This window comes from Cetorhinus maximus, chromosome 10 (assembly GCF_964194155.1).
Source record: "Cetorhinus maximus chromosome 10, sCetMax3.hap1.1, whole genome shotgun sequence".
Lineage (NCBI taxonomy): Eukaryota > Metazoa > Chordata > Chondrichthyes > Lamniformes > Cetorhinidae > Cetorhinus > Cetorhinus maximus.
In genome coordinates this window covers 29,621,294-29,737,214 of record NC_135888.1, presented here as the reverse complement: position 1 = coordinate 29,737,214, position 115,921 = coordinate 29,621,294, and the positions used below count along the sequence as shown (strand labels likewise).

The following is a 115,921-nucleotide window of genomic DNA, read 5'->3' as shown; positions in this document are numbered from 1 at the left end:
AGAATGATACCAGTGCTTAAAGGGTTAAATCGAGAATAGGTTGCATTAACTTGGTTTGCATTTCCTTGACTATATAAGATTAAGTTGTGCCCTGATTGAAGTGCTTAACATGATTAAAGGTTTTGATAGGGCAGTTAGAGAGAAATTTTTCTTCTGGTAAGAGAATTCAGAATGAGGAAGCATAATCTTAAAATTGGTGCTAAGCCATTTAGGAATGAAATTAGGAATCACCTTTACACACAAAGCATAAGGGAAATCTGGAATTCTCTCCTGAAAACAACCGTAGACACTGGGTCGGTTGAGGTCAATAGATTTTTGTTGAGTAAGTGTAGCAAGGGGATGTAGAACACAAGCAGATAAATGAAGTTGAAGTACAGATCAGCCATGAGCCCACTGAATAGTAGAACATGCTTGAGCAGCTTATAAAAGAAACGGAAGAATGTCACATTGATGTAATAAAGTTGCTATTATGGTACTGGGACATATTTTCAGCCAATGTTATTATTGGCATTATTTCACATTTAACCAGTGACAATTAATTACGGTGCAAAAAAAAACAGGCATTACTCAATCCCCATAATTTATTTCACTACAGGGTGGGACAAATTCCAACACAGAACAAAAAGACAATTATCTGCGATATAAAATATGCAGTTGCACAAAATTTTGCTAAGAGTGATTGACGAACAAGAACATACATTTTGCTCTTCAGCTTCAAAAAGTGGAAGCCAAAACCAATTCCTAATAGTCATCCCCAGGGGCAGCAGCTACACATTTCGAAATGAAGAGTCATACGGACTCTAAACATTAACTCTGTCTTCCTCTCCACAGATGCTGTCAGACATGCTGAGTCTTTCCAGCAGTTTTTGTTACATATTTCTGAGATTTGCAGACATGCCCCCATTCAAAAAGTTCTGCTATATTTTATTTCTTCAATAGAAGAAATCTTAAAAAATAACTTAAGCATTCACCCATTAAATAGTCCCCATCTAAACATCTTAACAACAGTGCTGACATTACCCATTTCTGAACATCAAGCCATTGTTTCCAGGACTGTCACTGACCTCATCTCCTCTGGAGATCTTCCTTCCACAGCTTCCAACCTGATAGTCGCCCAACCTCGGACAGCCCGCTTCTACCTCCTACCCAAAATCCACAAACAGGACTGTCCCGGCAGACCGATCGTGTCAGCCTGTTCCTGCCCCACGGAACTCATTTCTCGCTATCTTGACTCCCTTCTCTCTCCCCTTGTCCAGTCCCTTCCCACCTACATCCGTGATTCCTCTGACACCTTACGTCACATCAACAATTTCCAGTTCCCTGGCCCCAACCGCCTCCTCTTCACCATGGACGTCCAATCCCTCTACACCTCCATCCCCCACCAGGATGGTCTGGTGGCTCTCCGCTTCTTCCTCGAACAGAGGCCCAAACAATCCCCATCACCACTACTCTCCTCTGTCTGGCTGAACTTATTCTCACACTGAACAATTTCTCTTTAAACTCCTCTCACTTCCTCCAAATAAAAGGTATGGCTATGGGTACCCGCATGGACCCCAGCTATGCCTGTCTCTTTATGGGGTATGTGCAACATTCCTTGTTCCAGTCCTACTCCAGCCCCCTCCCACAACTCTTTCTCCGGTACATCAATGATTACTTCGGTGCTGCTTCATGTTCTCGTCGGAATCTGGAAAAATTTATTAATTTTGCTTCCAATCTCCACCCCTCCATCATTTTCAGATGGTCCATCTCTGACATTTCCCTTCCCTTCCTTGATCTCTCTGTCTCAATTTCTGGTGATAGACTGTCCACCAATATCCATTACAAGCCTACCGACTCCCACAGCTACCTCGACTACAGCTCCTCACACCCCGCTTCCTGTAAGGACTCCATCCCATTCTCTCAGTTCCTTCGCCTCCGTCGCATCTGTTCTGATGATGCCACTTTCAAAAACAGTTCCTCTGACATGTCCTCCTTCTTCCTTAACCAAGGTTTTCCACCCACGGTGGTCGACAGGGCCCTCAATCGTGTCTGGCCCATCTCCCGCGCATCCACCCTCACGCCTTCTCCTCCCTCCCAGAAACATGATAGGGTCCCCCTTGTCCTCACTTATCACCCCACCAGCCTCCGCCATTTCCGCCAACACCAGCGTGATGCCGCCACCAAACACATCTTCCCTTCACCCCCCCTGATGGCATTCCGTAGGGATCGTTCCCTCCGTGACACTCTGGTCCACTCCTCCATCACCCCCTACTCCTCAACCCCCCCCCATGGCACCTTCCCATGCAACCGCAGAAGATGCAACACCTGCCCCTTCACTTCCTCTCTCCTCACCGTCCAAGGGCCCAAACACTCCTTTCAAGTGAAGCAGCATTTCACTTGCACTTCCCTCAACTTAGTCTACTGCATTCGTTGCTCCCAATGTGGTTTCCTTTACATTGGAGAGACCAAACGCAGACACCTTCGGTCTGTCTGCAAGCATTACCCAGACCTCCCTGTCACTTGCCATTTCAACACTCTACCCTGCTCTCATGCCCACATGTCTGTCCTTGGCTTGCTGCGTTGTTCCAGTGAAGCTCAACGCAAACTGGAGGAACAGCACCTCATCTTCCGACTAGGCACTTTACAGCCTTCCGGACTGAATTCAATTCAACTGAATTCAAAAAAATGAGTTCAACAATTTTATTTAACAATAAGATGAACTCTCTCCTCCATCCCCACCCCCTTTCCGTTTCTTCTCCCTCCTTTTTGTTTTTTCCAATAATTTATTTAGATTTTTCTTTTCCCACCTATTTCCATTATTTTTAAATGTATTTCCACCCATTGTTTATCTCTACCTTTTAGCCTTTTTAGTATTCCTTCACCCCACCCCACCCCTACTAGAGCTATCTGTACCTTGTTTGTCCTGCTTTCTACTCTTAATTAGCACATTCCTCTAGATAATATCACCACCTTCAACACCTCTTTGTCCTTTTGTCTGTGACATCTTTTGGTTATCTCCACCTATTACAGGTTTCTTGTCCCAACAACACCACCCCACCCCTCCCCCCTCTTAAACCAGCTTATATTTCACCCCTTTCCTATTTTACTTAGTTCTGTTGAAGGGTCATGAGGACTCAAAACGTCAACTGTGCTCTTCCTCCGCCGATGCTGCCAGACCTGCTGAGTTTTTCCAGGTATTTGTTTCTGTTTTGGATATCCAGCATCCGCAGTTCTTTGCTTTTATCTCTGACATTACCCTTCACAGCTGTAAATTAAAGAAATGTTCTGAAAAATCTGCTTTCGGAGCTGCTTATGACTGAAGTGAACCACAATCTTAAACTGTAGTTGCGCTAGATATCCTGAGGCGGAATTTTACGGCCCCTTCGCAATGGGGGCGGGGGGAAAAAAATGCAGCGAGTCGTTCAAAAGTCCGTAGACTTCAGCGGGAACTTAAAATCCTGCTGGCGTAAAATTCCGCCCTGATTTCTCCTCTTAGTTCCCTAAGTTTATAGAATACCTCTAGTTCCTTAATGTGCTTCAACAATTGCAGAGTTTAAAATCCTCTTTGTCAGTAACCACAGTGTTAAAGGATTGTGTAGTACTCTGAAGGCTTTATTCTGGGAGAGCTAAACAATTAAGGCTCTGCTTGAAGCAGAGCAGGAGGCGGCTGTTCTCCAGCCAGACAGAGAGATGCTGGTTTTGATCGATCTTGATTTCTGTAAAAAGGTTTAAATGCAATAGTTTAAATTCAGCCAGCCAGTGTGAAGGTGCCATTTGGGATCTTTGGATGGTCCGTGTGCTAAACATTCTAGTTTGGTGTTCCTGCAAATCAATACCTTAAAAAGGACAATGGTTCCCATTTTTAAATGATTCAGAAAGCCCTCCCCCTTGTGTTTTAAAATGCATTAGCATTGGCCAGCTGGATCAATAAGTAGCAAGATAATCATCTAAACTGCATCCATGAAATTTGCAGAACTTATGTAGAAAACCTTCCAATTTATCTAAAAATTGTGCCAATCTTTCATATTTGTAAAGCCTTGGGAGAAGTTCTTTCAGTATAACATTTTAAAATGAATGCCGCAAGACAGTTTCCTGAACACACCTCAAAAGGAATTCACAGAGCTCTTGGCAGCACGATGCCTTCACAACACCATACTTCTCTCCCTTCAAGCTGCTCTGTGTATTGTGTACTGTGCTATGCACGCTGCACTCCCATTTAACTGGCCAACCACATGCTATTGCAGAATTTGCTTTGAGTGTAGGGAGCTAGGGATTGGCCAATAATTGTTTGCTCAAGGTTTGCATGTAAATATTTATGAAAAGATATTTTTAAAATCATCAATGCAAATTTGTAACGACATACCTGCTAAATCTCATTATTTACAAGCCACTCATTTGTTTTAAAACACAACCCACTAAGTACTCAATGCAATTCAAAAAGTGGGAGGTGATCTGTAACATAGCATTAAGGTGATAAGATGACACAAGTGTTTATATTCACATTTACCTCATGCCTAAAAATAAAAATAGCGCCATATGGATTAAATTGAATTTATGATCAGGCTAATTCTTTGATCATTAACAACAATCAAAACTTTAATTGAAATTGGTACTGGTTCTATAGCCACGGCCAACAAATTCTTAGAAACCGCCCTGCACTCTCTTTAACATTAGGACAAATTGGGATTTGACAGCAATTTATTCAGATTAAGATATCCAGTGTGTGGAATTGGTGGTATCTGAACAGCTGTTGGCTGTAGGTGGTCAGATTGTGATGACCCCATCACTTTGAGGTCATCCTGTATCTTTACAATAGAAATGTGTTGAGATACCTCAGGTAACCTAAAATTGATTAAGTTCATTGAAGATCTTTCTTGGAGCAACCTACTGCTTGAGATGAGACAGCTCAAGAAAAATTACCATAGGCAGAGAAAGCACCAAGTCCGAGTTGAAATTTTCCTCATTCTTGAGACTAGTTAATAGGTAATGAGAACACCCAGATTGCAATGAAGGATTTATATATCATGTCACATGCTCAATAGATCCCAAAATGCTCACAAACAACCATTAACATTTGAAGTGTGGTCAGAATGCAATGCATCCAATGCAACCATCAATTTGTGCACCACCCATTGAATGAATGAATGATTGGATCACCTATTTTGATTGTGTTGTTCGAAAGCTGATTGTTGGTCAGGGTATTGGGGGAACTACCTACTCCTCTGAGAAAGATGCCATGGGCTCCATATGTCCACATGAACAGGCAGATGGGAGGACCTTGTCTTACTTTGAAATCAGAAAGACAGCACCTCTGACAATGCAACACTCATTTAGTACCGCACTGAACTGTCAGCGAGATTGTATATTCAGACCCTGGAATGGGATTATCACAAACTTTTGTTTTCAGATGTGAGAATGTTACCAACTGCACCAAACTGACACTTAATTGTGATTTCTAAAGAAAAATGTTAAGAGAGTCTTTTACATAAAGTAAAACATTAAGGATTTATTCCTCCTTGCTGTTTGCTAGCAAGCCTATTATTTAATTGACCCAAAATTCCAATGAACCTCCTAAAAATACAAAAAAATAGTCTTTAAATTACACCAAACACCATTATTAAAAGCTTATCACACAATGTGAAACAGGTTTAACATTTCTCCCAAACACTAACATAATTGCAATTAGCTTTACTCAGAATAAATCATGTACTTCAAATCCATAATTATACAGTAACTGGAGATGCATTGCCTGAAGGTGAACTGAAATAATGTCAATTTTAAATTAACATTTTAGCATGGCATGTTAAAGACCAAATAAGAAGCCGCCAGATGAAACTTGTCTTCAATATAAAGTGGCAACTGGGGTGAGTTTTATAAGGACACATGCATACAATTAATATTACTGCCAAAAGATAGCATTTTTGCACCACAGTAATGTCACCAACTTCATGATACCATGGGGAGAGAACTGCAGCCACAAGGAGCAGACGCCAATATCAGTAGTAAACCTCAAGTAAAATGTCAAAAACATCAAGAGAACTGGATATCTCATGTGGTATGTATAGGGCTTTGTTTCAGAATAGGTGGTATCATAGATAGAGCAAGATAATTGATAAAGGAAAATGAATACCTAACATATCCAAAAAATGAAAACTCACACAAGTGGGAACACAATATATACATTAACTAAAGCTATTTGAAGCTTAATATCCAGCACAAGAATGCATTTGCACCACAGGATTTATAAAGACAAGCAAGATGCAGCATCAGGAGACAATAATTTAGAAACATCAGTGCAAAAAAGTTTACCTCAGACACAGGATAGGTATGATACAAAATAAAAAAGCATTTTTAATAGAAAACAAACAATTGCCAGTGTACAAGTCGCACTATTGAGCACAAATCTGTCCTCTTTGGGCCCTGGCTTTGCATAGAATGCAAGCTATTCCTTATTAAAATTGTTCTATTGTAGTTTTTTGCCAATATTGAAAATACTGTACTACTGAAATAGCACCTGCAACATTGAGGAGCTTGAGCAACAGCACCTCATCTTTCAACTAGGTATTGTACAGCTTTCAGGACTCAACATTGAGTTCAATAATTTCAGATCATAACCTCTGTTCCTTTTTTCTTCGTTTGTGTTTTGATTTTGGACAGCAGCTGTTGGTGATGATTCAGCTTTCTCATTTACACGTCATCTAATCCCAACTTTTGTTTCTTTTACTTGTCCCATTATCCTTTGCCAAGCAGCATCATACTTTTATCCATTTCAGCTTTCCCCTCAGCCCTATTACAGATGTTCCTTTTGTTCTCACCACCAGTTAACTGCCCCCCACCCCAACCCCCGCCTCTTTCCCTGTCTCTATTTGCTTAAATACTGGTACACCTTTAACTTTTACCAGTCCTGACAAAATTCATCTACATTAACTCTGTTTCTCTCTTCACAGATGCTGTCCAACCTGCTGAGTGTTCCTAACATTTTTCTGTTTTTATTATTGGCTCAGTGATCCGTCTCTCTGTTATTTCCCACAAATCCTTATGGCAGGCAATAGTGCGCCCTTGGCAAGTTTATGAGTTATGTGCAACCCCATGGCCTGGAACAGAAAAGTCTGCACTTACCATGGGTGGAATTTTCAGTGCCCATTGGCATTGGGTGGCATGGCGGGTATGAGCAGACATTATGATGGGAAGGCCAGAAAGCGGTTTCATGGCATTGTGACACCAATTTGCAATTGCCCGCTCCGCCATCAATGATAGGCCGCATTTCCTGCCGCTCAGCATTGGGAACTTCATTTTCATACATCTACCTATCATTATAAGCCCTGCCCGCCGGAATCATCCCCCTACTCTGGATCATCCAGGCACGTCGACGTGATTGTACGCCATGTGTTTCACAACTGTACATAAGCGACGTGCACCTGGTGAGCTGCACTTCGCTTTAGGACTTCAAGGTTTGTTTGCCTACTTTGCATCGGGCAGCACTCACAGTCATCAGTGCCAGGCTTCACAGACAGCGCCACAACCCTTTTGGGGGTTTCACAGGCAGGTCTCTACCTACCTGACCAGCCGTAAGAGGTGGCTTTACAATGGCTACAGGGCTAGGCCTTGTTTGGGGAAGGGGGAGAAATGGCCTCAGGCAAGGGAAGAGGCTGCAGGGTGAGGGCTGTACTGGGGAAGTAGGGTATCCCAGAGTGTGTGTGGGAACATGTGTTGATCTGTGCAAGTAGCCTCAAGGTGGTGAGGGCTGGGGAGGCAGTCTCCAGAGGAGATGAGGCCAGATGGAGATGTGAGAGTGTGTGTGAGAAAGTGAGCGGTGATGCCCCTTGAGCTGGCAGTGAGTGAGATGCCAGTGAATGTGTGATGGGCTTATGAGTGTGTGGGTTTAGAGTGATGAGATGGTTGCTTTACCCTGGCAGGACGGATGAGATCCTCTTTCTGCACTGGAAGGCCAACCTCTTCTGTGCAGCGTTGGCACTGACTGGAGTGGTGAGATTGCTGGACCTCCTGCAGCCAGAGCAGGGGTGGAGGACATCACGGCGGGCCTCCAGAAGGCATTCCAGTGACGGGTCACTCAACTCTCCCTGACTTTCAGGGCCTTGTCTTCAATGGAACAGTCTTCTGGTGGCGTTAAGGGCAGGAATGATTTAATGATAGAAGGGATGATCATGCAGGGAAAAAGGGGTGGTAATTAGATAAGGCTACGTTTGATGATGCTGCACGTGCACCATGTAGTTGCAAGTGCCCGTGATGTTAACGCCTGTGACATCCTAGGCTGCTGCCTGTATCAAAAATGGCATAAATCTAACAAAGACAGAGGAAAGAAGGTGAGGGTCTGCTGGGTTAAAGAATGAGTCATGGCACTGAGTGTAGTATAGTGACTGAATTTCTCTCTTATTTGGACTCAAGCAGAACACTGATTCTACTTATCTTTGCATGAGTGCTCTGTTTCCCAATGTTATGACTGGGTCACAGCAGAAAAAAAATTGAATGTTGAACTGGAAACTGCAAACAATGCTGCATCAGTTTTCAGGTTAGAGAGCAAATGCCAAGTCCCACAAGGAGTGAGGTGGAGCCCAACAGACCGCAGCTGGCAACTGCTGGAGGTCGGGGCATCACGCGTCAAGGGGTTGCAGGCGAGAGATGGTGAGGGCTCGGGTGAGGGCAGCGAGAGATCTGGGGAGAGGGTGAGAGGCAGCAGGGCGAGCGGGCCAGTGGTGGACAGAACAGCTCCCCCCCCCCCCCCCTCCCCCCCCACCGCCTGGACCACGAGAGGCAGAGGCAAAATTACTGGCATGCTGTTACCCAGAGCTGAATAGAGCATCTGAGCGACTGCCAGCAATTGTTTGTGTGTGATGGTGTCGCCATGCGCAGGCACAAGCCAGTGCTGGCACCAGTACTGCTCGGAGCACACCAATGCATCAGCAACTGCACGTGCCCTGGTGAACCCCGTGCAAACTGAGTGCACACGTGCATCTGTGTCACCAATATTCCAGTGACGGGACACTGAACTTTTCTTGGCTTTCAGTCTTCACTGGGGCAGTCCTGGGCTGTAAGTATTGAGAACTGTGTGCATGGCTGCAGTTTAGATATGGCGCCTGGCGTGAGGAAACGGTGAGGTATTAGCCTGGTGGGCAATTCAGAGGCCGCCCGCCAGGGAGATGGCGTGTTTCCTGGGGCTGCATAATTAATGAGGTGGGAATGGGATGATACAGCACGAAAAGCTACTATTGCGGTCAGCGGGTAAAACGTCCTCTTTCCCACCTGTGACCGCACTTAGTGCAAATCTGGGACAATTCCACCTTGTGTCTAATACCTTCAGTGTGAACACAAAAATCAGGCTTATCAAATCAATCTCATATCTGTGTTCTTGTTGGCTCATAAAAGTCACCTGGCCTATTGGTGTCAGGAGTTAGCGACTGGATAAATAAAGAAACAAAAGATGGGTCCAAAATAAATAGTTGCAGCAGATTATAGTAGAGGGATGGAAACTTGGAAAATCTGGCAAAGAGGAGTAGGCTCCTGTGGCGCCTTGAGTGTGATGGAGAATGCACTTGGGTTAATTTATTGACTAAAAGATATGGCAAAAATGGCTTCCACAGCCGACTGTAACTCTCCCTTTTAATGGTTTGCCTTCCACCTTAAGAATTTTGCTTCCAATATATTGCCTCGGTCATTATACTTTCAATTTCCACCTCCAGCACCACAATCATTTAAATGAACAAGGTTCATTCGATTTTCAAAAAGCAACTGTACATTCGATTCTTTTCTTACCGTAGAATTATTTAAATGCAGCTCTATATTGAAGAATCTCCAGCGTTACTAAACATTATCAATCAAAGCTTTTATGGATTTCTTCCCTTTATAATGTAACCTTTGCTTCATACATTTTACAAGTCACCTGCTGTTTGACTACTGTTAAAAGGATTTATTAGATGAGGCGGTGAAGTCTTAACAATTCAATAGCCATTCTACTCTCTCATGCCAAACATTTTCATGGAGTCTGCAAATGTCAAGTTTGAACCACTTTGGGGTTTTTTTTTGTTATTCAAACCCTAATATAATTCATCATTCCATTGGAATTTTTAAAACTTCCTCAAAGCTTCCTAAACGATAGAAGTTACTTCAGAAAATGTGGCTCTTCAGCTTTTGAATATTGCAATTTTTTGTTTACTTTTTGGATTGTTAGAAGCAATTGAACTCATGGCACATTTCCTCATTTTAAAACTGGCAGATATACACAGTATTTACTGGCACAGTAGCAGCAGTGTGCACCATCTACAAGATGCACTGCAGGAATTCACCAAGGTTTTTCGACAGCACCTCCCAAACCCACGACCACTATCATCTAGAAAGACAAGGGCAGCATATAGATGGGAACACCACCACCTGGAAGTTCCCCTCCAAGCCACTCACCATTCTGACTTGGAAATATATCACCATTCCTTCACTGTCACTGGGTCAAAATCCTGGAACTCCCTTCCTAACAGCACTGTGGGTGTACCTACACCACATGGACTGCAGCAGTTCAAGAAGGCAGCTCACCACCACCTTCTCAAGGGCAACTAGGGATTGGCAATAAATGCTGGCCCAGCCAGCGAAGCCCACATCCCATGAATGAATACAAAAAAAATGATTCCTACTTAAAGGGGCATTGCTAAAATACTAAGGAAGATATCATCCTGCAAAATCTCAATCCAAATATTTTCCTTAAACTCTGCCATCTTGTTCAGTCAGGTAGATTTCTGGAAATGTGTTTTCTTTTTAAATTGAGGTTTTTGTGTTGATAAGATTTCATTTAAATATTCCGTAAGATGCAATCAGTGACAGCATGCTGTAATTATCCAAGCAAATATGCAATTGTACTTTTCTGCTTATAAACTTGGTCAGTTTTCTTTTAAATTATATCACAGGACAGCAATGGCCTGTGATTATGGACACCGACCCTGTCCTTCCTCTTAATTCAAAATGGGTCCACTCAAAGTTTTGGCAATTGAAATTGTGCCAAAAAAAAGCCTCTTATGCTATCTGATTAAAGTGGTCTCACTCAAACCACTGGATAGTACAAATTTACTTTGAGCGAGGTGCAATTTCAAATTAGACGGTGCACACGTTATTTGGGTTCCATTCTCTAAATTCAATTAATGGTTAACCTTTGTTGCAGAATTACTTAAGCTCATACCACAATATGAATAGTTTGCATCATTGAGAACAATATCAGTGATCAATTTCCGTGGTTTACGGACACTACACTTGAAGCTGATGTATTAACACTTGACATTACTAATGTAGCCCTAGGCGATGAGTTTACTAATTAACAACTGGCAATTGTTGTACCCATATATTTTTCTCACACTTTGTTCTCCTGAGGTGCATATTATTCCCTGAATGACAAATTGCCTCTCACTCCTCTGCCTCTTCCAGTCTGTAACTGTTCACAAGAGAGAGAGCTGCAGGGCAGGTTGAGGTGATGCACAGATTTCCTTCACTCTCTGTGGAAAAGTGCTCAGGGACTAAGAAGTCAATGGGGGTAATTTTAACATTTGATGTCAGTGTAAAAACATGCACTATCGAATTGGCCATCCAATCCAATACTTCACAGGCTTTTCCTTTGCACTAAAGCTAACTCTCACCAAGGTCAAAGGACCCCTAATGTGTAACAAACTGTGAACATGGAACATGCCCTAACATTTTTGTGCTGAGGCACAGTGTTTGTTTTATCATACTTTTCAAAATATATATAAATTGGGGTCTATTCAGAAACAATTCTTTTTTTTGTGGGCAGACTGCAGGCTGTGCTTGGAGATGCCACCACGCAGCAGTCTGTCTTTTACTTCCTACTGGTATCAGTTAATGAATGAGGCTGGTTTGCTGATTTGCTGTCAATGCTGAAACTACTCACTTGAGTGAAAAAAATATTCACTTCATTTTTTGCTTCAATTATGAGCTCAAGGCTGTAATAAATATTGCCACCTAGTTTATGAACCAATTTAACCCTCACATGAGAGCCATTCATCGCAAAGTGATGGAGATACTGTATCAGAAAATATTAATTTCTTCTCCTGCTAAAAAGTACAAAAGGCATTCCCCCTGCTAAGTTAAGCAACTTTATCGAATCAGTAACTGAACAAAAGAAAAAAAAATTGCATTTATATAATCTCTCCCTCTCTTTGTGACCTCCTCCAGCCCCACAAACCCAGAGATCCTGTGCTCCTCCAATTCTGGCCACTTGAGCATCACCAATTTTAATCACTCCACCATTGGTGACTGTGCCTTCAGCTGCCAATGACCTGAGCTCTGGAATTTTCTCCCTGATTCTCTCCACCTCCCTATCTCTCTTTCCTTCTGGAAGATGCACCTAAAAACCTACCTCTTTGACCAAGCTTCTCATCACCTGCCTTAATATCTCCTTCTGTGGCTCAGTTTGATAGTGTTCCATTGAAGCACCATGGGATGTTTCACTATGTTAAAAGTGCAATATAAATACAAGCTATTCTTTTTGTTGTTGTAACACCACATCACATGTCCCAGAAATGTCCCCAAGCAATCCATATATAATAAATCTCTTGGAAGTCACCATAGTCACTGTTGTTGAGTTTGATCTCTGGTCCGTGTTGAGTTAACTGATCTCAGGTGGGGCAACAATACTGACTTTTCAATTGACCTTACCCCTTCCTAACCTAGCAAGACTAAGTAACAGGAGCTACTCTTGATCTCACTTCAATTGCCCCAACAGAAATAAGGCCAACTCTGCTTGAATATATTTTTGGAGAATTCATCATGTGGTCCCTTGCTTCCAATTACCCTGTCAAGTCAAACAGTCTTTGTTTTCATATCTCAAATATTGTTATAACTAATAAACTAAAATGCACATAGAAAGTGAAAAAGAAAATACATAGTTCTTTTCATGCCCCAAGGATTTCACGCCTAGGATTACTCGCATCAATGTCCTGAAGTCCTGGAGGATTGGCAACCCTAAATTGGAAGCACAGATGTGGATATCGGGGGATGATAGATTTGAGCTTGTCTGCGATAGTCCCAGTGTTTGAATAGCCACCTGACATTTACTGCTAAAGATCATAAGAGCACCATTGGCCAATTAGCCCATATGGATCTGTAGCCTAACAAAGAAACCAAACTCTTCAGTGGAATAGAGGAGAGGAAAGAAGGTTGACAGAGAAAGATTGGTAGAAAAAGAACCCATATATTTCATCAGATTATTTCCCTGAAGCTTGTCATGGAGTCATTAAGGCCATTTGGCCCATTAAGTCCATGCCAACTTTCTAGGCAATCCCGTTCCGCTGCTTGATCCCATTAGCCCTGCAAGTGTATTTACTTCAAGTACCCATCTAATTTTCTTTTGAAACCATTGATCTTCTCTGCTCCCACCATCTTTGTGGGCAGCAAGTTCTAGCTCATTACCACTTGCTGCATAAAACATTCTTGCTCACATTCCACCTGTATCTCTTGCCCAAAGCCTTAAATCTGTGTCCCCTAGTCCTTGTATCATCAGAAAATGGGAACAGCTTTTCCTCGTCTACCATATCTAAATCTGTCATAATCCTGTACACATCCATCAAATCTCCCCTCAGCCCACTTTGCTCCAAGAAGGACAACACCAGCTTCTCCAACCTAACCTTTTAAAAGCTCCCACCCCTGGAACCATTCTGGCAAATCACCTCTGCTTCCTCTCAAGGACCCTCGCATCCTTTCTAAAGTGTGGTGACCAGAACCGGATGTGATATTCTAGTTGTGCTCCAACCAGAGTTTTATAAGGTTCAGCATAACTTCCCTGCTTTTGTATTCAATATCTCTAATTTATGAAGCCCAAGACTGCATGTGCTTTGCTAACCATGCTCTCAATATGTCCTGCAACCTTCCAAGATTGACACACATGCACCCCCAGGTCCCTCTGTCTCTGCACAATCTTTAGAACTGCAATTGAGTTTATATTGTCTCTCCCTGACCCTTCTGCCAAAACGCACACTTCTCTGTACTGAATTCCATCTGTCACTTGTTTGCCCATTCTGCTGGCCTATCACAGTCCATTAGTATCATCCTCACTGTTTAACACTCCTTAAAGTTTGGTAACATGTTAACAAATGTTTGGTAACATTTAATGTTTGTTAGCATTAAAATGGTAACATTTTAAATTTTACATCTCAAAAGCAAAATTTTGAAATCTTACTCTGTATCCCAATATCCAAGTCATACAAATGGCCCTCGCATTAACCCATAGCGAACACTACAATCCACCATCCTCCAGTCTGAAAAATAATCATTTACAGCGACTTGCTGTTTTCTGTCCTTAAGCCAATTTTTAAAAATCCTAGTTAATACTGACCCTCCTATTCCATGAGCCACAATTTTGTTAACCAGGATTTGTCAAATGCCTTCTTCAAATCCATATAGACAACATCCATTGCGTTCCCTTCATCAACATTCTCTGTTACTTCATTAAAAATTCAATTAGGTTAGTTAAGCATAATCTGCCTCTTACAAATCCATGCTGGCCATTCTTAATTAATTTCTTCTTCTTTTGTTGCTGCACATTCCCTCACCACCGTTCCATGCAGCATCTGCTTGAGCCTTGAAGATCTTCAGAGCTGCATGGCTCTGGTAGTAGGGCACATTCTAGGAGATGTTTCATCAATTGTGATGCCTCTCCTCAGTCAGACGACAACATTCATTTGGCTGTATCCCCACTTCTGCATAATGAATCATAAGAGGTTAGCATGGAGATAAAACAGGTAACTAGGAAAGGAAGTAGAATGTTGGCCTTTATTGCAAGGGGGATAGAGTATATAAGTCGGGAAATCTTGCTACAGCTGTACAGGGCATTAGTGAGACCACACCTAGAGCACTGTGTATTGTTTTGCTATCTTTATTTAAGGAGGGGTCTTCTTGCATTCAAAGCAGTTCAGAGAAGGTTCATTAGGTTGATTCCTGTGATGAAAAGGTTCTCTTATGAGGAAAGGTTCAGCAGGTTAGGCCTATACTCGTTGGGGTTTAGAAGAATTTGAGAGGACCTTTTTTTATTCTTTCATGGAATACGGGCGTCGCTGGCAAGACCAGCATTTGTTGCCAATGTTGAAACATAAGATTCTGAGGGGGTTTGGCAGGCTGATGCCAAGAGGATATGTCCACTTGTCAGGGGATCTAGAACTAGGGGACACAGTTCAAAAATAAGGGGTCTCCCATTTAAGATGGAGGTGAGGAGGAATTTCTTCTCTCAGAGGGTCGTTAGCTTTTGGAATTCACATCCACAGAGAGCATTGGAGGCTGGGTCACTGAATATGTTCAAGGCTGAGTTAGACAGATTTTTGATCTACATGGGAGTCAAGGGTTATGGGGGACAGGCAGGAAAGTGGAATTAAGGCCACAATCAGAACAGCCATGATCTTATCGAATGACACAGCAGGCTCGAAGGACCAAAGGGCTACTCCTGATTCAATTTTTATTTTCTCATGATCTTATGAGTAAGGGGACAGCGTAAGGTGTGATTTGATGGTAAAGACCACATCACATCTGTGATGGTTTGGGTGAGGCAAGTGGTGGAAGGTTTAGCCAGGCCAGGTGGCTTCATTAAAGGGAAAGGTGTCAACACCCCTCAGCCAGGTTTCTGCCAAGGCCACAATGTCGATGCAATAATCCACAATAAGCTCATTGACTGCAAGGTCTTTGTTCATGAGCGATTGCAATTCTGGAGGGAGGTGTGGAGAGGAGCAGGGGTAGCTGATCTGCTGACAGAGTCCACAGGGTCAGCTCTGATAGCACCTGTAGCTAGTTATAAGCTTGTTTTGAATGTCAGATTGAACTTTGAATGAGACATATCTGCCTCTAGAATCAGCCACATGCAACTCACACCGATGAGCACTTATTTCTGGGTGGACTACCTTCTAGCATAGTGTTGTCCAATACACTCGCCACTTGCTACGTGTGGCAAATCGGCCACACAAATGTGGCGAGGTGATGCTCTAATTTACTTAAGTACCTTTTTCCAATTTCAAACATGGACGTTCGTCATTAGCAAATGGCAACAGAAACTCGAGATTGACAATCAACTTTGTGACACTTCAGCAAGAAACTGCAGTAAAGATGCAGAGAGATGAATGAAAGTTGGGTGACAAAATTTTGCGATGAATGGGAGTTGGAATTTGCCACGCTGAAGAGAAACAAGAACCAGCAGCGCAAAAAAAAAATCAATGAAAACAAGGTGAAAAAGCATTTCCAAAGTATGCATGAGTTTGATAGGAAGTTTTCTCTTGATGACCAAAATCAAGTTGACAAAATTGCTTGTCTGAAATCAAATTTGAATCAATGACAGCAGAACTTGAAACAATTCCTTTTATCGTCCGGGCTGGTTACTTTGGCTAGCTAAAAAGCGGCATGGATTCTGGCTTGAAAAAACAGATAGATGGAGAATTGGTGAAAGAAATCATCTGTACAACTATGGAAGCATTGCTAAAAAATTATGAACAGAAAACAAATGAAAACATCATGCAAAGGTTTAAAATCTGCAGCTGGGTGACCAGATATTTGCTTGTCAATTTCAAGATTTAGCACAAAATATTGAAGACCAACTGCATGTTTAGTTGAAGAACTGTTGTTTTCAGTGGCATTGGACAAGTCAGGTGACATCCGGGACACTGCACTGCTTGTTTTCTAGAATCTGTTTGCATCTGAAGACTTGGAGATTTACAAAGAAATTTGTGGGCTGAAAAACTTCACTCGTGGCATTGACATCCTTGGCACTTTCAAAGGTTTTGTGGAAAAATCTGAATTGGATTTTGTTCCGAAGCCATGCTTTTATATCAGAAATGATTTTGTGTATTTACTATCTGGAAACCACTGATTGAATTTTAAAGAAACTGAGGCAACATTCCAGTGACTTGAAACCTCAGATTCAAGATGGCTGAACATATGCATCATTGTACATCACAAATTCCAAAGCTATTTTGTGGAGCCAGCCTGCCTAGAAAACTTCAGAACAGAAACAATTACCTTGAAGGAGTGTGAATGGGATCATTTCCTAACCTATTCACAGAACATCAGGCAGGAAAGTGGAATTAAGGCCACAATCAGAACAGCCATGTTCTTATTGAATGGCACAGCAGGCTCGAAGGACCAAAGGGCTACTCCTGATTCAATTTTTATTTTCTCATGATCTTATAAGTAAGGGGACAGTGTAAGGTGTGATTTGATGGTAAAGACCACATCACATCTGTGATGGTTTGGGTGAGGCAAGTGGTGGAAGGTTTAGCCAGGCCAGGTGGCTTCATTAAAGGGAAAGGTGGGGACTAGCATTAGATGTAATCACCTCAGACAATGAACTCTGACTCAGAGAAATATACCCAGCAATAATCTAATCAAGTCAAAACCATCCACTTGGAATACATTAGCCATGTCCATATTTGGGTAGCTGGGCAGTTGATGAGCGAGAGGATCATGTGACAAAACCAGCTAACTCTCTTTTTGTATTTTAAGAAACTGTTTTCTTCAGGCCGGAGACAGAAGCAGAAAAGATATCAAAGAGGCAAGACCCCAGCGTGGGCCTCCCACTCTCTCCCCATCCTTCTTGCAAGCTTCAATCCTATCTGCTGTTTGGCTATGCACATGCCACAGACAAAGATTTTGTAAAATATCAATCCAGCAGCTGCTGTCTCTGGAAGAAAAGATAAATTGTCTGTATCTTTAAATGACCTCAACACTAAAGTCAGAAGGACCACCAAGCTCAGCCTGGATCCACCCAAGTCATCGACCTGTTTGATCTTTATTGGACTTTAAAAATATCACTTAATTTGCTCTCCCACTATGTGATCTATTTTTTGTAGGTGTGAACCTGAGTGTGTGTGTGTGCATGGAAATTGGAGCATTCTTATTATTTTACTTAGACTGGCTTTCAAAGGAAAATGAGTTCATACTTCTCCACTCAGGGCATCGTAAAGCTGTTTTCAATATTTGACTCCATGTGGCTCCGTGAATCCATTTTTTCTGCAGTAACTTTCATGAAGTTGTACTATCGATCGCAGATACTGGATATGAGAATCTGGAGGTGGACTTGAGATGTTCAGTTTGCGAAACGTTTCTGCCCAACTTCAGGACGTTGGTGATAGAAAAAGATTGCAAAGTGTCACACTGAGTGTTTAAATTCGCAATAATAAATACAGTATCTGACTATTATGCCGTGATTATTTTGTTGGTACATACATACCACTGCTGATGTTTTTTTCTGGATAAATAATAGTTACCATATTTTCCCCTGTGTCAGTCCTGATTGCTAACAGTTTAACCTTCAAACTATTTCCAGGATTTTGAGCATTTGTTTTATAAATATTGCATATATTTTGTATCATGTGATGAAAAGGGTGACCCGATCACCACAAGTTTGGCAAACATCGAAATACAATTGGACAACATTGTACTTACAGTTTGGTTCTTCCTATGATTTTATATTCAGCTGACAATTAAAAAAAATAATCATTTACAGCATGTGGGTGTTACTGTCAAGAGCAGCATTTATTCCCCATCTCGAGTTGCCCTGTACAAATGCATGCTGGAAGGTAGTTAATCGTCACCAACATAGTTGTGGGATAGGAGTCACAAATAGACCAGAATACGTAAGATCAGCAGGTTTCCTTCCCTAAAGGACATTAGCAAACCAGATAGGTTTTTAGAACATACTATATCTGCTTCAGAGTATAGCCTGAAATTGGTGTTAGGATCTTTGCAAATGCAAATCAAGCGCCTAACTTGTTTGCGGCCCCCACTGCGAGATTGGTTTCTCCTGAGGCAGACAGCCAGACCTTAGAAAATCAGGTCTACATTCAGCGTTAAAGGGACTACTGCAGGCTATAATCCACACATTCATTGTTTTTAAAATGTAGAGCCAAGAGTAGGTGTGTTCATCCTAGGCCCAACGTTCAAGAACATGGATTTCTGCTAGTCATTGCTCTCCCTCTCCACCTCTCTACATCTCAATTTTTCTACTCTCACAGCCCCAGCTATATTATTATAAAACTATTTATAAAATTATAGTGTAAAAAAAAATCAAGTAACACTTACCATTAGTATCTGTATTTTCAATTTAATTCTGCAGGCAATATGAAACAGGATTAGTTATATAAAATTTACTGCTTAAGGAAATAAACTCTAACCCAATCACTGAGAAGAAGGCAAAGTCTCCAGAAGGTGGTGCTGTTGTAGCAGGATAAGCATTCCTCTGTTGAACATTGTGGTCCAAATTAGGCTATCAAAATAACAGTGAGGCTAATGGTATTGGCAGTTATTGAAGTTCAAATGCTACAGCAAAATTTAGGCAAGAGTAGATACCCAGTTAAATGTGTAAATCATGAAGTCGCGGTCAGAGATAGGCTACTCCGCTGTTAGCATTGCAAAAACAGCATCTCATTTCTAGTTCCTGCATTGAGGGAGTGAAGTTCCTGTATTTTCACTACAATATAAAATAAACTCTCCACAAAATGTTAAGCCATTTCAGATTAAATACCCTATTGTTGAGGTGACAAGTGTCAATTATTGCCAGTGAACTTGTTTGACACTGAACACTATTATAGGTGTAGAATTCCATTCCTTCAAGTTTTAATTGTTGTTTGAGATTTTAAAGAAGGTTTTGAAAATAACTTATCTTTGTTTCCTGATACTAGGTGTCTAATGGGATGGGAACTTGGGGTGCTGGGGTGCCAAAATTCAGCCCATAGAGTCTGCAGCACAGAAACAACCCATTTTTCCCAGCCAGGGGAAACAACCTCTCAGTGTTTACCAGAGTCTTGTGTGTTTAGTGAGATCAACTCTCATTCTTCTAAACTCCAGACAATATAGACCCAATTTACTCAGTATCTCATCATAGGACAACCCTCTCATCTCAGGGGCCAATCTGTGAACCTATGCTGCACTGCATCCAGTGTAAGCGTATCCTTCCTTAAATACGGAGGTCAAAACTGCACACAGTATTCTGGGTGTGAATAAATGAAACTCGCCTTCATTTACTTCAAGTCCTTTTAAGGCTATTGTGATACAAACAAAAACTGAATTGTTCAATCGTCATTCCTTGAAGATGGCCATTTGTGATTCATTATGTACTTGCTCTAATTTGGACCAGATGGGAAGTATACAGCAGCACTGGGAATCTGCAGTCATTCCTCCAGTTTGCAACCAAACGCAAACTGTTCCAACGCAAACTGGAGGAACAGCACCTCATCTTCCGACTAGGCACTTTACAGCCTTCCGGGCTGAATATTGAATTCAACAACTTTAGATCTTAAACTCCCCCTCCCCCCATCCCCGCCCCGTTTCTCCCCCCTCCCCCTTTTTTTTCCAATAATTTATATAGATTCTTCTTTTCCCACCTATTTCCATTATTTTTAAATCTAAAACTAAAACTTTGTTAGTCTTTCCACCCCACCCCCACTAGAGCTGTCCCTTGAGTATCCTGCCTTCCATTCTCAATTAGCACTTTTCTTAGATAATATCACCACCTTCAACACCTCTTTGATCCTTTTGTCTGTGACATCTTTTGATTATCTGCTCTTATCACTGCTTGCTTATCCCCACAATCACCACACCCTCAACTTCTCTCCCCCCCCCCCCACCACCTTAAACCAGCTTATATTTCACCTTTCTCCTAACTATACTCAGTTCTGCCGAAGGGTCGTGAGGACTCGAAACGTTAACTGATTTCTTCTCCACCGATGCTGCCAGACCTGCTGAGTTTTTCCAGGTAATTCTGTTAAAGATAGGGTAAGTTTGTTTTTACAAGTTTAAGAGCTAAAGTAAAGAATGGTTTAATCAATTCTGGTAAGAAAGCATTTCTGAAGAGACTGGTTGAAACAATAGGGAGATCAAAGGAAAGGAACACACTTAGGAAATACTGAAACCTATGTGAGAGGTAGCTGGTCACATCTCCCAGAAGACAGTAGGATAGCTGGGCAGAACTCCCAGAAGACCGTGTGAACAAGGCCTGACCTGAAGACCCAGTTGCTATCAGCCTCAGAGGACACCCCAAGGAAAAAAGGCACTGTGTGGTAAAAATTCCTGGAATTCTATAGATTTTAAAATCTATAAGGATAGTTGCTGAACAGAAAAGGGCAAGGTTAGCTCTGAGAGTAGTTAAGTTAAGATTTGCGGAACTGTTTTAAAGTGCTGTTTATTGTGTGAAGCTGTTCTTGTGTTTAAATGTAATTGTGTTTTTTCCTTTATTCTTTTAATAAATGTTTACTATAAAATCACACAAGTAGTCAGGGACAACATTTCCTGATTTCAGAACCTCTCTTCATACTATGCAAATTGCAAAAACCATTTTGGCAGTGTCGTGAAGAGATATTAGTGGCTATTATTAGAATGGAAATTATTTTCAAATTGGAATTGTAGTAGGATCTGTGCCTATGTCTGTCTGTATGCATCTTAATTGGATTAAAGCCAACTAGTCTGGGGTGCTTTAATGTACAGTAGCTTGAGATGTTAATTATATAAACATAAGGAGGAGAAGGGAAAGTGCAAATTTGCATTTGTTGAATAAACCATTCAAAAGAATGGATAAAATCTTGCACATAGCTGGGAGACACCAAGCAATGTGTTTATATTACTAATAAAATTGGTGGAATGAAAGGATATTATTGTTAGGAGAGGTAAAATTAAAAACCTAGCAATAAAATAGAAAATTTACATTCAACGGGGAAACTAGATATCAATAAAAAGGAATTTGTGTGTGAGTCAGAGACATTTAAGACCTAACCTGCCTGTAAGCCACAACTGTGTCTGCAATGGAACCAAATTGAACCTCATTTTGGATTTGTAAGGTCAAATGTGCTTTGCCTGGTGCCTGTTTAAAGTCTATCGGCTACTATTGCCTTGGTGAAGATTTACCTACGAGTGATTAATTTGGGGATTTGTTTAAAAGTTATTGTGGCAGTAATTTGTAGACATGTATGTGTTTATTTGTTGTAAAATTAATACATGTTTAATTTAGTTTTACATAAAAAAACCTTCTAAGGCTCGGTGGTCTTATTCCTGAATTCAGAGCTGCATTTCAAACATACCAATTGAAAGTATAGGTTATGACAGTTGTTCAAGTTTCCCTCTGGGATTTGGACAACCCAGCCTTTACCAACTGCTGTATCATAACAGGCAGCTGTTTCAAGTTCCCCGTTGGGATTTGGGTAGTTCGTCATTTACCATCAGCCATGCCATAGCACATGTTAAGCTTTCCTCTGGTCATTTCAAGGTGTTATATAAATGCAAGGTGTTACTGTTGTAGTTAATTGTGCCACATTAAGGAACAGGTATCAGCCGTGTCTTGCACCAGTTTCACTGAGCATAAATTGAGTGAAACCAATCAATCAAATGGTGTCAATGTACTTAGTTGAAAGCATTCTTTACTGTGAATCAGAAAGCAGCATGTCCTGGCCCCACTTTAGTACAGTAGTTGGACACATGTTTATGCTGATAGTCCTGTGCAGATGCAAGGGAGCACTTCATCACCAGAAATACTATCTATAGATAAAACATGAAAATGGAGTTCCTTTTGGTTTCGAAGGGCATTAATCAGCCCATGGGCTATTTCAAAAGCGGTAATTAGCTTGACCAACATTCTTCCTTCAACTATTTTTGATGTAGGTTTATAATAAACAATTACTTGCAGTCTTGGCTGCTACTGGTGTACAAGGTACAGCTAACAATATGGAAGAATGGGAAACCTTTCAGACATTCTAATTGCTGGCAACTACCTGAGTGAGGATCTTGAAATTTTCAGGGTTCATCTTCAGTTTACCAGGGTACACACATATCTTTTCCAGTGAAAAGGGCAGAATAATTAAACAAGAGTGGGCTACACTTAAAAAGTAGTTGATTGGCTGTGATCTGCTATGGGACATCCCAATGACTTTGCCTTTCTTTTTTCTGCAGGGCACTGAATTTTAATCAAGTGCCAGGATTTCCAAGAGTATGGACAAGGCAACTCCACAAATGAATTCAAACATCAACAGGGACAGAAGGGTCCCACTACAAATGAACAGGTGATTAGGGATCAAACATCATTCGGCATGTCAGTGACAACTTCCCTGGGAATTGTCAACATGCTTTCGTTCTACAGGAGTCTACCATGTTTCAATTATTTGAGAGGCTTCACATTACAAATGTTAGCTTTTAGCAGACCCCAGTATACCTGTTGCAGCCCTGGCTGCTAACCCTGATCAGAAACCACTTACACATCAGCAAGGATGGTGATACAATGAGGCTCCTATCATCACTATAGTTACTATGGGCCACTCCATGGGGGGAAAGAAGTCAATAATGCTTTCATGAATTGGATGACAGAGGCACTGCTTTACAGCCCAACCAGGATGAGCAAGATCACCTTCACATGGTCCATCTCCGACACTTCCCTCCCCTGCCTTGAACTCTCTGTCTCCATTTCTGGTGATAGGCTGTCCACCAATATTCATTACAAGCCCCCCGACTCCCACAGCTACCTCGGCTACTGCTCCTCACACTCTGCTTCCTGTAAGAACTCCATCCCATTCTCTCAGTTCCTTCGCCTCCGTCGCATTTGTTCCGATGATGTCACTTTCCAAAACGGCCCTTCTGACATGTCTTCCTTCTTCCTTAACCGAGGTTTCCCACCCACGGTGGTTGATAGGGCCCTCAACCGTGTCCGGCCCATCTCCCGTGCCTCTGTCGTCACACCTTCCTCTCCCTCCCAGAACCATGATAGGGTCCCCTTGTCCTCACTTTTCACCCCACCAGCCTCCGCATTCAAAGGATCATCCTCCGCCATTTCTGCCCACTCCAGCATGATACCACCACCAAACACATCTTCCTCTCACCCCGCCCTGTCAGCCTTCCACAGGGACCGTTCCTTCAGGACACCCTGGTCCACTCCTCCATCACCCCCAATACCTCATCCCCTTCCCACGGCACCTTCCCATACAATTGCAGAAAGTGCAACACCTGCCCCTTTACCTCCTCCCTCCTCACCGTCCAAAGGCCCAAACAGTCCTTTCAGGTGAAGCAGCGCTTCATTTGCACCTCCTTCAACTTGGTCTACTGCATTCACTGCTCCCAGTGCAGTCTCCTCTACATTGGAGAGACCAAACACAGACTGGAAGCATGACCCAGACCTTCCTGTTGCTTGCCATTTCAACACACCACCCTGCTCTCATGCCCACATACCCGTCCTTGGCTGCTGCAATGTTCCAGTGAAGCCCAACGCAAACTGGAAGAACAGAACCTCATCTTCCAATTAGGCACTTTACAGCCCTCCGGACTTAACATTGAGTTCAACAACTTCAGATCATGAACTCTCTCCTCCATTTTCACCCTTTTATTTTTCAAAATTCATTTTTTTATCCACTTATTTTTATTTATTTTTATTCATTGTTTCATCACCTTTTTTATTTCCCCCTTTTATCCCATTTTGGATTCTTTTTTTCCCCCCCACCCCACCCCCACTAGGGCCATCTGTGACTTGTTCATGTTGTTCTTTTCAGAGTGCTTACCCCTTTTCTGCTATCATCACATTCTGCTTTCTTACCTTAAAGGCACTATCAGCACCTTTTTTAGCCTTTACCGCTACCATTAACATCCCTTTGTCCTTTTGTTCATGACATCTTTGTCAATCTCTCCTTTGCACCCAATCTTTCACTGGCCTACTATCCTGCTTCACCTGATCCACCCACCTTAAGCAGTACACATTTCATCACATTTCTACTTCTCTGTAGCTCTGAAGAAGAGTCATACGGACTCGAAATGTTAACTCTGTTTTTCTCTCCACAGATGCTGTCAGACCTGCTGAGTTTATCCAGCATTTCTTGTTTTTCTTCTCTGAGCAAGATCGGCACTGCTTCAAGATTTAGCCATCGGGAGAGGAATGAGCATGCCAAGAGCCAGCTAATATTGAGGGAGAACAGATGTGTAGACAGGCAGAGTACAGTGAAATGCAATGATCAACAACTGTTCCCAGTAATAGAAGCCTTCTGGACATTGTCCAGCTGTGGTTATGGCTTGAAAACAAACAATCTGTAGTCTCCATGAACAAGGCAAACATTCACTTAATCGGCTCTGCCTTCTTTCTGTCCTGTATCCGCACTGGAAAAATGTCTATGACCCTTTCAAAGAGATTTTATTTGTGCTCAAAGAATGTAACATTTTCCACTTTAAACATTTGGGATAATTGTTTGTTTTGTTTCTCTTTCCATGTTTCTCTCCTCTCCTCCTACATGTGTTGACTTCTTGCTAGAGCTCTGGTGCAGGTACTCTCAGGGTTTCCTCATGTGAGAACCTTGATCAAAATATCAGCAGCTATTTCACTGTGGCGGAGGGAGGGACAAGATGATAGCTGATCTGTGATTCTGTTGACCTGACACCTTCACATCCACACATTTCCAGCAGGGGTCAGCAGAGAGCAGTTCAGGGCAGGAACTCTTCTATCTCAGGGCACCGAGGCCAATTGCAGCATCCCTCTTGCACTCTGGTGACATCTTAGAACCGATTGGGGATCAAACCAGGGACTTTATTGATCATTTTGGCTTAACTCACGAGTGGATAAGGTTGTTGGCTTTCCTACTCTTGGCTGAGGTCATGAAGGAGGTGCATCAATCTGCAAGAAAACTGAAAACATCCCAACCTCAAAAGCACCTGAGTAAGGAAAGAAATCCTATATTAAAAGCTACATTACTGAATGTTGACCAGTTGAACTTCACAGCTGGCATTGCCACAATTCGCACAGCAATGCAAACATTATTACTCAGTCATCTGCGTCTATATTTCCAGTAACTTTCAATCCCTTTTACCAGAACGTCTTTTAAAAGTTTATCCTCACAGCATTAATTGCATTTTGAATGAAAGATACTATTCATCCCTGCAAAGTTTGCATTGTCCCATCCCTTACCTTTGCTTCAGGCTAACTGGGTTTGTACTTATGCCAATAAATACAGTGATTAGAGATTCAGTTACACTGGCAACATGTCCACCCTTTTCAAAAAATGAAACTGAATCAGGTTCTCTCTTGCTTGTTATCCAGTATGAACAAGCTGAATTCCAACCAATTCTCAAAATTATTTCCAGAGAGGTTAAACTTGCAATAACTTTTTAGCCTTGCATTGCCTCCTCAATTAAACTCCATTTTAAAATTAAGGCCAAACTAACCAAAAGATTTTCAAAAAATGTATAAAGTGCATACCAATGACGTGAATCAAGCTGTTTGTCCATGAAAAATGGTTCATAAACTTTTAAGGACTTTGTGTTAACTGAATTCAAAACATGTTCATATGGGATCAGTGTCTTCAGCTGATCCCGTTCATTCATAAGAAAATGATTGTTCATCTGATCACAGGATGAATATGGTGTTGAATGTGTTTGTCTCCATCTTACAATCAAGACTGGTCTTTTTGTAAAGGTGACAAAGGAGCCACTGTATCTTTGTAAAATGTTCAGATAAATACTTGGAAAGGACAACTTTCAGTTTATTGTGACCTCCATTTATTACCTCAACACTTCAGAAATTACTCTGCAATTTCAAAAGGGTGAATCAAAAGCTTTGTTGAATGTTGTCAACTGAGCGCATGGATATTAGGGCAAAACAGCAGCACAAAATTGGCCAATCTTGCACAAACGTTTCAGTTTTATATCAGCAAGGCAATTTTTCCCACGGTATTCTAACAAGCTGCATCGTTGGGCCCAATGCATGTTTTGTGTTGTTGCAAAGGCTGAGGCTTGTTGAGTCAGCACTAAAATTACACTACAAACCGTTGTTGGAGTTGTTTTCATATAGACCATTATAGAACAAATTAGATTGCTTCTAAGAGGATGTAGAGGGAAATTCATATTGAAGGTTCTTCATGGTGGCCTTAACAAAACTTCATGAGTACAATGTTCATGTAATTACTTCTCAAGACTTGCTGTAGAATCAATACCAACGCTGAGTTCATTCATCCATGTCGATCAGAAGCTACACCTAATCACTTGCAGCAAAATTAAGGGACAGATAAAAAGAGAGCAAAGCAATAATTGAAATATTATTAAAAGAGTCCAGAAACAATGAGGTTGAATTTGAAAGGGCGATGTTCATTATTAAATAATTGTGAGTGATATTTATAGCGACAGGAGGACAATTTTCAACTATGTTCAAGCAAGGTAAGAAAGCAAGCAAGTTGGGGCTTTTTGGGCCTCAACAGATTAGTCATGAAATATTATCTCTGGTGCATTTTGCACAATGTCCTTGAAGATTGCATAAAGCTCTTGATGCTCCGAATACAATGTTAGAGCACAGAATTGCTGATTTAATTGTAGACCAATGAGAAGAAAGCCTGTGCTTTCTTGTCAATATTTTTCTATTGAAGGTATGGATACTTACTGGATTATGGTTTCACAGGTACTGAAAATCCATTGTTATCTTGGCAAGAGACAGAACCATATCAGCAATGGAAAACTGAAGTTGAGGTGTGGACCTGGATTACTCCATTACCCTGAAAGAAGCGAGGCATGGCTATGGCTTTGTCATTCCCTGCAAAATTAAGATTAGAAGTAAAGTATTTTCAGAATGTAATGTGGATAATTAGGATCACAAAGTGGGGCTGGACCTTCTGTTACAGTTTTTGGATAGGTTTTACAAAAAGGATGATTTATTGGAAGTGTATGAAACATGGTCGACACTTGATAGATTTAAGAAAGCAGATGATCGGTCCATGGATGAATATATAATGGGACTTTGATAAATGGTATAAGAGATTGAAAAGATTTGAACTTGAAATCCCGGAGTCTGTATCGGCGTTTAAGTTACTCGATTGTGCACGCATCTCTCATGTGGATAGGCTTTTACTATTGACAGAGGTTCAATTCCGTGGGAAAGACCCTCTCCTAGACCAAATGGCTGCTGGTCTAAAAAATCTTCTGGGAAAACAGTCGCCCCCAGCCACTTTCTTAGCAAAATACAAACAACTGTGCCACAAAATACTGCTCTGTATATACTTTGTAATACTTTGAAAAAGACATGATTGCAATGAAAACATTGTTCAGCTTCTCCATCCCTGGTATTGTTTTAAATAAGATACAAAGGGATTACTTGTAGTTAACTTGTCGAATAATCAGACAGCTATCGCAGTATACACTTAGGAATTATTTCAAAAAATGATTGACTTGTTTTTGTTGTAAGCGTGGAGTTGATAACAGCTAAAACACAAGTTACAACAGGCACAGAGAGGGCTGCACTTCAAGATTCTGAAGGAAAAAAATACAAATTCTCAACAGAAATTTCTAAGTGCCAAGAAGCTTGAAAAGACAAATGGCCTTTTCAATCCAACACTTTAAAAACAAATCTTGCACCGAATCACTCAAATGTAATAGATAGAATTCCTTCAGAAGGTTGGGTCAATACAACAAAACAGAATTAAAAATATGAAACTAGAATTTTGTGCGCATGTCAATGTTCTCATTCATCCACAATCAATGGTTTTAAAACTGTTTGTACTCAGTAAGTGTTCATACTGGGAGAAACGGGTTTCTCCCATTGGGACTGCAGCAGTTCAAGAAGGCAGCTCTCCATCACCTTCTCAAGGGCAATAAATGCTGGCCTAGCCAGTGATGCCCAGATCTCATAAATGAACAAAATAATAAATAAATTCTTGGGGCACTGGTGCCAATACTGGGGAAGGTAGGAGCTGTACTGTTTGGACGGTCTTCACCTGAAACATGCTGGGACCAGTCTTCTGGAGAATTGCATAACTAGGGCAGTATAGAGGACTTTAAACAAAATAGTGGGGGGAGGGGATCATGTGAGAGGAGATGAGGAAAATCAAAGGGAAACAACAAGGTAGTAGAGCAGGGTAGCAAATTGGGTAATGGTAAGCAGTATGTCGGGAAGGGACAGAGCAAGTCCACAAACAGATAAGGCCAGATATTGCAAAAATGGTAAAAAAAAAAGAGCTAAAGCCTCTGTATCTGAATGTGCACAGCACTCGTACCAAAATGGATGAATTGTTAGCACAGGTAGAAATAAATATGTATGACTAGATAGCCAGTGCAGAGACATGGTTCCAAGGTGACAAAGACTGGGACCTGAATACCGAAGGGTATTTGACATTTTGAAAAGACTGGAAACTAGGAAAAGGTGGTGGGGTAGCTCTGTTAACTGAGATGTCATTATTACAGTAGTGAGAGATGACTTTAGTTCGAAAGAGCAAGCTGTAGAATCAGTCTGGGTTAAGATAATAAATAGGAAAAGTAAGAAGTCACTCGTGGGTGTAGTTTATAGGCCCCCTAATAACATTTACACTGTAGGACAGAATATACAGGAAGAAATAAATGAGGCATGTGAGAAAAGTACCACAATAACCATGGTGACTTTAATCTACATGTAGATTGGGTGAATCAAATAGGCAAAGGTAGCCTGGAAAATGAGTTTCTGGAGTGTATCCGGACAATTTCTTAGAGCAATGTGTTCTAGAGCCAACCAGGGAGCAGGCTATTCTAGAAATTTTTTAAAATTCATTCATGGGACGTGGGTGTCAATGGCTAGGCCAACATTTACTGCCCATCCCTAGTTGCCTTTGAGGTGGTGGTGGTGAGCAACCTTCTTGAACCACTGCAGTCCATGTGGTGTAGGTACAACAGCAGTGCTGTTAGGAAGGGAGTTCCAGGATTTTGACCCGGCGATAGTGAAGGAATGGCGATATATTTCCAAGTCAGGATGGTGCATGCCTCGGAGGGAAACTTCCAGGTGGCGGTGTTCCCATGTATCTGCTGCCCTTGTCTTTCTAGATGGTAGTGGTCGTGGGTTTAGAAGGTGCTGTCTAAGGAGACTTGGTGAGTTCCTGCTGTGCATTTTGCAGATAATACACATTTCCACCACTGTGCGTCAGTGGTGGAGGCACTGATTATTTGTGGATGGGGTGCCAATCAAGCGAAATGCTTTAGCCTGGATGGTGTCAAGCTTCTTGCGTGTTGGAGCTGCACTCCTGATTTGTGTCTTGGTGATAGTGGACAGGCTTTGAGGAGTCAGGAGGTGAGTTATTCACTGCAGGATTCTTACTCTGATCTGCTCTTGTAGCCACAGTATTTACATGGCTAGTCCAGTTCAGTGGTAACCCCCAGATGTTGATACTGGGGGATTCAGCAACGGCAATGCCATTGAATGTCAAGGGATGATGGTTAGATTCTCTCTTGTTGGAGATGGTCATTGTCTGGCACATATGTGGCATGAATGTTACCTGCCACTTGTCAGCCCAAGCCTGGATATAGTCCAGGTCTTGCTGCATTTAGACATGGACTGCTTCAGTATCTGAGGAGTCGTGAATGCGCAATGTTCAGCAAACATCTCCACTTCTGACCTTATGATGGAAGGAAGGTCATTGATGAAGCAGCTGAAGATGGTTGGGTGAGGGCACAACTCTAAGGAACTCCTCAGTGATGTCCTGGAACTGAGATGACTAACCTCCAACAACCACAACCATCTTCCTTTGTGCTAGGTATGACTCCAACCAGCAGAGAGTTTTTCACCGGATTCCCATTGACTCCAGTTTTGCTACGGTGCCTTGATGCCACACTTGGTCAAATGCTGCCTTGATGCCACCTCTGGAGTTCAGCTCTTTTGTCCATGTTTGAACCAAGGCTGTAATGATGTCAAGAGCTGAGTGGCCCTGGCAGAACCCAAACTGAGTGTCAGTGAGCAGATTATTGCTAAGCAAGTGCCATTTGATAGCACTGTTGATGACCTCTTCCATCACTTTACTGATGATTGAGAGTAGACTGATGGAGCGGTAATTGGCTGGGTTGGATTTGTCCTGCTTTTTGTGTACAGGACATACCTGGGCAATTTTCCACATAGCCAGGTAAACGTCAGTGTTGTAGCTGTGCTGGAACAGCTTGGTTTGGGACACAGCAAGCTCTGGAGCACAAGTCTTAAGTACTATTGCTGGAATATTGTCAGGGCCCACACCCTTTGCAGTATCCAGTGCCTTCAGCCATTTCTTGGCATCATGTGGAGTGAATCAAATTGGCTGAAGACTGGCACCTGTAATGCTGGGGACCTCTGGAGGAGCCAAGATGGATCATCCACATGGCACATCTGGTTGAAGATTGTTGCAAATGCTTCAGCCTTATCTTTTGCACTGACGGGGGGTGGTGGCATTACGTGTAATCAGTAGGTGGTTTTCTTGCCCATGTTTGATCTGATGCCATGAGACTTCATTGGATCAGAAGTCAATGTTGAGGACTCCCAGGGCAACTCCCTCTGAACTGTGTACCACTGTGCTACCACCTCTGCTGGGTAATGTGCAATGAGGCAGGATTAATTAATAACCTCATGGTAAAGGAGCCTCTAGGTTACAGCGATCATAACATAGAATTTCACATTCAGTTTGAAGGAGAAAAGTATGGGTCTAAGACTCATGTTTTAGACAAAAAATGGTAATTATAAGGTTATAAAGACAGCTAGCTAAAGTAAACTGGGAAATAGGTTAAAGGCAAGACAGCAGAGATGCAGTGGCTGACTCTAAAGGAGATATTTAATAACTTTCAGCAAAGATTTATCCCCGTGAGAAAGAAAGACCCTTTGAGAAGGAAGCATCATACGTGCCTAAATAAGGAAATTAAGGATTGTATCAAATTGAAAGAAATACTGTACAAATCTGCAAAGATTAATGATAGGTCAGAAGATTGGGCAGATTTTAAGAGCCAGCAAAGAATGACAAAAAAATTAATGAGGGAAAAAATAGATTATGATTGAAAGCTCACTAGTAATATAAAAACAGGCAGTAAGAATTTCTACAATTATTTAAAGAGGAAAAGAGCAACTGAAGTTAGTAGTGGTCTTCTAGAGAAAGCCTGAGGAATTGATAATGATAAACAAGGAAATGGCAGAGGTGTTAAACAGCTATTTTGTGTCTGTCTTCATTGTAGAAGACTTTTAGAAAATTTCTCAAAGATACTTGAAAATTAAGAGGTGAACGGGAGGGAGAAACGTAAAAAAAAATCACCATCACCAGGAAAAAAGGTGCTGGGAAACTATTGAGCCTAAAGGCTGAGAAGTCTTCAGGATCAGATGGCCTGCAATCTCGGGTCTTAAAAGAAGTGGCTGCAGAGATAAAAAAAGTCATTGGTTATAATCTTCCAAAATTTCTTAGATCCTGGAAGAGGCCCAGCGGATTGGAAAATAGCAACTGTAACACCTTTATTCAAGAAAAGAGGAAGAAAGAAAGCAGGAAACTACAAGCCAGTTAACCTAACGTCTATTGTAGTGAAATTGCTTGAATCCATTATAAACAAGGTTATGGAAAAATACTTAGGAAATCATAATGTGATCAGGCAGAGTCAACATGGTTTTGTGAAAGGGAAATAGTGTTTAACTATTTTTTGAGGAAGTAACAAGCAAGGGGAACCTGTAGAAGTGGTGCACTTGGATTTCCAAAAAGGCATTTGATAAGGTGCTACATCAAAGATTACTACACAAGGTAAGAGTTCATGGTGGAGGGGGTGACATATTAGCATGGAGAAAGGAATGGTGAGCAACAGAAATCAGAGAGCAAGGAGAAATGGGTCCTTTTTGGGTTGGCAAGCTGCAACTACTCAGGTGCCACAGGGGTCAGTGCTGTGGCCTCAACTATTTGCAATCTATATCAATGACTTGGATGAAGGGACCGAATGTATGGTAACTAAATTTGCAGCTAGATTTTTGATAGACAAGGGAGCCAAGGGTTATGTTGGGGCAGACAGAAAAGAGGTGTTGAGCCCACAGTCAGATCAGCCATGATCTTATCAAATGGCGGAGCAGGCTCAAAGGGCCAAATGGTCTACTCCTGCTCCTAAGTCTCATGTTATATTCATGTTGTTCCCTCTAATAAAATTAAGATGTTCAGGGGTCTGAGCATCTTATGCACACTTCACTGAATTAAAACTTGTCCAGATTTTCCATAAGTACCTGCCTCTGCGAATTATGACTCCTTTGTCTTCAAGTAGATTTAACTATTGCTGTACAAAATGCTTTCTCAATGCCGCTCAACATTCACCACTGGAACTCACCAAATGAGGATGCACAACACTGCTGATCTCTCTACAAAACAAGATACTGGACTGTGTTTTATTTTACCACTGTTAGAGATACTTCTGATAGAGAAATAAATTACAATATTCTCAACTAGACACTAATGAGGTTCTCAAAAGAGTGTCACCAAAATTCTGCATCATCACATGTATATAAGCATGTAAGCCACAATTTATACATTTTTTATTTCTTTCACAGGCATCGCTGGCTGGGCCAGCATTTATTGCTCATCCCTAGTTGCCCTTGAGAAGGTGGTGGTGAGCTGCTTTCTTAAACCACTGCAGTCCATGTGGTGTAGGTACACCCACAGTGCTGTTAGGAAGGAAGTTCCAGGATTTTGACCCAGCCACAATTAAGGGACAGCGATATAGTTTCAAGTCAGGATGGTGTGTGGCTTGGAAGTGAGCTTGCAGGTGGCAATGTTCCCATGCATCTGCTGTCCTTCTAGGTGGCAGAGGTCATGGGTTCGGAAGGAGCTGTTGAAGAAGTCTTGGCAAGTTGCTACAATACACTGCTGCCATTGGGCCAGTGATGGATGGGTGCCAATCAAATGGGCTGCTTTGACTTGGATGGTGTCGAGTTTCTTGAATACTGTTGGTGTACACTCATCTAGGCAAGTTCCATTACACTCCTGACTCGTGCCTTGTAGATGGTGGACAAGCTTTGGGGAGTCAGGAGGTAAACTACTCTCCATGGAGTTCCCAGCATCTGACCTGTTCTTGCGGCCACAGTGTTTATGTGGCTGACCCAGTTCAGTTTCTGGTCAATGATAGCCTCCAGGGTGTTGATAGTGTGGAATTCAGTGATGGTAATGCCATTGAAAGTAAGGTGGGGATATTTGGATTTCCTCTTGTTGGAGGTGGTTATTTCCTAGAGCTTGTGTGGGGTGCATGCTACTTGCTACTTATCAGTGCAAACCTGAATGTTGTCCAGGTCTTACTATACATGGACACAGACTGCACAGACAGAATCACAAATAGTGCTGAACATTGTTTGCTCGTGACTGCACCTCACCACTTCTTCTCTCCATCATCAGGTCAGATCATTGATGAAGCAGCTGAAGATGGTTGGTCTAGGACACTACCCTGAGGAACTCCTGCAGTGATGTCCTGGATGATTGACCTCCAACAACCATAACCATCTTCCTTAGGTTTTCCCCTTGATTCCTATTGACCTGAGTTTTGCTAGGGTTCCTTGATGCTGCACTCAGACAAATGATGCCTTGATGTCAAGGGTACTTTAACACATTCCTATTTTTGGAGCACAGGTCTTCAGTACTATAGCCAGAAAGCTATCAGGGAACATAGCCTTTGCAGTATCCAGTGCCTTCAGCCGTTTCTTGATATCATGTGGAGTGAATTGAGTTGGCTGAAGACTGGCACCTGTGATACTGGGGCCCTCTGGAGTAGGCAGAGATGGATCATCCACTCTGCACTTCTGGTCGAAGGTGATTGCAAATGCCTCAACCTTCTCTTTTGCACTGAGTCATGAATCATGAGTCCCCCATCACTGAAGGTATTTGTGGAGCCTCCTCCTCCAGTGAGTTGTTTAATTGCCTATCACCATTCATAACTGGATGTGTCAGGGCTGCAGAGTTTAGATCTGATTCGTTCGGTGTGGACTCACTTCATTCTGTCTATTGCATGCTGCTTCCACTGTTTGGCATGCAAATAGTCCTGTGTTGTAGCTTCACCAAGTTGACGCCTGATTTTTAGGTATGTCTGGTGCTGCTCCTGGCATGCCCTTTCTGCACTTTTTATTGAACCAGGGTTGATCCCCGGCTTGATGGCAATGGTAGAGAGAGGGCTATGTCGAGCTTTGAGGTTATAGATTGTGGTTGAGTACAATTCTGCTGCTGGCCTACTGCGCCTCATGGTTGCCCAGTTTTGAGTTGCTAGATCTGTTTGAAATCTATCCCAGTTAGCATGGTGGTAGTGCCACACAACATGAGGAGAGTAGCCTCAATGTGAAGACAGGGCTTCAGCTTTGCAGGAACTGTGCAGTGATCACTCCTACCAATACTGTTATGGACAAATGCATAGTGACAGTTAGATTGGTGACAACGAGATTAAGTACGTTTTTCACTCGTTTGTTCCTTCACCACCTGTCGCAGGCCCAGTCTAGTAGCTATGAACTTTAGCGCTTGGCCAGCTCGAACAGTAATCGTGCTACCGAGCCCTTCTTGGTGATGGACATTGAAGTCCCCTACCCAGAGTACATTCTGTGCCACCCTCAGTGATTCTTGCAATTAGTGTTCAACATGGAGGAGCACTGATTCATTAGCTGAGGTGGTGGGGAAGTTGGGTGGGGTGGTTGTGGTAGGTGGTGATCAGCAGAAAGTTTCCTTGCCCATGTTTTGCCTGATTTCTTGAGACCTCATGGGGTCCAGAGTCAATATTGAGGACTCCAAGTGCAACTCCCTTCTGACTGTGTGCCACGGTGCCTCCACCTAGTCATAGAGAGCTACAGTATAGAAAAAGGCCCTTCAGCCCATCGAGTCTGTGCCAGTCAAACAAGTACCTAACTACTCTAACCCCATTTTCCAGCACTAGGCCCATGGCCTTGTATGCCATGGCATCGCAAGTGCACATCCGAATACTTCTTAAATGTTATGAGGGATTTCTGCCTCTGGTGGATCTGTCCTGCCAGTGGGATTGGACATACCCAGGGATGATGATGGTGGTGTCTGGGACATAGCCATACTCACCAAATCATACTTTGAAGTGTTAGGCTGTTGCTTGACTAGCCTGTGGGACAGCACAAGCCCCCAGATGTTAATAAGGAGTACTTAGTAGGGTTGGCAGGGCCGGGTGCGCCATTGTCACTTTCCAGGTTGATGCTGGGTGACCCGTCCAGTTTCATTTCTTTTTGACTTTGTAGTGGTTTAACACATCTGGCATACAACTGTGTCTGGAGGCACATGTAGGTCAGAACAGGTGAGAACAGCAGGTTTCCTTCCCTAAAGGCCATTAACAATCCAGATGGGTTTTTATGACAATCAACAATGGTTTCATGGTCACCATTACTGAGGCTCGCATTTTAATTCCAGTTTTTTAAATTAATTGAGTTTAAATTCCACCAGCTGCTGTGGCAGGATTGAACCCATGCACCCAGAGAATTTGCCTGGTCCTCTGGATTATGAGGTCAGTAACATTACCACTACGCCCCAATGCTCCCACCATATGCACCAGAAGAATGCATGAACTAAAGATCACCTCTGGGGCCCACACTACATTAAACAGCTAAGTAGAGGCTAGCACTATTTGTGAGATTCCATATACTTCATATTGAATGTTAGGATGAACAAATACAGAAATGTTGAACGTAATTAGATTATAATTAGCTTCTTGTATGTTTTAACAAGGAATTGTATGTTCTGACATGTACAGCCACTTCTGTTCCATATTCACACAAAATGGTATGAATCAAGATTTATTTGCAAAGAGATCAATCACGTACTCTAGAGTGGAGAAAAAATCAGCAGTTCAGCAATACAGCTGCAAAGAGTACTTGGAGTGTAATGATTTCCAAACTCTGTTGAAATTTCTTTTTTTTTAAAAGGAGACTAATTTCAGTAAACACTGACCATTAGGAAGATATTATTTCTGGGTTAATGAGCCCAGTTCTAATTAGTATAATTACTGCAAGCCTATCATTTACTTAAATAACTTCATTGTGTCCACTCTCCGTGTACAGCTGAGAAATGAAATTTTTGGCCTGATAAGATTCTTAAAGCATACACAATCATGTGTAGCGAGAGTTCAAAACACATTGTTCCGTTATCTTCTATTCAAAGTAACTGTAGGAAAGTTCTATCTAATTAGTTATCTAAATCCCTACCAACAAACCAAAAAAAAAATGGAAATGTCATGATCAAGGAAATTTGTAATTCAGTATTGAGTTCTTGCTCAAAGACTCAAATACCCTCCTGAAGATCTTCATTCACAAACTCCATCCTGGCCAAAACTCGACAGCCACATCCTGTCCTGAACACCCATTTGACCTTGCTACTGCCAACTTCTCCTGACTTCCTAACCCGTAGCTACTAAAATTAACATCCTTGTCCTCATGTATGAATCCCCCCAAGGCCTTGCCTTACCCTTCCTCTGCAACATCCACTAGACACAGTAAGAGTCTAAGGGAAGCCCAGCTCACAACTTACTACAATTGGATAAACAGCTGCAAGGCCAAAAACTGCTAGATATACTCGGGGTGCCAGTCCTCTAGGATGGTCCTGGAGCCTCCAGGAATTGAAGGTTAATCTCCAGGGCTTGAGGATTAATCTCCAGGGCACTGCAGAGAGCAACTCTGGGAGGAAAAGTCATCAGCAGCATTACAAAAATGTGGATTTAAAAAAAAATCTTTGAGCACTTACTTATTGGTTCTAAAAATATTGAAGGTGTGAAGTTTTGAGATAGTCAAGAAGCATCCAGTTGAGTCATGAAAAGTCCATTTGCTTTCCAATTGGTTTGGGAAGGATGTGCAGCATGTACATGGGTGACCGATGGCAGGAATCCAAGGGCAGGCAGTGGGGCACACAATAAAACATCCTAAAGTATATCTAAGCAGGGTTGGCAATGCCAAGATATAGCCTACCTGGTGAAAGAGAGAAAGGGGCAAGACCCATTCATGACGAGCATTGCATAACACTGGAAAGAGATAATGGCTATGTCGTACAGTGATGCTCCAAATTTGTGACCAAACAAAAACGATGACGGAAATAGTAGGAAAAAAAATTAAGACGCGGGACCACTTCTGTGAAGACACAACAGAAAGCAAATAAGACAGACATTGGAGTGCTCATTAACCAAGATTTAAGTCTAGTTTTTAAACTATGTAACAAAGCTTTAGCAGCACAAAGTTCAACAAGGGCAAACTGCAATTTGTTTGGCTAAAAAAATACAATGAACCAATACAACAACCACAAGCATAAATGCGGGTGACTAATCAAATCTAAACAAGTCAGGCAGAAACCGGCACAGCTAGCTTCTTAAAATTTTGACGTGTCAAAAATGAACTGTACTCATCAGTTCACCAGTTCGGAGATGTGTTATCACCTGAATTGCACATGAGCAAGAACACCACAGTACAGCAATCTTTGCTTAAGTTCCAACTACTGTCTATGAACAGAATTCTAAATAAGGAATCTAATGTACTTTATTCATAAAATATCTGGAAGAACATTACAAAACATTTCAAAATCGCCATCACAAAAAGTACAATCAGATTCAACTTTTACACATGGATCACAAGGTGCATCAATGCAATCAATGAATATTAAAATCATTTCAATATGGTCATTACAGACAATCAGACAATGGTATTGGAGTTATCAACATACATCATGTTGCACTCTGAGGTGCTTCAATACAATTATAATACAATTAGTATTCAATGCATATATTCATTGTGAGCTGTACAGCCCGAGGGGGTCTCAACAGTTCCCAGCCCCTTGGTGCCCTATGGCAGAAAGGCCTTAGACAGCGACCTTTCCCCATTGCGCCTTTGCGGCGGCTGCCCCAAGCTTTAGTGCGTCCCTTAGCAGGTAGTCCTGGACCTTGGAATGTGCCAGTCTCGATTGGGGACAACTCTTTGCGATGGAAGACCAACAAGTTTCGGGCAGACCAAAGAGCGTCTTTCACCGAGTTTATGACCCTCCAGCTGCAGTTGATGTTTGTCTCGGTGTGTATCCCTGAGAACAGCCCGTAGAGCACAGAGTCCTGTGTCACAGAACTGCTCGGGATGAACCTCGACAGAAACCACTGCATCTCTCTCCAGACCTTCTTTGCAAAGGCACAATCCACAAGGAGTTGAACAACGATCTCGTCCCCACCACAGCCACCTCGAGGGCAACGTGCAGATGGGGTGAGACTCCTGGCATGTTGGAAGGATCTGATGGGGAGGGCCTTTCTCATCACCAGCCAAGCTACATCTTGGTGCTTGTTGGAAAGTTCTGGCGATGAGGCATTCTGCCAAATGACTTGACAGTCGGATCGAGGAACCATCCCACAGGATCCACCCTCTCCTTTTCCCGCAGGGCCTCTAAGGCATTACATGCCGACCACTACCTGATGGACTTATGGTCAAAGGTGTTTCTCTGCATAAATTTTTCCACGAGGGACAGGTGGTCCAACTACTTGGAGCATTCCTAAGCAGCGTGGCCAGACCCATCCTTCGCAACACCGGGGACAGGTAGAACCTCAGCACGTAGTGACACTTGGCGTTTGCGTACCGAGGGTCTACACACACCTTGATGCAGCCGCACACAAAGGTGGCCATCAGGATGAGGGCGATGTTGGGCACGTTTCTTCCCCCCTTATCTAGAGGCTTGTACATCGCATCCCTGCGGACACGATCCATTTTCAACCTCCAGATAAAGCGAAAGATGGCTCGGGTGATCGCCGTTGCACAGGAATCTGGAATGGGCCAGACCTGTGCCACATACAGCAACAGCGAGAGTGCCTCACACCTGATGACCAGGTTCTTACCCGCAATGGAGAGGGAGTGTCGCTCCCACATGCCCAGTTTTCTTTGCACCATAGCCACTTGCTCCTTCCAGTTTCTAACGCATGCCCCGGTCCCTCCGAACCATATCCCCAGCACTTTCAGGCCGTCTGACCTGACGGTGAAGGGGACAAAGGATCGGTCAGCCCAGTTCCCAAAGAACATGGCCTTGCTCTTCCCACAATTTACCTTGGCTCCCGAGGCCAGTTCAAACTGGTCGCAGATGTGGATCAGTTTGCGCACCGACAGCATATCCGAGCAGAAGACGGTGACATCGTCCATGTACAGGGAGGCTTTGACCTGAGTGCCTCCACTGCCTGGGATCATCACTCCTCTTATGCCCGGATCCTTCCTGATGGACTCAGCAAAGGGTTCTATGCAACACACAAACAGGACAGGGGAGTGAGGGCAGCCCTGCCTGACTCCAGATTTAATACGGGAGAGCCTGGACAAACCACTAACTCTTGACGAACTGACTAATGCCCTTGAGTCCTTCGAGAGGAGTAAGACTCCCGGAAGTGACAGCTTGCCGGCTGAGTTGTATTCAGCTCTGTGGGACTGGATCGGCCCAGACCTGCTAGAAGTGTACGAGAGTATGCTTCTGGCCGGCAGCATGTCAGAATCCATGAGGAAAGGCATCATTACCCTCATCTACAAGCACAAGGGGGAAAGAGAGGAAGTTAGAATTGGCGACCCATTTCACTGTTGAACGTGGACTATAAGATTCTGTCCAAGGTCATCGCCAATCAGGTCAAGTCCGGTCTGGAATTGGTGATCCACCCTGACCAGACCTGCGCTGTGCCCGGCAGGAAGATCGCTGACAGCCTCGCGCTACTCAGGGATATGATTTGCCTATGTGCAGGACAGTGGGGTGGACGCCTGCCTCATCAGCCTGGATCAGGAGAAGGCCTTTGACAGAATATCGCACACCTACATGGTGGATGTGCTCTCCGAAATGGGATTTGGGAAGGGAATTTGCAATTGGATCCAACTGCTCTACACTATCAGTAGCGCAGTCTCAATCAATGGGGAGGAATCAGATAGCTTTCCTATTAAATCTGGAATCTAACCAAGTCAGGGAGGTGATTAAGGTAATTACAACATAGCTTTCAAAATGTGAGAAGTAGCAAGAATTGTTTTTGGGTAAAGGGGAACCACCTTTAAAATAAAATGCTTGAAAGCAATGCAATGCAGAAATTTCAAAATGCAACTTAATTTCTTTAGCATGACAAAAACAAGACATATCCCTGTAAACATTTCTCGTTGAAATACACAAACTTCAACCCAATTGCTGTGTGACTAGTCTGTCCATCCACTGCCTGATTTAAAATGTTTTTCTTTCCATGTATATGTCAATTCTACCTTTTCTTTCACTCTTGTTTTGCTTTCTGTACATAATTTTACATTGGAATAAATATCCTAACTTGCACTTCCTGGTTTGGATTCTGCATACCTCAGCCAGGAATCTTCAATTTGATTGGTTGAAGACACACATTGTTGCTTGCCCTATTCACACAGGCTCCAAGTCCCTTGTAGAGGGTGATGTGCTGAAATGGCTGTCTAATTACTGCATGTTATTCATCCAATAGCCCATAGGACCTGGGTGATCAACTGTCCCTTAATATAAGGGATTGTGTCCCTTATTTTGACTGTTTGTCCCGCATTGCCGAAAGGGCATCTTTTATCCTATATTTCGACAACAGTCTATGGAAGACTGAGCCTGGGGGTCTCAGTTGAGTGATTTGAGCAGGACTGCAAGTCTTTGAGTTAGTCAGCAGACAGATGATAATGTTGTGACCCCACAAGATAAGCTGCAAGTTTTGGTTGCTTTAAACCACCCCCCCACCCCCTGCTCTTTATGGTCACCAGCAACACCATATCCCCCCCGCCCCCCCCAACTCCCAAATTGGGCACCAGTACGGCACCTCTTGCCAGTCCCACGGTCAAAGTGTCTCTTATTTTATTTCGTAAGAGCTGGTCACCCTGCTGTGGTTGGATGCAAGCATAATCAATGTTGAATGCTACTTGTTGACTGCTGATGGCATATGGCAAAAACTGGGCCTGGTTGCTTTGCAACTACCCTCTTTCTGTCCTTGCTTCTTTAACTTGCTTTGCCCACATAAAGTACTGAGACTGCACTAGTCAAAAATCACAAATGACATCTCTCCACTGCCTTCAGCATCATTGACCATTCTATCCTCCTCCAATGTATCCCTGTGCAATTTTCTCTCCTGGTTCCTCCCAGGGCACAAGCATTACATGGCTTTCAATGCCTTTTCCTCCTCTGCCCATGTGGTCACCTCTGGCATTCTGCAGGGATTCACCCTTGGCCATCTCTTCACCGTGCTATCCTTTGTGATACAATTTGGAATCACGAGGCCTGCTTCCACATATGTTAATTCTGATTTTCCCAACAATCTACAGGAAGTTACTACACTCTCATTAAACCTTGGATGACCCCAACTTTCCTGCAGCTTAGTGTTGATAAAACCAATTGGCATTGACCCTATCAATCTCTCTGGTTGGCCAATAAATTAAGGTTCAGCATCTCCCATGTGCTCTGTTACCATGTGTTTTCTTCCACTCTGCAAAGTTGCCCACATGGGACCCTGAAACTTTATACCATGACTTAATTACTTTGAAGCTTGACTTCTCTATGATTTTCCTCGCTAGCCTTATCTCAACCCTCAAAGTTACTACTTATACTAAATGCTGCAGCCAGCATCTTCACCAACACAAAATTCTACCTAAATATCATTGCCACCCTCTCCAAACTCTACTGACAATCAAAATTCTCTGCTCATACAGAGGGAGATGGTGGTGCATTGGTAACATCACTGGACAGGTAACCAGAGGCTCAGGCTAATGTTCTGGGGTCAAGGATTCAAACACCACCAAGGCGGCTGGTGGAATTTAAATTCAATTAATAATCTGGAATTGAAAAGCCAGATAAGTGTCATAAAAACTCATCTGGTTCACTAATGCCCCTTAGGGAAGGAAATCTGCCATCCTTACCTGGTCTGGTCTACATGTGACTTCAGACCCACAGCAATGCAGTTGACTCTTTACTGCCCTCTGAAATAGCCTAGCATGCCACTCAGTTCAAGAGCAATTAGCGATGGGCAACAAATGCTAGCCTTGCCAGAGATGGCAACGTCGTCCCGTTAATGAATTTTTAAAAATCCATTATGCTCCTGTCATCTGCAACTCCCAGTCTAGTTTTCTCTGCTTTCATACCTCACTCACTGCTTTAAAAGCCTTTTACTATGCTATGACTATCTCCATTTTTTTCCCCTCCTCTTGCCATGCAGTACATTTCTTTCCTTAATATGATCCACTTGAAAATGTTTCCCTGGGAAACAAAGATTATGATAGAAATATAAGCAGCAGTTACAGAAATTGTCACATTGCATTTACAAATGCACGCATCCAAACTCACAGGACATGGATACGATTAAACAAAAGACACGTTTGATTTTTAAATCCAAGCAAAATGCTCAAAGAATGCTAGGAAATTTTCCAAACATGAGTTCTTGGTATTGCTCAGGTCAACGTCCAGAATGGTAGCCAGCCAGATGCTTTCACAGTATCCAAAGCACTATGTTTCCAAGATCAAGAACAAAACTATTTGATAGTTCCACCCAAGTTCAGACATGTCCATGACCATGTCTGTAAAAGCATCATACAGAGCATAGCATCATAGACCTTTTCAGTTCACTGCTTTAGTATAATGCACATCCAAGGAACAAAACAATTTAAACTTTTAGCAAAATTAACGAAAATATATCTTCGACATCAAAGGGTAAAATTTAATACAAGCTCTAGAAATACGTTCCAAGGAAGAAATTGAAGCGTATATTATTTCAAGAATTTATTATTGCTAAATTAGATTTGAAAACAATAGCAATTACAAGTTAGATTAAGTGAGGAGTTAATCTCAAAAAGACATCAATGAGTGCAACCCACAAAATCAAATTTAGTGATGTTTCTCTATGAAAGAACCCAAGAGGAAAACTGTGCCAGCATTAATCCAATGTGTAAAAAAACCAAAATGCAAGTCTTCATATATAGTTTTGACAGATCATACATATCACATGCAATTAATCCATAAGGAGCAAGTAACAAGTATGTAACTCCTCTGCTGCTGGAATTAACATCCAGGCCAAGTCAATGGGATGAAGTCTCTTTGCTGCCAAGAGTTCTGTGAGTGGGCAGCTCCAACCTAATTCCCAGAGAATCTGGCTGTACTCTTTGTGTACCTATTTCAAATATTTTGAGATGAACTGAAAATTAATGCAACGTTCAGACATAAGAGCATCTGCTTGGGCATTGTTACTGTGGCCTTGGAAATAATTTATACTTGTATAGAGGGAAATTCTAATTCCAGTACTTTATTATGAAGTTGTAACACAAGCCCAGGCTTCAAATGACTTCTTTGCATCTACAGAGACATCTGAACCTGGAGCTTATGTTACAGGATTGTTTAGTTTCATCGTTCTTCAAAGCCAGACATTATTCTATTTGGTTTTGAATGGTGATACTGATTTTTATCGTATGTCGTCAACAGAAATCAAAAGTTGGGCGCATGTAGACATTCTCTCAGTGGCAAACAAAATTAAACAAAACTCTTCAGAAGCACTTCTGGCACAGTTTTGCTTCTAGTATCAGGCTTTGGTGGTCAAACTTCTAAAGACAGGGTTCTAGGACAAGATTTTGCAACAAAATTGTTGTTCTGTAGTACTGCTAAAACACATGCCATCTTTCCATATAATCTGATCCCAAACAAACAGGAAAATAGCTATTGTGTGCATGTGTGTGGCCTGATGAACCAAAATGATATTTTTCAGTTCTGTACATTCCACAGTATTGGCAGAGCAAACTCCAATGGCCACCTCCTTCTAAGTGCAACGAGTTTGATCTAGCCATCTCAAATACTGTCTTTCAACAAGCAGACAAACTGAAAACATGGATGCACCCCAGATCCAAACACTGGCACATGTTGGACCATGTTGTTGTATGACAGAGAGATCTCAAGGACGTGCACTCTACCTACTCCCTTAGAGGCGCAGAATGCTGGACTGACCATTAGATTGTCAGGAGTATTGTGTCTTTGAAGACAAAATCTAAGGCACTTGGGCACAGAGTCAAGCCGCAAAGAAAGCTTGCAACTGTTCTTAAAGACACGGCCAAGAGACAAGAACTGGAACACAAACTAGCCATAGGAATTGCTGATATCTTGGAGGACAATATTGCCATTGAAAATCTTGGAGAAAGTTAAAGGATATTACTTACAGCATAGCATCTGAGGTCCTGGGATTTATTAAACAGAACCACCAAAACTAGGTTGACAACAACGACCAAGGCATAGGCAAGCTTCTAGGCGAAGTGCATGATGCTCACAGGTCTTAAGATATCTGACAAGAAATCACCAGTTAAGGGATTAAGACCTTACCCTGTATTTTTTGTGTGTAAAATGTATAGAGGTATGCTCCTTGCTATTTGCAAAAATGTTAAACTGGACAAAGATCTAACATGGCTGAATCTATGTCTGTCTGTGACCCTTGAACAAAAGGAACTACCTGGCAGTATCGGAGAAACTTGTACCTTGTTATCTCTGAAGAGCCACTAACGGCACATTGTGGGCTGCACAGACCAAATTCAAAGATAGCTATATAAAGGACATCTGCATTTCATAGCCCAGGCTGGCCAACAGGAATCTGCTCATCTGCTACGACAAAGGACCTTACAACCTTCCTTTCAATTCTTAATGGTTGAGACATTCAACATTCTCCAGGACCCAGTCGAGGGGTACCGTTTGTCAAAGATAGCGTGAAGAGGCAGGAGTCATTTGACATAGACCTCTGGTTTGTGGAACCAGCAATACTGCCTCAGTCTGCCATTTTACCATCTAACTAGCAGCATCACAGACAAGGAGCTCTGGCCCAGGTTGGGCACTGCTTCTGCTGGAAATTCTGTACCATCACTTACAAGATTCATCTCTGCATGCCTCTCTCATCGCGTGAAGTCAGCACCACTGGGAAAGTGAATTATAAAGCATTGGTTTTCAGCTCACTGACCTCCATGAAGGACTGCCTCATTGGACTTTGATACAGGACTCTGGAATCCACACGAAACAATATTTATTTTCTCTATGGTCTCTATCATTCTTTTACTGTATGAATGCAAAGGAGGCAACATTGCGACTCCCCTCCCACGTTGTGCGCACAAATCAACTAACCCTTTGAGTTCATCCTATCTCCAGTTTGCTGTGGGGTTATTAATAGAAAACTAGATCACACCAAAACTGAGGGGTTGGGAAAAATGCCACCTCAACACTTACAAAGGGGGAAAACAAATCAAAAACACCTTTCTGTTTATGGACGGGTGGTGGGGAGAAATTAGTGCTGTTTAAATTAACACCCCTTTTGTCTGTAACACCAATAAGGAGCGCCAGCTATTCATTCTGCGTACCCAGAATCAAAGCGTGGCTTCCGTGCAGAATGGGGAACAGTAGGTGTGATTTTTCCAGCACATCAAATTCAAGAAAATTCCTGCAAACAGAATAAGGGCCTCCACATGGTGCTCCTTGATTTGATCAAGGCTTTTGACACAGTAAACTGGGAAGGCCTGTGGAAGGTTCTATACAAATATGATCAATGCCATTCACTCGTTTCACGTGGCAAGATGGCCAGTGTGATGCGAAGTGGAACATCATTGGGTGACTTTACTGTCATCAATGGCACCAAGCAAGGCTGTGCATTGGCTCTAACTCTGTTTGCTATATACTTCTTGGTCATACTTCAGTATGCACTCAAAGACCTTGACACAGGTATACACATTCAATTCAAGACAGACGGCAATCTCTTCAACTTGCAAAGGCTCAAGGCTTATACGGGTTACTAAACAGCTGCTGAGTGACCTCTTGCTCATGGACAACTGCACTCTCATAGCACATACTCCAGAGGACATTCAGCTGCTTGTTGATCACTTTGCCCTAGTCTCAGAACACTTTGGCCTGACAGTAAGCCTGAAGACAACAAAGATCTTGTATCAAACCACCACTGGCCACATACTCCAAGACCCCATAGTCACTTTCAACTTGCCCATTTGGGTCTGTCCAAGGTTTTTCTTCCCCACCCCCCACCTCCCATGTTTTGGGATCCAGCTTGGAATCCGAGGTTGGTTTTCAGATTGACTTTATATCTAAGTTTGGGATGTTCTGTGGTGTGGGTTCCCGTGCTCAGCTGGTATGTGGGAATCCTCCATGTGAACCACGTGACCAACCCAGTGAAATTGAGCTCTAATGAACACACTGTTGATGCCAGGTATGCAGCACTTTGTAAAAACCTGTATGTTGGGAAGTTTGTCCTGCCACCTGATGTTGCAAATAGATCTCAGACAGCAAAAATGAAATATTTCTGGTCGTTTTACGTGATGCTGGTCGATTGTCCAAGTCTTGCACCCATAAAGAAGTGATGTAAGAACCAGTGCCTGGTAGACATTGATCTTTGCTCTGAGACAAACTCCATGCTCTTTTCAAAGTCTGAGTGAGCCTACCAAATGTTGAGCTTGCTTTTGACAGGCGATGGTTGATTTTTTTATCATTCAACGTAGTGTTATTGAAAAGGATACACTCAAGAGAACAAAACCTCTGTACTGAACAGTGGGGTGATCAACTGGGTTAGTCACACAGTTCGCATAGAGGATTCCCACATACCAGCTGAGCATGGGAACCCACACCACAGAACATCCCAAACTTAGATATAAAAACAATCTGAAAGCCAACCTGAGGGATTCCAAGCTGGATCCCAAAACATGGGGTAAAAAAACAACCTTGGACAGACCCAAATGGGCAAGTCGCTGTCATCAAACAATTCGACATTTGAGAAGGGTCATGTGCTTTCAGGACAGGTGAGTGCGGTGCAAAGCCAGTGCCTCCATCCATCCCTCCAACACTGACTTCATATGCAGTGTTTTTTAAACTCAATTGTGCAAATTAAGACTTGGCCGAATGTTATATAAGGCGACAGAAACCTAGACTACAAACTCTCTTTTACTTGCTGAAAACTCATCTGAAGCGACAGGAGAGTCCATCGTCACATTCCAGTGTGAGTTTTCACCCATGCATCAACACTACTGCCCCTCTGCAATATATCACAAGCACACAGCAATATTTCTTTGAAAGAAAACTTTATTAATATGGTGCGTGACTACTCGATTTCAAATAATTACATGAAATTTTAAATCACTAAGGTGCATTAATAAATCAACAGTATAAAAACATTTGAGAAAAACAATACGTTCTATGAAAAATTTAACGAGGAATTTCCACGTGAAAAAGACGAAAACACACGGTCGCAAACGAAAAGTGTGCAGCTGTACTGTTTAAAGCCATTTTCCTTCTAAATACAGCATAAATCACTGTTATACAGCTAATAATACAACTAAACACTTAAAAATCCAGTCAAAGATTCATTTGCAATATTTATTTTCAAAAAGAAATAGTGCTAAGCACTTGAGAGTACTGGGGGAATTAATTACCAGATTTTCAAAACATTTTGAGCCTCTGCAGTTGCTGCCCCGCCCCTTAGTACACACAAAAAAGTGATTCATGGATCGTGAAAAATGAAATATTTGGTTGCTGTGGTGTGTGGAAGGGAGTAGGAAAAAAATCCAATTAAACAACTAATTGGGACACACTGATGCTCAAGACTTGGTACTGTTGTGAACTGAAACAGATGTGAAATGACAATTGCAATTGAGGTCTCTGTACCTTCCAAAAACTGCTTGTGCAAAGTATGCAAGAACAGTATTTTTACTTCAGAACAACTGATGACATTAAAGCTCTTTTATATCAAGAGTAATGATGTCTTCTATGAAATTTGGTATTAGAAATCTAAAATCCTCAGTACTCACAGGATGCTCTTAAGTAAAAGAGCAAGTCACAAAATTCAGTAGAACTTAGGAAATGCTATTATATACAAACCATAGCATGTTAAACAGTTTTAAAAATGTGGTATTTTTTGGTATTATTTTATTGATTCACACCAACACTGACAGAAGTAATTTTAGGAGGGCAGCCTCTACTCAGAAGTACTGGTGTTGTCGCTGGATGGGCGTGAATATTTTTTGGCATAATATTTGCTCTTTCTTCTATTTCCAAGAAAATGCACTTTTCAAAGTGAGCATATATTTCAAAACATACATCCAGTACAAACCCTTGATTCAGAAAAGGTAAATAGCTGTTAATTTCAGTGAGGAACATATTGTAAAATTGATTGATATTCACACTGATTTTAAATAGAGTAGCAAAGTAAAACGGTTGCATGATTTAAATAGTTAGTCCAGTAAGTAGAATCATACTACATTATGTTTGTAAGGCAATAATTTGCTCCAGTGCATAAGACAATAATTGATAAGACTTAATTCAGCAAGTTTAAAATTCATGATTGAGGGCCCTCAAAGTTAATGTCATAACAGGAGTGAAGATACCAGGAAGAGCAGAAATTATTTCGCTAGTTGTAACAATGTCAAACATACAGAATTAAATGTATGCATTTGACAAAATGTACATTTATTAGAATCCTCGCTGGATTTGTACCTCTTAATGAGGCAAAATGAGCATGAGCTGAGTGCTCCTGTTAAGGTGATTTATTAACTTTTAGCGTCCGAAGTTGTACAAAAAGGCACACAATACTGATAATTGGTTAAAATTTTAAACAATATTCCCTCTGATAGATACTGGAGTGCAGTAAAACAGTTTGGAGTTATAGGATACAATTTTCTCCCTTTTAAATGACTGGTGCAAATATCAACTATTCTTTAGCATCACAAACTTTGTACAAGCAAAGACCCTTTGACTTTTTGGCTGTGAAATGCATCATCCTCAGAGCTACTTCACCTCTTCCTACTCAAAGCAGGATGTTATTTTAAATTTAAAACATCAAGGAAGCCGGAAAGCTAAAGGAAACGGGATTAATGCACACACCATTCTGCAGCTGAAAACCGACCGAGGGAAAGCATTTACACAAGGGTAGATTTTCCTCTTCGATGCCAGAATGTAATAGCTTTGCAGGATGGAACACCCGAATTGGGTACAAACTGCTCACAACTATTTTAATGGTGGAAAAGAGTGATAAGCTGATATCCAATTTTGTGATAAGGCCTCTGTCCTGCCAAGTTCTTAAGTCTGACGCTAAAGAAAATCTACTCTTTCACATTGCAGAATTCTTACAACTTCTCTCTCTTTGCTGTATTCTTTATTACCCAATGTATCCCGGGCAATATTATTAAATCAATTTGAGCACAATTAATTAGTTCGAAGGCATTTCAGAAAATGTGATTCTGCAGAATAGTTCACGTTTTCTCTCAAGGCTCGAGACAAAACAGAGACTATAGTGATGTTACAGTTACAAAACGTCTAAGCACTTTGACATATTTAAACACTTTTGGTCTTTAGAGATAAATTAAGTGTTACAATTTAAAATGAAAAAAGCCTTCACTCTAGGTCAGCTACATTTACTAAATGTGACCCTTTTTTCCTGGAACCTTCAAACCATGTACTCACACATACGCCTGAAAGAGTTTACTCATCACAGCAAACACACAACAGTTTAGTTCCTTAAGCTAGTCAAGAGCAGGGCAAGTGGAATTCTGCATATTTCACTTTCTACAGTTTAAGATCTACAAGTCCTGAGTTTTGCTAATAAAATATGCATTAAAAAATTAGACTGTTTTGCAGTTATATTAGATCAGCTGAGCAGAAAGTAACCACCAGGTGATCATTTCTCCATTGCAAAAGATAATTAAAAAAGCAAAAAACAACTACCTCTGTTAAATGGCCAGTGACACCAGTCCATTCAACTTGTATCAATACAGAGGCCTTATCATCCTCCCTTTATTTGTTCTTGGGTCTCTCATGGTGCACACCATCCCTAGTCAAGTACAGACAAGTTAACCTGCATTCAAGCATTAGCCAATATGGCTTGTTAGCTGGATGGTAGAAAGTGCATAAGACTTGGCTGCACACCCCACAGCCAATTTGCTTTCCTGACCTGTGGGGTACAGACTAGCCAGCTATTGATCTAAACAACTTGCAAGCTCAAATGCTGAACACAAATTTACATCCAGTTACTCCACGGTAGAGTGCACTGGGCCACCCATGTGCTCACTCCCATAATGCCCATTCTAATCAGGTTGCAGTGCCCACATTAGTGCAATACACAAGGTAGGCAATTCACAAAATAGCAGTCAGACGCATCTTCTGAAATATTGCCCAAGCCGTGAAGAATTATTGAAAAAGGCCAACTGTTAAAGCATTGGATCATTCCACTAAATGTGAAAGCATTGCTTGTTGCTACACTAAAGATTTCATTAAGTAAGTATCGGATAATAACTTTGGGGATGAGGAGTCAGTTGGGTAAAAATTGTTTCACAGGTCTCAATTATTTCCATAGAATTCATCAAAATTGCAAAATTTCCAACTGATCCATGTACTGAACAAGCATGCATTTAGTCAAATTGCACTCAGTTAAAAAAATGAATACATAGATAAGAGAATATATACACACAATGGAACAAAAGCCCATAATAACGAGGTCAGGAGAGTTGGAACTTATGGGATAAACAGTAAAAAAATCCTCAAATAAAAAAATCTTACCATATAATTCCCTTCATTCATTTTTCTTTTTACAAGTGTAAGCAAATCAATTTAAAATTACATCTCATAATATTTAAGTTAAAATAAGCTTTGTTCCAGCTTCATTCTTTATCCATCCAAATGAAACTACACTTCAGCGAACAGTCCTAACAAACTGTTTCCAGAATAAAAATTCAAATACACATGAATAGCAGCAGTATGAGGGCAAGCTTGACCACTAGCATCACCAATTGTTTAGACGTTAATACAAATTGCAGGCTTGATGTACTTTGCTTCATTTTTTTTTAAAAGAACCTAATGATATTGTCAACCTTGAACTAAGCTCACCAAGAGGGCAACATGGTGCTAGGCAAATAAACAGATAGGTTTTGGATCCAGCTCATCACCCTACTTCCAGCCACTCCAAAAATAAAAGAGTGCCAATAATTTCTACTAGGCCTGTCAGTCAAAATTTCTCCCGTGCCTATCCCCCATTCACTCCCTTCATAAACCTTAATGCTTTTGTAAACAAGTCATTCTGAGCACAGATGGAAGCTTCTGCCTCCATTAAGAAAAGCAGCGGTAGCAAGTACTCTTGGCAGCACATGGGCTCACCAAGAGCTTGGATAGGAATTGCCTCCATTAAGAGTTAATATGCAAAATCAAATTTAATATATTGTGAAATATTAGTTTGATTTGTTACTGGGATTCTGATCTATGTGCACTGTCCCATTCTTCAGTATCTAAAACCATAGGCTGTTAATTCCAGAGAAACCATCTACCTCTAAGAGTTCACTTGCTGCAAAAGCCTTCAGTTTGCCATTCAAATACCCTTCCATACTAAAGCTGTGCTTATGGAGGTTAAACAATGTTTTTCAGCACCTCTTTAAACTTTGCACAAAGTTTTAATCCTGAATGTTATCAAATACAGTAGTAGAAAATTGCATTATGTTAAGTGATCATTCCAGTGAGTGGTTCGGCTTTGATCTGACTTCAATAAGGCCCAAGTTGTAAATATGACATAAACATGCAGGATTTCAAACTTGTCATTTTTCTGTGCTAGTTCAAAGAGCATGCTTTACTAAAACATACTAAAATTTATAAATACTGTATATATAGACATCTCTTTTTTCTTGTGAAACAACATATTATAGAAAAGTGTGCAACATAACACTTCAAAGTGATAGGACCCCTAACCTGTTTTGGGAAGTATTGGTTCTTTAAAAAGGTCAGCATACTGAAACTTGGCCATATAGCCTGCGATCCATGTGACTACTACACAAATTAAGTACTAACGAGAGGGCTCAAGCTCGATTAGAATTGGGATTGATTTTCTAATGCACAAAGCCCACCTATAACATTTCTACCTTAACAACCAGTATTAAGGAACACTGTCAATGCACCTTGGTTCTTAAGGCCCAAAGCTTCCCAAATAAAGCTTCCTCCACTTTGCTCCAGAGAAACTAGGCCGATTACAGAAACAGTCTCAATTCACAATAAGGTGGGGCTGTTTAAGAAGAGTAAAACAGCATTTATTATTTATACACACAAAGCTGGAGGCATTTAACATTAATATTTATACCCATCAGTGTTCGTTATCCCAAAACTAAGGATCAATAAGGAAAGTGAACACAATTAATGCAGTCCAGCATGGGAGCAGTAAATAGGTAGTCTGTGTAGACCATTCCAAGCTGCAGAAGTAGCTGTAGTCCTTGATAATGTATTTCAATAACATTTCAGCTTCTTCAATCTCAGAACATATTTGCAGTGCTGCATATGTAAAGTTTGGCTGTTTCCCAGTAAAACGTAACAAAGGCATTTCTGTACATGAACTGTGCTATCTCTTGAAAGTTTGTAGCAGATTACTGTCCTGCACTCATGCTGGAGTTAGCACTGCTACAACTCTCTTCATATGTTGGGGGAGGATCTGTTAAAAGACAAAAAAGTGTAATTGCATTAAATTATCCTTCAAATCTGCAAATAGCTAGCTTGCATTTTAGTGAGAAAGCTTATTAATTGTTTTTCTCAATTGTTAGAAACCTTTAAAATAGAATGCCAACAGTTGAAGCAGGAAATTTGTAACCAGAATTGCATCTGCGAGTAAGGTATTGCTACTAGTTTAGTTAAAAATAATCAAATCAAAACATCAAGTAAATTTGAACTAGCTCTACATTTCTCAGAATTATTTTAAAAAAGAGAACCTACCATATGGATAAGCCCATGAGCTATATTCTGGAGGTAAAATCAGAGGATTTTCACTAGGATCTGCAACAACAGGTCCATCTGCATAGTAAGGGACTGTAGAACCAGTTGAAATACAAAGCATGGGGCCAGGAAGTTGCTCACTCGTATTGCTTTCAAAGCCAGGTGCGTAGTTAAAAGTATGAGGTGATAAAGTCTGCTGCTGAGAGTGGCTTTTTGTTGGAAGAATGACACTGTCCATAGGCTGATAACCAGTAGCCCCAATATCTTCAGCTGGGGGAGCTGTGGGGATCACTGTGGTTTGAGTAGGTTGGGGTTGCCTAGATGGAGTCAGTGGGGGACTGTTCACTGCAATATTTCCAATATAAATCGGTAAACTGACTAAAATCTCTGGTGATCGGACAGAAACCTGCAAAAACACAAAGAATGGTCCAGCTTTACATCAGTTTTTCCATAATCTTTGAAAAGTTGAAACAATCTTGCATGAAATAAAATTCTAAACGTAGAAACAAATAAAACGATGAGATCAAATTCTCCTAATGATCCAGTAAATGAATTACTGCTTCATGATACAAAACTAAGTGACAGACAATAAAGTGCTACATTTATTCCCTGGTTTGTGTGTAGCAGACAGGGCAGATGAGACTCAGGCCCAGGGTTAGTGAGGACAAGGTGTAAAACAAAAATGGCAGCTCGCATTTTCACTCTTGATCACTAACCAGTGACCTGTGCTGGAAAGGCTGCATGTGTCGACATCTGTTGACAGCGGGATCATGTTCAGGTGGGCACCTCTTCATGATCGAACAGCATGCTAAAAGTCACTGTTGTGCTTTACATGTGAAAAATGGTCTCTTCAACACACAAAAAAAGGATTGCCAATGTCAGCAGAACTGTATCTGAGTATATGCCAGAAGAAGAGCGAGAAAGGTGAATATGGAATGCATGGCTTTGCATGTGGTGATATTCCAGGTTGATTTAACCTTACTACTATGAGAGGTATGTTAAAACAATGCTGCCTCACTAATCCCACCAACAAGGTTAGACAAGCCAGGAACACCCATATGTACAGATACACAAACCTCACCATACCATACATAATGTAAAACTGCTGGATTTCCTGAGACTTTTATAATTTAATGGATGTATTGCGCCACTAATGATATTAAGTGAGAGGGTAAGCTGGTTGGGGGCAGAAGAACTGAGCTTGTACCAATTTAGGAGACTGAATAGTGCTGGTTCAGGGGAATAGGTAAGTGACTAGTTGTGAAGGAGCGGTGAGTAGTTTGAATTGAGTAGAAGAGGATTAGGAAGGGGACTGGTGGTGGGGAAAGGGTATTAATACTGTCATTATTTGGGGGAGAATCAGTTATCACATGATGAGTAAATCCTATATAACAATCAGGCATGATGATTTGGGGAGATGAGTTATTGGGGAGAAAGTAATATTTAGAGGAAAAGACTTACATTGGTTCCTAGTCCACCAAAGCCATAACTTTAAAGTTCTTATCCTTGGTGTTCAAATCCTTCTAAGGCCTTGCCCCTCACTATCTCTGCCATCTTCCTGCCTTACAAAACCTCAGTGGTCTTCCAACTCTGGTTTCTTTTGCAGCCCTCAACTCCTTCATCCTACTTTTGGTGGCCTTGTCTTCAGCTGTCTAGACTCTAAGCTCTAGTTTCCTCCCCAGACCTCATAGCCTCTTTACCTTTCTCTCCTTTAAGATACTCCTTAAGGCCTCTCTTTTTCACAAAGCATCCAATTATCTGCTCCTCTGGCTCGGTGTCAATTTTTGTCTGATTATGTTCCAGTGAAGCCCTGTGGGATGCTAAAGGTGCCATTTAAAAGTCAGTTCCTGTTGAGTGTCAAAGCACTATCCCTTATATGTCAAATATTATGTATTTCAGCATATTGCGAAGGCTAGCAACTATCAGATATTTAAAGATTATTGTAGTTTGTTTGGGACAAGGACGAAAAGAAGGGGTTGAGTAGGCAAATACTTCTTTCCTACTGACTTTTTTTGAGTTAAAGATATTTAATTATCATCCTCACCTGAATGAAATAGTCTATTTGTATTAAATTGCAACCATGTAGAGATGACTGAGGTAAGGCTGGCACGATGATCTGCTCCTTCCACTCAGCTTGTTTCCAAGATTTTACTCCTGATCCTTCAACCTCCGCAATTGTCCGTAAGTCATAGATTAATCGCTTTGATTTATACGTAACTTTCTGTAACAAAATGTCAAAAAAATGTTACTAACCTCTTGGTGGCCAATAACATTAAAACAAAATTTGAACTTCCAGATGATAGCTTAAAGGATGACACAACAAGGTTTCACATTTTAAGCGTTTTACCATAACAACCAGACCTATGGCACCTCCCCATGCCCACGCAAAAGATGCAACACCTGCCCCTTCACTTTCTCTCTCCTCACCGTCCAAGGGCCCAAACACTCCTTTCAAGTGAAGCAGCATTTCACTTGCATTTCCCCCAACTTAGTCTACTGCATTCATTGCTCCTAATGCAGTCTCCTTTACATTGGAGAGACCAAACGTAAACTGGGCGACCGCTTTGCAGAACACCTGCGGTCTGTCCGCAAGAAAGACCCAAACCTCCCTGTCGCTTGCCATTTTAACACTCCACCCTGCTCTCTTGCCCACATGTCTGTCCTTAGCTTGCTGCATTGCTCCAGTGAAGCCCAATGCAAACTGGAGGAACAGCACCTCATCTTCCAACTAGGCACTTCACAGTCTTCCGGACTGAATACTGAATTCAACAACTTTAGATCTTGAGCTCCCTCCTCCATCCCCACCCCCTTTCCATTTCTTCCCCCTCCCTTTTGTTTTTTCCAATAATTTATATAGATTTTTCTTTTCCCACCTATTTCCATTATTGTTAAATCTATACCTTTAATGCCCTGTTAGTCTTTCCACCCCACCCCCACTAGAGCTGTACCTTGAGTGTCCTGCCATCCATTCTTAATTGGCACATTCGTTTAGATAATATCACCACCTTCAACACCTCTTTGTTCCTTTGTCTGTGACATCTTTTGATTATCTGCTCCTATCACTGCTTGCTTGTCCCTACAACCACCCCCCTCCAACTTCTCTCCCCCCACCACCCCCCACCTTAAACCAGCTTATATTTCACCCCTCTCCTAATATTACTCAGTTCTGTTGAAGGGTCATGAGGACTCGAAACGTCAACTCTTTTCTTCTCCGCCGATGCTGCCAGACCTGCTGAGTTTTTCCAGGTAATTCTGTTTTTGTTTTGGATTTCCAGCATCTGCAGTTTTTTGTTTTTATATAGATTAAAAGCACTATTCACTAAACACTATTGTTGTTGGCAGCTTAGACTTTAAACCATAGAACAGAACTTTCCCCGTTTACTTTTAACAACCGAAAAACCTGTTTCACAGATATATTTTACACTGTCCCTGAAGTAATTTGATTTTCCCAGTCCAAAGTGATGCTGAGCTCCCAAGGGTTTACTTCTGTTTCTTTGCTTTCCCAGCCTCGTAACCTTTAACCTCAGAACAGTCTTTTACAGTGAGGAGTTTTCCTAGCAATTTTCCTTCGACAGCAAGCTAGGCAAATCTTCCAGCCTCATTTCAAATCCTCATATTTGGTCCTTTCAATCTAAGCACAAGTTCCCACCCACATTTCTGTGTGGTGAACCAAAGAGACTTTCAGACTCTAGCTGCTTCCTCTCTCCTGGATCCCGGCAAACTGTGTCTGAACCCTTCCCCTCTCAAAGCCATTCTCCATGGCAACGTGAATGACGGGGACCTTGTATCCAGGTAAAAATGCAGATTAGCTATTCTTTAGACCCCTATTCTATCTTGGAATTCTCATAGACTCAGGCGTATACAGCACAGGAGGCCACCATTCGGCCCATCGCACCAACAAAGATCTGACTACACTAATCCCATTTTCCAGCGCTTGGCCCATAGCCTGGGAGGCTATGGCAACACAAGTGAATAACTAAATTCTTAAACGTTACAAGAGTTTCTGACTCGACCACCCTTTCAGGCAGAGAGTTCCAAACTCCCACCACTCTCTGGGTGAAAAAATTTCTCGTCAAATCCCCTCTTAGCCTTCTACCTCTTACGTGTCCCTCAATCTTATACACCTCTACCTGGTCCCCTCTCAACCTTCGCTGCTCCAAGGAAAACAATCCCAGCCTATTCAATCTTTCCTCATAGCTCAGACCCTTGAGGCCAGGCAGCATCCTGGTAAATCTCCTCTGCACCCTCTCCAGTGCAATCACATCCTTCCTATAATATGGTGACCAGAACTGCACAAAGTACTCCAGTTGTGGCCTAACCAGCGTTTTATACAGTTCCAGCATAACCTCCCTGCTCTTGTATTCTATGCCTCGGCTAATAAAGGCAAGTATCCCATATGCCTTCTTAACCACCTTATCATCCCACCCTGCTACCTTCAAGGATCCGTGGATACGCACACCCAAAGTCCCTCTGATCTTCAGTACTTTCCAGGTTCTCTCCATTCTAGTGTAATCCCTTGCCTTGTTAGCCCTCCCCAAGTGCATCACCTCACGCTTTCCCAGGTTGAATTCCATTTGCCACTGCTCTGCTCACCTGACCAATCCACTGATATCCTCCTGCAATTTACGGCTATCCTCCTCACTAATTACCACCCGACCAATTATCGTGCCATCTGTGAACGTCTTGATCATACCCACTATATTTAGATCCAAATCGTTTATGTACACCACAAACAGTAAGGACCCCAGCACCGAGCCAAGGAACCCCACTGGAAACAGACTTCCAGTCACCCTCTGCTTCCTGCTTCTCAGCCAATTTTGGATCTAACATACCACTTTGCCTAGGATCCCACAGACTCTTACTTTCTTGACCAGTCTGCCATGAGCGACCTTATCAAAAGCCTTGCTGAAGTCCATGTTGGCCACATCAAATGCATTACCCTTATCAACACTCCTGGTTACCTCCTCAAAAAATTCGATCAAATTTATCAAACATTATCTTCCCTTAACAAATCCATGCTGACTATCCCTGATTCATCCAAGTGCAGATACATTCTATCCCTCAGAATTCTTTCTAGTAACTCTCCCACCATTGAGGTTAGACTGACTGGTCTAAAATTTCCTGGTCTATCCCTTCCTCCCTTTTTTAATAACGGGAGGGCATTAGCAGTTCTCCAGTCCTCTTGGCACCTCACCAATGGCCAGAGAGGATTTGAAAACTACTGACAGGGCCCCTGATATCTCTTCCCTTGCCTCCCTCAACAGCCTGGGATACATCTCATCCGGGCCTACGGATTTATCCACTTTTAAGGCCACCAAACTTGCTCGTGCCTCCTCTCTATCTATGTTAATTTCCTCTAATATTTCACAGTCCTCCACCCTGATGTCTATACCTGCGTCGTCCTTTTCCATTGTGAAGACCGACGCAAAGTATTCATTGGGGACTGTACCCAAGTCTTCTGGGTCCACACACAGATTACCTCTATGGTCCCTAATCGGCCCTACTCTTTCCCTAGTTATTCTCTTGCTCTTTACACATTTAAAAAAGCCACCTTGGGTTTTCCTTTATTCTACCCACCAATGCTTTCTCATGCACTCTCTTAGCTTTCCTAATTTCCTTTTTAAGTTCCCCTCTGCACTTTTTATGCTCCTCCAGGGACTCTGCTGTATTGAGCCCTCGGTATCTGCCATAAGTTTCTCTTTTTTCCTTAATCCTAACCTTTATGTCCCTTGACATCCAGGACTTTCCAGACTTGGTGTCTCCACCCACCCTCACCCCCTTGTCTTTTTGGGAACATATGTGCCCTGTACTCTCGCTATTTCCTCTTTGAATGCCTCCCACTGCTCTGACAGTTTTAGCTGTGCGCAGTCCACTTGGGCCAAATTGTATCTCATCTTAGTAAAATTATCCTTTCCCCCAGTTTAAATCTTTTATTCCCGGTCCAACCTTATCCTTTTCCATAACTGTCCTAAATCTAACTGAGCTATGGTCACTATCTCCAAAATGCTCCCCTACTGATATGTGTTCCACCTGCCTGGGCTCATTTCCGAATATTAGGTCCAGAACTGTCCCCCTTCCTTGTTGGCTACTGGCTAAAAATGTACTCCTGGATGCAACTTAGGAATTTTGGTCTCTCTCCCTACCTTGCACACTAAAACTATCCCAGTTAATATTTGGTAGTTAAAATCCCTATTACTGCATTATTCTTACACTTCTCTGAAATTTGATTACATATTTGATCCTCTATCTCTCTCTGACTGCTTGGGGTCCTACAGTACACACCCAACAGCATACTTGCCCCCTTTGTGTTTTTTACTTTTGCTCAAATGGCCTCATTTGATGATCCTTCCAAGATATCATCCCTCCTCACTGCTATAATTGATTCCTTGATCAATATTACGACCCCCCCACTCCCCCACCTTCTAACCCCCTCTCTATCCAGTCTGAATACCCTATAACCAGGAATATTGAACTGCCTATCCTGCCCTTCTTTTAGCCAAGTCTCGGTCATAGCTAAGATATCATACTCCCACGTGCCTATGTGCCCTCAGCACCTCTGTCTTATTCCGCAGGCTCCTTGCATTAGAACATATTCCATTTTGCCTTGCTAAATTCACTTCTTTCTTGTCTAGCCTATGTTTCCTCTGCCCTCCAGGATCACTTACAAGTGTTTTAACTTCTAATTCCATCTCAGCTTCTCTCCTTTCTGAACTACTTTTCAGAATCCCACCCCCCTGCCAATTTAGTTTAAATCCGCCCCCACAGCATTTGCAAACCTCCCCGCGAGGATGTTGGTCCCATTCCTGTTCGGATGTAACCTGCCCAACTTGTATAGGTCCCACCTCCCCCAGAAACGGTCCCAATACCCCAGGAATCTAAAGCCCTCCCTCCTGCACACTCTCTCCAGTCACGCATTCATCCTTCTGTTCCTATGCTTACTACTGCATGGCACCAGGTGTAATCCGGAGATTCCTACCTTTGAAGTCCTGCTTTTCAATTTCCTACCTAACTCCCTAAAGTCTGCTTGCAGGTCCTTATTTCTCCTTCTTCCTATGTCATTGGTCCCAACATGGAACACGACCTCTAGCCGTTTACCTCCCCCTTCAGAATGCCTTGCAGCCGTTTCATGACGTCCTTGACCCTGCACCCGGGAGGCAACATATCATCCTGGAGCTACAGCCACAGAAGCATCTGTCTACTGCCCTCACGAACGAATCCCCTACCACTACCCCCTTGAGCAGCTGGGCCATCCACAGTGCCATGGCCTTGGCTCTGGAACAGAGGAACCGTCACTCTCACCATTTTCCAAGGCCAAAAAACGTTTTGCGAGCGAGATGCACTTGGGGGATTCCTTCACTACCTGCCTGGTCCCCTTCTTCTGTCTGGCGGTCACCCAATCCCTCTCTGTTTGCATTTCCTTAAGCTGCAGGGTGACCACATCCTGAAACGTGCTAGCCACAAACCTCTCAGCCTTGTGAATGCACCGTAATGCCCCCAGCTGGCAATCAAGCTCCAAAACCCAGAGCTCGAGTTACTATAGTCGGAGGCTCGTCCGGTCACACCTCGGTGGCATACATGGTCATCCAGACTGCCAGGAGTGTTTCAGATTTCCCATATAGCGCAGGATGTGCAAATCATGGGACTGAGCTCTCCAAACACATCTTAACTAAATAGAATATGGATCCTTGCTTTTATTTTACCCTTACTCCTACTTGAGTATACACTAGATGCTAGATCCTCTAGGTAGACTAGATTCTCCAGGTGCTGCTGACTGTCTGTCTCAGGGTCCTCCTCTCGCACTCTCTCCTCTAGGTGTTGCTGACTGCCTTTCTCAGGGTCCTCCTCTCGCACTCTCCCCTAGGTGCTGCTGCTGACTGTGTCCCCCAGGGTCCTCCTCTTGCATAACTTTACAGCCTGACATTCTTAACGTCTTCCTGGGACTTTGGAGACTAGCAGTCTAACCACTGTAAACAGATGCTGCTGCCATTGTCCCCCAGTGTGAACAACTTGCACCTTCTTCCTAGCAACACAATCTGGCCTTCCTTTAATCTTTAACAGGCCCCTCACCCAGACATGTTGTTAGGCAGACTTCAGAACAGGACCAACAGAAAAGGAGTTAAACTTAATTATTATTGTTGAAAGCATGGGGTGTATTTTGATCAAGTGAACAATGTTGCATACTCATATAAAGCAAATGAGGTTAAAGGAGCTGATTATAAATCTCTTCATGTATGCTGTTTGTAACATTAGCTGTCATTTTTCCATTAAAATAGTTATATTTATCTGAACATTTTCTTATTAATAGCAGATTAAAAAGGAGACAAAGCCTGCACTAGTCTATATTCCTGTTTCCCACAAATTAATTCTCGAACAGGTTTTGTAAGGTAATTAAGATAAAGAAAACTTGGGGGAAAAACAGAGTTTTCTCAGAGACAGCAATAACCAAAAGAATATCTAGTAGGGCTATTACCTGTAGGCATCAGTGTTTCCAAAAATAGACCTCACACAGCTGGCCAATGCAAAATTGCTGTGACTAAGGCAAGCAACCAGAAAGACCCATTTTTAACCAGGGATCCCTGGAAGCCAGCCTTAGTGAATACTGGAAAGTATTCCTTCAGGCTTGGGGAGCCTGTCCCACTTGCACAAATCTCAGCACATCTAAGCAGAAAATGCTACATATTGCCTATTTTTCACCGAATACTTTGTTTCAGGTTTGGTCCATTGAGGTAAGTGGGGGTAGTCTCGAAATTCCTGCCTAAGTGCCAAGTTATGAACATATACATATTGAACAATAATAAATGCTGAACACAAAGAGCAAAACAATTGCTATTGAAGTAGAGCTGGAAATTAGCCATTTAGCTGGAGTATCTTCCCTTGAAAGACCTTTAAGACTTACTCTAAACCTAATAATACTTACTGACTTGAGCATTCTAACAGTAATTGCTGTAATTTTTTGACATCATGCTTTGCAATGAATCATAGCAGTTCCCTTACAAAGAAATTAGGACAAAGGCAATTTCCAGCCATTAGCTATTGGACTTTAGAATGTGTTTAAGTTTTTACTTCAAGCTTTCGATAAATCGAAGTAACTGAAATTTAAACTAGGCAATCTATTAATTCAGCCAAATTCCTGCTCGCTACATAAAATAATTGATTTTTATTGCTGACAGCTCCTGCTGCTAATTTTTCAGAACTTAAATGAGAAACAGGACACCCGTTGTACAAAATAAAATTACGGTCATGGGCCATATTAAGTGTAGTTTCAGGAACATTAAATTTTAGATGTTAATGCTACTCTGATGCTTTTCGTACAGAGAGCTAGTTTTCACTAATAATTTTGACAATCATAAAGGCATGAAGTGGTTGATTACTTTAAGCACTGTCACCTCAGCATAGTGACTGAAAATTTAAGATTGTAGAAGCTTGTAACATATGTAAAGATCTATAGATTACCTGGATGAGACTGGCAACAACAGTACCGATATCCTTCCCAGACTGGTTTCGGATGGCTGTAGTAAGCTGTATGATCTGCCCTGAAGTGTATCCCTTAAGATCAGTGCTCACCGTTAAAGCCACAACTCCACTTTTGACAATCATGTAGCTAAACTTCTTGGACATAGATATTACATTTGGTTGCTGTGAAGAAAATGAAGTCCAAAAGTTAGTATTTTGAAAAGTGTATTCTTAAAATCAACTGGAAAGCATTCCACTGCCGAGGGGTCACTTGACTTCCTTTTATGAGCCATGTGTTCACATGCCATCTGTTGAATCAAACCAAGGTAGAAAATGCATTGGATATCGAGTAGAGAACTATGGTAGTGGGTCATTTCACAATCTTACCCTAGATCTATTCTGAAAACTTTTCTAGTCATCTGCTCTCCTACTGCTTCCAGGTGAAAAGACTATTAGAGAAACTAGTTCCAACTTAAAACTAAAGCATGTTATGTAGCTACACTCAGAGCAGCATTAACAGAATAAAAATGGAAAATGCTGGAAATACACAGCAGGTCTGACAACAGCTGTGGAGACAGAAACAGACTTAATGCTTAAGATCGATGAGCTTTTTAAAAAATCAGAACTGAGTTCCAGTATTGTTATCAAATAGACTGTTTCCTTTTAATATTAAATGCATAATTTTGCCAATTTCCTCCAACAGTTCATTTTAAAATAACTTACATTTGATAATCATATGTACAGACTTTGCTCTAATCAAAAACCAGCACTGTGCAAAATAATCAGTTATAAAAGTAATATGGATATATTATAGGATGATGACATTTGTTCTGTCATATCCATGCTGGATCTCAGCTAGAGTTTCCCTTTCCCCATAGCCCTATAACATTTCTCTCTTCAGGTGCTTATCCAATTCCCTTTTGAAAGTCTCGATTGAATTTGCCTCCACTACATTCAGGCAGTGTATTCCAGATCCTAACCACTCGCTATGTAAAGAAGTTTTTCCTCATGCCAACATATATTATAGAAAATAGTATGCAATAAGTGCCATTGATAATGTTGCAATCTATGTCAAGCCAATCAATTTACCTCAATGTCACTGATTTCATTCAGGTTCAGTAGATTAAGAATGTAAAACACCTTCTCAGCTTTATAGTCTTTTGAGAATCGTGCAGTTTCTACTGTAGCTTTGACGCGATAGCTTATCTTCCCAAAGAGACCTTCAAATGAAGTAGGAGCAGTTGCTTTGAAAGAGAAAAATGTTATGCAAGTTAAATGATCATACATATTGCATTCCTTTTCAAGTAATTACAATACAAAAATCCAGAAGTGCTTTTAAACACTGAGGTGCTCACTGACACACTTGAATACCAAAATTTATTTCCTCCCCCAGGAATTTCCCAAAGCGCTACTTTCTTTCTCAATCAGGTATTTTTGTTCACTCGAAGGAGGGGGGAGAAGCTCTGCCATAGCTTCTATTGAATAATACTGGAGGAAATCTACTAAAAGCCAAGGAACAGGTGATATACCTGGTCTCTTGGATATGGAACAGAGCACAACACATAGGAATAGGAGGAGGCCATTTTGTCCCTCAAATCTGTTCCACCAATCAACGAGTTCATGGCTGACTGTAAACCAACTCCATATACTTGACTTTGCCTCATATCTCATACTATCTTTGGTACAGAAATCCTGAAGAGCATATAGATCAGAACACATGTATAACAAGGCACATTTTCCTCCCAGCTATTTTTATTTGTCTCCTCGAGATGAAAGGATTTCAAACTGTGATTCACGAGGTCATCTTATTTGTATCTGGGGCTGGGTATTACCTTGAATCACAAGTAGAATTTCAACAATTCTGTATTGCAAATTTTTTTTGAAAATAATGGCACTGCTTTCTTTTGACTAGCTAGCACCACCTTTTGAAAGTTCAGATGGGGTGGGTGGGATATGTCACCATTTGTAAGGATGCTTTTCGTGATGATGATAACCACTGCTCTAGATTAGTAACACAAACTAGAGCTTTTTAATTTCTGCAGAGGAATTGTGGAAGATACAGAATGGAAAAAAAAAGATTGAACAAAGAGAAATACACTGGAACAAAGTGAATCACTTGCTGGTGGCTGGATTTACAGCACCATTTGGGGAGGCCTGAAGGCAAATTATCAACTACCTTCCCTCAGCCGCCAGTGGCTTGCTGAACTAAAAACGGCAATAACTTACGAATACACATTATATACTGCACAGCAATTTTTTTTAAGCTTTAGTATGGTAAATACTGTAGAATTGTTGCAATAAGCACTTGTCTTTTCTGGCTTAAAGCAGTCGTATCAGTAACAAGTGAAAAACAATTAGAATTTTTAAGATTTGTTTATGTTGTATCTGATCTACATATAAAAGTATTTGTTAATTAATGTTTCAATTATTTGACAAAATGCTAAAAGTGCAGCAATGCAATAGTTTCAGCAGGAATTATCAACAGTTTCTTCTGCATTAGCTACTAGTGAATGGTGGCACTACTGACTGCCAATTTTACCTGGTGTCAGTTTAGGGAGGAGGGGAAATTGTGAGGAATTACAAGGGAATGTTAAAAATATTTTATATTTTATATACCCCCTGAAGGGCCTGTTCCTGTGCTGTACTTTTCTTTGTTCTTGTTCTGTGTTCTATATGTAGTTACAACAACCAAAAAAAAATCAGCTCAAAGGGATTTTCCACAAAGGATTATTCAAGAACTCCAGTGTCGATTTGACTTTAGTGCATATACATGTAATTTGAAAGACTGAAGAATGGTACTTAAAGTGTCATAAAAACAAATAAATTAACCTGGCAAGGTGCAAACTAAGTCTTGTGCAGTGACACTATTGGGGTTGGGCAATAAAAGCTGGCCCAGCATTGCCAACAATGCATACATCTCATGGATAACTTTAAAAAAATAGAATTAATGCATAACAAGGGAATAAGGCCTTTGAGTAAACGAGATAGGTTTGTCCACTTATGTAGTATAAATTTGTCGAATTCCAGAACAAATTTTAGAAAGTCAATGGAAGTTAGTAAATGAACTCTACCCAGGATAGTCCTACTTCAAAGCAGAATTTTCAGTATGTAAATAAACTTGCACAGCCGCAGGCAAGCTTGCCACCACCTTCTCAAGGGCAATTAGAAATGGGCAATAAATGCTGGCCTAGCCAGCAGCAGCACCCACATTCCGCCAACGAATAAAAAATTATTTTTAAAAAAGGATGTGCAACTAAAAGAGATCCAGACAGTAGGCACTCAACAACCATGGTCAAATATTTTGAAAATGGATGGAAGTTAAAATATTGCCTGTTTATTAAAATAAATGTCACAAACTTATTTACCAAGCACATAAAAGCATAGCTATAAAAAAGGAATTGAAGAAGAATAGAAATATTAAATAAAACGTGTTAAGAATAGGGGAATGGAATATGGATAACAGCTCCAACACAGTCTAATACAAGGCAGCACGTGCATAGGCATGAGGGGCCAAATGGCCTCCGCTATTGGCATCTCTAATGATAAAAGGCTTTATACCATATCGTAATTTAATTGTAAAAGCAATATTAAAACCTCCTGGAATACGTAAAAGTATGCTTACCGGGAAGAAGAAATTGAAAGGGATAAGTGTACTCTCCAGCTATCAGGGATCCTGTAGAGACAGGGGAAAAGGTTTTAAAATTATTTTATGAATCAAAGTCATCAAGTTATTAAAATCATGTGAGACGTTGGAAATTGGGAATGTACAAGAGGCCAGAATTGCAAGAGTTGCAAGGATTTTGGAGGCTGGCATATCTGGAGGAGGTTACAGAGAAAGGGAGGGGCGAAGAGGTGGAGGAGATGAATGCAAGCATGAGAAATTTAAAATCGAGGTGTTGCCAAACTGAGATACAACGTAGGCCCGTGAGTTGCAGGGGTGATGGGAGAATGTGACATTATCCAATTGAGATACAGGTTGCAGAGTCTTGGATAAGTTGAAATCTATAGAGAGTGAAGGTGGGAGGGCCAACCAGGAGAGCATTATAATAGTCAAGTTTGAAGGTAACCAAAGCATGAATGAGGGTTTTAGGAGCAGATGGGCTGAGGCAGGACGAAGGCCAATGATATTACATAGGTGAATGCAGACAGTCTTTGTGATGGAGAGGACGTGGGGTTGAAATTTCAGTTCAGGATGCTGAGATTGCAAATCATCTGGTTCTGCCTTAGACTGTGGCCAGGGAAGAGCATAGAGTCAATGGATAGGGAAGGCAATTCATGACAGGGACTGAAAGCAATAACCTTATTTAATTGGAGGACATTCTTTCTCACCCCATTTGGGGTATCAGGCAAGTAACATGTCAAATTGGAGGGATCGAGAGGGGCAGTGGTGAGGTAAAGCTGAGTGTTGTCAGCATACATGTGGAACCTGACTGCGTGTTTTCAGGTGATGTCACTAAGGGGCAGCATGTTGATGAGAAATGGGAGGGGCGCAGGAAAGATCTTTGGGTTGTGAGGTGGGTGAGTCGGCAGCATTAAAAAGTAACAGTGCAGGAGCAAAAAGAGAAGCCATTGCAGGAGATTTTCTGGCAATAACTACATGGATGAGAATGGAATCAGACAAGGGCAGTGCCACCCACCAGCTGGACCACAAAGGAGAGACATTGGAAGAGGTCGGTGTGATCAACCATGTCAGAAAGTACAGACTGGTCGAGATGGAAGAGGAGGGATAGTGCATCACTATTCAGTTATCAGTGCACATTTCAGTAACTTCACAAAGTGCGCTACACTTTGGTGAAGCCCCTTGCATGTGAAGGTTTTGGTTGTTGCATTTGTGGTAACCAGGTCAGTTCCTGTTCACTTAGAAGAAATATAGTCACTTGCACCCCATTACTTAAGTCAGTATCCAGATGAAAGGGGCTGTTTAGCAATGTAAAATACAGAAGAATGACAACCTTTACATTGAAGTGCTACATCTCCATTAGGCCAAGTAATCTGTATTTTAATATTATGCAATCCAACCTCCATTAGCGAATAAAATCTTGAGGTACAGTTTTGATAAATTGTCATGTCTATAATGTTTCCTCAAAAATCTACTGTTCATTGCTGAGGCAGCATGCAATTCCCCATAATACCTGCAGTTTTTAAATTGTTAGAATATCAGCAATCTTCCCCAAAAGCTTAACATTCATGAGCTGACATGTTTATTTTCATGAAGCATATGTGGGAATTATCACTTAGCATTACTACACTTTACTTCTGACCATAGCTGTGTAGGTTCCTGTAAGACTATACACAAATAGTTCTACCATTTCCTGCAATTAAATATTAGGAAAAATAAAGCCACCGCCTTCAGTTCCTGCCACAAGCTCCATTCCCTAACCACTGACGTATCTACCTCCCTGGCCATTGTTTCAGGCTGAACTGACTGAACCTTGGCCTCTGATCTGACTCAGTGCTGAGCTTCTGAACCCATATACTCTCCATTTCCGAGGATGCCAACTTTTGCCTCCATAATATCTGCCTGCACCCCTGCTTCAGTACAGTTGCTAAAACCCTCATCTATGTTTCTGTTACCTCTACTTTTGTCAGCTGTGGCTCAGTTAGTAGCACTCTCGCCTCCAAGTCACAAGGTTCCATAATGGTCCAGGGCCAGAACCCCAAAATCAAGGCTGATATTCCAGTGCAATACTGACATAATGCTGCACTCAGAGATGCTCTCTTTCGGATGAGACATTAAATTGAGGCCCTATCTGCCCTCTCAGGTAAATGTAAAAGATTCCATGGCATTTTTTCGAAGAAGAGCAGGGGAATTATCACTGATGTCCTGACCAATATTTATCCATCAATGTCACAAAGCAGCAAAGTATCTAGTTGTTATCACATTGCTGTTTGTGAGGCCTTGCTGTGTGCAAGTTGGCTGCTGAGTTTCCTGCATTATAACAATGGAGTAAACTCCCAAAGTACTTCATTGTCTCTAAAATGCTTTGAGATGTCCAGTGGCTTTGAAAAATGCTCTATAAATGCAAGCTTCTTTTTTCTCTTTCTTCTACACTATTATTCCAGTGCTCCCCTGGCTAGCCTCCCATTTTCCACCCTCAAAACTTCAGCACATCCAAAACTCACACCAAGTCCCACTTTCACTCATCACACTTGTAATCACTGATCGACACTGGTCCCAGACCAGTATGCCTCAAATTTAAAATTCTCATCGTGGCATTCATAGCTTTTATGGCCTCACCCCTCCTCATCTCAATCATCTCTTCCAGGTCGACAACATTACATTCCACTGAATCTGACCTCTTGTGCATCCCTGCTTTTCTTCATCCCACTGTTGGCAGTTGTACATTCAGCTTCCTAGGTCCTAAGCTCTGGAATTCCCTCCCTAAATCTCTAGCTCTTTCTTCTTCTAAGACGCTCATTAAAACCTTCAGTAGATTTGTTCCAAATCAACGGCCTAAAATAAACTGATGAAAGTTTCTTAAATGAAATAACATGCAAAAGATATACATTTAATACTTTGCATAAAGCAACAGCCTTGAAATTAGCTGATAAAAGCTCTAAAATGTTAAAGGGTGAATTAACATGCCACAGGATAAAAAATTGGATGCAAATTCAACATTAAACTACTTATTTCTTTGCTTGCTATCTAACTAACAACAGCTGAAAGCGACTGCTTAATGTACTAAGTGGGGCATGGTTCTAACCCTCTAATAGCATGCATCCACTCTTGGCTGGGATACACAGAAAGGTTAACTAGTGTTAAGCTGCACTATGCTTGCCTTTGTAACCTCAGTTAATAGCCTGCATGAGCGGTAAGCCTAAAACCAGGATGCTTACCCTCTTGGGCTGAAAAAAAATACAAACTAAAAGAACAGAAAAATTATTTTGTCAGCGCACACAGACTGATGTGTAGGTTTGGCACAGATAGCAAGTCTTTAATTGGTAGCATTAAAGCTTTCTTCAGAAGGAGATTTCCATGATCTTGTAATGACAAACTATTACAGCTAACAAAGTTAGTAACTCATCTGGCAGCATTTGTGCAATAGTGAGCGAATACTGCACGGATAATTAACCAGACCTACCAGATGACATTAAACTGAGGCCCTGTCCAAGGTGGATGCAAAATATCCCATATTGCTGTGACAAGGAGCAGGAGGGGAGTTCTCCCCTTTGCCCTGGTCAATTTTTATCCCTCAACTGACATCATCAAAACAGGTTATCATGATCACATTGCTGTTTGTGCAATCTTGACCTCATCCTCACCAATCTACCTGTCGCAAATGCTCTGACCATGACAGTATTGGTCAGAGTGACGACAGCACAATCTCTGTAGAGGTTAAGTACCGCCTTCACATTGAGGATACCCTCCATTGTGCTGTGTGGCATTGCCATCATGCTCAGATAGATTCCGAACAGATCTAGCAACTCAAAACTGGGCATCCAAGAGGTGCTGTGGGCCATTAGCAAAACTGCATACAACCACAATCTGTAACTTCATGGCCTGACACAGCACACTAACCATTATTGCCAAACTGGAGGAATCAACCCTAGTTCATTGAAGAGGGCATGCCAGAAGCAGCACCATGCATACCTAAAAATGAGGTGTCAACCTGGTGAAGCTACAGTACAGAACAACTTGCATGCCAAACAGCAGAAGCAGCATGCGATACGCAGAGCTAAGCGATCCCACAGCCAACAGAGCAGATCTAAGCTCTGCAGTCCTGCCACACGGAATTGAGTCACAGAATTGTTACAGTGCAGGAGGCGGCCATGCGGCCCATTGTGTCTGCACCAGCTCTCAGCAATTTACTTAGTGGCCATTCTCCCGCCTTCTGTGAAATCGGAGTCTGCAAAAAGGAAAAAACAAAATCGATGGAGGATTGAGCAGGGTCAGCTAAAAACAATCCTAGGAAAACAAAGAGGCGGCATTTTTTGTTGAGTGGGCCTGAACATAGCACGGACAAAGTAACGCAGGAATATCATTTTTTTAAAAAAGTGTTACGAGAAAGAAGAAAAGTCCTGCAACCCTATGAAGCCAATCAGGAAATTCTATGTCTTTAAGCCTTCTTATTAATCCATTCTAGGTTAAATTAGATACAAACATATTTTTCATTCTGCTCCGATGTGACTGATCAACCACCCCCCCTTGGCAAGACAGCCAACTCTGAGGAGATAGCTGCCAGCATCATCACACCAATAAATTATATTACTTTCTGGAACAAATGCCTTGAAATTACAGCCTGGGATGCTGGCATATGAACTGATAACATGTTCATCTGAGGTGCCTTCCTTTGCTGCTAGAATGGGAGACTTTAAAAATGGGTACACACTTCATGGCAACAAGGCAAAATGAAGCAAAAAGTCAAACCCCTTAATTGCTTTCATACCTATTGTGTTGTAAATTCAAAGCCAATTAACAAACAATGAGGAGAGTAGAAAAATGGATGGAATGACAAGTAAGGAAATGCATTTTTAAGTAGAAACCAGGTTTTTTGGCTTATTTTGAATAATCAAGATTTCTATTTCAATAGACAGTATAACAATTTACAGAAGCATTATTGTATCATGTGCCTAAGCAACTGTGCAAATCGAATTATAAAATATAAAATAATGGAAACTTAAAATAAAGCCCAACACAAAAAGGCAAACAGGACAGGTTTTCCTCCAAGCTGAATAAATGTGCAGTTACTTCAAAATGATTCATATCCCAAGTTTTAGATAGAAAGTATAAACATGGTGCCAGAATTTTGTACGATAGTTCTTCTGATTCAACCAGACACTTCCATGTGCAAGTCAGCAAATCAATTTGGCAGACATGTCCTGTCAAACATAGGTAAACTTCCGCAAGATGATCGTTCTTTTGATCCACCTTGAAAACACTGTATATCTTGATCACATCCAGTCGTAAATGGTGGAGGACAATTAAACAACTGACTGGAAGAAGAGGCTCCACAAATAACCCCATCCAACCATCTTCAGCCAGAAGTAACAAGTGGGATGATCGATCTTGGTCTCCTTCTGAGATCCTCAGCATTACAGGTGCCCGTCTTCAGCCAATTCGATTCACTCCACATGGTAGCAAAGGCTATGGGCCCTGACAACATTCTGGCAATAGTACTGATGGCTTTAAGACTCCAGAACAAGCTATGCCCCATGCCAACCATTTCCAGTGCAGCTACAACACTGGCATCTACCCATCAATGTGGAAAATTACCTGGGTATGTCCCGTCCACAAAAATCAGGACAAATCCAATCTGTCCAATTACTGCTCCATCAGTCTACTCTCAATCATTAGCAAAGTCATTTAATAGAACAGAACTTGAGTACTGCTGAAAAAAGAGACATTTTGTCAAAGTTTTTTGTCTTGTATTCATCAGGACAATTTGCAAGAATACCAATGTAAGGGTAAACAGCAAAGTTATACTGTATGGGAAGAGTGTGATGATTGGTTGGCAAGTGGACTCCGATTGGTAGAGGTGTTGCCATGGAGAATGCACCAATTGATGGTGGTTGTCAGTTAACTGCCAAGCATTGTTTAAACCAGGCAGCTTGACTCTGGTCAAGGCATTGCCCTGAGGAATGAAACAACAAATAGCTGTCACTTATTTTGTTTAGCTGAAACAGGCACATGTTCTGTCTGCAAAGACAGAATATATGTAGCTTCCAGTACATGCAAATGCACCATACTGCGAGCTCGACTGACAACTTTAAATTGGTTGTCAGAGTAATTCTTAGTACACTTATGATTATTTACCAAATATTATCCAATCGCAGAATTACATCTAATGTTGGACACTGTGTTTTGAGTTTTGCAAGCACAGGCTGGTTGGGTACAGTCTATACCTTGCTCATTACGAACAGTGGGAGGGGCATGCTGTTTGTTAGGATCCGCCAGTCTTTGGGATGTACGGCCTACATAGCAAACATTATACTGGCAAAAAGTCATATACCACATTACGCATTTGTGCAACAGGCAGAACAACTTTTTGGTTTGAAGGCGGCATCCTGTTAGTGGCGAATACCACTCATGTTTCTACTGCATAGTAGCAGCATGAAACAGCTAGCTTCACCTCTTGCTCAAATTTTTGAGATACTTTACCCTTCCAGGGTAATCTGAGGTAGACTGGGCACTTTTCAGAACCAAAAATGATGACTTTAGTGCCACTCATAAATTTGCACGGTATACAGCGTGAAACGATCTGATCAGGGTAGACATACCCCGTTGGATGTCTTTGATGCGTCCGGTTTCAGCACCAAGCTTGCATGGTGAGCAAATGGCTCAGACCCTATTTACGAGGTTGCCGATAAGGGAATCTTATAGTGCATGGAACTGTAAGAATACCAAAACGGATACTGAACAGTGAAGGTAGGCTTGCAGTACACGTGGTCGAGAACCCCTGGCAGATTTCTCAACTAGGGCATCAAGGAAGGGGTTTTTTAAAATTCGTTCATGGTATGAGTGTGTCGCTGGCTGGGCCAGCATTTATTGCCCATCCCTAATTGCCCTTGAGAACTGAGTGGCTGGCTAGGCCATTTCAGATGGCATTTCACAGAATATCTCAGTGCAAAAGAGGCCCTTCGGCCCATCAAGTCTGCACCGACACATGAGAAACACCTGACTTACCTACCTAATCTCATTTACCAGCACTTGGCCTATAGCCTTGAATGTTATGACGTGCCAAGTGCTCATCCAGGTACTTTTGAAAGGATGTGAGGCAACCCACCGCTACCACCCTCCCAGGCAGCGCATTCCAGACCGTCACCACCCTCTGGGTCTGAAGTCACATGTAAGGTGACGGTAAGGACAGCAGATTTCCTTCCCTAAAGGACATTAGTGAACCGGATGGGTTAGGATAATCGACAACGGTTTCATGGTCATAATGAGACTTTTAATTCCAGATTTTTTATTGAATTCAAATTTCACCATCTGCCATGGTGGGATTCCAACCTAGGTCCCCACAGGATTACCCTGGGTCTCTGGAGTACTAGTCCAGTGACAATACCACTACGCCACCACCAACTCGTTGGAATGTCCTGAGGTTGTGAATGGGGCTACATAAAAGGCATGTTTTTTTTATTTCTTCGTGTTGGGTTTGTCAGCTTGAGTCTGGCTGAAGGTTTATTTCAATTTTAAACCAACACAATTTTTAACCAAAAACACTTCATAAGGCTATGCAAAATTGTTAACGATGAGCATGAACTCCTATAGATTAAATTTTGAAACTACTGCAGTACATTATGTTCCCAAAAGATTAAAAGGGTATTTTATGCAATGAGTGGTAGTTTTTTTTCATCTTTTAAAGGATAAGTTCTTTTTCCTTATTTGCCAGAGTAACGAGGGCCCACTTGAAGCATCAATTAAATTTCACTCTCAGAAGCAGTATTTACTAAATCACTGAAAAGGTGGGGATCACCAGAGTAACTTGTTTTTTTTGGATCCCTTGTCAGCTATCATGTCTGGCTTCTTTTTGGGCCAAAATGAAGATAATTTGCCTGCTTTGAAGGAAATGTGGTCTGATGAGATATTGCAGTTTTAGCTGCTACACCCAATGAGATAAGCAGGCCTTGTTTGTGCTTTTTTAAGCACTTCAAAGTATCTTCAAATTACTCAAAAGGAATTTTCTCCCTAGGAACCTCATTTTAGAACTTCAGAGATTAACAAAATTCCCCACAATGCATTACATGTGCAGCAAACTGTGTTGGGCCACTCTGCTGGCCTCCTGCTGTGGACACTGCAGTGAATTGCTGGAGCAGCTTGCCTGTTCACATTTGTATAAATTAGTGTATAGTGCTGGCTGCAGTAAAGCTTTGCATTGCAACAGTTGCTTTTTACACATTTACAAAAAATAACCAAAATGGTTGGTACAATGTCAATCTTATTTGTAAGATCCATTCATATTGAAGTCTTCTACCTGAGCCTACAGGCATTCCAACTTCTCGTCAAGTAATGGGCATGGTCATTCTCAAGCGATTTTCCATGAGCTGACATGTGAAAGCTATCACTAGAATCTCCTTCAGAGGTTGTGTAAATAAAGGTTCCACAGTGCCTATGGGAGCTCTGCATAATCTGTCTCGTTCCAAGTGGTGGCAATTTGTTGCAGATTTTCCAACACATTTTTTTGGCAATAGACCACAGGGATGGTGACAGCTGCATTCCTGTGAGTATGCCGTCATCAGGTCCACAATCAAGTCAGCAGTGCTCAGGCTCCCTGAGATATTAAGCTCTGAAGACTGGTTCTACAAGAATGAGATCTCAACAGTTGAGTTAAAAAGCTTTTAAATTTAATCTTCCTATGAATGCCATCTCAGGGGACACTTCTTGAACAAAATGGGGTATCCATCCTGCCAACCTGGAAAAATACCCCAACTTCTGGGGAGCCAGTCAGTGCCATTAGCCACAGCCAATCCAAAGCTGGATCTGTCCACATTAAGGTGTTGGATATAATCTTGAAACTTGGCAGCAAGTTATGGGGTCATTGGTACACTGCCTGCCTTATATTATGGAAATCTCAGGACAACAGAAAACATGATAAAATAAACTCAGATGTCTCAGAGAAGGTTTTTTGATTGAACATTCAATTTTCTTTTGCAAAACGTGTCAGCTATACTATGCATGGACAGTATAAAGGCTTTTAGCAATTTGCACTGGAGCTGGCTGCATTGGTAGTGCTTATGATGAGGTGAACTGTGGTAATAAGACCATTGATTTGTTAGTTCAAGACTGATGCTTTTATCATTCCATTTCTTCTGTTGAAAGATGCCAGTGGTGTAGTTGCAGAATTCAAGGTTGAGCCAATTGCTAAAAAGAAAAAAGGCTTGCATTTATATGCCACCTTTCTTGACAACTAGATGCCTCAAAGCACTTTGAGTCCATGAGCTACTTCTGAAGAGTGCTCACAATTGTAGGAAATGTGGGAGCCATTTTGCACACAGCAAGCTCCCGCCAATAGCAATGGGATAATGGTCAGGTAATCAGTTTTTGTCATGTTGATCAAGGAATAAATATTCATCAGGATACCAGGGAAAGCTCCACTGCTCTTCTCTGAAAGAGTGGCCAGGGAATTTTTTTACATCCACTTGAGGGCAGACACAGCCTGGGTTTAACACGTCATCCGAAAGTTGGCATCTTCGGCAATACAGCAAACACTCCCTCAGTGCTGCATCTGAATGTCAGCCTTGGTTTTTGAGCTCAAATCCTGCAGTGGGACTTGAATCCACAACCTAATGACTCAAAAGGCAAGAATGCTACAAACTGAGGGACAGTAGATGAATGCTGAAGAGATTTGATGAAGCTGGATGCCTTCATCACCCCCCTCCCCCGCCACCCCACACAATATAATAATTCCTAATTTGTGACTCTGAATGTATAATTCCTAGAACATTAAAAAGTGTGCTACTTTACCCTATATAATCCCTTCTTTGAATGGAACTTCTCAAAAGAAGCAAAACCACAGCTTTCTCCACAGTGGGAAAAAAATCACTGGCAAAGTTGGTGTAATAGCCTTTCAGCAAATCAAATGATTCTGTTAAGTCTGGAGTAGGCTACAAACAATGACATTTTCATAATAGCAGAAGCCAACATAAACATGTATTGCAGGACTTGTAATTTTTGTAAGAATACATGATTTTGATCCAACACACTGGTCCACTGAAAATATGCAAAAAAAAAGTTACGAAGATGGCACCAGCAACTTTCAAAGCAATTCCAAATTTTTGAAAGACTTTCACAGGATCATGGGCCTTGCAAAAATATACTATTTTCAGTATAAAGAAACATCAGTTTTTCTCCTGGAAAAGGGGATAATTGTTATGAGGAGGACAAAGGGCGTGGTCTAGGAAAAAAGCTATCAATGTTGAATCAAAGGATTTTACAGGATAGGATGAGATCGCCGAGTTCATTAAACCTGTGCTAGCTCTGTAACTAGGATAAAAGCAAAATACTGCGGATGCTGGAAATCTGAAAAAAAAAACAAAAATAGCTGGAAAAACTCAGCAGGTCTGACAGCATCTGCGGAGAGGAAGACAGTTAACGTTTCGAGTCCGTATGACTCTTCATCAGAACTGTTCTGAAGAAGAGTCACACGGACTCGAAACGTTAACTGTCTTCCTCTCCGCAGATGCTGTCAGACCTGCTGAGTTTTTCCAGCTATTTTTGTTTTTGTTCTAGCTCTGTAACTGTCCATTTAGTCACCTATTACAAGTTTTTCTTTTTCAAATATCTATCCACGTCTCCACAAAAAGCTTCAACCATTAAAGGAAAGGTTGCTCGACCAAAAATTTTAGCCTCGATGACCCTAAGTAACATTTCTAATTATAGATGGAGCACAGCCATCTGTGCACCTATATTATTCTATGAGAGTTTATACACAAGAAAACATAACTCCATTGTTTCAATTTTGAATGAAAATCCTTCCGCACAGCATTGGCAGCAATATGCTAATTACCACTGCCTACTACATAGAAACAATGCAACACTATTTGACCACATTCCCACACAAAGAATCTTAAGTAGTGCTTTTGTTTCTTTTCCAAAATGACAGAAGACTAGCATGAACTCACTACACAGAGAAAGGGCATTTTGGGACTCCCACATTCTGCTTAAAGGCAGCCATTTATGGACCAACTGGTGGCTGCATTCTTCTCAATGTGGTGCTTTGTTTTGTGGCTGATATTGCACAAATGGTGCATGCTTATTAACCTGACACTATGCAAATACAACACATTTTTATGATGTCGTAATGGTCAGCATTCAAATCTTGAAGATATAGGTAAAGGAACTGCTTTCGATAAGTGCTCGGCAATTTGATGAAATTGGAACCTGAATTCATGAAAATGAATACTTCTTCGCTAAATTTCATCTTAAAAGTTTTGTCAAAGCTTAAATAGGTAACAACTTCTATCGCACTGGAATTTAACTAACAAAAATGGGCTGAATCTTCAGAAGAGTGGCGGAATCAAATCACCACTCCGGTCCTTTTATTTTCACCTTGCACCGGAGCTCTGCATTTCTTGCCTAGACTTCTAAACTGGGCTTCTTTAGAAATGTGGAGTGTACTTGTACTGGGAGTCCTTTCTTTGTAGTGCAGGATCGTCAGGAGAAGCAAAGCTATGCCCTTTTTCACAGCACTAACTGCTGTATTCCGGTAAAGGTTCCAAAGCCACTTTGAAGAGCTACAGAGAGAAGGTAAGTGTGATAGGATGGCAGTTGGGTGGGTGGGGTGGTGAGGTGCCGGGTGTAGATGTGGGTGGGGTTATTTGAGGTTCAGAATGTGGTTGACCCTTAACTGCCCTCTGAAATGGCCTTGCAAGCTGCTCAGTTGTATCAAATTGCTTTAAAGTCCAAATGGAATGAAACTGATGGACCACCCGGCATCGGCCTAGGCAATGAAAGCAACAACGGCACAACCAGCCTTGCTGACTCTGCAAAGTCTTCCTTAGTAATGTCAAAGATGCCAAAATTGGAAGAGCTGTCTCAAAGTTAGTCAAGTAATTGCCTGACAGTCAGATGCATGGAATCATAGCTTACAGATAATGTCCCTGACTTGACACCGCCATCACCATCCCTGGATACGTCCTGTCCCGCCAACAAAACAGACACACCAGAGGGGGGAGCAGCAGTGGTATATAGTCAGGAAGCAGTTGCACTGGGCGTCCTCAACATTGACTCCACACCCCATGAAGTCTCATGGCATCAGGTCAAACATGGGCAAGGAAAACTCTTGCTGGTTACCATCTATCGTTAACTCCCCCCACTCAGCTGATAAATCAGTACTTCTCCATGCTGAACACCAATTGGAAGAAGCACAGAGCACAATGTATTCTGGGTGGGGGACAATGGTGGCTCGGTATCACCACGACTAATTGAGCTGGTCAATCCTAAAGGACATAGCTGCTAGACTGGGCCTGCGGCAGGTGGCGAGGGAACCAACTTGATCTTGTTCTCACCAATCTAACTACTGCATATATATCTGTCCATGACAGTATTGATCGGAGTGACCACCGCACAGTCCTTGGGGAGATGAATTCCCATCTTCACGTTGAGAATACCCTCCATCGTGTTGTGTGGGACTACCACTGTGCTAAATAGGATAGATTTCCAACAGATCTCTCAACTCAAAACTGGGCACCCAAGAGGCACGATGGACCATTAGCAGCAGAATTGTATACAACTGCAATTTGTAACCTCATGGCCCAGCGCATCCTCCACTCTACCATTACCATCAAGCTGGGTTTCAACTCTGGTTCAATGAAGAGTGCAAGAAAGCATGCCAGGAGCAGCACCAGGCATACCTAAAAATGAGGTGTCAACCTGGTGAAGCTACAACACAGTACTAATTGTATGCCAAACACTGGAAGCAGCATGCAACAGACAGAGCTGAGCGATCCCACACCCAACCCATCAAATCTAAGCTTTGCAGTCCTGTCACATCCATTTGTGAATCGTGGTGGACAATTAAAGAACTAGCTGGAGGAGGAGGGTCCACAAAAATCCCCATCCTCAATGATGGAGGAGTTCATCACATCAGTGCAAGAAACAAGGCTGAAGCATTTGCAACTATCTTCAACCAAGTGTCAATGGATGATCCATCTAGGTCTCCTCCCAAGGTCCTCAGCATTACAGAAGCTAGTCTTCAGCCAATTCGATTCACTCTGCATGTTATCAAGAAATGGCTTAAGGCACTGGATACTGCAAAGACTATGGGCTCAACATTCCAGATATAGCACTGCAGACTTGTGCTCCAGAACTAGCTGTGCCCCTAGAAGTGGGGATGTTCGCTGATGACTGCACTACGTTCAGCATCATTTGCTACTCTTCAGATACTGAAGCAGTCCGTGCCCATATGCAGCAAGACCTGGACAACATTCAGGCTTGGGCTGACAAGTGGCAAGTAACAGCTACGCCACACAAGTGCCAGGCAATGACCACCTCCAACAAGAGAGAATCTAACCATTGCCATCTAACATTCAATGGCATTATCATCGCTGAATCACCCAATAACACCACCCTGGGGGGGTTACCATTGGCCAGAAAATTAACTGGGCCAGCCATATAAATACTGTGGCTACAAGAGCAGATCAGGTGCTGGGAATTCTGCAGCATGTAACTCACCTCTTAACTCCCCAAAGCCTGTCCACCATCTACAAGGCACAAGTCAGGAGTGAGGGAATACTCTCCACTTGCCTGAATGAGTGCAGCTCCAACAACATTCAAGAAGCTTGACACCATCCAGGTCAAAACAGCCTGCTTGACTGGCACTCCATCAACCACCTTAAACATTCACATCCTTCACCACTGATGCACAGCGGTAGCATTGTGTACCATCTACAAAACATATTGCAGCAACTCACCAATGATCCTTTGACTGCATCTTCCAAACTACGACCCCTACCACCTAGAAGGGCAAGGGCTGCAGATGCATGGAAACACCACCACCACCTGCAAGTTCCCCTCCAAGCCACACACAATCCTGGAACTTGGAACTATATTGCTGTTCCTTCACTGTTGTTGGGTCAAAATCCTAGAACTGCCTCCCTAACAGCACTGTGTGTGCACCTACACCAGATGGACTTTTAAAAAAAATATTCATAGGATGAGCATGTCACTGGCTAGGCCAACATTAATTACCCATCCCTAATTGCCCTCGAGAAGATGGCGGCGTGCTGCCTTCTTGATCAGCTGCAGTCCATCTGCTGTCGAGACACCCAAAGGGATGTTAGAAAGGGAGTTCCAGGATTTTGACCAAGCAACAGTGAAGTTGCAATAATATGGGCCCTTGTCAGGATGGTGTGTGACTTGGAGGGGAACTTACAGGTTGTGGTATTCCCATGCATCTGCTGCCCTTGTCCTTCTAGATGGAAGAGGTCGTGGGTTTGGAATGTGCTGTCGAAGGAGCCTTGGTGAGCTGCTGCAGTGCATCTTGTAGATGGTAATCACTGCTGCCACTGTGCGTTGGTGGTGGAGGGAGCGAATATTGAAGGTGGCAGATGGGGTACAAGTGGGCTGCTTTGTCCACGATGGTATCTAGATTGAGTGTTGTTGGAGCTGCATTTGTCCAGACAAGTGGAGGGTATTCCCATCTGTAGTGGTTCAAGGGGGTCTTGACCATCACCTTCTCAAGAGCAATTAGGGAAGAGCAGCAAATGCTGGCCGAGCCGTGACGCCCACATCCCACGAAAAAATAAAACAAAAGTAGTGTAATTACCCAGGAGTTAGAACTGGTTTTAATCCTTTTAATCTTTTGCTGGGTAACTATTCTGCTAAGTGAGTCGGAACCATCTGAAGTCTCTGACTTTAACTCAAGAGTTTTAGGATTCCAGACGCAGGGAAATTGCCCATTTGAAGTCCAAACTTCCTGGACAATTCCCGTGTAGTTAGTGCATTGGGAGTTGCCGGGGGCCCCAGCACATTTTGGGGGGTACGGCCATCCAAAGATTGGAAGCTCTGGGCCAATGTGTTTAGTTGCTTCCATCCCAAACTTGTGCCAAAAATGCGTACTTTTTTGAAAGGTAGTTTCAGTTTCCACTTCATCACTAACACTTCTCTTGGGCTATGTTTTTCAAAGGATTCCTTCATTTGATACCTCTGAAGTGGCAATGCTTATCTAATTTTCTTCAGGCCAGTTTACACATTCAAATCAATAAATTAAAAAAACCTGCAGCAGCCTTTGAATTTTGTACCAAATGTACTCAGTGCAGTCCACGGACAAACAGCAAAATGATTTACCTTTTTATAGGAGATTCACACACTTCCTAGCAACAGTTCCAGAGAGCTTCTGATGTAGAGAGGTGGTTTTCACCCTTGGATATATGACCATGGGAGAAAAGACAGTTCACCATCAACTTTAGTAAATATCCCAAGATTCAGAGAGTACTTTTCTTTGTTAAACACAATGGTGTGTTAAATGAAAGCATATAGAAGATATACCATTTGGTCAGATCAGATTCTGAGTAACGTCTGGGAGCAATGCAGGGAAAGGCCACTGGAACAATTTCAGATTTTAGTGAACGGATTCATAAAGATTAGAGTATCTTGGGCTTTTCAGTTTTAGAAGGCATCTGACAGGTAATCTTATTAAGCTATGCAATATAGTAAATTAAATGGAAAAGGTGAATCTAGGAAATTACTTCAAATTACACCGAGAGAGTAGAACAAGACGACAATAGTTCAAACTGTTAAAAGGCTGATTTAGGATTGATATCAGGAAGCTCTTTACATAGAATAGTTAATACGCAGAGTAGCCTGGCAGAACAACAGAGTGAAAAAACCCTGGAATCATTTATTCATAGGGTAAGATGGAAAAGGTATTTGAGGGTCATTTTGCATGGGGGAGAAAAAGAGGAAGAGGGGTAAAGTTTAACTAAGCCACATCTATGTGTACAAATAATTAATATGGCGTCTTCATCCCCTCTCTCGCCACACACAGACTATATACTGAGCCTCCAGTTAATCATTTTTGGAAATGTAACCAAGCATTGAAGAAAATAAAATGCTGTCCCAATAGACATTAATATGTCTAAACTATTAATCAGTTATCTGAAGATCTCTAGTAGAGAAAGACCACAAGATCATTTTCCCGTGATGTTAACGGAGACACCAAAAGTAATAAAGGTCATTTTCACAATCCTACTCAAATATTTTCAGTAAATAAATTATTAGATGAAAACACTTGAAGAATTTTCAAAAGACAGCCAATTAATTTTTGAGTGAGGCTTTTAAAGGTGAATAGCCATTAATTATGAAGTATCCAATTGGAATCTAACCCCATGAACTCTACCACCTAGAAGGAAAAGGACAGCAGATGGATGGGAACACCGCCACGTGCAAGTTCCCTTCCAAGTTACACACGGTGCTGACTTGGAACTATATTGCAGTTCTGTCACTGCCTCTGGATCAAAATCCTGGAACTCCCTACCTGACAGCACTGTGGGTGGACCTACACCATACAGATTGCAGTTGACCAAGGCAGTAGATCACCATCACCGTCTCAAGGGCAAATAGGAATGGGCAATAAATGCTGGCCTTGTCAGCGATGCTCACATCGGATGAATGAATAAAAATAGCTGACAACAGCAACAGAAATCAATGCTAAATTGTAAAATAATTATTTAGGTAAGAGTTCAGGTCTGCTCTGCACACTGTTCCCACTACTGTACATACTGTACTTGTAACATTTTGAAGTTGTCTTCAATTAAATGCCCAAGTAACAAGTACAAGGAAGGTGACTACATTCGAAAGGATCTGCACTAATTAAGAAACCAGGCTGAAGAAAGGCAAATGGTTGTAAAAGTAGATAAAGGAGGGTTATACATGCTGCTGCAGGGTGTATGCACACAATGAGCATGCTGCTCAATGCTAATGGTAGAGAAACTTAAGAATTTGGGTGTGGCTACTGACCATTCACTGAAAGTAGCAGACATCGTGAAGCTGCTGTTAAGACCAATCAAGGCCAGGGATACCCTCTGGGCATTTGATTATAAATTAAAACAAATTAATCAAACTTCTTATAAACTATATTTACAATTAATGCATCCTAGCTTGAAAAGTAGGTTAACACACTAGGAATAAGTTAGAGAAGAATGACAAGTGTGATTCTGAGACCTAGCGCATTAAGTTTTAAGGAGAGTCTTAGAATGGATTTAATTTTTTTCTACTGTAAAAAGGAAATTGCAAGCGGACACAGTGCAGTTCCTCAATATTAAGATGCATAAATTATATGAGCTTAAACCAGCTACATAATTTGGGTTATAACTCTATAATTAAAAGACTTATGTATAACTCAAACAAGATTATAGATTTGAACTTGTTGCTCACAAATATTTAAGTGGAATAAATCACGTTAAAAATTAGCAAGAGTAATTTTAATCAACTCTTTTAGAAAATGCTGCGTAAATATAATTTAGGAGGATTGGGACAAGGGATAAATACAAATGGTGACGAACACAATGCACTGTTCACACCATAAAAATGAAATCTGTGGAAGGCAACCAACTAGGTTTTAATTTGGAAGAGGAAGCATTGATGGATGATTTGCACTTTTACCTTTGGGAATCAGGAAGTCCATTTTCCAGCACTGTCCCTCGCAAGATTTAAAACAATGGGGTACTATCACAATAAGGAGGATTAAACAGATAGTGGAAAGAGTGGATGATCTTTCTGGTTTTACGATTGACAGGCAATGGCTAGCATTTAAAGAATTAATACATGGTTTACAACAACTATACATTCCTTTGTAACACAAAAGCCCAACAGGGAAAGTGATCCAACCGTGGCTTATAAAGTTGTCAAAAACAGTAGTAAGTCTGGGGGCTGGAAGCATTTTAGAATTCAAAGGAGGGTCAAGAAACTAATAAAGGGAAAATTGAGTGTGAATGTAAACTAGTGAGAAACATAAAAATGGGCTGTAAAAGTTTCTATAACTACCTTATGTAAAAGAGAAAATATTAGCAAAGATAAATGTGAGCCATTACAGGCAGAAACAGGAGAATTTACAATGGGTATTAATGAAATGGCAGAGAAACTAAACAAAGACTTTGTGCTTATCTTCACAGAAAACAGAGTAGGAATAAACAGGTCATTCTTAGTTCTGTTGAAGAGTCATACGGACTTGAAACGTTAACTGTGTTCCCCTCCGCAGATGCTGCCGGACCTGCTGAGTTTTTCCAGGTATTTTTGTTTTTGTTCTTTCATTCTTAAGTTGACAGGCTGTAACTAGTGGGGTACTGCAAGGATCAGTGTTTGGGCCCTCGCTGTTCACATGCAGGTGTAGCAATCAATTAGGAATGCAAATGGTATGTTGGCCTTTATTGCAAGAGGATTTGAGTACAGGAATAAAGCTGTCTTGCTGCAGTTGTATAGAGCCTTGGTGAGACTGTACCTGGAGCATTGTGTGCACTTTGATCTCCTTACCCAAGGAAGGATATAATTGCCATAGAGGGAGAGCAACCAAGGTTCACCAAACTGATTTCTGGGGTTATCCTATGAGGAGACTGGGCCTGTATTCTCAAGAATTTAGAAGAATGAGAGATGATCTAATTGAAACATATATAATTCTTACAGGGCTCAACTGAGTAAATGCTAGAAGGATGCTTCCCCTGGCTGGCAAGGGGGTGGGGGGTCTAGAACCAGGGGTTAGAGTCTCAGAATGAAGGGTAAGCTATTTAGGTCTGAGATGGAGGAGGAATTTTTTCACTCAGAGGATGGTGAATCTTTGGAATTCTCTACCCAAGAGGGCTGTGGAAGCTCAGTCATTGAGCATGTTCAAAACCGAGACTGGCAGATTAATAGACATTAAAGTATAGGGATATGGGGATAGCGTGAGAAAATGGTGTTGAGGTAGATGATCAGCCATGATCTATTTGAATGGCAGAGAAGGCTCAAGGGGCCGAATGGCCTATTCCTGCTCCTATTTCCTATGTTATGTTGTCAGATATTTACGCAGGCATGCTTTTCATCGTTATTACTGCCTCACCCGTTAGCCATTTTAAGAAAGACTCCATGGGAAGTGTTCATTTAGTTTGACAATATATATTAAGTGGGAATCCATGATCAGGTTTACCTTAAAATGATAGCTTAATTTGCAAAACAAATGTGTCTTCACTTTATATTTTCATGAATGTACATTGTGCTATAAACCTACTATCCAATATAATCTTCTAAAGCGAATGTCACAAGAAAGGGTAAAGGACAAAAAATATATTAAATAAACTGTTCTGATGGATAGCAGCAAAGAGCCCAAAAAAACACACACAATATTAAAGTGTAACATAAGCTGTAACAAAGGACTAACTCCATTTTCAGGATAAACAGATTAATTAACATTAAAACAGAAACCTTTGTTAAAAGAAATTTCCAGACAATTATCCCCTTGAGATCTGATACTGAAAGTAAACAATTACCATTGTGAATCTAACTCAATTGTTAGGATCCCTATCCCCTCTAAATTTACTTGGCAATCAGAATTACAGAAAAATGGTCACAATTTGAAAATCCTGCCTGTTATTAAGCATCATTACATTTAAAATCACACGCTATATTTGGCACATTTACATTTAGTGTTTGCGGAATCCAGATTGTGGGAAAGCAATATTCATTCATCAGCACCTCCTAGTGTTCACATTCAGAAAATCTCACCAGAGAATGGTAGGCCTATATTTCTGAGGTCAACCATTCTATCCCTGGGTAAAGGAGTCCGTTTGATCACTAAATGCATGGGCTGGCATAGAAAATAGCTCTCTTGTAATCCAAATTTGAATTTAACCTGATCAGAAGATAAAATAATTAATTAACAATGTCCAGTTTGGCATATGAATAAGTCTTCAGCAATAGAAACATAAAATACCAAACACCTATCATCAAGCATTATTGCTGCCCCCTTTAAGCAGAGGTCAAGCCTCCATTTGATTTTTTTTTTGATTTGCCACCAGTTTTTTCACTCCTTGTTTGGAGGGAATGAAGCATGATCCTTAAAAGATGCAAGATGAAACTTGAAACATTAGCCTGACATTTTCATATATTCAGATGCCAACAAGGCCTATTGTCTATTTCTAGCATTTCCTATTTTAGCTTGTTGTGAGGTATACACTCCATAATCTGCAACAGCGAACAGATATGGTCCAGTACAAGGCAAAACTTTGCATCTCCAAGTTTAACAGTACCTGCTTTACACCTTCAGTGAAAGATTCTGTACCTCTAAAGCAAAGAGTTACTGGTTTAAGCACTTCAACTCTTCTGAAGAGGTCACTCCACAGCACAAGAGTTTTCCACCTGCTGTCTCATTCTTACACAGTATGCCTGAACGCAACAAAGTGAGTTCCAAACTCACAAGGGCAGAGTGATGAGGAGTTGGCCTATTTCCATAGAACAGAGAACAAATCCTGACACCTTTTTCCATCTGGTTGACCATGGCAGGAAACCACTATCAACACAAGAACATTTTTAAAAAGTCAAGAACAGGTGATGTCTAATTCATGCTATCTACCTCATCTCACAAGTTCACTCAGCCAAAATACTACTACTATGCCTTTTTAATATAACTACCTTGCCTAGGTCATTGCGAACATTTGTAGTCATTTGAGGAAGAAATTTCTTTCAAAACTTACTTTTCAATAATTTAAACATGAACTTAATAAGATTTAAAAATATATATACTACTACATTAGAACTATTACTTGTTAACCTAAGCAAGAGAAATGATCCTACACTTCAGTTACTGTCAATGGCAGTAAAGGCAACATAAAGGAAGAAAACCAACATCCTCAAGGTATGCAAACATATAACAATTATAACAAGTGAAGCAAAAATGACATCTGCTAAAACACATCTGTGTATGGGAAATAAATCCTTTGGGAGAGGCTGCCAGATTGGTGAAGGACAGGGAAGTTAGTCATTAAATGTGGCCACTAACCCAATTAAATCTCACCATGGTCAATAAGGGATGCGCGAGGAGGCAGGTAACTATGCCAAAGCGAGACAAAGACCAAGTGAACAGCGAATTAGGCTCACGTGGGAATTCGGTGAATGGGGGAAAGAGGTGCAGTATACATAGGAATTATTTTAAGTTGGGAACAGGAGCAGCAGAGCAAAAACGGACCAGGGTGTAAACCTCACCTTTGGAGCTGAGTTTGAAAAAAATTGAACAGTGACATCATAGGGAAACCTTGCTGTTAGGAAGTGTCTTTAAATAGCTGTAAATTAGAAAAGCATATTATTTTTAAAGCAGCAGCTATTTGGATTTATGTAAGAAACACTAAGAATAAGGGGAAGCCAGGGCCAGTAACGTAAAGTAATATAAGTAAACCAAAGTAAAATAAAGTTAACATTAGGGAAGTAAAGTTAAGCTATAGCAGCTCAGTCATGCGGATTGCATGTCATGTAATATGTGCAAAGTTGTGATTACTACAGGTGACCTAGATGACCACATGTGCAGAAGTGCTGCTAGCTGCAGAAACTTAAGCTCTGGGTTTCACAGCTCGGGTGACGGCTGGAGTCTCTGAGGCTGAGAGGCACATGGATAGCACGTCCAGAAAGGTGGTCACACCGCAGGTTAGGAGCAAAGAGGCAGAAAGGGAATGGGTGACCGCCAGGCAGTCCAAGAGAACCAGGCAGGTAGTAGTCAGGAGTCCCCTGGAGTCCCACTCGCGAATTGGTTTTCCGTTTTGGATACTGGTGAGGGCTTTGGCTCCTCAGGAGTGCAGTCAGAGCCAAGTTTGTGGCACCATGGGCGACTTGGCTGTACAGGAAGGGAGGAAGGAGGAAGAGCATTAGTAATAGGGGATTTGTTAGTTTGGGGAACAGATGGGCATTTCTCCAGCCAGGGATATGACTCCAAGGTGGTATGTTGCCTGCTTGGTGCCAGGGTCAAGGATGTTACTGAGCAGCTACAGGACATACTTCTGGGAGAGGGTAAACAGCCAGAGGTTGTGGTCCACGTTGGTACCAATGATTTGGGTAGGAAGGGGGGATGTGGTCCTGCAGATAGAATTTAGGGAGCTAGGTAGAAAATTAGCAAGCAGGACCTCAAAAGTAGTAATCTCTGGATTACTCCAAGTGCCATGAGTACAGAAATAGGGGGATAAGGCAGATGAATGCATGGCTGGAATGATAGTGCAAGAGCAAGGGCTTTAGATTCCTGGGACAGGCCCTGAGGGAGATGGCACCTGTACAAGCCGGATGGGTTGCACATGAACAGAGCTGGGGCTGAGTTCCTTGAGGGGCATTTTGTGAGTGCTGTTGGGGGGGTTTAAACCAACTCAGCAGGGTGTGGGAACCAGGAGAGAACATGAGAGAGTAAAACCAAGGTGCACAAAATACTGGGAGAGACAGATAGCACTAGAATAGAGAATAATAAGTTAATAGGCAGAGTTGGAGTAAGGGAGAAAGTAATGAAGTCCAAATCAGGGTTATATTGCATGTAAGTGAATGCACAGAGTAAAGTAAATAGGATTGGTGAGTTACAGGCACAGATTGCCATGCAGAATTATGTTATGGCAATAACAGAGACCTGGCTCAAGGAAAGGCATGAATGGGTGTTAAATATTCCTGGGTACAAGTTGTTCAGGAAAGATAGGGCAGGAAGAAAAGGAGGAGGGGTGGCTGTATTGGTTAAGGAGAGCATTGCAGTGCTAGAGAAAGAGTGTGCCCCAGAGGGGTCAAGGACCATGGTCCTTGGCTAGAGCTAAGGAACAAAAAGGGTGCAGGAACAAAAAGGGTGCAATTACATTGGTCGGTGTAGTCTATAGGCCATCAACTAGTGGAAAGGATGTAGTGGAACAAGTCTGCAGGAAAATTACAGAGAGGTGCAAACATTACAGAGTAGTTATAATGGGGGACTTTAATTACCCTAATATAGACTGGGCTAGTGGTAGGGTAAAGGGCAGAGAAGGGTAAGAGTTCCTAAAGCATATTCAAGAGAATTTTCTACAGCAAAGTGTGTCCAGTCCAATAAGAAAGAATGCACACCTAGATCTGATTCTTGGAAATGAGGTGGCCAAGTAGATCAAGTGTCAGTGGGGGAACATTTGAAAGAGAGTGATCATTGCATCATAAGGTTTAGGATGACAGTAGAAAAGGACAATGGGCAATCCAGAGCAAGAATAAATCAACTGGGGGAAAGCCAATTTAATGAGGCAAGAACGGAGTTGGGCCGGATATACTGGAACCAAAAGTTGGTGGGGAAAACAGTAGCTGAACAATGAGCTACCTTCAAGAAATGTTTTGGGCACAGTCAAGGCATATTCCCTCAAAAGGGAAAAGTGGGGCAAACAAATCCAGTGCTCCCTGGATGTCAAAGAAGATAGAAATTAGGATAAAGAAGGAAAAGTATGCTTGTGACAGGTGTCAGGTGGAAAATACAATTGAGAACCAAGCTGAATACAGAAGGTTCAGAGGAGAGGAAAAGCAGCAAATAAGGGAAGCAAAGAGGAATTATGAGAAAAAACTGGGAACTAACAAACAGGAATCCCAAAGTCTTTTTTTGTCATATAAATAGTTAAAAGGTTAGCAAAAAGAAAAATATGGCCGATTAGGGACCAAGTGGAGGCAGGAGACATGACTGAGGTATTAAATGGATACTTTGCATCTGACTTTACCAAGGAAGCAGATGTGACCCGGGCCATGATGATAGAGGAGCCCTCTGTCACTAGTGGAGTTCAAAATTGATAAGGAGGTGGTATTGGATAAACTGTTGATACTTAAAAGTTGACAAGGCACTGGGACCAGATGTGATTCATCCAAGGATATCGAAGGAAGTGAACAGAAATTGAAAGGGCACTGGCCCCTTTCTTTAAGTCTTCCCTAGACTCAGGGGAGGTGCCAGAGGGCTGGGGAATTGCAAGCATTACACCCTTGTTCAAAAATGTTTGTAAGGATAGGCCCAGCAATTACAGACCAGTTAGTTTAACTTTAGCGGTGGAGAAGCTTCTAGAAACAATTATTTGGGATAGAATTAATAGTCACTTGGAAAAATGTGGGTTGATTAGGAAGAGCCCGCAAGGATTTCTAATGGGGAAATCATGTTTAACTGGAGATCTTTGAAGAGGTAACAGAGAGGGTTGATGAGGATAAAGCTGTTGATGTGGTGCACATGGAGTTCCAAAAGACATTCGATGCAGTGCCGCACAACAAACTTGAGAAAAGTTATAGCTCATGGAATAAAAGGGACAGTAGCAATGTGGAGACAAAATTGGCTGAGTAATAGGAAACAGTAAGAATGGTTAATTGGGCTGGAGGAAGGTGGAGTTCGTCAGCGGTCGGTATTGAGACCAATGCTTTTCCTGATATATATTAATGATCTAGATCTTGGTGTGTAGGGGACAATTTCAAAGTTTGCGGATGATACAAACATGGAAGCATTGTGAACTGTGAGGAGGACGGTGTAGAACTTCAAAAGGACATAGACAAGTTGGTGGAGTGGGCAGATAGGTAGCAGATGAAGTTCAATGCAAAGAAGTGTGAAGTGAATCACTTTGGTAGGAAGAACATGGAGAGTCAATATAAAATAAGGGATAGAATTCTCAAGGCGGTGCAGGAGCAGAGGGACCTGGGCATATGTATATAAGTCATTGTAGGCAGCAGGAGAGATGGAGAGAGAAGTTAATAAAACATAAATATCGTAGACTTTGTTAATAGGGGCAGAGGGTACAAGAGCAAGGAGGTTATGTTGAACTTGTATAGGACACTAGTTAAACCTCAGTATAGTTCTGGGCGCTTCCAGGAAGGATGTGAATGCATTGGAGAGTGCAGAGGTGGTTTGCAAAAATGGGTCCAGGGATGAGAAACTTCAGTTATGAAGATAAATTGGAGAAGTTGAGACTGTTCTCCTGGGAGAGGAGAAGGCTAAGAGGAGATTTGATTGAGGTGTTCAATATCATGAGGGGGTTGGACAGAGCAGATAGGGAGAAAATGTTCCTGCTTGTAAAAGGATTGAGAACAAGAGGGTACAGATTTAAAGTGATTTACAAAAGAAGCAACTGTAATGAGAGAAAAAACTTTTTCATGCAGCGAGTGGTTTGGGTCTGGAATGCACTGAGTGGAAGTGTGGTGGAGGCAGGTTCAATAAGAGGGCATTAAATGATTATTTAAATAGGATCAACATGCAGGGTTACAGGGAAAAGGAAGAATGGCACTGGGTCATAATGCTCATTCGGAGAGCCGGTGCAGACATGATGGGCTGAATGGCCTTCTTCTGCAGCATAACAGTTCTGTGATTCTATGACACGCTGACCTGTAGAAAAGCTGATATCAGAAAGGTTTGTATTATGATTCCCAACTTCTGAGAACGGGTATAAAATTGTCTGATCAAAATCAAATTTATACTGAACTTCTCATTTGCCATCAAGTTTAATATTTGACCAAAAATAAGGTAAAGGGATTTCAGCCTCATGATAGACACACAGCTGTCCAATTTTAAAATAGATCATTAAAACATTCAATATAACGACACTTCTTAAAAATTAATTTATGGGATGCGGGCTTTGCTGGCTGGGTCAGCATTTATTGCCTATCCTTAGTTGCTCGCGAAGGTGGTGGTGGTGAGCTGCCTTCGTGAATTGCTGCAGTTCATATGGTGTAGGTACACCCACAGTGCTGTTAGGAACGAAGGGAGTTCCAGGACTTTGACCCAGCAACAGTGAAGGAACGGCAATATATTTCCAAGCCAGGATGGTGAGTGGCTTGGAGGGGAACCTGAGGGTGGTGGTGTTCCCATCTATCTGCTGCCCTTGTCCTTCTGGATGGTAGTGGTCGTGGGTTTGGAAGGTGCTGTTGAAGCAGCCTCGGTGAATTCCTACAGTGCATCTTGTAGATGGTACACACTGCTCCTACTGTGCGTCAGTGGTGGAGGAGTGAATGCTTGTGGATGCACGTGCCAATCAAGCGGGCTGCTTTGTCCTGGACGGTGTCGAGGTTCTTGAGGATGGTGGGAGCTGCACTCATCCAGGCAAGTGGGGAGTATTCCATCACATTCCTGACTTGTGCCTTGCAGATGGTGGACAGGCTTTGGAAAGTCAGGTGGTGAGTTACTCGTCGCAATGACCTGCTCTTGTAGCCAGTATTTATATGGCTAGTCCAGTTCAGTTTCTCGTCAATGATAACTCCCAGGTTATTGGCAGTGGGGGATTCAGTGATGGTAATGCCATTGAACATCAAGAGGCGATGGTTGGATTTTCACTTGGAAATGGTCCTTGCCAGGCACTTGTGTGACATGAATGTTACTTGCCACTTGTCAGCCCAAGCCTGGATATTGTTCAGGTCTTGCTGCATTTGGACATGGACTGCTTCAGGATCTGAGTCGTGGCGAATGGTGAACATTGTGCAATCATCAGCGAACATCCCCACTTCTGACCTTATAACGGAAGGAAGGTCATTGATGAAGCAGCTGAAGATGGTTGGGACACTATTCTGAGGAACTCCTGCAGTGGTGTCCTGGAGCTGAGATGACTGACCAACAACCACAACCATCTTCCTTTGTGCTAGGTATGACTCCAACCAGTAGGGACATTTCCCCCCGATTCCCATTGACTCCAGTTTTGCTGGGGCTCCTTGATGCCACACTTGGTCAAATGCAGCCTTGATGTCAAGGGCTGTAGCTCTCACTTCACCTCGGGAATTCAGATCAGTTGTCCCTGTTTGCACCAAGGCTGTAATGAGGTCAGGAGCTGAGTGGCCTTGGCGGAACGCAAACTGAGCATCAGTGAGCACATTATTGCTCAGCAAGTGCCGCTTGATAGCACTGTTGATGACCTCTTCCATTACTTTTCTGATCCACACCTCAAGAATGCTGGAAGTCATTCAGGTGGTTTTGTTAGCCTCATATTGTGTACAGTGTCTTGACACTCATGTAGCAATGTGGCTTCTTGGACTTTCAGGTCACAAGAAGGGACTGCTTTTTGGTACCATCCATGTTGGCACAGACCATAACAGTAACACGTTCCTTTTTTCACTTCCCACCATTACATGTTTCTTTTTTCACTTCCCACCATTACATGTTTCACCTTTAAACAAAGAGCAGTCTGCAAAAGACAGTAATACAATCCGGCTTTATCTGCAGTAAAAAATATCCCGTGGTGCATACTCATTCAAGAGGGCGAGGCCATCTTGGAGTCAATCATCCAACATTGCTGCCATAACTGCAGCCCCCTTATCACTTACCATGCAGAAGACGATGCCGTGCCTTGACTTGAATCGGTCCAGCCATCTGTTGCTGGAGGTGAACTCCATGTGGTCCAGCTTCTTTGTCAGGGTCACTCCCCATTCTTACAGGATTGGACCAGCGATGGGAACATTTTCTGCTTGGGCTGCCTTGAACCATGTTAGCAGAGCTTCTTCAACATCGGAATAGGCAGCCGTTCTCATCCTCTTCCTTGTTAAAGAGGATGCCTGCTTGCTGGACTGTTCGAAGGTGTTTGCCTTGTGTTTCATAATGGACAAACTCGATGGTGGAATCTCCTACTCCTTTGCGACGTCCACTTTTAACTTCACCTTCTCTCCGATCGATAATACTTTTAATTTTCACACAGGTTTAGCTACATTCGCAGGTTTTGCATGTCCTTTCATAAGACCTCTATACCGAATGATGGCTATCCTAGCGTTCCATGATTTTGTTTTCTCGTATGGTCTAACACCACTCTGATCGGTTGGCATTGACAAGCTTAGATAAATTTGACTAATCCAGAGTTACCAGTACGAAATTTCAGCTGATCACGGGCATCATACTATGAGATTTGCTGTTCTGCCAGCAGGAATGGCTGACGACTATGTCAACTGGAATTTCGTATTGTCCTAGTTTGACTCGTTGCAATTTCACTTGTATCTGAAATGTTCTGTTTCACCTTGCATAAGAGCAAAAGGGCATGTAGAATATTACAATGACAAGGAAGTTATCTGCAATAGATTGCCATCAGATTTCCCCATAATGCTCTCTCTATTTATAAAAGTTATAACTAGATATCAATCTATTTAGAGAAGGTAATATTTTTGCAGACACAAACACAGGCAAGGAATTAAATTGTGTGTAACCAGCAGTTGTACTGGTGCCTTAATACTATACATGTACATCAACCAATACAAAAAAATCCCAAGGTAAGAGTAGAAGCCTGTTATACAATTGCACTTGGGGTTTCAAACTGGTCAAATTGATTTTTATATTCTCGATAAACAATATAATATAGGATGTTACAGCAGTGATATTTTAAAATAATCACAATATCCACATTGTGCATTCATGATAGAGTCTCTACAACTATAACTCTCAATTTCAGCTGTTCTGCTGAGGAAGAGCAGAGTTAAAGAGTTGAAATTATGAACTGTCTACGGGAACAACACAACACAAAAAAGACTAGTGACCTCATATTCATACACTTCCTAGAGAACTGCAATGGGTGAATGATCAAGTTGCTTGCCTTTACTCTTTGTGGAGATGGCAAGTGTCATAAGGTGGCCCAGATATGATTATAAAGGTTGTTTCCGTGATTGTAATACATTGAAGTTAGGGCAGCAACTAGAAAGAAAAGATTTGCATTTTTTTTAAAAAAAAAACTTTTTCAAACATGGCAAAGTAAAGTGCTTCATATACAATGAACTGCTTTGAAGTGCAGTGAGGATTTTTTGAATGCAGGCAGCCATTTTTGCACACAGCAGGGTCTCACAAACAGCAATGTGAACAATGTCTAGAAGGCTTTTTTAGATGGCATTGGTTGATGGAAGAATAAATGCATGAATAACAGGAGAACAGTCCATTTAACAAATAAAGCATGTATTGCTTTGTAAGAAATTCTGCTACCAGCAAGGTTTTTTGGATAGAAGACTAGGAAAGAATGGAAATAACAGTCTATTTTTACACTGGCACTTTTTAGCTCAGATTTCAATATAATGGCATCTATGACCCAGATCCCTGCATTTATGTTGCTAGAAACAGTCACTTTGACTCAGCAGCAAAATTCTAAGTTCAGGTTTGCCGAGGGTCTCAGTTCACTGGTGGGATAAGGAAGTTAGATTTAGTATCGTAAAATCAAGGAACTCCCAGAATGCAAACAAAACAAGCATAATTATAAAACCTGCTTTCCATGTGCCACGTGTACTTGCCAAGGTTGTCTTCTATTAAGTATATATGGCATCTTGAACTATGTATCCTTCTCCAAGGAATATGCAGGATGGTTTTGGCTGCCAACAATTCTAGTTCTCATGATAGAGAGAAATCTAAACTAGTTAACATCTAACTCATACTTCTCAGTCTGCAATGAAATAGTTCATTTCTCAAGTAGCACACAATCCAATAACTTGACAAAGAACTGATGGGTCACCAATTTGAGGTATCTAACCAGAAGCAGGCAGTTTTCAAATAGGAACTGAAAACATAGACTCTTATGATTAAGCAAGTGTTCTTTCAGTTGGTGCAGCACCAATTATGATGCACATTGTAGCATTACATGGTTCTTTCCAGGCTCAAATGATTGTTGTGACATAAGCAAATGCAAGTCATCAGACAGTTATTCAAAACAAACTAAGGATATATAAACAGAAAATGCCGGAAATACTTAGCAGGTCAAGCAGCATCTGTAGATATTTCAGGTCAATAATCTCTCAACAAAATATTAACCTGAAACATTTGACTCTTGCTCATTTAAAAAAAAAAATGTCAATTCCAGAAGATTTCAAATCGATTACAGTTCTAAAAGTTTTAAAAGTTATGGATAGGACATGACAATAAGAACTTATAATATACTTCAGTTCCTAAGAATGCATCTGCCACTTGCAGTGAAGCTGATTATATGGTGTTCTAATTGTATATGTACACTTACAACCTGGAAAACTTAAATTTATAGTTTTCAAACTCTTCTGCCCTAAATCTTTATTGAATATTGCCATTCAAGTTTGTATCTTATAACATCATTTAACCTTTTCTTCCACCACCCACAGCAAATCCCCCAATGAAGATAGACATTAGACTAGACATGCACTGGTAAATAAAATGCACAGCATTAAGTAACTGAAAGATATATTAATTGTACTGGGTCAATATGCCTCATATTTAACCAGTTTAAAACATTTTGAAGACTTAAAAAGCTAAGATGGTTGATTTATTCCAAAATTTCAATTCCCCATTAAACTTTCAAAATTGGACATCACAATGACATCCCACAGTATCAGAACAATACGAATTAGTATTACGTTTGGAGTTAAACGATACACAAGCAATACCGTGAACATATTGCAAGCCACAGCAAATGTTAAATGCACAGTCTCAAACTTTTCACTTCAGTAGACTGAGGGGGCAACTCTTACCTTTGTCTGCAACAACAAGTGTGCTGCTGAAGTACTGCTCTTCCATCTGCCATACTGTGTCATTTGATTTGTTGGTAACACCACATGATCCAATGCAGTTCACTTTTAAAGCTAGTAGAGAGAAAAATGGGAACATGTTAATAAAAGTTAAAAGTATGAGACACCAGACCCAGGAAATGACTGAATATGAATTGAGTTAAAACAGAAGAAACAAGCATTATTATACATACAATAATAGAATCTGGCTGTGTTGGAACACTGAAGTCAGAAGATTGCTTCCGTCAGCTGCTGGTCCGAAAGCGCTAAAGCTTGTTTATGTCTAACTCCGGCTTCGGGAGAGTAAGATTCAACACCAGAAAACTTCTCGGTGCCAATTTTCCCTTTGTAACTATAGCTATGTACTGCCAATTTCTTTTTGGCAATCAATATAAAGAGCTCCTGACTTGCTTACCCTCCAATTCCTTGTCCAACAAACTTGCACTCAAAATTAGCTCCTGGGCAAAAAGACATGACACTCACCTTTATATTACAATACTAGTGTGACATCAGCAGCAGGGGGAGTTCTTAGCCACTGCAATGTAGGCCAAACCTGCATTTAGCAATAACTGAGTGTGGTTCGCTTTCCTGTTTCAAAAACCTGCCTTGCTAAATACCATAGAGCTTGAGAATTACATGAAACCATTCATTCCCACCCAAAAACAATGAACTTTTTCGGAGAAGCACTTCTGCAGTTTTACTCATAATTACTCAGATGACCACCATTTGGCCTATCAAGTCCAGGCCTGCTCTCTAGAGAAATCCAGTCAGTTCCATTTCCCCGCTCTACCCACAGGCCTGCAGGTTTATTTCCCTCAGGTGTTCATCCAATTCCTTTTTGAACTCACTGATCAACTCTGCTTCTACTTCATGGGCAGTGAGTTCCATCTGATGTGTAAGGAAGATACACAGTTGCTTTCCCTGCTTACACAGATCCCCTTTGGAAGATGTTGCCCAGTTTCCATCTCTCACTTTCAGCAACCTGCAGGGAAAAATATCATGGATGCTTGGGTTTAAAATCATTGCAAGAATTGCAACAAATGAATTTAGATTGTCTCTAACTGAAAAAACTTGTTTGATCAGAACATACTTTAATCTTGAATGTGCATTCAGCTATGATCAGAAAACAAGTGTCTTTACAAGAACTGCCTTGAAGCACTGATGGGACTTTGAATTTGTTTTTCAAAAGCCCCTTCCTGAAATTTCACCAAGTGAAACCTACGCCATGCAATGAGGAAGTTATATGCTATTGTATGGATGAGTTGCTCCAAACACAGTTGTCATTTCTGATAATCTGTGGTGTAAATCAAATCATAGAAGTGAATCCTGTAGCACCTTTTATGTTGTAAACAACCCTTGCATTTGGAAATATGCATTTCCATTAAAACAAAACCCTCAGCAGGTCAGTGCCTTGTTTAAATTGCAACCCTTGAAGCAGAATGAGCACTGTGTTATTTCAGCAAAGGTGGCACCCTTTCAAATGCACATGAAAAATTAATCTGATTAAGATTTGTTCAAAAGCTATATCCAATCTAATTCAAATCTCAGTTACTGGAGTTCACTTAATTGATGATCCAGGTCTTAGCAAAAATGTGGGACCAGCAGTTATAAATTGGCAGTCCACAAAATGGAGATTCCTGTGAACTTAGTGGTTACTCTGAGAACTACAACAAATGCCAGTATTTCTATTGTAAGAGTGCAACACTCAATGTTTCTTGGCATTCAATCTTTTGCCTGTATTGTGGTAAAACTGTTTTGCCAGTTCTATGCAAGATTTTCATCAGCAGGAAAGAAGGCTTATCAAAAAAAACAAATTCAACTACCTCAAATCCTCCCACAGCAAGCTATTTTGAGAGGAAAGTGGTAGAATTTCCCAGTATCTTTGCTACGTGACTTCTATTACGACCACGTGGCGGGGGGAGCGACTCCTCTAATTTACCACTCCAGGTCTGGCTGCAACAGGATTTTGTCGTGAATTTAGCGAGGATGTGCTTTGCTAATACTGCAAGAGTCCCATTATGTACGCTTTCAGATTGTAAAGAATTAATCAGGCAGAATTTTGAGTTTAAATTAAAGAACAGGATAAATTTATCGACCCTGCTTTCTGAATTACATGTGAACATACAAACTTGGAACAGGAGCAGACCACTCGGCCCTTCAAGCCTCCTCCACCATTCACTAAGATCATAGCTGATCTGAATGTAACCTCCCGATAACCTTGCACCCCTTTGTTAATCAAGAATCTATCTAGTTCTGCTTTAAAATATTCAAAGACCTTGCTTCCACTGCCTTTTGAGGAAGAGTGGTCCAAAGACTGACGACCCTCAGAAAAAAATTCTCAACTGTCTGAAATGTGCGACCCCTTATTTTTAAACTGTGACCCCCAGTTCTAGCTTCTCCCACAAGAGGAAACATCCTCTCCACATCCACTCTGTCAAGACCCCTCAAGATGTCAAAGGTTTCGATCAAGTCACTTCTTACTCTTTCAAACTCCAGTGGATACAAGCCTAAGCCTGTCCAACCTTTCCTCATATGACAACTCACTATTCCTAGTATTAGCCTAGTAAACCTTCTCTGAACTGCTTCTAATGCATTTATATCTTTCCTTAAATAAGGAGACCAATACTGTACACAGTACTCAGATGTGGTCCCACGAGTGCCTTGCATAATCTCCCTATTTCTGTATTCAATTCCCCTCACAATAAATGATAATATGCTATTAGCTTTCTCAATTACTTGCTGTACCTGCATACTATCCTTTTGTGATTCATGCACTAGGACACGCAGATCGCTCTGAATCTGAGCTCTATAATCTCTCACCATTTAGATAATATGCTTTTTTATTCTTCCTGCCAAAATTGACAATTTCACACTTGTGCACATTATACTCCATTTGCCAGATCTTTGCCCAGTCATTTAACCTATCAATGTCACTTTATAAAAAAACAAGGTAAATCATAACCCTCATTCACACATTGCACACATTCCCTGGGCCCCACATACATACATGTACAGATGGAAGAGTGCAAGAGTAGACGCAGAGATTTTTTAAAAAAACAGTTCATGAAGATAAATAAAGAAATATATGGTTAACTGTCCTTTGGCTAGTCTCATTGCAGTCGTTTTATTCAGTTGTCTTCCTGGGTGTAAAGAGACACGTTGAGAGTCTGTCCTTTTCATCCCACTTGGGTGTGGTATGTAAGTTGCATATTTGGCTGGCTGGCAGTCTTTCCACTGTCTTAATGGGATTACAGTTTATTAAAAATCCAGCCAGAAAAAAAGGCATTAGAAATTGTATCTTCTTAAAAAAAGACACCCTCATAACATTCCAAAGAGGACAATTAAAAAAATATAGCAAACGCATCGCTTAATTTAGTATATTTTATAAAACCAAATACATCATGTGCAAAACACAATGTGTCACAGGGAACTTCATTTCATTTGAAAACTGCATTTTTGATTTATAGCTTATAAGTCACACTTCAAAGTGTGGTAGGATTACCTTTAAGGGAACACATTCAATTCATCTGGTCATCTGAGGGCATCAGGGGAAAAGAAAAATGTTTTCTGGTGGGTAGAGGGGGAATTTAAGAACTTAGTTATTCGGATTATCTCATGTCCAATATTAAGATGACTTTTAGCAAGAGGTCACCTTTTTTTGTTTGTCACTAAAGAGGAGGTACACTTTAAACTTCTGTACCACCTTTACTGCTGATCATCTGCTAGTTATGTACATTTTTAATTTGTGTTCATTCTGTTTTCCGCAATTTAGGTGACAAGAGGGTTCAGGATATAACCAGTCAGCAAAATACAGTGCCAAGAGGTTCTGTTCTACCCTGAGCTCACTAGATCATCAGATATTTGGTTAGAGAAAGGCACACTCTCGTTTGTAGGGAGTTACTGCTGGCTTATAGAAATAATCTTTGCAACTGGACATGAGAGAAATGGGAGTAAAACCACAAAATGGTATGATCTAGCAACTGATTAGTATCAAATTTGAAGTACATATAATATTGTGTGTGACAGCATGGAATCCTGCCACAATGGATGCTCAAAGGCTCCAAAGGAATAGGGCATTTACTGAAATAAAAGGTAAATAACCTTTTTCTTATGTCGTTCTGAGCAGCCGGTCACACAGCAGCGCTAGCAGAGTGCTGATAGTAAGCTGCTTGCTTTGTCCTACTAAAATTGATGTGGTATGGGGAGAAAGCGGGAGCAGGCTATTGAGTTGGATGATCAGCCATGATCATAATGAATGGACGAGCAGGCTCGAAGGGCCGAATGGCCTACTCCTAGTTTCTATGTTTCTAATTTATTTAAAAAGAGCAACAAGCTATTTAGACCTGAAATAAACACAATTTTACAGTGTATATAATGTCTCTATTACTCTATTAAAAATTAAATCAAAACCTGGAAAAATGACTGCATCATGGCTGCTTTGCAACTGTTGAAATACCAGAGCACTCTGGATCAAACTGGTTGAGATTCAGATCTAATTTTAACCTGTTGATAATCAAGTTGCTTAAGCTTGAGTAATAAATCACCATGATAGAATAAAAAAAAGTGTGCGAGTGCAAAAACAACCAATTATACAGGTTTACAGCATAGAAAGAGACCATTTGTCCCATCATATCTGTGCCAGCTCTTTGCAATTCAAAAGTAATCCCATTGCTCTGTACTCTCTACAGCCGTGTCTACCTCTGCTTTAAATTGCATCCTTTATCCCTTTATACGATGAAAAAACAAAGCAGAAGCACCTCAAGATATGTTTTCCTCCAAACAAAGCAAACAACAATGGACAGGGCCAATGCAGACTAGTTTAGATTGTATTTTTCAATCAATATGAATCAATAAACTTATAAAGAATAAGGATGGCAAATGCACATTTGCTTTGTAATCAACACGATGTCAATGATAATCACAGATGTACCAAACAGTGGCATATTCATACTAGATGGCTCAACAAGACTATTTTGTCTCTTAGCTCTTTTTTCCCTTTTAAATTTACTTTTGCCTGATCCTTTCCTCACACTCATACAACTTTTCAGTTGAGTGGTTGAAGAGTTGAACCAACAATAAAGCCACTGCTTATGCCCCTATCAAGAGGTACAGGGGTCACTATCTGTGGCACCCTTGCACCCATTGTACCTGACTAAGGAGAAAGAGCTACAAATCCACACTATTAAATTTCCACGGTGACACAGCCAAGGTCAGAAGCTTGTGACTGAACGTTTGTAACAAGCTGCAATTTATATCAGAATAGAAATTAAGCTGCCAAAGAAGATGGCGTTGGTTGGGGAAGGGAAATTGTGCTGCCGCTGTTATATTAGTCAGCTGATTATCAAAAATAGCATCACAATGATAATATAAGAGTGCTGTCTGTCCTTAGAATCAACATCCCAATTTTACTTCCTCACATATCCACCAAAGACAAGAATCTGGTTGCACTTGCATAATATTATAGCTGGGACCAATATGTATTAAATACAGTCCTCAACAATGCAGCTCATTTATTACCATTCCTTTCTTCAGCTGGTGAAAGGAACTGGAGTATTAAGTAAGCAGCCAGGTGGCGAGAACCAGGTCACTCATACCTCAGCATAGACAAATTGTGCTTATATCATTGTCAAAAATTACAAGGACAGGTCCAGGCATAAGCCATGCACCATTGTTTGAATGATGCTTAAATTTGGCACATTTCAGCAGCAAGTGTTATACCTTCAAAAGTACAAACGTACGTTCATGATGCCACGGAGCCGTCAATTCCCACCACATTGTCCGGAGTGTCGCTGTGCAACGGGCAGGAACCCACTTAATAGAAAGGGTGGGAGACTGAAGAGAAAATCACCCCAAACCATTTTTCATACTATTCCATAGCTATGGCTTATCCTGCAGAATTCTGGAGCAAGGTCAGTAGTCACAGCCGTCCTTTGGCTCTGAAATCTGGGTTCAAATCCACCTCAGACTGCTGTGACGGGAGGCATTTTCCCTTCCTCCCAGTGTGTAAGTGAAATGAGTTTGGACAGTTCTGACCCAGTTTTTAGTAGGTTTTGTACATAATTTATGAGTAAATTTACAGCCAAGCACTGAAAGGCCACCAGGAAAACTGGTGTGGGAAAACAGAAATGTCACAAGCTTAACTGTTTGTTGTTGAACAGGCCTGTTCCTGATTACATGCTAAAAATGGCACAAGAACGGTATTTCATTTTATTAAAAAGACAGTGCTATGATTTCTTTGATTTTCTTCTCCTTTTCTAAAAAGATACAGTAGTAATTCTTCCCCTCTAAGTGCAAAGACTAAATTTAGCATAACACTAAAAAGCACAGGTTACTAAGCACGTTGTGAAAATATTGTCTTTAGATTTTGAACCCTCTTTCTACCAGAACAGTAGCTTAATTTTGGAACTTGGGCAATGGGGTTTCTTGAACTTGATGCTACAAACCAAAACATGAGACTATATTGGATCTCTGAGGATCTTCACAGAGGACTCAAAGTCCAATGGCAGCTAGGCAGGATGAGAATCAGAAACCAAATAAAAGAAAACAATGTATAAAAGATTCCCATTTAGAATGGAGCAAACAAAATAACGCTGTTACTTTTCAGGGCATTGGAGAGAAGTCTCTCTTTGTTTGTGTTCCTATGTAGTTCTAAAGGAATTTAAACTGTCATTTTTTTTAATGTGATCATAGGAAATTGACTGTGGAAGTACTGTAAAATCTGGTGCTTAAGCAAACGTTTGAATTTAATTAGAAACTTATCAAACTACCCAAGAGATGTGTAAGCATTGAATTTTAAATTTAATGCATAACGTGAGATAACAGAAAATCTACAGTTCAAGTCTGGCATGAAAACAGGAGCAAATAACAAAGACATCTATAACATGAAAAGAAAGCACTGATTCTCGAGTGAAAACCGAGTCATATTAAGTCATGTTCAGGCACCTACACTAGAGCCAAAAAAGGACACCTGCAAAACGATGTTATATTACTACAGTTGAGTGGGGAAATAGTCGTTAATTGCACCCACTGGACAGAAACAGCAGAGAGAATGGTTTGAGATGAATGAAAATTCAATTTTCCTGACAGTTTGCACTTTCAGCGTAAACGTCAGCTTTGGGCAGCTGTGGTGTTTGATATTTTCCTTCAAATAGATTGCTCAAGCAATGACCAACAATAATCAAACTAAAGAAAGGTTCACTGCTTAGCAGAGGTAATAATTTTGTAGCTGATGCAAGGGGTTATACAAAATTTAAGATTTCAGCTCATCCATCAGGCAAGTTATCACTGGAAAGAGGTGATATGATTGCCTTGTCCAGAACAGTGGAACCAGAGGACACAGCCTGTACTTGAATGGGAGGTGAAGGTGAATTTAAAACCAATCTGCTGCAGATACAATATTTCGACGTGCAGGTGGGCTAATCTATGGACAGGCTCCCTAGAGAGATTGTGGAATCAGTTAGCAATGATTCATTCACATGCAAATTAGGTGCATTTCTTTCCATAAACAACATTTTGGTATTCAATGCATAAGTAATTTGAGCCGTGATATATGGATAAGTGCAGCATGCTTGCAAGAAACAGGTGATTTTAGTTCCCAAAGCTCTCCACCATTAAGATCCTCCCCACATCATCTCTGGGTCTGTTGTAGGCTGATTACTGTGATTAGTCAACATCACCACTGTATTATCCAACTACCAGGATGGAAGAAGGCAAACTCTAGGGACTATGGTCTACTAATTCCTGTGCATCATCTAGAAAAACCCTGCTGTCACTAACATCCAAACACCTCAGTTTTTCTAAGGTGCTGGAATCACAAGTCTCTCACACCGTAAAGTAAACTTGCTCATTCGCAGGAAATGAATGGGTATTTCTGGCTGTCAGCCTTAACAATCTCCTTGATTTGAATCAGGCCACAGCTGACTGTGCAAGAGCCACAAGTCAGGAGTAGGTGCCATAGGGCTTACCTGAATTACTCTCCCAGCATCACCAAAGTAATTCCTAATTTACATTTGTTGGTGCATTTTTGCACTATATGCAGTGGAGGAATGGAACACAATTTTTACCACAGTTCCTTGATAACCGGCCCAAACCAGAAATAAAACTGGAATACCAGAAGTTAACAACTGACAGAGTTGCTTTTGATGGCTAGGGAATCTAGAACACTGCGGCACAGTCTCAGGATAAGGGGCCGCTCATTTAGTATTGAAATGAGGAGAAATTTCTTCAAAGGGTTGAGAATCATCAGAGTTTTCTATGCCAAATGGTTCTGGAAGCTCCACCATTGAAAATATTTAAGATTAAAATAGACACTCAGGGAATCAAGGGTTATGCGGAGCAGATGGGAAAGTGAAGTTGTGGCCAAAGATCAGCCATGATTGTATTGAGTGGCAGCGCAGGCTTGAGAGGCATTATGGTCTACTCCTGTTCCTATGTTCTTATACTATAGCTGTGAAATCAGAATCAAGGAAATTTTTGGGATCTCTGTGCTTGCTGGTCATGGAGAGCTTTTAATTCAACATGTAGTTATATCACATATTCCCTGATTGCATTAAGAGATTGAAGCCTAGGCAAGTAGTTGGAGACCCACTGCCTTGTGATCTTATGCTGGCTGCACATGTGCACAAATCTTGGCAGACCCTCCAAACGGTTTGTTTGTGCACAGTTACCAAAGAAACAAAAGACTATCTTGGTTGACAAATGTTTATATTTGAGTGCTGGGGCAAGGAGATGTAAAGGCAGGGAAGGGGTATTGTTACAAGACCTGACTTACCTTATCGTCAGGCGGAGGTTGGGAGCTCCAAGTCCCGATAGGCCTCGGAGTTTCCATGCATGCGTGGAATGGAAGCAGGTTGCACATGTGCAGCCCAGCATTTCTCAGGGGACCTGCATGAAGAAAAATAGAAGAAACAGCGCAAAAAATGGATCAGGTGACCCCAGGAGCGCAGCGCCATAATCGAGAAGAGACCCAGACAGGGGACAGGGAGAGGTCCCAAAGAAAGAACAGGGAGTAGTCCCAGTTAAGAAGAAAGAGAAGAGCAAAGAAAGGGGCTCCAAGCAAAAAAAAAAAGGGCTGAAGTTGGGAGACTAAGTAACAAGGACTCAGGAGAAGCCAAGAGATCTAAGGAGGCAGCAGAGGTTGGTTACTCCGTGCTGCTGGGCCGTTGGGGCGAAGGTACCCCTTTGGAGCAGTAGTATTCTACTCGGTGTGGCCTAAGAGCTGAAGCTGTGCTTGCGAGTTTGTGTTGGAGTGCATGGTCAAGAATTTAGGGGAACAGAATCTTGGGATACAAGATTGAAACCCTATGAGGTGGGCTGTCATTGAGGCCATCTGAGCTGTAGCTACTTTTGGAGAGAATTCCAAGGCAAGATCTTCGAAGATGAAGACTGGAATCCCTCGTGAGAGAGGGACAGAGTTTCAATCAGATTAGTTGACTCAGTGTTTACTGACTTCTAGGTGAGTTGTTGAGAAATTCTTGGAATCTGTCTTGGTCAGACCTGCCATTTATGGTGCCATGTGATGCGTTTGACCAGTTTGCCTGTTAATTTGCATGTACCTCATAATAACTCTGAATGTTAAAGTAGAAGATAGATGTTGTAAATTGTTTTTTCTTTCTGTCCTTGTATAGCAAAGTTTATTTCTGTATGTTCAAAACACGTGAAATCTAGTGGCTCTATTCCCTTAGCAAGTGTCTTGCATATCAAACTTTGACTAAACAAAATGTAATCAGTTCCTAACCAGATTGTACCAAAAACTTAGAGGTCTGGTCCAGGATCATAACAGTACACACTAATGACCTTGCTTCCATAACTAACTCACTTTTCTTCCTGTACCACATTCTAATTCATTGTAAATTCTCACTCTGTAGGCACCACCTGTGTTTCCTTCCTTATAGTAACACATATTGTGTAATCACATCTCTTGCGTTTGAAATAGCCAGAACTTAAAAACAACTCTAATACATCATCAGGTGCTCACTTAGCCATTTATTATATTCACTCAATGATACTTTTTGTCTTGTCTGGCATTTCCCAAGCGTCAAACGTCTATTAATGAATCATGCCACACGAATGCAGCTCTTGGTTTAAAGTAGCCAAAGCTAACAATCAAGTCTCTGTTTAAGCCAACTCCATTTTGCTCCCAGTCACAGAACATGGGAAAGCACCTGACCTCCAAATGGAGCTTCCTCAAATCTTCATATCGAAAAATCAGTATTTCTGCTATATGGGGTTGGGCTGGAATATTGAATATGCTGATCTTTTTCACTGATGCAATGGTTTCAAGTAAGAGCAATGCATCTGCACTGTACCTATTCAACTGGCTTGCCATAGTTCACATGTACAGTACTCAGCACCAAACTTCAACAATGCAAGCTTATATAGCAAATTTAACAGTGGTACGAGCCATTTCAGGAGAAATGAAGCTATTAAGCCTTTGACTGCTCTCCTAATTGTCCTACAAAAAGATAGGCTTTGGGATGGTTTTAAAGGCAGGAAGTGCTAGATTGGCAGTGGGCTTTAGGAAAGGTTCGATACAGTAAAGCTCTAAAAAAAAAAGAAAACCTTGCATTTATTCTCAGAATGGTTTCAGCAAAGGTGGCCGCCATTCAGTCCATCATCTTTATGCCACCTCTCTGCGAGAGCAACTTACTTTGTCTCACTCCCCTGCTTTTGCCCCATTTTTAGGTTGGGGTGGGCGGGGGGGGGGGGTTTGTGGTGGATAATACACAGACGGCCAAAGTCGGAACTGGGAGTGGACACATGGCTGGGGACAGTTGGACAGGTAGAGTGGGCGGGCATTGTGGAGGATTTAAAGATACTGAATTTAATTTTAGGTGGGAGAGAGAGTTTGTGTGGTTGTCTCTTATCTACATGCCCATTTTTCGGTTGTGCATAACATAATTCTACTGTTTTGAATTTAACCAAGTACACAAAATTCATGTGTTTCATTGCAAAGCAGTAAAGCAACACCCCTTCTGTTAACACTGCCAATACCCTTAATACAAAATCACAATCCCATTACTGTTAAATTTGCCCAAAGGCCATGACTTGACAGACTGACAAGTATTCACTGTGCACTTTGCAGTTTTCAGTTTGAGTGAACTTATGTCATTGTTTATTGCGTACTCCAAGTGCAACTCAAAATAGAGGAACCGAAAAGCAAGTCAACAGTTTCCTATGAAAGTCTCCCACTAAAACTCCAGCCATACTCTGACTGCCCACTTAAACTGTTGTAGGTGTTAGACTCAGTACTGTACTTCCTTTAATGCCAAATAAGAGAAGTTTATTTGGCACACTGTTGATACTGAGTAGGCTGATACTCAATTCATTCCATGAAGTTTGAATGCACAAGCAATGGTTCAGAGGAAGAAATTGCTCCATTAACAGGTTTCAACAATTTTTTTTTCCTTGTTGAAGGAAGAACAGCGCCCATAAAAAGAATTATTAAAAAGAGCAAATTGATCATTTGGCACTGTTTAATTTTGGTTTCCTTATTTAAACCTTAGATTTCAAATCTCTTAGCCAATAGACATTTGTGCCTCCTGCAAAAAGTTGCTGCCATTCGACCTTATCAAAATAAAAACAATTTCAGAAGTAATGGCATAAAGGAACTTTCATAAAGGATAGGATGTTGTGAGTGAAATATTCTCCATTTGGACATGTATTTTTTTGTAAATCAGTATCTGAGAGCACACTTTCTAACCTGCATCATTAAATATAGCTTTTCTGAAGATATGAGACACAGTTATTTTATTTTTTTAATGCTCTCCATGCTTAAACTTTTGCTATTAACTAATTGTGTTTTCCCGCCCAACTTCCTTCCCTCCCCACATTTTAGCTGTTATCTGTTTCTCAAAACCCCACGCTCATATTTCACAAACCTTAGCCATACACCAAAATAGCCCTCACCAAATCACAAATGACATCCTCTGACCATGCTGCATTCTCTCCCATCAACTCTGCCACCTTTAAAATGCTTGATTAACTACATCATCCTTCGTGAACATCTCTCCATCATCCAGTTCGTAGCATGGCACTTGCTTGGTTCTATTCTTACTTATCCTGTTGTAGCCAAAGTAATGCTAGCCATGGTTCTGTTCCTGTCCAGCACCTTTACCTCCTGAGTCTCCAAGGAGCTATCCTTGGATCCCTCCTCTTCTTCATCCACATGCTGCCATATGGCAATGACAGACATGGGGTCAAATGCCACGTGTATGTTGGAAACACCTATCTCCAACTCTCTACTCACTCGCTCAACTCCCCCATCACTTCTGTATCAGTAGACTGCTTATCTGACTGACATCTAGTCTTGAATGAACTCAATTTCTTCCAGCTAAACACCGCAATATCTCCTGCTCCTACCATAATCTCCATACTCTTGCTAGTAATTCCATTCCTCTCCTGGCCACTGTTCTCACTGTTACAAACTGGACTGTTTGTAATCTTGACATTTAATTTAATTCAACCTCAAGCTGTATTTCCGACCCCATTTCCTCCAACCACAAAGACGACTGCAGACTCTCAGAATTAACATTGCCTACCTCCACCTCTGCCACAGCCAATATGCTGCTCAAGCACTCATACGGGCCTTTGCAATTTTCAGACTTGACTATTCCAAGCTCGACTGAATGGTATCCCAATTGCCACTCTTCACTTGACCTGAAACTCTGATTTCTATCCTGTCCACACCAAGTCATGCTCAGCCATCACCTGTTTTGGCAAACCTACTTCGGCTCTTAGTCCCTCAATGTCGCTAGTTTAAAGTTTAATACCTTGTTTAAATCCCTTGCTGGCTTCATCCCTCCCTATAGCTCTAATTCCATACACGCCCCCTCCCTCCCATCCCCGTCACAACCCCCTCAAAATCTATCCATTCCTCAGATTTTTGAGCTAAAGAAGCTGATATTAGGAGATGTGACCAAAAGCTTGTGGACATGAGTTTCGGCAAGGTGGGGGGCATGGGGAGAGGTAAATGGGGAAACAGAGTGGGTTAGGGTGGGAATTCATCCTCCTTCCATTTGCCTGACTATTGGAAGTCGTGCTTTCAGGCACAGAGGCCCACACTCTTGAATTCCCTCCCTAACCCACTCTGTTTCTCCACTTACCTCTCCCCATGCCTCCACTTGCCAAAACCCCTGTCCAAAAGCTTTTGGTCAAATCTCTTAATATCAGCTTCTTTAGCTCAGCAATTATCTTTTTCTTACATGTTTTTTATGAAGTGCCTTGTGACTTTGTTTTACATTAAAGATGCAATATGAAAACAAGTTGTGGTTGTTGTGCAACACAGTCCTCAGGCAGGACAAGCAGATATATCTGTCCCCAACAACCCTATTGAAGGAGTGGGCTTAACTGCGGCAGATGGAGATGGGAAAGGACCTAAAAAATAGATAAATCAAAATATTTTCTAAATGGCAAGAGGCTAGAAACTGTGAATGAGCAGAGAGATTTAGAGGTCCAAGAACAGCAATCACTAAAAGCTTGTGGACAGATACAAAAAAAACAGGAACAGAATGCTGACCTCTACTCCAGGATGACTGGAAGTTATGTCACAGCTGTACCGAACTCTGGTTAAACCCCATCTGGATACTACATTCAGTATGACAACTTGAAGAATATACTGGCCTCCAGAATAGTACTGGGATAAAAGGATTAAATTAGAAGGACAGATTACATGAATTATACCCCCTTGATTTTAGAAGAATAAGGGTGATTTAACTGAAGTATTTCAGTTGATCAAAGGATTTGATAAGGTAGAGAGAGAAAGAAACCATTTCCTTGCATCAGAGAACACAAGGGACATAACCTTAAGTCAGGTGTGATGTAAGAATGCACTTCTTCACACAGAGGGCAGTGGAAATCTGGAAGTCTTCTCACTTCCACCCCCAAAAAGCTATTGAGATGAGCTTAGCTGGAAATTTCAAAAAAAGGATTGACAGACTTTGTTGGGCGAAGATATTAAGGGTTCAAGAACCAAAGTGGAGTTAAGATGCAGATTCACCATAAACGAACTGAATGGCAGAACAAGCTCAACAGGCTGACTGTTGATTTTGGGACAATAAGTAAGACAGAGATAAGGTTATTTGCTCAAAGTGCGAGAGCTGGAAAGACTGAGCTCACTAATACAATACGCATGCACCCTACAAATGTTTAAACTAACATTTGTACAAACCAAGCTACAGCAATTTGATTTTCCAGCTTCCAGTTTGTCATAGTGACTATGCAGAAAAACACAACGCCCAATCTCGAATCAGCTTAAATATTATAATGCACATCTACACTTTCTTCTAGCTCGCTCTCTCTCCAATGGAATGCTCCAAATTTCTCAACAGGCTTTTCAGAATTCTAGCTTCACCTCGGTGATGGCAGAATAAGAACCTCTCATTTTAAACTTCACCTCCAAAAAACCTCGACAAGAACCACTTTACTGACCAAGCTTTAGGTCATATTTCCTAATCTCTTCCCTTAGGTCCAGTGCCAATTTTCCTTACACGATTGCTCATTCAGGTGTTTTTTGCATTCAAGTCACTAAATACAAGCTGTTCTGTGCTCATGGCAAAATTGACTTCCCCACACCATTGCACTAGAAATATTCCATTTTTGCATACATCAGGTTCAAATGTACACTGGTCAACCAGTACCAACCTGAATTATTAACTTTAATGATCCTTGTATTTATAATTTTACAAACCTTAATATTCTCCATCATGTCCACATACCCCATCCAAAAATCAATTACAGGTTTAAACTGTAACAAAATATTTGGGAATCTATTAACAATTTCATCATGGTATTCAAGTGACAAACCATTCAAATTTTCTCTTGCTGTTTATCCACCCAAGGCCCTGCGCACTAGCTTGCTTGAAGCCATGGTCAACCATTTGTTAAACTCTACATGCAATGTCACCTGTTATTTCCAATAAGTCAGCTATTATTTTCCAACAACCAAGTAATTACCACTAGCCAAACTTGCGATAGTTACACATGCAATTTGTATCTTGATTACAAAGGTTGTCTTGCGTCAAAGAAAATGCACATCAGCTTTCAATAGATTAAAAGTACACCCAAAGGTGAATGGCTTCAATGTGTCATTCGTCCACTGGAATGCAGAACAGTAATAAAACATTTAGTTTCTACATTTTAGTGTTACTCAGTTTATTACACAAATGACTGCCATGATTACTCGAAGATCCATCATCTCCTATTGAAAACGATGTAAAAGCTTGCTCTGTAGAGTGCATAATTACATTAGTAATCCCTCTTTAATCCCTCCAAAACCTCTCTGCCACCGCAAATCTGGGTATTAAAAAGAAATTTGACAGATTATCTTCAAACTTGTCCCCCCCCAACCCCCCCAACCCAACCCAACCAAAAAAAGGCTCTCTCTCCAGATTAATGTTCCTGCACTTCCTCTTCCACTTCTCACTTGAATTCTTTTGGCTTTGTGTTGCTGGTGCCTTACGATTCTCTGGTTCTCTGAACTCTTTGCTGCAGCTTCTGCTCACTCCCGTACATTTGTCTCACTTGCCACCTGTGAAGCTCTCGTTTCCACAGGCTCCTGTCCTTGAGCCTCCCCCCTACCACCACCGACAGACCCCCCCCAAAAAAAAAAACAACCTCCCGACCCGTCCAACCGACCGGCCGGCCGGCCAGCAGCCCAGGGTCCAGACCACCCACCGTCTCCAGGGACAACTTCATCCCTCAGGCTCCTCTCACTGGCAAATGGGGTTGGGGGGGGGGGAGGAAGGAGGAGGTAAGGGTCAGCGGACTGACCTTTGAAGTTGAGATGCGCGGCCAGCTTGATCCTCACTTCGCCGCTGATGAACTCGCCGGGGCTGTAAACCACTTTGCTGTTCTTCAGGGCGACACTCAACTCCTGAACTTTCCCCATGGTCGCCACCGCCGCCAGACTGAACCGGAACCCAGCGTGCGGCCGGCCGCACAAACGCCCTGACGTCACCGCCTCCCGCCCCGGACCCCGCGCACCCCGCCCCGGACCCCGCCCCGTGCGACAACGTCACAGTCCACCCCCTCCCCTCCTTACCCTTCCCCCCACCCCCCCCCCCCTCGCGATCGCACGGCGCACGCTCCAGCAGCTGCCGGCCTTCTCCCACGTGCCCATCCGATTGAGTGCGGTGGGGTCGGGTTGGGGGGCCCGTCTGGACCCAACCTTTCCATTGCTTGCAAACAAAAAAGAAATTAAATGGGTTTGAATAAAGTAAAAGCAAAATACTGCGGATGCTGTAGATCTGAATTAAAAACAGAAAGTGCTGGAAAAACTCAGCAGACAGCACCTGTGGAGCCAGAAACAGAATTATTGTTTCGGATCCAATATTGGAAGAGGAGTCATATTATTACAAAGGAGAGTCATATTGGACTCAAAATGTTAATAAAGTCATTTAAGTTCTCAGGGTGGGTGCATTGCTTGAAATGTCTTGACCCAGGGGGGTTCCACAAGGATCAGTGTTGGGTCCCTTGCTGTTTGTGGTATATATAAACAATTTAGACTTGAATGTAGGAGGGTTGATCAGTAAGTTTGCGGATGACACGAAAGTTGGTGGGGTGGTAAATAGTGAGGAGGATAGCCTTAGATTACAGGAGGATAAATGGGCTGGTCAAATGGGCTGATCAGTGGCAAATGGAATTTAATCTGAATAAGTGTGAGGTGATGCACTTGGGCAGGACAAGGCACGGGAATACACGATAAATGGTAGGACCCTGGGAAGTATTGAGGATCAGAGAGACCTTGGTGTGCATGTCCACCAATCCCTTAAGGTAGTGGGACAGGTAGATAAGGTGGGTAAGAAGGCATATGGGATACTTCCCTTTGTTAGCTGAGGCATAGAATATAAGAGCAGGGAGGTTCTGCTGGAACTATATAAAATGTTGGTTAGGCCACAGCTAGAGTATTGTGTGCAGTTCTGGAATCTGCATTATAGGAAGGATGTGATTGCACTAGAATGCAGAGGAGATTTACCAGGATATTGCCTGGGCTGGAGAGCTTTAGTTATGAGGAGAGATTGGATAGACTGGGGTTATTTTCCCTGGAGCAGAGGAGATTGAGGGGGGACATGATTGAGATGTATAAAATTATGAGGGACATAAATAGGGTAGACAGGAAGGAACTTTTCCCCTTGATGGAGGGTTCAATAACCAGGGGGCATAGATTGAAGGTAAGGGGCAGGAGGTTTAGAGGGGATGTGAGGAAGAATTTTTTCACCCAGAGGGTGGTGGGAATCTGGAACTCAATGCCTGATAGGGTGGTAGAGACAGAAACCCTCATAACATTGAAGAAGTATTTGGATGTGCATTTGTGATGCCACGGCATACAAGGCTATGGGCCTAGTGCTAGAAAATGGGATCAGAATACTTAGGTACTCGTTTGACTGGCACAGACTCGATGGGCTGAAGGGCCTTTTCCTGTGCTGTAGTCCTCTATGACTCGTCTCCACGTATGCAGTTGGGCCTGTTGAGTTGTTTGGCATCCTTCTTGCTTCAGCAATTGCAACACAACATGTTGCTATTTGCGTCAGATCTAATCTAGACCAATTCACAGTGGTTAAGCTCGGCAACTGATCATCAGCTGCAGTAGTGTATCAGGAAAACATAAGCGACTCCCCCCTCTGCCCACTATCAATGAAATGGAATACACTGTAGTTATAACTTACCCGTCAATAATTTGCCTGCGCCCAATGCAAAACTTGGTTCTGAAAGTAAAACGTTCCCACTACTGATGAATTGAACCTTGACCTCGAGCAGCAACTATTTGGAGATAACATGTTCTGGGTGAACAATGGAAGTGATTTATTGTTTCTGGATTTATATGTACAATTACTGTTAAGCACCCACATTACGTATGAGAAAGATTAATAATACCAGTCAGACACTTTTGTAACATGTTTATTCATGGATAGCATTTAAATTGTCTGTTGTTGGATACAGCTCAAACTTTAGTCCGTGAAAAGCTTCAGCAGGCAAACCAGTCGGTTCAGTCCTTTTTGTAGAACTTTCAGTAATAACACACTTCCCAATTAGTAAATGGTAATCTGATCCTTACTGGGTGCAGTGTTTGCACGGATGCAGTGATTCTGGCCAAGAAAAGTGCTCTGAGAAATATTCTTTTAAACAAATTAATTCTGGGATAACCAAAGGTATTACCACAATTCTAGAAAACAAAGCCAAGATTCTCAGTAACCAACTATATCAAATAGCTACTGGTACGAGTGAACCCAAGATACAACACCAATTTGCATTTATATAAGGCCTTTATACGAAATAAGGTAAATGAGCTTGTGGCACAGATTGAAATTGGCAGGTATGATGTGGTAGGCATCATGGAGACATGGCTGCAAGGGGATCAGGACTGGGAGCTAAATATCCAAGGATATACATCCTATTGAAAAGATAGGCAGGTTGGCAGAGGGGGTGGGGTTGCTTTGTTAGTAAGAAATGAAATTAAATCGATAGCAAGAAATGACATAGGGTCAGATGATGTAGAATCTGTGTGGGTAGAGTTGAGGAACCGCAAAGGTAAAAAAAAACCATAATGGGAGTTATGTACAGGCCTCCAAACGGTAGTCAGGATGTGGGGCACAAGATACACCAGGAGATAGAAAAGCCGTGTAAGAAAGGCAAGATTACAGTGACCATGGGGGATTTCAATATGCAGGTAGACTGGGAAAATCAGATTGGTAGTGGATCCCAAGAAAAGGAATTTGTGGAATGTCTACAAGATGGCTTTTTGGAGCAGCTTGTGGTGGAGCCCACTAGGGAACAGACAATTCTAGATTTAGTGATGTGTAAAGATTTGATAAGGGAGCTTAAGGTGAAGGAACCCTTAGGAGGAAGTGACCATAATATGATAGAATTTACCCTGCAATTTGAGAGGAAAAAGCTGGAATCAGATGTAACGATATTACAGTTGAATAAAGGCAACTACAGAGGCATGAGGGAGGAGCTGGCCAGAATTGACTGGGAGATGAGCCTAGCAGGAAAGACAGTGGAACAGCAATGGCAGGAGTTTCTGGAAGTAATTTGGGAGACACAGCAAAAATTCATCCCTAGGAAGAAGAAGCATACTAAAGGGAGGACGAGGCAACCATGGCCGACAAGGGGAGTCAGGGACAGCATAAAAGCTAAAGAGAAAGCATACAATGCGGTGAAGACTAGGGGATTGGGAAGCCTAAAAAGACCAACAGAGGACAACTGAAAAAGAAATGAGGAGGGAGAAGATTAAATATGAGGGTAAACTAGCCAGTAATATAAAAGAAGATTGCAAGAGTTTTTT

General features: G+C 41.6%; 1 protein-coding gene across 3 annotated transcripts; it reads right to left on the bottom strand.

The window, feature by feature from the left end:
• Positions 1-47,702: 47,702 nt before the first annotated feature.
• arrdc1b (arrestin domain containing 1b) lies at positions 47,703-112,571 on the bottom strand. Of its 3 annotated transcripts, XM_078550298.1 has the most exons (9): positions 112,408-112,547; positions 96,604-96,714; positions 70,636-70,672; positions 66,448-66,498; positions 63,915-64,069; positions 62,826-63,008; positions 55,417-55,593; positions 53,373-53,778; positions 47,703-53,094 (listed from the first exon to the last, which is right to left on the bottom strand). In XM_078550298.1, exons 2-9 carry the CDS (start codon positions 96,664-96,666, stop codon positions 53,030-53,032), a joined length of 1,137 nt encoding a protein of 378 aa, XP_078406424.1. In that variant the 5' UTR covers positions 96,667-96,714; positions 112,408-112,547; the 3' UTR covers positions 47,703-53,029. The 3 variants fall into 3 exon arrangements, with proteins under 3 accessions (XP_078406424.1, XP_078406423.1, XP_078406426.1); XM_078550297.1 differs by lacking the exon at positions 70,636-70,672 and having other exon boundaries at positions 112,408-112,571; XM_078550300.1 differs by lacking the exons at positions 62,826-63,008; positions 70,636-70,672 and having other exon boundaries at positions 112,408-112,571.
• Between the last annotated feature and the right edge of the window lie 3,350 nt (positions 112,572-115,921).

Coding starts and splice junctions, on each gene's coding strand:
- arrdc1b (XM_078550297.1), bottom strand. CDS start 112,525: ATGGGGAAAGTTCAGGAGTTGAGTGTCGCCCTGAAGAACAGCAAAGTG. Junction 64,070..66,447: donor CTTTCAATTTCTTCTTCCCG/GTAAGCATACTT, acceptor TCTCTTTCAAAG/CAACTGCTCCTACTTCATTT. Junction 55,594..62,825: donor TTGTTGCCAGTCTCATCCAG/GTAATCTATAGA, acceptor ATTTTGTTACAG/AAAGTTACGTATAAATCAAA.